Raw genomic sequence first — 144,179 nt, 5'->3', positions numbered from 1 at the left:
CACTCCATTGTCCAAACTAATAAGAGTGATGCTTTTGCCATGGCTGCACAGAAAGGAGCACACCATTTGAGAAAGGCAGCAGCACACAGCAAAGAGGCAACTGCCTGTGGCTTCTCACCAAACACATTTATGACAGCAGACAGCTCCTGTGAAACAGCGGCGATGAGCCAGAGGTCTCTGTCTCTGCACCCTGCACTGCGTGCAGTAGCCAACAGCACTGCTCTGCCTTTTGCAGGGTTTCCACCTACATGACTGTAATCAAGAAGATTTCTTTTCCCAGTCTTGGACAAATATGTACATTATCTATTTCAGTTATTGTTTTGTTCCATTTGGTAGTGACACATTTAAGTTTTAAATCCTCTGTGCTTCTCACTGTCTAAATAAGCTGCTCCTGTCTCCCCCTCTCTGTGGGCTTTCAGGACATAGTCAATACCTATAAACTCTAAAGATGTGGAGGGAGATTTCATCTCATTAAAGTGTTCCATGAGTGGAGATTTCTTTATTCCTTCTTGTGATTTGTGTCCACAATTTCTGACCTTTCCTGTCCATGTTGTCTCACTCATACATTGTGTGCCCCTAGGGAATGTACTCAGGTATGTCACAGGACTTACCAGCGGATTTTTGCTTTATGTTATGCACCTTCCTTCTCCCCTGTCAGAGTATTCTCATCTGTTTATAGATCATGCAATAGCTCAATGGGTAAAATCATTCTTCTAGAAGACCAGGTTCTGGGAAAATTACTTATATTGCTTTCAGATATTGCTTCTCTACCAGATTTTTCATTGCACTTATGTCAATAATGCAATTTTTTACTCTTTAATGCTACTGTTCCTCAGTACAAACCAATTATCTTTAGGAATATTATAGCTGTCAGGGTTTTTTTTTTTTTTTTTTCCACTATGGTTTTCATACCTGAGGTTCTGCCTGTGTCATGTTGCTAAGGTTTTTGGAAATTGGGTTATGACTCAATCTCTTTCTCCCTCTTAGAGCACCTCCAAGAGGCTTAAAGTGAGTCACAAAATAAAAAAATATAAGTGAAGGAACTCAGCTTTCCAACCCTACACAGAGTCCACATACTTCAATTGTCCAGGGATTGTGGGCGTGTGATGACAGTAATTTCCCAGGGCAGCCCATTGCTACTTTGCAAGCCAGCAGTGTTGGCTTCAGAAGTCTCCCATGGATCCCCTGCTTCTAAATATTCAAGTTGGCCCCATGGTAGAGCAGCCTCCCTCTGCTCACGAATGCAGCCTCAGCATAACAAATTACACTTGAACAGCTTGAGAGCTGCAGGTGGCTAAAGAGTCCCCAGATTTGTTGTAAATCCTTGCAGCTAGTAACTACAAACATTCATCTTTTTCTCCATCTAAAGAAATTAGGCTGCTGCCTTCTCATTATAGAAATGTGGGGAGGGCAAGTCAGAGGAGAGGACTATAGTAAAAGGAGCCTCACAAAGACAAATGGGGTCAGAAAGAAGCTGTACTCAAAGAAATGTAACTCCAAACCATTCTCCATTCTCTGTGTTGCTAAAATTTCATTTTACACAGAGAAGTATCTGATTAGGATTCTGATCCTCACCAGAAATTTGATGAAGCCACCAACAGCTTTGCTAAAATACTAATCTTTGAGTGACAGTGCACACTCTTGCATAAAAATGCTCCTGCTATCGACATCTGGTTTGAATATATGCATTGCTGGCTCCACATGACTTGGAATGATCAAGATCTTGGAGCAAAAATCAGGAAACATCATAAAGTAAAGTGCTTTATGGGAAGTGCTAAAGGGAATGACAATGTTGTATGTATTTATGGAAATTTTCCATCAGGAAAAGTAGTCAAATATGAAGCAATCTTAGTTCTGCTTTTCCATAGAATTTGCACAGCACAAGAGTATGCATGAAAATACATAACATCTAGACGAAATAGAAAAGGGATATCCAACACTTTGGTTGGTACCAAGCCATAAAGGAATTGCTCTGCCCCTTCAGGAACATGGTATGGTCTAAGCAGCACTGGCCAGCCAGTGCTTGAAACCTTGGCTGAAAAGGCTCATATTTTGGTTTTTTGGTAACCATTCCAGAGAAACAATGGATGCAGTGAGCTGAAAAAGTTATTTTCATCTATAACTGAAAAAGTTATTTTTCAGTTCATTCAATTCAATTCAGCTCACTTAGGTAATATTAAGCAAAGAAATGCCTCATTTAAATAAGTGCACTTTAAAACATTTATGTGTTGTATCAGTCAGAGAATCAAAATGAAGAAGTTGCTTGAAAACTGCTGATTAATTGTAAAAGTTAGTGCTGGTGCAGAAAAGAGAAGCAAGGGATAAACTCCCAACCTTCCATGGGGAAATGACTCCCTGGATGAGCCTCTGAATCCATCGGAGCTGACTTTGAATCGTTGAAACCGAAAATCACGGACAAAGACTCTCTAACTAGTGAGAGTTAGACTGTGGTATGTTTATTACATTGGTGGGCAGCACCGTGGGGATCGTCCCCGAAATGCGTGACCACACCACACAAGGATTTTTGCCTTCTATTTATTTCCCAAAATAATACATATGCACAACCCCAGCACCTCCCATCCCCGCTTTGTATTAAAATGAGGGTATTAGTCTTTCACGCGTGTGCAATTCTTCTCTTGAATTGGGTCGGTGGTCTCCAGTTGGGTCAGTGGTCCCAGGGATGAAGTCAGGAAGGTCTTTGTCAGGTCTCTGTGACCCTCTGGCATGATCCAAGGCCTCCTGCTTCATGATGGATTGACACAGGGTCCAGGTGCTGGGCATTGTTCTGCTGGTTTCAGTATGTTCCTGTAATGGTTCACTTGCTCCACTTTCTTCCACAAATAAGCTCATAATATAACAATTAGCTTTAGCTTAAGCATCTAATAATCATTAACCTATCATTGGTGTATCTAACTTCAATATGAACTGGTTCTAACCCTCAGAGAAAATCCTAACCCTTTAAAATCATGATTCAACTTCATAGGGTCATCATTTTGTTCAACAAGAGCATTTGGGTCCAATGCTTTCCTTTTGCTTTCCAGTGCTCAGGGAGTGATTTTTCTGTGCAAATAAGGGAGAAGAGATAAATCCAAAACCTTCCCCAAAATATTCCCTGTATATTAAATATTTAGCCATATTAACCTGTCTCTTTGCTTTTTTCTGGGAAAACCTGTGCTCAGAATTAAAGGTTTGTTGCCATTAAATTTATCCAGGAGACATTGGTTCAAAATTCTTGTTGAAATTTCTGAATACAACTAAATAAACTGTCTCTAATACCAGAATAGCCTCCTAACTAATATGAATTTAGGATGAATTCCTTTAAAAAAGCTGAGTGCCACAGAAATGGTGACTGTGTCTAATTGTGCCAACACTATGTGGAGCTCAATTGTATGTTACAGCTAGGCAAGTCATATCAGATTTTCTTTAATGGATTTTCCAGAAAGCATTTTCTCAAACTGGTGCACAACTTGACATCCAGAGCTCGTGTAATTCTTCTTTTGGATGTTTCACAATGTCATTTTTTGGTCTTCTAAATGTGAGACTCCAACTAAAGTAACAGAGCAAGTAATGTTGGCAATAGAAGCAGGTAATGAGAAATTCATACCTCACACCTGCTTTTCTATGCCACTTTGTCTGTGCCAAGATGCTATTCTCTTGTTGGAAGCTAAGCAAATATCAGATGCCTTTCATTTCCCAGACATGTGTGCCACATGCCACAATGTGTTCCAAGTCTTATTTGCATTTGAAGAAGAAAGAATCAGTCTTTTGTGTGCTTGTATTGCAATCATTGCAGTTGTAAGGATATATTTTTTCTGGCAGGTATAGATTGCTTAATTGGTCCTGTCTGTCCAAGTCTGTGCTTTTTTCTACATTATCATCCTGTTTGTAAGACTTGTGCTACCCTGATTTCTTTTCCTCCTCTCCTAAGCATCTATGACAACAATGAGAAAATATAAGGTAAAAGGACCCCACATTCTGTTTCTTTGCAATACTTCTTACTTCTTCTACTGTGTGCTGGCTGTTTTGCTTTGGGGAACACTGGCTGACAGAACTCCAGAAAGTCTTCTATGACTTAAACTACACCTAGGGCTGTGTGCTAAAAGGACTTCCCTGCTGCTTCCTAACTTCCCTGTTTCTTACAGACACAGGCAACCTGGAATCATTTTTGACTAACTGTTGCCTTTGGATTTCTTTGGTGAAAGATGAAGAACGATGGCAGGAGAAAACTCGCTGATCACAGTGACATGTCTCTCTCTCTCCTTCATTTTTATTAATGGGTTAATTTCTCTTTCTGCTGAACTGATCCAGAGTTTCAAAAGGATCCAAGTGACAAAAAAACAGAGAGATTTCTGCAGTCCTGGACAGGATTCAGCTGTCTTTCCATGTGTGTTTACTGTTATTTAAGAGAGTTGGGTGCATCCTGCCTGTTCTCCAGCGTTCCATCTTGTGGGAAGGTCCAGCTTTTCTCCTAAGCCAAATGTCATATCTGCTAGCCCATTGACTTAGATATCCCATAGTACCTCCAAAGGATGTCTTAAGAAGTGCACTTATATCCCTGGATTCTCTAAGCATAGCAAATATTTTAATTTAATTCATTGGATGTGGGAATAAGTTTGGACTGATATCACAAAAATCAGTGCTCTCTTTAGCAAGGTTTTCAAGATTCTGGTATTAGGAAAGCAAACAGAATTCAGTCCCATTAAACATCTATCTCCCAAGATCTGCAAAAGAGGAAATAAAAGAATATTTTACTTTTTTTTAAATGTACTTTTCAATTTTTCTTTAGAGTATGTGGCTTTTTTATGTGGCATTTTTTGTGAGTAGAGATCAGCATACTCAATAAAAAGGGAGATAGAATATGTTTTAATGTCATTACTGTTCTCAGAAAATAATTGATAGTTTGCTTTTAAAATCTTTTTTTATATGGGAGAAAGAAAGATCAGCAATAAGTAATTTTGAGTGAGGAATGCAACTAGATTTGGTGGATTTTCTGGCTATATGATTTACTTTCTCCTGCTCCAACCGAAGGAGCAGAACGAAAGTAAACAAATGGCATCAGCCCATGAGTCAGATTTTAGTCAAGTCAGTGGTTGACAAGTCATCCTAGCAGTATTGCTAGAATTTAGCTGCTGGGTGATGTCAGAATGGCTGAACTTGCTGTCAAATTACCTCAGTTTACCACTTGCCTGCTGTGCCTCCCCAGTTAAACACAAAATCTTTTAATTCCTTCTTGCCTGACTGGGTGAATTTCATACTCTATTATGAAAAAGTAAGATCTCTCCAGCTCAAACAGGAGCCCATCTTTAACCTGTTTGGGTTTTTTCTCCAAGAGCTGGCCCAGTTGGCCATTGCTGTGCACAAGTAACTCACTAAGGTATGAGCTGTGTGAAGCTCTGGAGCAGTGTGGGCTTCACCTGCAAGACAACTCCTAGCCAAAAGCTCTCTTGTGACATGCCCAGAGAGAGAACAGGGCTTTACTGTGCCAGGTATGGGTTTGTCCTGCTGACTAAAAGCTGTGAATATTTCAATACAAGCCAGTTTAAAAATTTTTCAGAGGTGAACTTCAACTGCTTGATGTTTCATTGTAATGTGGCATAAAAAAGTACAGTTGGGAGATAGGAAGCAATTACATAGGTGTTAGGAAAGGAGCAATCATGCTACAGATTCAACAGAAAGAATAATGGTATTTAACTACCCCATCATAAGAAACACACTTCAGACTTTTTTGGCCTTTTCAGATCTAGCAACAAAACAGATTAAATGCAATGGTAGTAGTGAATAGGCTTTAAGGGCACAGAGAGAAGAACCACATCTTTCCTCATTGGACTACTCCCAAAATGATCCCAGTGTTGTTGCTTCCCATCATGAAAAGTTATCTTGGGGCAAAGCTGCAGAAATGTCCTGAGGTGCCTGGGAAGTGCTGCCGTGCCCTGGGATAGTCCTTAACCAGAGTGAAGTAGCTCCTGTCCTAAAATATGTCCACATTCACAGCTTCTCAGTTCACAGCCTTCTTCATTCTGCTCTTATCCAGCAGGTTTTTGTTGTTGTTATAACAAAGGGCTTTTGTACTCTGGATTTAGCTAAACAATCAGATAATTTGATGAAGCACTGTAGGTGGAAACAGTATGGGTTTTTTCCACTGCACAGTGCTTAATAGTAATAATAATAATAATAATAATAATAATAATAATAATAATGTCTGATAATTTTTCTTTCTTCCTTTAATTTGCTCATATGAATGTTCCTTAGATAATTAGATTCCCAGGCTACTTAAGTGTAGATCACTCCAGTGGCTACTGCAGCCGTTTGGAAGAAGCACACAGCAGCTTCACACAGAGAGGGAAATAATATCAGCTTTGCTATCCCCCAGGAAACAAACACAGATGTTCTCCACTTGAAACTAGAGCAATTTATCATTTCCTGCACACTACAAGACTGCTAGGTAACAAAGGGTAAAGGTGGACTACTGAAACAAAAAGGTAAAAGTGGAACACTGAAACAGATCTGGAGGACCTTGGATGATACAAAACAGAAATTTGTGCTGCAAGGCACACATAGAACAGAAGTAGTGCTTATTTGTTCCATGTCAGTATTTAAAACCAGAATGACAGTGGCAGTGTACTGGTACTGTCTGAAGGGGGAAGTTTCTGTAGACGAAGGTAAAAATACATGGTTTAAATCTTTCCAGCTCCCACAAGAAAAACTTCAAGAGATTGATCCATATTTGGATGGACCACATCTAAAGAAACTCATGGGACTAGTTGAATGTAATTGGCTATTTTCTGTTCATGGATTGTTCACATTTCCTTAAATTTATGTGACAAATTCTTTAGAGCTGGACTGTTGAAATTTGAGTGATAAGATTTTGTTACAATTGATCAGATTTTTCCCAAGGTATTCTCCAGCTGGGTGACGTAGCTATGAATGCAATATTTCAATTACATAGATGCTTGTGAAACAACAGCTTTGAAACACACTCACCAAATCTCTCTGCAGGCAGGTAGAAATGTGTGGGGCTCTTTTCAAGTTTCATGGGAAGGAGTCATACAAGTGAGCTCAAAATTTATGAACTGCTTTAAAATAGGATTATGAAAAAATATGAAGAATAGGTTTATCAGGGACTGTTAAGTAGAGCAGCTTTACTTCAGCTCTGCTCCCTTGACTTCTGGAATGAGTAAGTGCACAAGAGGGATCCCTCAATATTTGTGGCTTTCTTATATTTGATAAACTCATAGAATACCATGTTGGAAAGGACCTCAAGGATCATCTTATCCAGCCTTTCTTGGCAAAAGCATGGTCTAGCCAAAATGGGCCAGCACCCTGTCCAGCTGGTTCTTAAAAGTGTCTGGTGTTGGGGAATCCACAACTTCCCCACGGAGATTATGCCAATGGCTGATTGCTCTCATTGTGAAAAAAAATATTTCCAGTCAAAAGCTCTCTAGTAGTGATTTGTACCCTTCACCTCTCATCTTTTGCATGTGACTCATTGTAAAAGAATGGAGTTTCTATCTTTTTTGTAGCTTCTATCTTTTTCTCTTAATTACTGGATGATAGTGATAAGGTGTCCCCTATGTGGTCTTTTCTCAAGGCTGAACACTATTCTGCTTTTCCTCATATGACAGACATGACAGTCCTTTGCCTGGTGTGGCTGCCTGGCCACAGCTGAATTTGGAACTTGCTGGAATCACAGCAGGGATGTATTGGGCAGAACTCACCTGGGATGTGGACAGTAACAAAGAATTAATTGGTAGATGTTAATATTAGTGAATAAATTCACTAATTTTGATTACTCCTCTGTGCAGCCACACCTGTCTGTTGTGCAATTATCTGAAGAAAATTCCCACATCTAAATAAATCACTGTGTCAGGGCACCTCAAGACCCCAAGTCTGTATCCTTCTGGTGACTCAACTGTAGATCTAGTTTAATTCCACTGAGTATGAAATACGTTCCTCATGATTTACAGTCATAAAGGCTACAGCAAATTCTGCACCTATTTTTTCCCTCTAGTTACCTATATGCATGTTGCTATGAGGTTTTTACTGAGAGGCTTACTGCTGGAGAAAAGCTGTGTCCTTCTCCAAGATGTGACAAAATTGTTCTCAGCCTGAACTGTGAAAATCAGGTCTCACATTGACACTTGAAGGCCCTGGGTTTAGAGATAGATCTTTGCCTAGTGTGCTACATCCATCTGCCTTAGTCACTTAGTCACAGGTGAATCTTTGGTATTAAGCACAACTAAGAATATGTTCTTTGAGCAGCAGAGCTAATGGTATTAACTTCCTCATGTCAGACATAACATTTCTTTGTGTGGACAGTTACACTCTTCATGGTCAAGTCATTCCTGTAGTAAGGCTAAGAGCAGCTTGTACCTCCCATCCTGCTGCTTATCTCCATTAAACCTAAATTAAATTTATATGAATTTAAATAATTATCTGTCCCATGTGCTTCTGACTGGGCACTGCATTCAATATAAAAAAGATGGGGGATTACAGGCAGACAGGCCCCACATGAAGACAACAGGAACACTAGAACCTCATTTCTTAAGTGACATTTAAAATGTCACATAAGAGCTGTGTTTTGACCGTTGTATGTAAGCATCAGAACTGCCCTAAAAATTCAGGATCTGACTCCCTATTTTGATGTTAACATGAGATAGCACAAATCTCTGTGCCTGCAGAACCTTTTCTTTCCTTATCTGCTTTAAACGGCTGTGATCTAGTGTGTGGTAATTTATCTCTGAATAAAGATGAAAAGTTGAAGTCAACTCCTTTTAACTAGATTTTTTTAAGTGTGCAGAAACTAGCACATGCTACAGCTCTAATTGGTGCTCAAGTTGCAGTCAGGGAAATACTCTTTGAATGAAATTTGGATTCTGAAGTACAGGATGTCAACCAGGACTTGAAAATATAGCTTGATGAGCCATTACAGACCTGTTAATTAGGCTCCTGGTTACTCCAGAGAACCCTCTGTAGGGTTAAAAATTAATTGACAGCATAATATGAGTAAAATAAAGCTATTGCTAGAAAAGAAAAAAAAAAAAAAAAAAAAGGAAATGTGATTTATTTATACACACAATCGAAACATATTTTTGTACGATTTTAGCTTCAACTGATCATTTGCAATCTACATATGGAGTGAGATAAGTAATTTACATAGTCATCTGTTGTATGGAGCATTGTGTGGCATAGGTCCACACATTAATAAAAAGACTACCACAGAGAGTCAGGAACTCCTCTGCTTTTCCTTATATATCCTTACAGTGTCTCAATGGCCTCTCTTACAGCCATTAAAAATATCCAATATCACAAATATTTTTAACATCAGCAGTAAGAAGAGACTTCATTTATTTGAAGGAATATATTTCACATTCACAAAGGTCAGATTCCATTTGAATCACTGGGATGTATCCTGTATCCCAGGATCCAGACCAATATTCTGCTATACCAAGGTAGGTCACTCAACCCATGTGCTCCCAAACACCCTGAGTACGTTATGCCTTGTACAACAAAAGCTCTCTCACAAGGAAAAGCCATTGAGATCACACAATAGGCCCTTGACAAGGATTCCTTCTGTAGTTTTCCAAAGTCAGGCATAACCCAGCTGTTACCATCTGCTGGGAGGAGTTTTTGGCAGGAGACACCTTACAAACACCAGTCAAGCACCAGCCACTCGACAAAACAGACCAGCCTAGTTCTCTGAGGCTGAATCCCCTCTGAGTTATGTGATTTCACTGGCCTGGGGACTGTTGCTAGTGGTGCTTGCTGCCCACCTGTCTCCAGGTGGCTATTGGATGGTAGGGGGAGACTTCTATGGACTGAATCCATAAAAGTGAAATAGTAATTTTTCATGGGTAATTAGGAAAAGCTCTTTCAAATTTTATACACAGATACTGTCATCACTGCAAAAGCAACACCTTTTTGGGACACTTAATTTCCTCTAAGCCACTTTAATAATCATTATGTTTTATTAAATTTCTAACCTTAGTACTAACGGTTTGCATTGATTTAAAGAATAAATTACAGTTAGAATTTTTTTCCATCACAATCTCATCCCAGGCTCATTTAAATACTGGAAACTGTCAAGCTACCAGCAAGAAAAACAGTTAATCTCAGTATGAAATTAAGCAGTTTAATTTATTTGCATAAATATAAATTGTCACCTTTAATCCCACAGAGAAAAGTCTGTATTCCCAATACCAGATCCTGTCATTTAAGTCTGAATTAGTGTTGAAGTATGGAGATCCTCTTAACATATGATTTATTTTAATGCTTTCACTGAAATTATAAAACTATCATTTCTCTTCTACTTCTCTTTCTACTAACATTTCTCTTCAATGGATTAAAGATTTTTTTTCCTTTCCAGCTGCACATAAATGCTACACAAAGACTCAAAATGTTAATGCATTGCCTCTGGAGTGTCTTTGAAAGAAGAAATGATTGCTCAACTAGCACTCTAGGAATTTGCCTTGGAAACACCCAGATAACCTAAATGTAAAATTCAAGAGAAGAGGAACAGATAGCTGTAAAAGTAAACCATTACATAGTCCAAAATGAAAAGTTCACCACATATTAAAATATAGATTGATAGTTTATGCCCCCATAACTTAAATTGCATTGGATTTGTTTGTTTTCAATGACAGAATTTAAGACACCAAGTTTTGAGTCTTTTTGGGGTATAATGTCAGTTGTAAACTCTGTAACTGAAGTCTTGATTTAAATTGCTTGTCATTTATATACATGTACCTCCTCTTTGCATGACAAGTGTACACGCTGCTTTGATATTTGTTCCAGTTCATTAAACCCAGCTGTTCTGTATCTTTCCTCTCTTCCCCTCATGGTTCAGTGGTAGCAAAACCATTCTTCCCAGGCCATAAGTGAAAAGCAGAGAAAGCATTAGCTACAACCAGCCAGAAAAATACTATTACCACTCTTCTTGATTTTTCATGCTTAAGTGTAAATTGATCAGGGAAATACACTCATTGCACAGAAGCGGAGCCAGTTTTACTCAGGAATGCTAAGCCATGCACAGAGCTATGCTGGCACAGTTAACAACATTCTGGTCAAAATGACAATGAAGAAGTTCTAGACAAACTGAGAAATCCTCGTCATATGCCAGCTTATATCCATTACTGACTGCACCACTGCACTACCCATGCAGTGAAAGCCCTGATTGACAAGTCTGATTCTTAAGCTCCCACATGTACTAATGCAATCTTGTTTTTTTCCCCCAAAGGACAGCTTCTTACCTAAGTTTAGGTAGGCAGAAGAGAATCAGACTTGTCTCATCCATATGAGCAGTTATGTTCCCCCTCTGCTTTAATGAAGACTCATAAATCCAAGTGGTGTTACTGTGGCATTCCAAGGCTGCCCTTGGTGTCCCAGGACAAAGCATGCCACATGGGCTATGATCAGATTGGTGCTTATGTATCCTACAAGAAGTTCTTATCAGTTCAAGTTCCTTAAAACTGTCACTGCTCCCCATGGCCCATTGAGAAATAGGTCTTTTTTTCCTGTGGTCAGTGATTTATTTATATTTGTGTGTGACTAAGTAGGCACCTTGTTCCCCCCTCCCTGTGGTAGAAACAGCCTGTTGGACAGGAGGCATTTGTGCACATACATGATGTAAGGAATTCTGCAAGTGTCTTTTGCTCCCCACGAAAAAAGTTTCTCTCAGAGCACCTGAATGCACAGGTGTGGTAGGCCTAGAAAGGTGGCAAAACAGAGAGATGCTGTGTGGGAAAATAGACCTAAAATCTTGTGAAAGTATTATGAATGAAGCTTCCCTGTCCACATTGGGTTACTTGTAGTGTTACCACAGGCTTTTGTTTGGCTTTTACCCACACTGCACTATACCATCTGTCTACAAGCATAGACTTTGTTCCAGGCTGCTATTTCAGGCTGCCTGCAAGCTAAGACATCAGGGATAATTTCCCCAACATAAGATTGTCAAAGGCTTCATCCATCATGGGCCCCACAGCCATATTTGATGGCTGTTGCAGCCTACCTGCACTTCTAACTGAGGATAAGGCTAGCAGCAGTCTTAAAGCTCAGACAGCAGAGGAAGCAGGAGTGGATCCCAGTCTTCTGGGCCATTTGGGTAAAATTTAAGAACAAAGCAGAGAAGGCAGGAATGTCATCAGCACTGGAGTCACAGCTGATACCAAGTTGATGCTGCCTGGAGAAATATTCCATGTAATCCCACGACCAGTGATTGAAATTATTTTGGTAGCTTCTGTTTGCTATGGGATGGCTTTTGTCTCAGTCAAGGGAAGAAGTAATGTCTTCCTCTGCCATCACTAGCAAGAGCAATCCCAGATGGAGAGCTATTATCCAAGCCTGCAGCTAGGGATGTTTTTTCTTCTGGTCTTTAATGAAATACTGACTTTTCAGTATTTAAAATGGCAGACAGCAGAAGTGACTGTGTATCTGTATTCTGTCTATGCACAGCATTCACTGAATTTAGGACAAACACTTCTGATAGACATACATTGAAAGAAGAAATAAAGGCTTAGTGAACTGTCACAAGTATCTAGCGGTGATCTTGCTGTAGGAAAGATTATGAAAAGGTATTTTCTTTTATCACTTTTCCAGGACAAAGAAAATACTGTGATTCCTTTGTTGTAAAACAGGATCTGCACTTTTCCTAGGCTACAAGAGCCAATGAGGACTTTGGGGAAGAGGACCTCAACCACCAGGGGAGAGGAGGAAAATGAGGAAACTACAGGAATGTAGAGGTTGAGTCTGAGCTCAGTGACCTCCATGAACAAGGAGCTAGAGGAGACAGGGACAGGTTGCTGATGGCCAGAGAGGGTAAGGTGGTATCAGAGCACCACATGTGTAACTGAAGGGAGAGGAAGCATGAGCAGAGGGGACTGTGCAGCAGATCTCTCCAGCTCTACCACCATTTCTTTACTATTGCATTCCAACCTGAGAAAGCCCCTGGAAAATGCTGTAGTGGACACTGCAACAGTGAGGGGAAAAGCAGAAATACTGGTAACATGTAACTCCATCACGGGAGAGTGATGCACAGGACTGGGATCCTCTCCACAGATAGCCTCACAGGCACTTTGCTGACATTTGAAACTTTGCTTGCTGTCTACTTAGTTCTTAACAAAGTTGTTTCATTATTTTTAAACATCCTTTCTTGCTTTAATGAAGACCACAGTTCCACACTCTGTTATGGAACAGACACAACAGTACTTTCCTTAAGTACTTAAGGAAACACAAGAAATAGGCAGGTTCACCCAAACTTTTAATAGATTTCAAAATTGCATAAAGCAGTTGCCAGTTGGCACGGATGTGACAAAGTAATGCAGCATCACATTTCCTTACCCTGTGTCACTGTGCACTGCTGCTTGCCACACAAAGCTCCAGGCACACAAAGCCCTTTCAATGCCTATCTCTTCTGGACTGCTCCCAGTGATGACAGATGAGCTGTTTAGTTGCCTGTGCCAGGCCTGCAAACTGATGGTGCTCTAAGCCTATGCCAATGAAAGCTCTTTGCATTATCCTTGTAAATATTGTGCCATTTACCTCCCACCCCACTACTTTGAAGAGCACCAGACTTCCTGGCATCTCAGCTGGGTTACAGGTAGTGTCCATTTTGCTTTCATTTTGCCTAAAACTGGTTCTGCTTCCATTAAGCAGCAGATCAGTGCACAGCTGAGCCATCTCCTGCCAGGTGCTCTCATAGCAGGGAACGGCCTCATCAGCCAGACTAGTAGAGGGTACAGTGATTCCCCCCTCCCCCCCCATATATAAACAGGTACTCATATTTTTAAAGGCAAAAGATGTTTTCATATTCAAATAGGTCTGGGCCACATAGTACCATGCACACTGCCAAGGTATCCCACAGCAGTATTCACAAAGTCTGTGCCTATAATAATAAATCAGATGTGCTTAGGAATGCTCCCAGGTGCAAAGGCCAGCTGGCACTGAGTGGCTTACATCTCTGCTAATAAATCTGGCCTCATCCTCCCAAGCAGGGCTGCTGCAAGCAAACCACCCACACTGCTCTGACATTACTCAGAAGTGCGCCCACTGCCATGGCCAGGGATGGGTCTAAGGGTTTACTAGGAAAGATACTGGGAGCTGTGGGTATGCTGGGCATGCTTGAAACTGCTCACACAGGAGCAGCTGACTTTGCCCACCTGGTCAAATAAGCCATTCTTAGTGGTGTTACTCTTTCACACTGATTTGTCCACAGAGCTTGTGTAGCACAGCCCCGTCCATATAGGAAAGGAACATTTGTAAATGCCATCACCAGCACCTGGTGAGGGGGACAGAGGGACTGTCCTCTCCTCAAGCTGACTCTCACTGCAGAGATGATAGGAAAACCAAACATTCTGCAACCACAACACTTTAGTAATCATCTCACAAGCTTCCAACACTACTCTCACTAATCAATTGCTCACTAGCTGCCTTGATGCTGACTTGTAATAAAGTTATTGCCTGCAGATCCCAATTGCAATCTGCCTGGGCTGGAGCTGCCTTTTTGCATAGTTCCATGAGCTCTTCTGTCAGTTCTTGCCATCTAAGGTCTGTGGAGTAAATGGAGGCACTGCAAAACATTAAATCAAGGAGGGGTTAGTAGTGAGAAATTCCTTAGTCTTCAGACCCACCTTCTTTAATATTTCCATTAGTGATTTCAACACAATAAATATGAACAGTGTTGGTGAGAATTGTTAAAGTCCTGAACACATGTGGTGACATGAAAAGAGAGGAGGCTTGGATATCCTATTGGAGAGATAACTTCACTACTACAGTATTAGACATGGGATGAATGTCAATAAAATGAAAGATTTTATATTTGAGAATAACATAAGCCATGTGACAGCAAGGCCCTTACTGTTGCCATCCAGACAGGAAAGCATGTGATTACAGACTGAAGAATGAACCACCACGAGAGGCAATCATGTGAAAAGCAAATGTGGTTAGAGGACATGCCTGCAGCAACAGGATGTTCCAAAGAGTCCTGCCTACTGGGCTGGTCACTGGTTGGGAGAGCAGGTTGTAGTGGCAGAAGAGGCAGGAGAAGGCTGGTGACTCTTAACTTGGCCAGCCTATTAATAGGAGCCAGTAGGAGGTGTAGCACAGTTGTTGTTGTCCATAATTGTACAATGGAGGGGAAGCAGAAACACTTTGGAAAAGGGGCAGTCAGTACAAGAAACGAGTTTGCATGCTAGACATAAATACAGGTAGGCTGGGAATTAAAAGATGTTCCTCTTCTCTAAACCAGCCTGCTCTGGAGTAGCAATTCAAGTAAAGCAAGGATGACATAAAGGAAGAGATTTTTATGTGAGTTTCTTGAGTTCAAAAGAACAGCACGACATACTCACCTGTGAAGGCAGAGAACAGGGCTGGCTATCCACATTCCCACTGCAATCCTTTTGTCCTGCAACAGAGAAGCAGCAGTGTGTGCTTAAGTGAGTCCTTGTTCCTGTGACCTGGGGAATGCAGACGGCACCCAGAGAGGCTGCAGCCAGCGTCAGCAGTCTCCACGCATTCTCCTGAATGGCCTCTGTGTCATGGCATGCTCCACCTTCTGCTGCCCTCTAAGGATCTTTGCCTAATTTCATATTCTTCATTTGCATCCATGTTTGCATAATTGAGAAGTTTTTCAGTTTACTGTGGTATATGATTAAATTCATTGGTGGAAAATGAGGAGAGCTCACAGCTGGAGTGCATTAGTTTGCCATGTCAGAAGGCTGAGAAGTAACAGAGAAAGTGCATCGTGGGAGTAGAGACACCAGAATGTGATCCCCAAAATCTGACATGCCTGCCCTGCGTTGCAGTAGCAGCAGTTTGGACCTGAGGGCTGGTTATGGTTGGGAATAGGGACTCCTGTAGGCTGTTTAGCTAATTTGGTTGCAGGGGTGAGGGAAGATCCTACATGATAGCTGAAAGGAGACTCTGCTGGCAGTCAGGCTCATGCCAGCATCATGTGGAATCACTACAAGAAAAGAAAGTGAGAAAAACACCTGCCCCAGTAGTCATCTCTCCCCATCAGAAAGGACCAAGTGTGTCTGAAGGCATAATTAAAACCCACCAAATAATCAGTAAAGCCCTGAGGCCTGTCAGTATGAAGTATCATTAATTGATACAAATTGTTTGTTAAGGAGTGACTCGTTTGTCATGGCTTGCACAATGGCTTGGAGAAAAAAATCCTTAAAGACAGAATAAAACCATTTGCCATAGTTGTGGAAGAGTCTCTGGAACAAGCTGCACATATGCTTTCTAGCTCTGGTTGATGCCTGCCAGAGCAAGGCTTTTATTATTTCTTTTCTAGTGCTAGAACGGATGTGAGGTGAGTAACCACCACAGCTGGTAACTTCTGGCAGGGAGGGATGCACAGAGTCCTAACAGCAGAATCAGGGATGCATTGACTGAAACCCTCTTTGCTGACTTATAGCAGTCTGGAGGACAGCATCTACAGTGGTCCTGCAAGGAAAGAGAGGCAATGGCTCTGCCTGGAGCAGAGATATCCCAGCTGGCCTGGCAGTGTTGCACTGCTGGGGCTCTGTTCCTTCATGCCCAGCGAGGACAGTGGCGCATGGCCAGTGATGGTGACAGGCTCAGTGCAGCCCATGGGCCACCAGATTTGTCTGTATTGAGATGGCTGGGCCAAGGAAGGAAGTCACACCAGGTAGGGGGCTGACACCAGGCTCACCTCAGCTCAGGAGTGAGACGAGCAAGTAAGTACTAGGTAAGGAGCAGTAACAGACAGAGACTATTTCAGAAAATCATTCATTGCAATCCAGCTGAAAACAGGAAGGTTTTTAAGCTGTGAATTGAGCAGGCAGCCAGCCTTAGTCATAGGTGTCTGTTTCACAAGGGACTAAGTACTACTGAAGCACCTAATTAATCCTGAGCTTCACTCCAAGAGGGAAGCCTGGTACTGAGGACAGCAATTTTTTTTTCGCGCAATCCTGCTTCAGCTTCCGGGTCTGACAATCAGACATGCATCCTGGGGGATTCTACTAACCAGCAATCTTTTATCATTTCAGTAACACACCTGACATTTTTTGCAGGTGAATCTTTCAGGTCTGTAACCCAGCTGTTTCACTAGTTTTTCTCTGAGAAGTGAAGCCTGTCTCTGGTGGTGGTGGCTCTAGTCAGTCACTGCTTTCTGAAGAAGAAAGGCAATTTGAATTTGAAGACTGCTCTAAACACACAAAAAATGTTGAACCACTGTAAAACTGGAAATTTTAAAATTTCTGTTGGTGGTACACTGGATGGAGGCAGATAGTAATGTAAGTTTTGTTACTGATTAAGGCAGGTATTTGCATGAGAGTCTGATCTGTTATCACCAGGTTGTCCCCATGACAAACTTGAACACATTTGTTATTAATCTGGAACATGCTGCTGCCCCTCTTTAACTGCAAAGATAGTTTCCAGAACAGCTCTCTTAATGCCTGTGAGGGATTTCTTTCTGTTTCCCAGCAGTATCAGTTGGGCCTGAAGAAAGAGGATGGGGAAGAGCAGAATGACTGAGGATACGGGCTCCCAGAGTAATCTCTCTATGGTGAGGCTGGGGTAAGTAGTTCCCTCTTTTCCCTCTCAGTCTTAGCCCCACCATCCCCTCAGCAGTGTCACCATAGGTCCCAGTGGACCAGACAGACAGATGGACCAGGGAAATAATCAGCATTAAAATACGACCTTTTCCTAGTGAGACCATTTCTGCCACACCTGCTCACAGTGTCCTACCTGACAGCATGGCCAAGGCTGCCTTTACAGTCAGTGCACGTTCACAGATGCCTGCCCTGCTGTGTCCCCCCAAGCTGTGTCACCCTCTTCCTGGCTCAGACCTGCACCCTCACCCCTTCTCTCCCTTCTCTGGCAGCAGGGGAGCCACAGTGGGCTCTGGGCTGAGCCAGCCCTGCTGCCACCAATGGAAAGGAGCAGGCAAGGTCCATCCCCTACTTTCCATTCTTACAAAGAGGGATAGGAAGTCCTGAAAAGACCATGAGTTAAATTAAGCTTAATGCTGATGTTCGGTTTAGACTCAAGTGAGACAAATATTGCAGTTTTATGGCAGTTTAAGGTAAAAGGTGGGAGGGAAAAGATTTTATTTTCTCCTTGCTCACTGCCACTCCTGTGCTGTGGGTACCCACAGATCTGTCATAGGGGGGAAAAAAAGGTTCTTTGGAGGTGAGAATTATGCAGAATATGTGTGACTGTGCAATAAATTATAGCTTTCTATCATAGATCAGTTCTGGATAACACGCACAGCACAGTGAAATGTTTCTCAGATTTCTACTTTGCTGATTGTAGGAAATCAGAGGTAACATACATATTCACTCAATATATTCACTTGATCTTTTGTGGGTGAGGTCAAGCTACCATTGCTGGCCAGAAGCAATTACTGCTGCAAAGGAAAACCCTTTTCCACCTACAGAGCTGTGTGTTGTTGTAAGCTAAGATCAAGATTTGAACTTAAATTGAGCATGTGAGTTAAGAAACGTGTTAATATAAATCAGTCCTCATAAGCTGAATACAAATTATAACAGCAATCATTAAAGCAACACAGAGTACAAAAATATTACAGCTATGAAACTGCATCTTGTAATTACTGGTGTTATCTCAGTGCTTTATATTCAAAGTTCTCTGTTCTGAATACTATTAATGAATATTGATTTGGAGAACAGAAAAAGAACTTCTCAATATTAAAAATGGTTTAGCTGTATTTAAACTGAGACAGTTCCTTTTTTTTTTTTTTTCCTGCCTTGGCTGTATCTTTCAACCCCCATCTAACAGCAGCTGTGATTTATTTTTAGCTTCTTTTTTTGCATATTTAAAAGGGTGTTTCCGTATGGTGTGAAGCATAAGCTAGTGTAGCAATTAGCTGGCAAAGAGACTGAGCTTTACAATTGCAAGTAAGTCAGAAAATAATTTTTGCTGTGAATCAAAGACATCTACACAAAATGAACAGTATGCCTCGACTGTACACGTATACTTTAGATCTCTTAATTCTATGGGCCCAGTGGAGTATACAAACTGAATTCAAAGGAGGACATCTAGCAGCAAGTTTAAATGCCTATAACACAAAAATATTGGCTGCGTTGTAGAGCTGTCTTTTTAATTCATAATATATAAATCAAATATTGCAGGAATCAGCAATATCCTTTCAGAACTACTACCCTGTACATCTAATGGGACTTGATCCAAAAGCTATATTTGCATCTAAACAGAATGATCCATGCAGAAAATATCTGGTTTTTATTTATAAAATTGCAATGAACATTTCTTTTTCTACTCAGAATGGTTCTCTTTAAAGAAAAGGAAGCTCTGTCTTCCAAGAGATGATGAACAACTGATTTCGTGTTGTTTGGATAAGGTACAGTGATCCCGCCAGTCAAGAGAAGTTACACATAAGGAGTTGTAAGACTGTGACTATATAAATGGCTGTGCCCTGCCATCTTCAACTAGGGAAGCAGCCTCCAGAAAATAAATGATGTGGGTACAGAGCAAAGTCTTTTTACACTGCATCTTAATTAAGAATTAATTAACAAGTCCTCATAAAGAAATAATTAATTTCTGGATCTTATTTGCTTTTCTGTTGTATTATTCTAAACAAATGTCTGGATTTCAAGCCCTAAAAGACACAAAAAGCCTTTACAACCAGAGAGCATCTTGATCTCTTATTGGTATGCATCAGAATTTTAACAATATAAATCAGTGTTTGGGAATTTTTTTTCCCTATAGATATAAAACCCCTCAGACTTCTCTGTCTGGTAATTCTCTTTCAGGCAGTTAGTTTCTGACTTCAGTGGCCTCATCAGCAGGGATGAGGAGGAAGGGCTTTGCTTCCCTATTCTGTTTTGCTTATTTATAGTGGTTTATTGGTTTAACCCGGCAGGCAGCCAAATACCGCCCAGCTGCTCCCTCACTCCCCACCAGTGAGATGGGGGAGAGAAAAGGAAATAAAGGTAAAAGTCATGAGCTGAGATAAACAGTTTAATAGAACAGAAAAGTAAGGAGAAATAGTAATAATGATAAAATAATAGAGAAAAGAAATTATGCATAATGCAGTGCTCACAACCCACTGAAACAATGCCCCGTGAGTCCCCAAGCAAGCCACTTCCAGCCAACTCCCTCCAGTTTTACCACTCAGCAAGATGCCATATGGTATGGAATGTCCTTCTGGCCAGCTGGGGTCATGTGTCCCAGCCTCTTGAGCCCCCAGTCTCCTTGCTGTCAGGGCAGAATGAGAAGCTGTAAAGACCTTGACTTAGGGTAAGTACTGCTCAGCAACAACCAAAACATAAGCAGGCTATCAACATTATTCTCATCCTAAATCCAAGACACAGCACTCTATCAGCTACTAAGAAGAAAATTAACTCTATCCCAGCCTATACCAGGATAACCAGCACTTTAAAGTAGTTGAGCTTCTTCTCAAGGCAGACAAAGATTACTCTAGATCTCCTTCAAGCCTTTCCAAACAGGGCACCCCTTTACACGGCCAATTAATAAAACAGCAGTGGAGCTTGCAGACACTCAGCCAGACACAGAAACCTGCCCTCCACTCAAGCTCCCTGAGCTCTCAGCTATCACTTCTGCTTGGCCCCTCTCCAGGCTGGATTAGATGCACCCAGCAGGGACACATACACCCTGCCAGAGCCCCTCCACTGCTGTGTAGCTCAGACAGGGACAAAAAAGCCAGCTGTCTTCAGTGTGTAAAAATGAGGAACATTTTGGGGAAACACCTCAGAAAATACTGGGTATTAAGCAATTAATTGCCTAGCATCATAGTAAATCTCTGGCATATGGGATAGACTCTAACTCCTTTGCTGTTTGCAGCCACTCCTCTTTTGCTGTTCTGAGTATGTCTGCATTGCAGTCACTGTTCACAGAAGCACTGCCAGACCGAGTTAAACTCACTCAACTCCTGCTAACTGCTGCTGCAGCAGCAAAAAACTCTGTTACAAATTCTGCTTCAGCAGATTTCTGTATGGCTTTGTGTGTTAAACTATCCACAGTGCAATTAGTCAGGACTTTTAAAAGTGAAGGTCCATAATCCATCAGCTGAGCTGAGAACCCAGGAATTCAGATGCTCAGTCCTTAGATGCAAGTATTTTATTTGGGCATCTAATTAAAAAAAACCCAACCAAATCAAACCAAACCACAAAAACTAAAACAACACCAGTACAATTTTATGAATTTCTGTCTTTGAAAAGGTAGCAATTATCTTTGGTAATTTTATTCCCATGGTACATACTGCCTTTCTGCTTATCTCTACTGAAATGCATTTTTCTAAACAAAACAAAGCTCTTTTACATCTCATACTCAACAGTTTCCAGTCTTGGTCTTCAAGGCTAAAGGTGAATTTGTACTTAGTGCTCTCCAAGTCTCTTTCTCTGTCATTACAACTCTGTTTATCCCAGGCTCTTCAGGGACCTGTTCCCTATTTTACTCCCTGTAGTGCTTCTCTGACAGTGGCAGGAATAGGAGAAACTCAAAGAAAGAATTGGGATTTTCTACCCCAAATCCAGGAGAAGTTTTACATTTAGAGAAGGAGAAGGATCCTCCAGGAGAAGGATTACATTTAGATAATCCAGGACCAAAGCTTCTGTCCTCCAGCTGCAATACTGGAGACCTCTCACTGCAGCGAGAGGACCCCTACACACTTGCCAAAGTTCTGCAGAGGATCAGGTTCCTACGTACTGCTTTACATCTCTAGCAGATTTATTGCAGGTTGAAATTCCTCCCCCAGCACAACACCATGCTGCAGGTGTAACACAGGACAGGCAGCACAACCTCCATCCCCGGCACGTTGCTGTCCTGACTTGTATGCATTAAACTTTAATGCATTTGCTGCCTTCCTGACATCAGTCCAGATACAAGGCACAAATGTGTTGATCCTGCAAGCGTGAACCTCCAAGGTTCCAGAAGGAGAGACCTGCTCTGCATTTAGATTTCAGTTTGAATATTTCATCCCATCTTTCTCACTCTGAATAGTATTGAGAGAAGTCTTTTTATGGAGCAGCCACTGCACATAACAGTCAAAAAAGGACCACTGCTTTCTTCATCTTTTTGTGAATGTATGCAGCATTCAGGGCCAGGTGAGGACATGGAGGAGGCGACTGCTGCTACATTGTGTGAGACAGGGGCTGACAGGGGGCATGGCACCTTCTCAGTGAAGCCAAGTCAAGGGCACATGCATCTTCATAACAAGCACATAACAGCGGTACATCCACCTTGGCACATCAGCTACTTCAGACATTCATGTCATCAGATAACAACGGCCTGATGGATTAAAAACTTGTCTTCATGTGTGTCTCGTAGCAACTTGTGTTGCATGATGTAACTCACCACTTTTGCTCCTTGATTCAGACGGTCGGGCAGAGGGACCTATAGCTGTTTGGAGAAAAAGGGGAGCCATATTCCTCTGCTCTGCTCCCAGCCAACATCTCCCACATGATATCTGTGGCACTGGTACTAACCTGCTGTTGTTATGTACTGATGGGCTTGCTAAGGAAATGAAATCTCTGGACTGTCGAGAAAGTTTTCCTTATTCATTCTTAGGTAATTAATTGTTTACATGGTCATCAAATTGCCCTCTGAGTGTGTGACAGGAAAATAAGTCCCTGTGATAAAGTACATTGTCAAAACTGTCCTCATGTAATTTTAATTACTTTGGGTGTTACAGGAGACAATTATTCCACATATATTTTACTGTGGGTCAAGACGTACACATAAAATTAATTGATTCAAAATGGAATACACTGCTTTTGTTAAGGACCGTGCTTTTATCATTAAAGGAGGGAATACAACTGAAGTAATTTATTAATGACAGCTGGAATATAGTATTTAATAGCAATGTGTGGAGCATGCTACATACTGAAAATTAGAAAAATATTTTGATCATCTCTTTGCATGTAGGGGGTGGCACTGTCAGGAGCTATTCTTTCATCCTTGCAGTCACAAACTTAATATGCAAAAACTGAATTAATGTCTTGTTATACAATTTCATCTGTGGGAGAGCCATGCCTATGCAAATATAATAATAAGAAAAGCATATACTTCATAATTTCTATCCATGACTTAGTCTGGTAAGGTAAAAATGGCACTAGTTCTCTGTGTAGTGTGCTGCCCACAAAAAAGAATTCCTAGCACAGAGATGCCAAAACCCCCCACCCTTTTCAGAATAGACATATCATATCATACCAGCCACTAGGGCACAGCTTCTCCTCAGTGAGATGTGGGCTGGACCCAAGCCACTCCTGTCTACATTGAGTTTTCTTCATCTTTCAGCTCAAAAAGAAACTTTGAAGGTAGTGTCTCCCAAACATCCCTCTAGGCTCAAGACATAAATTTCTGGTGTTACTACATGATTATATCATAAACTGTGCAAAAATACAGCTTCTTCGCATGTTACAGACACAGGATCTCCAGTGCCATACAAACAGTGCCAGCTGCTTTGCTGTACAAACCATTCTTACTGACAGTCTGTAGCACATAGACAAGTCAGCAGCAAAACACTGAAATCTGCTGTGCTTGCATGTCTGAGACGAGAAACAGAAATTTATAAGAAAGAACCCTTATCTTCAGAGTGAGAAACACCACAAGCACCATTATCCACCCTTACCCCCATCTGCTACCAAGCCTGCTGAAACCGCCACACAGGCTGCTTCTGCTCCCTCACTGGAGGTGTTTGCTGATGGTTTTACACTCCTGTGCCTCTGCTGTGAGAACCACACCAAAAGCATCGAAAGGAAGGAAGACACATGTGACACTGCTTAAGGAGGAATTCTAGAAACAGAGGCCAGAAAATAGTGCTACAGTTAAATTTGACTGGAGGTTTCTCAGGATGAGGTAACCTACAAGGAGTAGCCCAGAAAACACAATGCTAAATGCATTAAGCTGTCAATCACTTACATGATGAAATTATCGGTATATTCCACCTCATTGACCTGTTTTTTGATTATTGTCACTTTGAATTCTTTTGTACCTAAATTTATAAGAGCAAGTCAGAACGTTAGGCCTTTCTTATACAGTTAGGATGTGATCTGCCTATAACCAGAGACATTCAGTTCCCTTGCTATCTACCCTCAATTTCAAATGTCTGCAAAATTGCAGCCAGCTTAACTGCATTTTGAATAACACAGCTGTGTAATTCAACTACACAACATGTTAGCAAAAGGCGCCTTTAAAATAGTTGAGTAAATTTTAAAAATGTGTGCATCCTCCTTCAAGTTTTTCCTATTGCTCTCAAAAGTCCAACGTGCCAGAGCCTCAAGAGAAAGAAGGCATAATGGATTAAGTAGAACCATCTTGATTTGTACTAGCAGGGTGGCCAAACTGGCACCAGTGATGCAGAACTGCTCCCAACTACTTATCCCTAAAGGTGCTGTGGGTGTCCCATCCCTGGAAGTGTTCAAGACCTGGTTGGATGAAGCTCTGAGCAACCTGGTCTAGTGAAAGGTATCCTTGTCCAAATCAGGGGGGTGGAACTAGATGATCTTAAATCCCTTCCAAACCAAACCATTTTACTATTCTATGCAACCATCTGCTGCCAGAACACAATCATGTGGTGTTTGGTGTGGCAGTATAGCTTCCCTATCCTGAATGCAAGGCTGCAGCAGTTCCTTAGAGTAAATGCAGGGTAGATGAGGACTTACCGGTGTGTAGGGCCTTACATTTGCAGACAGTGATCTGATGAAACTATTAAAAAACAGGAAGATCTGGTGAGCAACCAGCTGTTATGGTGTAAAAGACTTTTTAAAATACACAGACAAGATAAAGATCATCTAGATCCCCTTCCTGACAACAAAGTTAAATTCTAGGTGTTGATGGTCACCCCAGCATTTGCTAATTGGGAAGAATCGTGGAGAAAATCTCATGTGTGAAATATGTCTTGTCACTGAATTGCTGATCTCTGCAAATACACAGGGTTTCCTGCTTGATAACTGGAATTAGATGGATGAAAAAACAACAATGATAATATTTACACACATTTATTCACATGTTCAGGGCTTCATAAGACTCCTATATTATAACCTAAAGCCACTGATGCTATATAACTGGTTGGATGCTTCTCCCGGGTGCTGCATCCACCAGCTGATGTTGTCCCTATTCATGGAAAATCCCTACCATAACATAAAAAACCCCATTGTCTGATGCTATTCATTCTAGTAACCATTCCCAGTCAACCAGACAGGTGTCAATCAAACTAATGCCTCTCAACATAAAGCCAATCTGTCTAGGGTTGCAGGGTTTGAGCCAATTTAATTTAATTTATTAGAGTTGAAAGGAACCTTTGCCTCTGTGACAATGGGTAAGACAGTTTGTAATCATTCTCATTTAATTGATGAATGTAAACTTGGCACTTGACAATTAACCAGACGCATTAAGACACTAGGGATGAAATCCCAAAAGGATTTCATAAGCATCTACATGCTTCTAAGGTTTACTTTCCAATAGCAAATTCATCTGCAGCCTATTTCTGTTGGGCAAAGCTGGAGCTATTCAGCTGTGTCTCACAGAAACCGATATCCTCCACTCAAAGAAAAAAGTCTTGCTGTGAAGGAGAAGGACCTCATCTCTGCTTTCAGTGTGTGACTGTGCTGAAAATATATAGCCTGATGTAACCCCACACAGGCCTACACTCCATGGACTTTTTGCAATTGATGTACCTATGCACAAGTGAGGAATTTCTAAGTATGCATTAGCCACAAAAAGCCTACAATAAATTAATTATCTTACATAGGGCTGGTTTGAAGGAGCAATATTCCTCACTGGAAACACTTTTCTTTCCCACATATTTTCTAGTGCTAAAACTTAGCTTGTTTTTATAGTTTGTCCTTTATGGTTGCCTGATTTACCAACCCACTTTGATTAGCTTTTCGGTGTTAATTAATACCCATTTGCAACCCTTCTAATCACATATTGCTCAAGGGTGGGTATTCTAAAGTCGCAGATTTTAAGTCCAGGGTGCATCATTGCAGGCTTCAGCATAACTCTCTAGAATTTTACCCTTTGCCCTGGGAGCAGAGTGCTGAACAATCCTCTGCTGATAGAATGTGAGAATTTTTTTAAGGGAGGAAATCTAATTCTGATTTAAAGATTTAATGTGAGACAGAAGCTAACCACATCCTGTCATAAGGTGTTTCACTGGTCAAGATCTACATTTTATTTTTAGCTTGAACTTACCCAGCTCCAGCTTCCACCCATAAAGCCATTGTTAGAACTTTGTTTTCTGAACAGTGTTACTTACAGCCTATGACAGATCATTTCAGCTATCTCCTCATTTACTAGATAATTAGATTTTTTATAGGTATTTCTAGCTCCCTCATCCAAAGAAAAGCCCTGGAGGACAGCTGTGGTCCTCTCACTCATGCCTCTACCTCTCAGCAGTGTCATCTGATCTGCACAGAAGCTGCTTCTCACCAGTGCAGTCCCCTCTTCATGGGGACAAAACCTTTCAGGGCCATCAGACTGTCACAGCCCTCTACACAGCCCACTCTGCTGATCGTCCCAGCAGCACCAGCAATGGCTCTGTTGCCATTTTCCCACCACCCTCCTGATGTGCAGCCTTTGAAGTCTGGATGTTATTTGAGTAGTGGGTTGGTTACTGCTGTGTTTCTCCCTCTCATCTCCTGCTTCTTGCAGCCTGCTGTTAGTCCTCTGAAGCCACACATCCCACCAGGAGCTCATGTTTACCCACGGATTTGGCCAAAGGATTTGGCCACCCAAATTCTTTGCATAATCCCTCATCTCCCCATCAGTCCCCATCTGAGGCAACCTATAGTTACTTGGTTATTTCTATTTTTATTTTAAGTTATTGACACCTAATTTGCCTTTTTTCATCACATCAGTCCAAGGGTTTATAGGTCAATGGGAACTGTTCTGGATGGGATTCCATGCAGTATATGTGAGCTTAGTGTGCTTACCCCTGCTCTGTTCTCTGGTGTCAGTTCAATCTAAAAAGGCTTTAACGTTGTTTTTAAAGTGTTTACATGTTACATTATGTAATGTTTGCATTCATTCTGATGTACTTCAGATCTGCTCTCCTTCCTTCCCTCCTTTTCCCTTCCCATTTCTATGCCTGCAGCCTACGCCTTCTGTCTGCCAGCTATAAAGAGATTTCAGAATTTTAAAAATAGCTATTTAAAAGCAACAAACCAAGGCTGAAATGAAATACAGCAGGCAGGAACTGCTCAAGGGAAACTCACTAAGTCAGAATACACCAGGGCTTTCCTGTAGGGTTTTAATAGTGACTTTGTGTAGCTCCTTAGACCTAAATCTACACATTTAGCTGAACCATCACCATGAGAGGTTTGTCCTTTATCTAAATAAAGCTAATTGCAGGTTTACTTTGGGAAGAGGAATTCCAGATATAAATTGATTTAAACCATGTTTTATTACATATCCTTCTTACCATGAAATTTTATTTTCCCCTCATGAGAGTTTATGGGCTAAATCTGGATTTAGATGCCTCTGTTTGAACAAACAAGCTCAAGAGATTTGGCCCCATGGTATTTAATGAAAAAGAAAATGTCATGAGGCCCTCCCCTTTGGAAATAACCAATTGAGTAAAGATTAATGAAGATATATTCATGTCCACACTGTCCCCTGCAGTGAGGTTAGGAGCTATATTCATCATATACATCAGGATTAACTCAGTTTCTACTGTGGCATTGCAGCTCTCCTGAAATTGTATAGCTACTGACCTACTTTTCAGGTGGTTTGGTGAAAGTCACTACAAATCCTTCTGGCATTTCAGCACCAGCAAACCGTAATGTTTTAGAGGGATAGAGCATCTTCTGAAATGGTAAAAAATACAAAACTGAGTCACAAAACAGAAATTGAATTCTCAATTATGGGAAAAACAAGGATAGTTTTTATAAAAAGTACACACAAGGAATGAGCTGACATGGAAATGCCCTACAGGAATCTCTCTCAAAGGGCACTCTCTGCAACCCCAGAAATGTTATAACCGTTGATGACCTTCTGCTGCTCTTCTTCTTTTTATAAAAAAGTTACTGGAAGATCCTCTTTCTTTCCTTTCTTTCCCTTTCCCTTTCCTTTCTTTATGCAAAATAGCCGCTCTACTAAACCCAGGCTTATGTGTATATAAAATTACACCAGCTAAATATTGGACAACACAGTCTATCTCAGTTGAATATACTCATTCTTGAGGTTAAAATAACACCAGCTTTCTCCATAGCCCTTGCTCCCTGCTAAGGCAGCTTCTCAGGAAAGCAGTGTTGGAATATTTACCAGAACAATAGGAAGGCGGTAAAAGCCCAGGACAGACACCTGTTTGGCACCTTCCACCACTGTTTGCCCCTCAAGCTGTGCCCATGGTAGATGGATGCTGTCAAACAAGGTGGTGCAGGGCACCAGGCCCAGAGACACAAGCTTCTGACTCTAAAACAAAGACAAAGCAATACCTGACTCTGATGCCAGCAGATAGAGACGTGAGTTTATACAAAGCAAATCCTTAATCACTCTCTTAAACACAAGAAAGGCTTCTCATAAATTAAACTCAACCAGATTATCATCTTAAGTTCTTTAAGGATTTGCTTCTGATTTCATAAAATCAGCCTCAAGCAAAAAGTGGAACAACACTTCCTGTAGCTGCATTGGGAATCCTGAAGTGTGTTATTTGACAGCAGAATCTTGGGCAGACATTGTAACTGCTGTAACACTACCACTTTAATGGTAAAAAGATCTGCATTGCTTTAGTCCTTTGAGGACTTGGTGATTAGAGAGCATGTTTCTGCTTCCCTTCACTGGCTGTACAAGGGCTGCCCCAGAAAAGAGGACATGAACATAACACCCAGGCAGTTCAAAGCCCACATTGATTTGTCTTGCCCAGTAATTACATTAACATCCCTGTGGTATGGTTATACAGTGCAGACAGTGGGGAAGGGGAGGAAAAGGATCTAGTGAAGAAGAAAAGACACAGGTCAGCTATTCAGCTGTTACACCGTAGTTTGATGGATACATAAAGAATTTGTTTCTTCATGAATGTTTCTTCATCAGCTCTTAAGATCTGGTCACCAGTTCAAGGAATTCAAGACAGTAAAATAAGTCCATTTTTTAAAATTATGATTTGGGCTCATTGATATAAATGCTGTGATAAGTCAAAAAGTGGTGGCAGCAGCACAGCACTGAATAAGGGAGCAGTGTTTCAGCATTGCTGTGGCTTTTTGCAACTAGAGGGAAAGCCTCTGTTGCTGTGTCCCCATTGCTGTGGATAGGACCACTGACTATGTGAAAGAGGGAAGGTTTTCTCTCCCTCTGCCCCTCTTCCATTGTTTCCAGGCCCTGTCCACACCATTGCTGCATGGGAATTAATCTGCTGGCATAGCAGCAGATTCATCTGGTGTTTGGCAGATAAGATGGAGGGGAACAACCACGGTATATGCCAACTAGATTACAGGGTTATAGGAGTTCCTCCATGTTTTTCTTCTGTTACCCTATCTTGTAGTTAGAGATGGGGAAATCAGATTTTACTATTGCTGAAACACTCACACAACAGCACCAAAAAAGTATCCCAGAGAGTACCCCATGGAGGATGTAAGGCTGCAAAGGCAGGAGCAGGCTATGCAGACTGTGAGAAAACAGTATCTGAAGATGTCAAAAAAAAGGGGTTGCACACCAGGATTGTTCCAGCCAACACAGGACAATTGATCCCCCTCTAACAGGTAACTTGGAAGTGAGGTAATATTAACCAAGAAAATAACTTGGCTTATTTTTTTTTAATTTACCTTGATACAAAAAGAAGGAAAAAAAAAAAAAACCAAAAAAAAAACACCAAAAAGAGGGTAGCAGACATTTTTGAGAGTGAATATTGCATACTGATATAGGGTGATATCTAACAGTAAAGACACTTCAGAAAATTGAGTATTAAACATCTTTCCTAACATTAATGCTGTACTAAATCAAAAGCTTTACTTCTCCTCCTGTATAGCTTTAGCTGTATTTCTGACCAGATAGCTTTTGAAACAGAAAGACTCTTTTCTTTTACCACAAAGAAAACAGTTCTGGAGTTTGCCTGAGGCATATGTCCTTCCACAAGATTTAGAAAGGTGGGAAAAGAAAGTAGAAAAATAATTCATCTAACTTATTTTAAAATAACATATATATTACATTTTTGTATTTCAAATAATGACTTGTTTAAATTTTATTTTGTCTGCAATTTCTGTCTATGTAATAGATTTTGTTTGCTTGTCATTTTAAATACATCCCTGTCTTGGGGCATCTGAAGTATGCATTTAGTTCAAAATTAATTTCTGCAGTTTCCATTAATTATGATTCCTGTATTAAAAATTAACTTCAAGGTTATTTTTTAAAATCCTTTTTTTCTTATTTGTAGGACATCAACAGAGATAGGAGATATACATACCCATAAAAATCACTCTTAAGATTCAAAAAATTTATTATTTTTTTTTCAGGTCTTCCAGGCTTTACTTCTGATTGCTTGACAATTCAAAACCATTTGAGAAGTCTGAAAGGAAAAACAAAACTATTGCAGAATTCAAAGTTAGAAAGACTGCATGGAGCTGGACTCCATGGCATCACAGTTGTGCACCAGGAGTGGCTCAGCTCACTTCCCTGGGGCTGCAGCTGCTTTGCCAGGAGCTGATGGCCCTGTGGCCATTGCCCCCACCTGCAGCCCTTCTGATGGTGCTTCCTTTCAGGCACACAGCCATGAGACCCACCCCACCCGTGGTGTTTAGCGTGCCATGGAACTCAGAACCCTTCCAGCTTCCTGGAAAGGGAGGTGGGAAAGGTCAACTGCTTCAGGCTGCAATCCTTCAAGCCTCTTCCTAAATGCAGTCAGCTGTGAAAAGAAGTCACAGTGGTGAAGCATTTGTCATTCAAAAGGAGCATTGGCCTGAACTCCTTTCACTAACCCCCTCTTCCCCCCCAGGACCTGAGCCCTTACTTGCCCAGACCTTGAACAACTTAGACAGACCCTGCCCTTTCCTATTTGGGGTGGGAAGGGGTTGCAGTACCTTGTCTACTCATTTCTGGTCTCAGAGCAGGGCAGTATTCACCTTGAGAAATGTACATCTCTTCATGCACCACCACAGCTCTTGCTCTGGACTAAGACCTCAGCACTCCTTCCTGCTCTCCATGTTTTTCTCGTGTCTTTGTAAGTAATAATTAATCATACTTAGCCTAAGGACAAGGAATTTGTTCTAGCCTTTTACCTCAGTATGTGAGAGAGTGGCACTGGCATTGATTTGTCTTTCAACATTGTCTCAAGCTTGGTTTTGGAGTTTTTTTGACAAAAGGCTACATTAAAGCATTAATGATCACAATATGTTCAGGTTTGTTACACTTAGCAGGTGGGCTATTAGTTGAAATGAATATTAGTGAATTTGAATTTTTTTTTTTTTTCTACTCAGTTTTGATTTGCTTCCAAGTACCTGCCCTGTGGTCAGACCACATATTTGTAATAGGCTGCTCTGTGGTAATGAATTTCTTGACAGGGGTTTTTTTCTATGTTTTTAGAGATCACTTCAGCCTCTATACAGCAGCATCTCTGTTCATATTTAGCAATGGGAATTCGGTCCTTAATTTCCCAAAGCCAGCAGAATGTCCTGAATTTTGCTGCAGCAAAATAAAATGTATAGGTACATATACAAAGAATGGGAGCTCAGACAAACTAAATAATTTGTAGATTCAAGCATGATGCTTGTGACTGTCATTAGAAGCCTGTTTGCCATCCTAGTAATTACATTCAGATGGGTTTGGATCAAACTCTCTTACTGTATTGTTTCTTCTGGAAAATGAGCTCTATGAGCCTACATATTTTTGTCTAGCAGTTTAAAAATATTGATGGAGGATTATATTACAGCAGCCTTAAAGACTTTATTTAAGGTATTTATGCAAAAAAAAATAATGAAAATAGTTTGTAACTGGATAGAGATTGTCATTATATTTAACACTAGCAACCAATTTTCTGACTGAGTATTTTTTATGCAGATTTCCAATACTTGTTGGAAAAAAAAGCATGATGTAATTTTCTGAACTAAAATATTTTTTCAATCTGGTACAGTCATTAGTTTTAATTTCTTATTTATATTCCCTTTCCCAACCATCATTTACAATCAATACTACAGATGAATAATTAGTACCACTTCTCCACTTTCCTAGTGGCAGTCTGCTAGATCAAAGTCCATTCAAGGGTGCAAATGTTTCTCTTTGTCTCATCCAGGCCATTCCTGAAGCTACGAAGAGGTAAAATATTAAGAACAACCATATTTTTCAGCAACAAATCAAGATACAAAGAACAACCAAGTATTCCTGAACAGCAATTCTGCAGCACTGTCAGCTAAAATGCTGCCATGGACACCTGCTCACTCCCTCTAAAAATACACTTCTGGATTGTGTCACCAGAATTAATGAGCCTAAAATATCTAATGTCTCATGACAATAGGATTCCTGGGTGGAAAGCTGTGTGTGGAAAAGTGCTGGGCAGATGTACTGCAGCCCTTGCTCTGCTGCCCTGCAGCTGTGCTGCTGCACAGTAATCACAGCCAAGTCAAGGCACTCCGAGGCTGGAAAGGTAATGGGAAGCCACAGCTGGGTCCCACACTGGGAGGAACAGCTATTTGCTAAGGCTGACCGTGGGTCCAGGTGCTGCTCAGCAGCTGTTGAGCAATCAGTAGCTGCTGATACAGCAACTACTTCGGTCTTCTCTCCTTCCTCCTTGGTGGAAAGTATGGAAGTGAGCTACCCCCAGGGGTGGCACCACCAGGAATGACTTTGTCCATGTGATACATTTCTCTCCTTTGGAGGAAGCCTCAGCCCAACACTTCAGCCAGAAGATAGTTAACTTGCCCTCAAGGCCTCAGCATTAACCAGGCAGCAGCACTAAGGACTGTCTCAGTCAAATCGGCCATGCCAGGAGTCACTGCTTTGACAGAACTATTTTACATGCCTCGACCATAATGTGATTTGTCATTGCTTTCAGAGATGTGGTGTGCAGCCATCCAGGCTTTCATGGGAGTTTTTGGCCTGTAAGAAAATTCTATTAGATTATTTACTCTCTCCCCTTGACTGTGGCAGCTTCATACTGATGTGCTCCTTGAATGGAAGCAATGCTTTCCTACAAGCCCCCATGCCTTCCTTCACTTCCTCTTCTTATCCCTAATGGCTTGATTTCCAGAGGTGATGGTATCCTCAGGCCCTTTTGCTCCTTGAAGAATTAGGACTGCCCAGACCTCTTGAAAAGCAGGCCAACACTATAGAGAGGAGTAATTGCTATCTTTGTGGTTAGCTTCAGGCCATGTCATAATACGCTCTGTTAAGTGAGGACAAAGTCCATGCTAGAGGGATGAGCAGTTAGAATTGATGCAGGCCTGGCATGAAGAAAGAAACACATCAGTCTATTTGAACTTTTTTTCTAGTGTGTGGTGAGAGGGAGCTTAGCAAGGATGAACATCTTCCCTGTCTTAAGGCAGGTAGGGCACACTTCATCCCAGGAACTGGCAGGGGTGAGGGACACTGAAAAGGCTTATTTAAACCCATGGTACTGCTCTGCATTAGGAACTCATGGGAAATTTGCACTTGTGTGGTTTAAAGTTGCATTCTCTTTATAATGAGTTTTGCTTATACTATATACAAATGATAATTAGGGGATGTACCTCAATTTTGTACCTCAATGTACCTCCTTTTGAAGATTCAAAAGGTACTTGTTTCTTCAAAGCACAGAAGCCTGCAGGCTGAGAACTGATTTTTCTCCAATTTTATTTACTAAACTTCTTTAATTAGTATTTCTACATTAATAAGAGATGTGGAACTAGGACCATTTCCTCCTTGGAAATAGGCATGAATTTAGGGATTGCAGCAAACTGCAGCATTGCTGGCTCCTGCAGAGTTTATGTTTTCCTGGTTTAACACGTTTAAATTGCCCTCTCAAGCTGCATCTGTGAGCACCTAAGCATATCCAGTGGCTTGATCTTGCCATAAGGGGGAAGTCTTGTTCCTTCTTTTCCTTCTCCTCTAACCCAAACTTCTTCCCAGACAAAGAACCTGCCTCCTCATTTGTGGTGGCTCTGGAACTTATTTGACTTGCCTGTGAGCTAATACAACTCAATGACACAGCAGAAAACCAGGCAGCTGTTTCTTTAAAGGTCACGTTTCTGCTTGGTTAGTGACCAATACTGGTGACTGAAGGGTTTCATTCATTCACAGGTAGCACGGCTGACAAAAGAGAGATGATGGGATTGCATGTCTGGGAACAGGGCCTCCTCACTCTGGTGGAGGTGAACTGCTGGCTTAGTGATTACCATCCTAGGAAAATGAAACCTAAGGTGTCCAGCTTGAGTACCAAAATCCATTTAGGCATCTGAAAACGGAAATCTGAAAGTGTTTTAGTAAAACAACCTGCTTCACACAAGCACAGCTGAGGCCAGTCCTATGCCTCTGGAGCAGAACGTCTCCAGCAGCTTCTACAAGCCCTGCTGCCCCCCTGCCTGCCCCTGACACTCTTCCCATGCTGGCTGACAGAATATTTGTATGCCTTCCCTGGGAGCTGGTCCAGCTGAAAAGTAACTTCTGTACCCAGCTCACTTGCAAAGAGTTGTGACAGTGCGATGCAGGGCAGAACAGGGGACAGAGATGGGCTGTTCTAGACTGAGTCAGAGCAAAGCTTGTACATGTCCAGCTGCTCCTTACTGCTGCTCTCACAGAATGTTACAAGTCAAAGGCTGTGACCTCTAGTAGGACGTGCTGTGCTTCAGCTGTGCCCGTGTTAGCCTTCTGCCCTAACTAACAACAACAACAGGCCCTTGGAAAAGAGGTTAAATCGGGTGCTTGGGATTTCCTCATTCTTGAATGGGAGAAAAAAAGACAGTGGAAATGCCTGAGATGGAGGGTGGGTTGCTGCTATCTGTGTACATTACATGTCCATTATTTACTTTGACTATCACTGTGACATCATACAACATAAAATGCAATGTAGCCTTCCAAGGCTGCAATTGTCCTTCCTCTCCTGGTCCCGTGCAATATTTTGTTACACTTCTTTGTTGCATTTTGGGTCATGCTAAACTGTAAGACCCTTGTGGCAGAGAGCATGTCACCAGTGTGAGGCACAATGCCTCAGATATTGGAGCTCTAGCAGCAGTGGGGGCCTTGGGGAGTGCCTGTCACAGAAATGACAGGAGGGAATAGTTTCACTCCTGTGGAGTGCAGAATTAGTCATGTCTGAGATTGCTTGATTTTTGCCCACCTTTTTGAAGGACTTAATCTTTTCCTGTTGCCTATGCAATTCCTATCCTTCCATCTCCACCAGCTACCCATCACCTTTAGACCCTGCTCCTACTCCTCTGTTTTGATTCCATGCCTGATTCTTCCCTTTTGTCAAGAGATCACAAGCTCCTGTCCCTCATTCTCTGCATCTCTCTTTTCTGACCTCCCTGACCTTCCTGGCCAGTCTGTTTGCTGACTAGGGCTGCAAATAAAGAGAAACATCCAATATTGTCTTCTTCCTAAACGCAGAGGCAGACAAATTAAATCAAAAGGTATTTGGAGCTGGAGGGCAAAGGGGACATGAGAGGTGGGAGAAAAGAAAGAAAGAGGCCAGTAAAAGACAGACCTCTCCTTTGGAACTGTCTTTGGCTAACCATTTTAGCAGGATTACAGGTTAAGGTGAGAGTCCAGATTACTATGGTAAAATACCCTTTTATACCATATGTAGTGACTCTTGTTCAAAAGCAAGTATAAGGCCTTGGCTTATGATTTTTGAAAGGTTTTTTTCAACTAATTAAATCCAAATAAACTAACTGTCTGGAAGAACCGGGAATGTCTACAGTAGGGTTAAAGAGATGGAATGTTCCTCTGGGTTTCCATGTACTGGCATGCTTTGTGCTTTCCTTGTACAAGAATCAATGAAAACTGTATTTTGCTGATGACATCGAACTGTGCCAAAAGATACAGCTGAAGGGGAGTAGCTGCTAGAACATTTGTTTCCAGTCTTTTTGGACCTACAGCCTACTGTTAGCCTCCAAAATTTCCTACAAACCACAATTTCACAACTCGTACTTTAAACTGAAAACACTACAGAGTCACCAAATGGCTACAATGGCCTACCACTCTATAGGACATCTACAAGGCTTGAGTAGAGCAGAAGAACCACTGGTCAAGAATGAAGGAATGCAGAGGTGGAACAAAAGTGCTGACTCAAGACTCCACATGTGCAAATCTTCACTGACTACAGAAACCAGCTGGAGGTGAAACAGTCTCTGGGGTAGTTGGATTCATTGCAGAGCCACCATGTGGGACGTGGATACAGATGTTAGGGGTTTCACAGTCTTCCTGATTCTAACAATGATTTGATGGGAACTTTCTGCAAGAACTGCAGTTAAAAGAAACCAGAGAAAACAAAGTCTGAGACAAACACCATTAGGTCAGCTACAGTCCACCAGTATAGTGGCATCTCAGGAACAGAGAAGAAAAGCAACACTAGACTGATAAAATGGCAACCATCAGCTGCATATTACAAGAACTGGCAGGTTACATGCTAGAATAATATGCATTTTGTTGTAGGGGCCATGTGAACAAACTGGGATGTGCTGCACTCTGCTAATCATGGACTACGTCACTCAGTGCAGACAGAAGTTGTTGGATAAAGAGCTCAAAGAAGGTTAATTTTTTTTTTTTTAAAGGTTAACAAATCAACAGAGGAACCCAACAGTTGGCAATCAGGAAAGGTGGGATGAGGAAAGGATCACCTCTGAGGAGTCATTGGATGGATACACATGGAGATAATAAACTGAGCTGTAATCTTGCCAAAGATTAGGTGAAAATAAAAATGCTGTCGGTGCTGCTGTATTTGGATTTCCAAAAAAAAAAAAAAAAACCCAAGCAACCAACCAAGCAAAAAACCAGCACTTTCCTGCAGGGCAAATCCTTGCTTGGAAAACACCAAATGCAGATCCAGGCTCAAACCCTGAGCCAGCCACGCATCTGACAGCACTGCTACTGTATAGCATATGGGTTTTGAACTTATTCTCAGGAAGAAAGAGCTCACTGGGTGTTAAGTCAATCCTTACATATGGGTGAAAACTCGTAGTAATTGTGCAATTTCCCTAAAAAAATCCCCAGAGATCTCAGTTCGGTATTTTGCTTTTGCAGCCTTTCCTGCCTTTGCTGTTACAGTGCTTTTCACTTGCAGTCCTTGAGCTTCCCTACATCATGTAAAAATACGATTATTTCTTTCACTTGAAGACCTTGGTACAACATTAAAAAGCCACCAGTAACTATGCCGAGGTTCCTTTTGCCAAAATACCTGTCTTCTTTAATCACGCTCTCTTAACGAGGAGGAAAAAAAAACCCCAAGACGAGGATGCTTAAATTCCTCCTTTTTTCCTCCTTTTCAGGTCGGCCACCGGAGCATCCTCCAGCCGCGCAGTCCCCCGTGCAGCAATCGGGGCGGCGGCTCCAGCATCCGCCGCCGCAGCGCCGGCCCGGCCGCAGCTGCTCTCCGCTGCTCGGGGACGGCCAAGACCCCCAGGGGCCGCGGCAGTGCCGCAAGGTGGGCAGCGGAGCAAGGCGCTGCAGCGGAGCAAGGCGCTGCAGCGGAGCAAGGCGCTGCGGCGGCAGCCGTGCCCCCGCAGCCTCCGCAGGGGCGCGCCGCGCCGCGCTGCGCTGCGCTCGCTGCCGGCCCGCGGCGCCGCCGCCGCATCCACGGCTCGGCTGCCGGCTGCCGGCGCGGGGACATGCGCAGTGCCCGCGCCCCGCTCCGCGGCCGCGCTCCGGCCCCTCCGCCACCTCCCCCGACCCTCCCGCCGGGCGGAGGAGGGGGAGGGAGAGAGAGGGAGGAGGAGGAGGAGGAGGCGGGTAGGGAGAGAAAAGGAGAGGAGAGAAGAGAGACGAGAGACGCGCCGCAACTTGCTGCCTCTCCTCCCTCCTCTCCCTGGCCGCGCCGCTGCCCGGCCCCTGCGGGCTGCGCTCCGGGGGAGGCGGCATCCAGGGACGCACCGCTCCGCGGGGCCGGCGCCTCCCGGTGAGTTGGGGGCGGTGCGCGAAGTTGCCGTGCCTGTGTTTTGGGGGGTGCTGGTGCAGTCGCTGCGGGGGCCGGCGGCGGGGCCGCTGCGGGGCTGCCTGTGCCTGGCCGCGGTCCGCGCTGCGGGCAGGCGCGGCGCGCAGGCGGTGCTGCGGGCGGTAAGAGCGGCAGGAGCGGTCACAGGTGCAGAGCACGGCCCCGGCCGGGTCAGCCGTGCGGCTCTCCGCGGCGCGGGGTTACCGCGCCTCCCCGCTGCTGCCAGCCAGCCCCGTAACCCTATTTCCATTGAAATCCTATTACGCAGTGACAGGCTTCAGTTTGTTTCACTGTGGCATCTGCTCTTGGGCTTGGAAAGTCTTTAGGAGGACGGGGTCTCCGGGGCGAGCGGGGTCTGCTCCTCGAACAGAGCTGCAAGCGCAGCTTGCCCTAACGCGTCGTGTGCCGGGTGTGCTGCGCGGAGCTTTTGGCTCTCAGTGCTCCGGAGAGGGAAAGGAGAAACTGACCCACGGTCACGCCAGAAAGTTGTGCAGCTTGAGATGCGACGGACGCTAATGGGCCAATTAGCTAAATAAACAAACATAGTGATTTATAGGTGTCTGAACTATAGCGCTTTGAACGATAGAGCTCTTTAACCTTTCTTTCTAATCTATCCTTCAGAGATTTGGTTTTAAGGAGGGTAACATATCGTCTGTGGTGCTGAATACACGAATTGATTACATTTGTGAAAGGAACGGCCTTTGAAATAATACTAAGCCATTAAGCAATAAATGCAGAAAAAGAGTGAGACAGAGAAAGAGCAAAGAAAAAGTCTTGGCAGAAAATATTTCCCCCCTTCCTAGCAGCCTAGAAAGCCTAGCAGCTGTGCTTGATTAACTTTTATCCAGAGTTCTTATTTTATGAAATTAAACTTCAAAAAAACAAGCGTGCTGTGTGAAACCAGAGGCAAATCCTCCTTAGTCCTCTCAAAGTCTGTCTGTGTTGCAGATAAATGATGATTGGAGCAGCATCTGTTAAGAGAATTTGTAGAAGCAAACACTGCTAAAGATACCCAGTAGGTAAATGGAAGTACATTGTTATTGCACTTGTTTCTCTTAGGCAGTACAGAACAAGACATTTCAAATTCCAGGGGGTTTTATTTTACATCTTTAAAAATTTTTCAGGTGCGCAGCTTCATTATTGCAAAAGTGCCTCCCCTAATTGGAAAAGTGATTAATTCAGGTCTTAGCTTATTTAACAAAGGCCAACTTCTGCAGCCTGTGGGGCATCTCCTGTAAGGGGTGAGTGTCTTCTGCACTCGTTGAAATAGAAAATAGTACCGCATGTGTAACACCATGCAGGCCTGAAGTACTAGAGCAATTCTATATTTAACCAGCATTTCAACACAGATTTTTATTAACATAAAATCAATATTCAGGTCAGCAAATGGGATCTCCAACTTCCAAATGAGGACTTGATCTGGAGGCAACACGTTGCTCATATGAGTAAAGGTTGTGGGATATGACAGTCATCAAACTCACCCATCTTTTGTTTGGTTCCTTTTATGAGATGTCATTTAATGAGGAAAAGAAACTGGAAATCCATTGTGTTTTAAGACACAGTGCTCCTCATAAGCTTCATTGCCAGGCATTTGAAAGTGGCTTTAGATCATGCATTGTGTACAAATGACTACTACTAGATAACTTAAATTCTGAATTTATTCTACTATTAAAGTTATATTGATCAGAAAGTGGTGACTGGATTCCAAGTCCTAAACAAGGATGGTCCGAGAGTTAATTTATATTTTAGGGAGCACTGAGGAGTCCACAAGAAAAGCCATCAAATTTTCTTGTAGGACATGCAGTGGCATTTAGTTTAAGGAACCCTCTTTCCTGGGGCACTGGAAACTTCATTGACACATAAAGGAGTTAAATGAGTTTATCAGCTCATCGATGCCCATGGTGAAGTGCTGTAGAGTTCAATGGCTGGAACAGGACAGTTATTTTACTTCCAGTAAGGATGGGGCTAGAGAACTGAGGGGCCTTTTCAAAGTGGTTCCAAACCCATATAGTTTGTAACTGTAAAATATAATGCAAGAATAAGATGAATAGACCAAGAAGACTCAAAACCATGTGACAATTAAAACAATAAATCATTCAAATAACATTACCCAGGCCCCTACAGCAATGCCTCTGCTTCCAGGGTCTTGAGAATGGGGCAGGTTTCAGGCAGAGGATGCGAGGGTAGCTCAGCCCTGGAGCAGCAGTGGGGAGGGGCAGCTGTCCTGTAGTGTGGTGGTTGTGCTGGGGCTGGGAGGGAGCCCAGGCAGGGTGAAGGGGTGCAGAGGGCTGCCACTCACCCTTATCCCCAGGTTGCTAAGCTGAGATGGGGAGTGGCCCCCTCCCATGCTCGAGGGTTTGCTGAATGTATGTCAACTGCTGGCCCAGGCCCTGCATGCAGCCAGCAGGAGAGAGGTGCTGAATGAGGCCCAGGTTGCACAGCCTGCAGCTTGCAGGCAGGCTGCCCTGGCTGCTTGCTGCCCATCTCAGCATCCCAGGGATGCCATCAGTGCTGCTACTGCCTTATACTGTGTATAATAATGCCAAAAGAGTTCTGGTGAGGGAAGAAGCTCAAGTTTCTTCCATGGGAAAATGGTCCATTTGTAATTTTTCATATGATAAGATACTGCTTGCATGGAGTGAAACATGGAAAGGTGAGCAGTGTACACTCATTTGTGCAATACTGTGAGAAGTAAACTCTAAATTTTGAAATCACTATGCAGTCATGTGGGGTCATAGAGGACCTATGAAAGCTGCAACACAGATGAGGAAGCTGAATCCTGATTTGGCTGCCAATTTAGTGCAGATAGTTGAGATGTCCTTGGTTGCTGTTCCCCCATCTCCATCCTGGTACCCATCATGCTCTGAATTGCTGCGCTGTGCCAGAGGTTCTCCATCAGTCACTCCTTCCCCTGGTCCCTCACCTCCCAAAATCCCCATGTGCCATGCCAGCAGTGGTGCCCTGCTTGTGAACTGGGGTGAATGGCAGCCTGGAGGTGTTCAGTGACTCCTTCAAGGCCCCAAACTGCAAATCCCTCTGCAGTTTCATTCTGCTTCTCTTCTGTGGTGAAGCAGGTTTTTTTTGGCAACACTGTTCCCTCAGTTACCTGGGCAGGGGTGGGCAAGCTGCAGGTGGTGGGACCTCCAAAGCTTGCTCCTGAGAAGGTGCACCAAGTGCAGCTGTGAGGTGGATGACAAGTGACAGGAGGTGTGCCTTTGCTTCATGGATGTGATATAACCCAGTTTTAATTAAAGCAGCCACAGCAGATTATTAGGGTAGATAAATACTGCCTTGTTACGGCCCTCTTGGGTCGTATGTAAGCAGTATTCGTTTTAGAAAGGATGAATGAATAGTCAGTGTGAAGGATAAAGATCAGCATTGTTAATCACTCTGGAAGTCTTCCGTGGGAAAGTGTAAACTCATGAGGAAAGATAGTGCCCATAAATGTCATTTAAATATTTAAATAACTTGAGGATAAAATTTTGATAATAAAGGCATGCAAGTACCAAGTTATGTTTGGGTTCCTGTCAAAGATAACTGGGACTTGTACAGTTGACTTCGATCATTGATTGGCTGTGCTTCTACTTCGTACTTTGCTTACAGTAATGAAGAGCTCATCTTCAATGCCACCTGTGGGGAAAAAAAAAGACCTAATTTTTTCTTGTCAAAGTGCAGAGAAAAACTTAAGCAAACGTAGCCTCCTAAGTTTATAAAGATCTTGAGCTTCAGGAGGGGTTAACACTTCCCTTGTGGTGTTTGTGGGTAAGCAGTGTGCCAGATGCCTTTACTGGGGCTTGAGTCAGGGACACTGAACATCCAGCTGCAGTTTGCTGCTGTTGATAATCTGCAGGGTGAAAAGAATGACTCCAGGTGGGAAAGAGTGGGTTTCCACCCCCATTAATAAGAAGTAATTGTGCATCTACTGTTCCTTGATTTTGTAATTCTCACTAAAGTTTCTTTTGCCCTTTCATACCTCTCAGAGTGCCTTACAACTGTTGGGAAAAAAAAAAAAAAAAAGCCTGTGTGCTTTCATGTAAATGTGATGAGGATGAGCCTTTGAAAATATATCTAGCTGATGTTGATGAATAAACAAACTTGGCCAGGATAAATCTTTTCATCTAACTTCAAGAGCCACGCTGTAATGAAGTAAATATAGATGTACTTAATGGGCTTCTTTCATCCAAATATATAGCAAACCCTTTAAAGTAATGCAAACAAATCTAAAATGGATTTCTAAGTGGCTTTTTAGTTTTTGTTTTCTTAATATTGGAGCAGTTTAGTCTACCAAGGCTAGGCCAGGAGTGGAGTTTGCTGCTGGAGCTGTGCAGATGCTGAGGTGAATGCTGGCCTAAAGGGGAGAGGGCAGCAGGAATGTGAGACACCCAGCTCTTCTCCTGGGGTGTTGTGCAGTAAAGGCAGGAAGTGCTCATTCCATGTGTAGTTTAAAATGTATTATTTGATGAGTGTCTCCCCAGACATTTCCCTTTGGAAGGCAGCTTGCAGACCTGGCTCCAAGAGGACCTGCAGGGCCTGCTGTCTGTTCTCCCTTGGCTGTGCTCAGCCCAGGCTGCACCAAGAGCTCCCCAAGCTCAGGATGACTGGCTGCTTTCCTCTGGGGCCACCTGGGCATGGTGTGCCACTGCTTGTGGCCAGGTGCAAACCTGACTGCAGGGTTGTTCTGCAGGACACATCCTGGAGTGCCCCAGGTGGGGTCCTGGCTCAGAGTACCTGAGCTGGGTGTTAAAGGTGGCCTTGAGGCCATCAGGACCCCTGCCATAGACACAGTCAGTGAAGTGTGACTGCAGTGGTGGTGGTGACTTTGCAGCATCCTGTTGGTTAGAAGCTGTGGGAAACTTGAGTTCAAAGCACAGTTCTTCAGATCTGGGCATTCACTGCGTGCCAGTGGATTGGGTTTCATTTCAAGTCTTGCAGGATGACTGTTTTCAATGATAGCAGTTGTAAACAGATTAATGACTTTTTGTGCAAAAGCATGTCTTGTACATAAAACTGTTTGGTTTCATTGCCCTTGATTGTAAAGAGTGTGTAACGTTTGCCTTTCCCATGTCATGGAAAGAGTTTTCAGATCTCTTTAAAAAGCACAGTTGTAAAACAATTTTACTTTTAAAAGCAAGTCTTTGTTTCAAAAAAGATAAACCTTGCTCTGGAGAAAAAGACCTTTGCTTGGTCGTACCTTTTCTTAATAAGAAAACTTCAATCCATTTAATCCCATTGTGGAATAAAATCCCATTCACAGCTGGGCAATATTAGAATTTGAGTATTAGACTATTTAGACAACTGCATCAGCATGATTATAGAAATTCTCCAGGATGAGATTTTTCTTTGCTGAGGTCTTGATGAATGGGAAATACTGTAAAGAATGATTTCTATGACTCTTAGAGGACTTTTGTGAAAGAGATTTAAATCTAGGAGACCATTGTACTTTGAAAAATGTAATGGTGATTTACTAATGTCCAGACAGAACTGACTGTTCGACACCTCGAATGATCAGACCAGTCCAGTTTAGCTCACATCTGGTTGTGTTGGGCTGTGTATACAGAAGTGAAATGTATTAAAAACTGCTCAGTTTCGGATGTGTTCATCTGGGGATTTGCTCATAAATAATTGATAACCCTCTGAAACAAAATCTCTTCATTACTCTGTGGATTGCTCACCTCTTCCCTCCCGCGCTCATTGTTCTCGCAGGCGGGGGAAGAAGGAGGCGCTGCTTTAATGAAGGTGCACGTCAGCCTCTGCTGCTCCTTCCAAAGGTCATCCAGCTGAACAGTGGCAGTGAAATGCTTGACAAAGATCAACATTTTATGGAGATATGTGGCATTCCAGTGTTTTAGAGGAACCACTAAGCTGCTGTATTTAAGACTCTGCATCCTAGCATAGTAGCAGTGTGTACATTGAATTACTAAGTCAATGAAATGTTTGCATCTAGTGTGCTGCAGGACAGGGCGTCAAATTAAGGGTTGTTTTCTATGCAGTACCAGTTCTAGCTTAATATTTGGGATTGATCTTTCATGATTTTACTGCTAAGGATACCATTAAGTGTCCTTGCTCAGACTGTTTGCTGCAGATGGGACAAGTCTTGGTGAGCAGTGCTTTCTCACTGGAGCCAGAGTGAGTTCCTGTTCACCAGACATTGATGCACAGTGATGAATTTCCTTTTCTGCAAAAAAAAGAACCATTCTGTGTCCACTGACCTAAAGACTGAGTTGATCTAACAAAATCTTGTTTTAATGGAAAAAGTGTCTTAATGTAAGTTCACTTCATCTTTTTGATGACTTGATTGCTTCAGAGTTATTAACCAGATTCTGTAAGTCTTTAAAGGTGCTAATCCTTGCTTGCATTTAATAGCCCTAACTATTGCTAATGTACAGGAAATTATCAAATCACATAATCGAGAGAGAACCCTAACAAATCTTAAAGCCATTTTAATGTGAGGTTTCAGATATTACTTTTTTTAATTGAAAGGTGAATGCTATAAAGGCTTTGTTAGACTACTGTTTCTAGATGACAGCACTATGTCTATGGACTAACTGGAAATCCTAGGGTGCTGATCCCAGCTTTCAGCTTCAGGATTCATAGCTCAAACTCTTTGTTTTTCACTTGGCAGAAGCATGCATCTGTGGTGGTGTCTGGATTTATGTCTTCCAAAGAAATATTGGATCAATCAAAGAAAATTAAAATGATTTTCTGAAATGGTAATCACATTCTGGCTGGTACTGGAAAGAACAGAGCCTTTGCTCCTTCTCTAAACCACAAGATTAAGCTTGCTTATAAAGGATTAAGAGAGCTCTCTTCTGTTAATTCGTAGTGGTGTAGTCGAAGTGCTCGATTCTACATCAGTGGAAAATCCATTATCAATCAATGGGAGTTTTGCAGCTGAAGCCAAAGGGATTAGAGGCTCATCGTTCAGAAGTGACTGAAGGGGAGAAAGCCCTGGATATGCTTGTTGCCACACAGCTGTGAGCCACCACTGGGGTGTGCCCACAAAAAACGGCAAAGTGTTCAGTGCCTCAGGTGGGCGATTTCCAGGGACTGTGAAGGGGCTGGTGCCACGGGGCAGGGCTGCAGAGGAAGCTTCCCTGGGGTGCTGCCGATAGTGGGCTGTTCCTCACATCCCAGCAAGGTGGTTTCCAATTGGAAAAGGCAGAGAAGGGTAACCTGAAGCCTTCTTCTAGGGCTCGTGCTGTGGTTGGGGGAGAGTTCATGAGGGTGTCAGTGACAGTAGGAGTTAAGAGCCATGGAAAAGGGGTTCAGCTTTGGGCATAAGGGATGCAGAGGAGCACTGGTGCCTACACCACGCTCTGACACCTGCCACTGCTCAGGCTGCCACGCAGGCGTGCTGGTTTAGGAGACTGGAATGTGAGGGAGACAGGAAGACATAGCTTAAGAGGTTACTAAAGAATTTGCTACTGATGGTGTTGTGGGTGATTTCCTGACAAACTGCATGTCTCCAGAAGTTTCTTCCTTCAATGAATTACTTTTCCTTCTAGCAGAGTGCATAGACCAACATTCAGACTGTTAGAGCCTGCAAACTAGAGCACCTGTGGTCGCAAACTTACTTCAGTTTGTAATACTCACCAAGCACATTCCAAAATATAGTTTAACTTTCTTTTGAAATGCTGTCAGAGAGCTTAGCTTAAAACCAGCTCTGATCCCAAGCCTAGCTGTGTGGAAAAGCACAGTCTCCATGGCCTCTACTGCAACATTTGGTAGTTACTTTTCCACAAATGGAAGCTAATGCTTTAAAAAAAAAGCTATTCAGAGTAAAAATTACAGAGAAAAAAATTAGTTTTTACACCAACTTGGTAAATGTACGTGTATTGTTTTGATCTATTATAATAGGCAAGGTTGTGTCATTTAGTTTGGCAGTTACAGAGATTAAATTAGTTTTCCTTTACTCTTGTTAAATGCAAAATAATTGAACGCACGGCATGGAAGGTTGGGGCTCTCATGTTTGTAGCTTCATCATTTATTAATCTAACACATTAAATGAGAGGCTTTATAGATTTGCTTGCCTAAGGAAAAAGAAGAAGAAAATACAGAAAGGCCAAGTGGATGTGTATGTATTCTGTCTCACACTTTGATGTGCTGTCAAATATTGCCTGATTTTTAGTACACTTTGTAAGAAAGGACAGTTTTGCCCCCAGAAGGGTAAATTGCAACCTCATGTTTAAATAACCTGAATAAGCTCATATTTGTGTAGGCAAAGTCACTTGTGCAGTTCCCTAAACATTCTACATATAGGACTGTAATGTTGTAATCAGACCAGCAAAATAAACTACAAATGAGAACCCTGTAAAAAGGTATATTTTGAACTGTCTTGGCCATCTTAATTGGCTCCCCTAGTTATAGGAGGGGCTGTCCCTTCCCCTAGCTCAGCCTTTTCAGGTGATGGTGTTGGCAGCAGTGCAATAACAGCTCTGTGGGGGCAGATGTGCTCTTCTTTCCTGCCTTCTTGTAGCTGGAGGGGATTTGAAAATTGGTTATTTCTCCCTGTCTCTGCAGCTCCAAGTAGCCCTGACACTGCCAGCCATGGATTAGTGAAATAAATCCCTCATGTTTATACTGAAGTGGAAAGCATAAAGAGCATTTCCTGCCTTTTTTCCCCCTTTTTAATGTGTCATTTGCTGGCTGGCACAGTGACCTCCATTTCGTGACTTGTGAAGTGACTTGTCACAGAGCTTTTCTCTGCGGGTTAATTAATCACTCAAGGGAGCAGCAGTATGTGACATTATGCATGTGGACCTGAGGTAAACAGCTATCTATGGACCACCTATACTGAATGTGTACTTCACATATTATCTGTTAATGCACTTTGATTTTTCTAATATGATTTTCTTTCCCTTCTGTTTTATCTGTTTTCTTGACTACGTCCCTGGTAATCAAAAGGGATGCAAATATCTAGTCATCTTTTGTTGTTTATCAGTATAACTGAATTTGGAAGAAAATATTCCTGGCAATTTAGCACATGAAATTTGCCGGTTCATTGAGAAATGGTTTTATGCTAGTAATGTAGAGGTACAACAGTTTGGTTTTCCAGGGTATCTTGGACAGTTTATCAAGTCTTTTAAATTGTTCCAGTCAATTATATTGACTGAAGTGCAAGAAAGAATTTCTTTTTTTCAATTCTTGAAGATTCAATTTCATACTCTTGATTTACATGTTGGTATCAATTGTATATTGTAATTTGTGTGAGTGAACTCTGAAGCTCTTACTCACTTGTGACTCCATCTTTAATTTTGCTTGACAAGTCCATCTCATTCCTAGAAATCTAATATACCAGGAATTGATTAGCATTAACAGTCAGATGAGTGACAGGGGAGGAGGTGATATCTGGGTCTGCTGTGGGGCCTGACCAGTTATGCTGATTTAATGGATTCTGGTTTCCAGGTGATCCTGTTATTCTCCTCAACAGGTTTGGCTAAAACCACCCCTGAAGAAGAGCTGGGGAAAGCAAACTAGAAGCAGAGGATTGGTTTCCCACCAAAACAGGAAGGCATTATTATGAGGCATAATTAGCTATATTATTTACTTGTCAAAGCAGGCAGGCAGCAAATAACCCAGCATTTCTGTGTTTCATGTTTACTCAGCACTCAGGCATAGTTGTGTACGACTCAGGCATAGTGTACGAGTAACATGGTGCTGTTGGTTCTCAACAGACACATCAACAGCTGGTCTGGGAAGAGAAGCCCAGTCTGTGAAATGGGTGATGGAACTTCCAAACTCCTGTAGGGATGGCCCCAGGAGCTGGTTGTAGCTACCCTGAGACATCAAAGCCCTGGAGGTTTGGACCTCAGGTTGGCAATCTGGGAACCTGGAAATCCTTGGTTGGTTTTTTTGTCACTTTTTGCTTCTCCCAGCTGTGGAAATTACTGAAATATTAGTTCTTGGACAGTGGTGAAATTAGCACAAGTTGTTAGTTTTAATCGCCAGTAAATGTTTTATTCAAGAAACACAGTAAACAAGAAAACTTGTTTACCTTTGGTTTTCTAAGCTAGGCAGAAATTATACATTGCAGTGGTGTGATTCCCTGAGAAGCAGAATTTCAAAGTCTTGGCAGTTTCCATGTTCGAGCCAGCATGATACGTGCCTTGCTCCACACAGCAGTTGTATTTCCTATATGAAGTATTAGCTTGTGTAATTAATTACATTGGTGCTTAAAAACAAGCAACCACTTTAAACAGCAAAGGCTTTCTTTCATTGGATTCTAGAGAAATGAGGAAAAACCCAAGCAACCAAAAAAAAAAAAAAAAAAAAAAAAAATCCAAACCTCCAAAACCAAACAAAAAAGTGCACACAGAAAACCCTTGGGAATTTCTGGGCTTTAGCTATCTGTCCATAGGCAATAGGAAATTGATTTTATGAGGTATAACTCTAATGTTTTAGTGTTCATAATTTAATAAAAATTATGCTCCCTGCAGTTCATCAGCAGCTGGCACTTGAAAAGACTGAATTCAATAAAAAATAAGTGTGAAGATTGCTGTGGGTAAATGATCAGGACAAGAGCTGTGAGATTGATACCTTTTAAACACCTGGCTACCTGGTTTTATTAACACTCCAGTACCTGTGGTGCATGTCTGCGCCAGCCTGGTTGCGTGCAGATAAAAGCAAGCTCTTGCAAAAAAATTACTGCTGCTAAGCCAGTTGTATGGTAAAGAGCGAGGTTTTGGTGTCAGGGAGAAGAGCAGTGCTGCTTTCTCTTCCTTCCTGTATCTGATGTTTCAGTTTAGCAGAAGAGGAGTGCTGGGGCTGAAACTTAAATTGGCATTGTCTCATCCTCCTGCCTGATCTTCTCCAAAGGACATCTGTCCCTCAGCCCCGTGCTGGTGTTTGCTACAGGAAAGGGTTAACTTCCAAAAGCATGGTCTGGCAATTCAGTGCCTCTGGAGCTTTAAATGAGGAGATGCTGATACAGTGCAGACTGTAGAGTGGGCCCTGCTGGGGCATACAGCCAACATGGGACCAAGCATCACAGGACATTTACGTGCTGAGCAGAGTCTGGCTTCTTGCTATGGTTGGCCCAGCTGAGCAGTGCTGCGTCCAGGGCATGCCACCTTCTGCTCTGCTGCAGGGAGAGAGGAGCTAGGGGTTATCCCACATCCAGAGCTGAGCTGCTGAGTGGTAGGTGCTGGGAGCAGGGGAAGTGCTGAGTCCTTCCCATGCGGAGGAACACCCCCAGGCACCAGTATGTGCAGGGGCATGACCATTTGGAAGGCAGAAAAGGTGCAGGGGTTCTGGTGGACATCAAGTAGAACATGAGCCAGCAAATGAGCCCTTGTGGCAAAGAAGATAAAGCGTGTCCTGGGCTGCATTAGACAAAATCTTGACAGCTAGCAGAGGGAGGTGATCCTGCCCCTTTTCTAGGCACTTGTGAGGCCACACCAATTCTGAGATCCCCAGTACTGAAGAGAAATGGACATATTGGAGCTGTGCTGGATGGGTGGTAGGGACTACCTCTATACCTCCTTTGCAGACAGAGGTTTTTAAGAGAGCCTGTTCTAAAATAACAGTTCTCTTGTTTGTCTTTTTTTTTTTTTAATTGAAAAATGTTCTCCATTCTCACTGAAAAAAAAAGGATAGCAATACACTTCTCAGTTTGCTCCTGCTTCTTCACCTTTTGTTTTTAAAATATAAAATCTTTTACATGTTCCCTGATTGTAAAGCAGAGGTGCAGTATCTGCTGTCTCCTGTTCCTGCAGATGTGTGCAAAAAAGCAGTTACTTGTCACTGTTTTGAATATGCAGGGGAAAAATAAGGGAAAATCTCATTCTTTGCAGAGACTTGAGCCTGTAAATGTTGGACAGATAATGCTTATTGTGCAAACCCCTTGTCTTGCTTTTTTTGAAGTATATCCTTTCCTTTAAAGCCTGTTGCTTACTAACTCTATTTTCAAGTGAACTGCAGTTGGCATCATGTCCTGTGGGCCTCCACAGCATAGCAGATGAGGTGCTGAGCTTAGCTGTCATACTAACACGCCTTTAGCAGTATCATACCCAAGACTCAAGGCAGGAGACTTTTGTCAACACAAGCCTACAGGCAGGGCTTTTGGAAACCACAATGGTTAGGTGTGCCACTGCTTGTTCTCTCCTCCTGGTGATTTAACACCCATGGAAATGAACCCCACCAAAATATGCTGCTTTTGATGCACGTGGGAGGAGTGGAGCTGTTACCAGTGACCTCAGCCTCCTCTCCTTGCCTTGCAAGCTGATTCAGGCATAGCTTTAATCTTTGTCAACAGGATAGCAACTGTAGTGTTACCCTTTGACTGTTGATGTTCAAATTGTCTTTATCTCCTGATTCTCTGTTTGAAAAACTAGGATTGAGGTATTTTACATATAAATGTACTTTGTATTCATGGTTTTTAAAATTTGCTGAGATCCTGATCTTAGACATACGGGTGCTGCCTTCTCAGTGTAAATATTATTGCTCTAGTGCAATCCTTGGAGACTGTGGTAGGTTTTCCAGGTCAGGGATAGTTTTTTGAGGCAAAAGAGGAGCAGTCTTATGATAAGTTGTGTGGTTCTCCCAAAGGAGAAGGAGCCTTACTGTTTTAGGATAGTGTGAAATCCAAGCCTTTACATGTCTTCCTCAATTAAAGGCATTCACCAGAGCTTATGTACTATTTAAGGTTTGAATATACTTGCTATAGCAAAGACTTCAAAAGAGACACAGCTGCATGTGTGACAGAGTGGCTGAGATCTCAGTGAGCTGCAAAATGGATGACAACTTCTTCTTTTTACATCTGACCTAGGAAGTGGATATAGACTTAGGTAGGAACAAGCTTAGTCAAGAGAAATATCCCTTCCTCCAGAAAAGAGATTTTTTTCTTTGGCTTTGGTACCTACCTATATGACAATATAGGAAGAAAAATGCTTGGGAGGTGTTCATATGGTATTTTGGTTGATTTAAAAATACTTAGGAATGTTCAGAAACAGACTTTTTGGTTAACAACAAGGTTGCAAATGTTAACAGGCATAAGTGTACATGAGCAATAGCTACTGAGTTGATTTCCATGATAGCTGAAAATGTAGATTTCATGTTACTTTTTAATTTGCATTTTATGCCCTATGATGGCTTTAGGGGGATTATACATATGAACCCGTGGTGCAGAGAGGTAACTGCATGGATGAAGTGACACTTGGTCACTAAAGAGCTGCATTTGCTCTTTATTATACAAGAAGTACATTTATTTTTAATTTTGGTCATGTAAAAATGCTGCAGTCCTAAAGCTGAGAAGAAATATTTTGGTATTTCTGGTTTTTTATTGCAACTAATTGATACAAATAAGACATGCTAATATCTGTAGCTAGTAAGAAAATAAATTGGGTTTTTTTCTGTTGTATATTTTATTTGCCTTATGTGGCTGCACATGTGACACAAGCAGTGAACTCAAGAATAACACTACTGTTGCATTTAGGCAAACCTGTAATACAAAGAAAAAGACTTTGAAGAGTTTCAGAAAAATTCTGAATTAGTGTGTAAAATGTATCTTTTAACTTCAAGGGCTTTTTATACAGTGAAGTACTTGTCACACACACTAGTAACAGCAGATCAGTTGAAACCAGGAGAAAGTCAGAAGAGAGAAAATTAGTATCCTCAGGCTCAGGATGGGGAGCTGCTTAAACACATTGTAAAAGTCACTTAAGGCATGTGTATATAAGCAAGCAGAGACAGTGGTCTGCTGAAAACACAAATGTTAGGAGTTACTCAGACCACAGAAATATCCTCAAGCAGATGGGTATCTGCCCCTAATGATTCCAACAAAAAAAACCCCAGCCAGACTGCGCTGAATTGGATGCAAGCTGAGCATGAAGAACTGAAAAAGACTTTGAAGAGTAAAGAGTTTGCAACATAAAAGAAAATTATCAACTGTGTATATATCTATGAAAAGGTTGATACCTGTAAGAGCACTGGAAGGCATGCAGGGTCACCAGGCAGGACGTCAGAAAAAATAACTCAGTTGAATTGGTCATTGCAGGTGCAATTTGGGCAGGTGTTGTGTAGGGTAACAAAGATGAGAAGGTGTCAAACTGCGGAGGTGTCACAACAGAAATGCTGAAGAAAGCTGGAGAGTTGAAAATTGAATAGAGAAGTGTGACCATGTGTTGTACAGAGCAAGGCCAATGCTCTGAAGAGGCATCACTGCTGGCAGAAAGCACACCACCAGTGTGGATGCTGCAGCTGCGATTTATGAATATGAGGAATGGATTTCATTTTAAAAACCCTGAAATATTTGATGGAAATTAGGTGGTGATTTTGAACAGGCTGGCAGTGACAGTCCTGGGAGGCTATGGGTAACCAGGTGGACAATTCCTTTCCTCAGCCCACCCTAGCTCCTTCCTTTTGACTTCTGATGCTTCCCTTCCAGGTAGGTAAGCACAGCAGCCCTGCTGCCTTCTGTTCTTGTTGTCCTGCCTGCAAGCTCCTAATTAACTCCACACTCTTAAGTCCATCCTCCCCCAAACCTAGCTCATTCTTGATAAGATATTCATCTTCAGTTTCACTGTGATTTGTGGAAGTGGAGAAAAATTATGTGAAAAATAGGTGCTTGGCCTTCTGGATATTTCATGAGAAGGCTGTATTATTTGTAAATAATTTATGACTTTGAAGCCACACACTTTCTCCCCAGGTTATATGTCCTGTATAACTGAACTGTATGATTTACCTTAAATTGCTTCTCTGCCATGCATCCTGAATCTCTGTACCGTGCTGTTTCTCCTCTCCTGTACAGCCTTCACCAGTGGATGAGAAATTTGCATAAAGTGATTTCTTCATGTAAATGTGATCAGGCTGCAGCTTCAGCATCTTCTTGTAATGGATGTACCAATCCCCTTGAATTGGGCTAGTGTCTATCTTGGTAATTTAATCTATTTGTGTGTTGCTATAGTTTTGGGAATTGCATGTACTGACACACTTTTGCTGCAGCCCTCATAGCCTTTCCTGATCATGAGGCTTCTTTGCCAAAAACAGGAAGCAAGCATTGGGATGGGGGTTGGTCATGCTGCAGCTCGGGCAGGGGCTGGGACAAGAGCTGGGGATCTCCCTGGGGACACCCTGGTTATCTGTCCTGGTCCTGAGCCAGGAAGCTGCCCTGCCCTGCCCTGTGGGGACAACCTGCCCAGGGCCCGGACAAGCAGTGTAATTGGAATGGTGCATAAGCCAGAGAGATAAGGAGCTCTGCTGCCTTGGTCAGTGTCATTCAGGCTATGACATGGGGCTTGATGCAGCCTCTGAGGTGCCAGACTCTGTGAAGCCTCTGCCTGAGAATAAAACAACCAAAGAATCTCACAGATTTTTCCTGCAGTCCTCTGCTCCCCGTGCAGACTGACCCCCATTTGTTTTATCATTTTTACCCCTAATCACTGATTTTGGCTGACTCTCTTTATTCATGGTCTCATGGTCTTGTTTCCCGTGCCTCACTTTCCTTGCTTTGATTCCCTTCTGTTCTTCCAGCTTCTTTTGCACCAACCTTGTCCCAGCTTCTGTACTCTTCCTGGCATCTCCTCCTTCCCCTTTACCTGAAGCATGAATAACTGGGATAATGAGACAGAGGGCAACTTCCCCAATTACTTTGTATATGTATGCATATGTATGGCCTCACCCACTGCCTTGTCTCTCATCCTTCTGTCCCTTTCTACAGCAGTCTCTTGAGGATGGGATTATCTTTGAGTGTGTATTTAGCATATTTTCGCTGCCACAGTGTGAATAGCATTGAGTAATGGTATACATGTTTTGAAAACCTAGAGCTGTGTTGTAGTGTTTATTTGGGCTAGCAATGCCTGACAAGTGACCAGGTAGCCTAGCTTGTCATCACCTCCAGTAAGGTGTTTTCCTGCATTCAGGTTGTCATTGCATAGTTTCATATTTTTGAAGTTGGAAGGGAAGATAAATTAATAGTCTGTATGACCTCTAATAATTATTTCCTGTTTTTTATACTTATGTTAATGTGCTCTAAATGATGGTTTATGGGAAGTATCTGTTAATTTAGGTAACAGGGATAGTATTTTGGTCAGGTGTGTGGTAAATGCAGAAGTTGGAGGGTATTTTTTGACGGCTTCTCCATCTTTCCATAATTACCAGATAGATAATAGGAACGTGCCAGATTCAACGTGCTAATGATTGCCTTCCAGCTTTGAGAGAGACAGAAATTATATGCTAGCAGTGTCTGAACGAAATTCTGCTTTGGTAGTGTAATAAAACATACAATACTGTGCTCTCTTGCCATTGCGTAAACATCCATGAATATGTCCTCAGTCTTTCAATACAGAAAGTAATGAAGATGAAGCTAAATTTACTTTGGGAGTACTCAAATGGCTATTGATGGCTTAGGAATGCTGGGTTATCAATAGTAGATGAACTGCTTTGCTGTTGTCTGTCACTTTGCAGGGCTGCCTCATGAATCATGTTTAGATAAAAGGTAAATGCTCTTACTGCCCCATTTTGCTGTTTTAAATTGCTAGCTTTTCAGCCTTGTCTGCAGATTTCCTGAAGCAAGCGAGAGCTTGCTGCATCTGAGATGCAGGGTATTTTCTTAGTGATGCCTTTTTTCAATTGGCTCTGGACTGTGCTGCCTGATTAAAGGCAATTCTCCTAAGATCCCAGCATGTGACAGTGATCTGCTGTGCTGTCTGTTCCACAGGCAGCTTAGCACTGCTCTGTGCTGGGTCTTTAGGAGGACAGTAAAAAAAACTGTGGACACTATTCTTAAATATATCACATACCCTTGGTGCCTTGCAGTTGGGTCTAGACTAATGGGGAAGAGAGCACTTTGGGTGGTTTGCCACCAGCTGCTCTATTGGTTGCCTCTTGCTGTAGCTCACTTTTAAAGGAAATAATCTGCAGCACACTAATCCCTCTGGGATGAAGAAAGTTCTGTTCAGTATTTTCGTCTAAAATTGTCAGTATGGTGGATTATTACAGAAGAACATGGAGACCTTTAGTCCTTCATATTTATTACCATTGCATTGGGAGTGTGTAAGCAAAGGAGCAGTCTGAGGTAGCAGATACTTTGGGCAAAGGAAAAAAATAACAGTAAATGGTATAAGATGCAGCAACAGAATTTCTAAATCTGCAGGAAATCATTTAATCCCCAGTTAACATAAAACACGCCTAAATCATTGGCTCTTTTGAAGTTGGTGTCTTTGTTTCAGAAGTAAAACATACAGCCCCAGGTGGTATGAATTTACTGGGATGTTGCTACAGAAAGGTTTCAGGAGATACAGGACAGGAACCTTGCCTGTTTGTTCAGGAGCTGTGAACCAGATCACATGATTTTGTGTGGAGCTGGTGTGTACTCTGTGGGAAAGGGGGAAAATTCTGGGAGAAAGCTTCTGTAAATTATTCTGTACATTTATTCTGAAAAAAATATTAGTTAGATACCGCTGTTAATGGTGTGTTCTACTGGTCAGTGTTAGGAGTAAGAGGCAAGGCTCTTTCAATGAAGAAATAAATGTCACCATCATTTTTTCCAGGGCTTTACGCATCAGTTCTATGTATTAAAATGGACAAAGACTACAGCATAAGTGGGTGGTTGTGTTCCTACCAATTACTGTGATAATAATTAAGGGCACACTTAGATCAGTGGGCCAATGAGTACCAGATCTGTGTGTACAGTGTGTATGACCCATCAGAGTGAAACTGAGGCAGGTGTCCCAGCATTTCTTGTCTCTCCATCCATTGCATCCTGGTTTCTGCAGGAATAGTGCCCGGAGGGCACTGAGGGTTTCCAAGGGAGCCCCCCACACCCACCCCTCCTTGGCTTGCCAGCCTGTGGAAATCTGGGGAGATCTGTAGTGAGAAGAGCACCTCAGTATTTCTGGCAAATTTTGGGCATTTGTTTACTTAGGTGGGTGTTTTTTCTCCTTCTATCACAAACACTAAAAAAGATCTGGCCACTATCTCATGCAGTTTGCCAGCTGTGTCCCTGTCTTGTCTAGCAGAAGCAAAGGATCATTTTTTTTTTCCAGCCCTGTGGTAGTGCTTGGAAAGCATTAGCTATGCTGGAGGCACTTCAAGGATGGGAGCTATCAGTGCCCTGCTGAGCTGTAGCTGGCTCCTCATAGCCTCCTGCTGATGCTGGGTATGAGAGATCACAGGGCAGGCCAGTCTGGTTTTCCAAGGACAGTCAGGGCCCTATGGCAGACCCTTGAGCCACTGGCATATTTAAAGAAGTCAGTTTGAAGAAAATCCATAGCTCATGTAGAGTTGTGTCACATCCTTAGCAGGGACAGAGTGTTACCATTACACATTTTGAAAGAACTGTCCTGTAATGTCTGTTCATTTTATTGCTCTAATGCTTTGTGCTACTGGTGCCAACAGAGATGAGAAACTAGGTAAAGCAAAAAATATGTTCTAGCCCGGTTGTCCCTAAAGTGAATGTGTTACTGTGGCTGCATGGCTACACTCAGTCATGGGCCTGGCTCGGGAGAGGAATATGCTCTCATGATACAGATTCTTTTGTCTAGTTCTGCCAAAAGATGGTCTCTTCTGACCTTCTGCTTTTGACTTAGACCTGTTTCCTTTCTACTTTTGTGTTGCTTGTCTTCTACTATGCCTTATTCTTGAATGTTTTCCTCACACTTACAGCTCTCCTAAGTGTATTTCTCCCTGCAGACACTGTTTTCATCTTAACAATCTGTTGTATATTTTTGCTTTTTGTCCCAAAGGACTTCTGTTACTTTCCTGCCATTCACTTGACACCCCGTTGTTGCCAGTCTCCCATCCAGCCTCCCGGGTCTGTGCTGCTGCCTCCTTAGCTCAGTGTCCTGTCTCTGCCAAGCTAGTGCCAGTCTCCCCTTGTACCAGCTGCATGTTGGATGGGTCTCAGCTCACCCTGTTCTCATCCAAGTAACTCCTGAGTTCACTCTCCTTTTTCACCCATTTTTTTTTCTAGATTTTGCCTAGATTGACTGATTTTGACCATCTTTCCTTCTTATTCTCATGCCCTCTTTCATCCTGCTTTTCTCCCAGACTCCCCAGCCAAACTTCCTTGCCTATTCTTATCCATCATCTTGCCCACACATCCCTCAATCCCAGTTTCCTCCCTTTTTCCTTACTTTTCTCCAATTTCCTTACTCTTGTTCCTGTTCTCATAGGAGTAAATCTATCTCATTTCAGAAGGCAGTAAAAAGCATCTCTTTGACATACAGCTTTTTCCTGGGTCTTATCAAGTCCTTTCTTCAAAGAGTAGTGATACTTGAGCTTCTCAAAGAAAAAGACCTTTTAACTTGTGTGGTGAAAAGTGCTTTTCTTTGGCTTTATTTACAGAAGCATATATATTGTTTTAATGGAGGTACCCAAAACTACATTTAGCATGAAGGTGCATTTTTTAACAACTGAAAATTATCAAGAAAGGGGAAAGTGGCCAACAGCTGTAACAGGCAGCACCACTGCTAGTCTCACCTCCTATAGTAATCATCACAAAATGCCAGTTTTAGTTTGAATGGGAAAGTCCTTTTTCACAACATATTGGCAAATTTATAGTCTTGGAAAGAGTTAATATGATACTGCAAATTTTCCAGGGCTCCCAGTGGAGTGAGTTGCCCAAGGAGGAGGCAGCACATGAGCAGTAACTGCTGCCTGCCTTGCTGCTTTGTAAGTTTTAGCTGAGGAGTGAGAGCTCCTCTTAGGAGTTGGGCATGGTTTGTGAGTCCCTTGATGCTAGAATTGCACGTGTGTGTGTATATCCTAATCATCCTTCCTCTAAGACTAGTTCTAGATATATAAATCAAAAAAAGAAAAAAAACAAACAAAAAAACCTCACAAATTACAGCAGCCTATATCAGCGTAGTCTTACTGTTTTATAGAAGGGCTAGACTGGCATGCTGATACCTGGAAGAGGATTAGTGATATGACAGAAAATACACAGCTGTTGTAATAGATATTTGAAATTTTAATAGATAAACTTGTAGAGCAGCTCTACCAGCCTTATATTGTTCAAGGTACTTTTTAATGTACTTTTTCACAGTAGAGTGAAGATATGATCCCCAGGGAGTTAATAATAATTCTTTCATCCCAGGAAAAAAAGTGAAAGGAAAAATGAGCTACATAAGATTTGCCTGTGACATTTAAAGTCCAAACTGGAGTTTGTCTGAGTAATTTATCTTTGGGTATTTATAGAAGGGAGTGTAGGAGAATATGAATGAGGGCATGTTAGTTATGTCTGAGCTTTCTGATAGTAGAAGAGAATTTTTGAGGGCTCCATGTGGCTGGAAGGTCTATCGTGTGATCTCTTCTCCAGCAGATGGAAGATAACATTAGGAGGAGTACTTTAATTATCGAAGCATGGGAATTACTCCAGTTCAGTATCACCCTGAGACACCATTTTCTTTCAGAGTGACAGGTGATGTGTTTCTGGGATGTTAGAGAGAGCTCATTCCCCCCTGCTGCACTGAACATGTGTACACCACATTTTCTCTGGCAGTATTAAACCTGTCCACAATCTGTATCTGTTGCTGGTGAGGAAAGAAATGAAAATGCTGCATATCCTTGTAGAGAACATAACAAGTACAAAGGCACTGAAGGAAGACGGTGTGTTTTTCACTTTGACTTCTTTCACAATCTGCTTAGATTCTTTGAGTTCCTATGAATTACTTTTTGAAACATGTAAAAGATTATTAGACTGGCATAAATTGAAAACTTCCTTCATGGAGAGATTCTTTCTTAAAGCATGTAGCAATTTGTGTTTCCCACTACTGTTAGATTTCTGCTTGCACAGGTGTTTGTGCAACTTCACGCTTCCGTCAAGGCTTCTCTTTGCAATGTTCTGTGTTGCATGTGAACCTGCCAACAGTCCTGCATCCAGACCTCCCTCTAACTTCTAGGAATAACATTGAGCGTATTCTTGTGTGTATCAGCAGTTAACTAACAGAGGCACAGCCAGCCTTCTGTGAATTGCCTCCAACTTGGGCGTGTTACTTTTGTGTGTCTCTGGGGAGGCAGCTCTGAGTGTCAGCCCTTGCTCAGAGGGAAGATGAGAAAGGCTTGTGCAGCCACGGGAGATGTGGTTCAGCAGGGTGTCCTGTGGTACCTGGGGAGATGTAGGCTGGGGAAGACAGTGCCTGCCCTCTTCTGCACTGAAGCATGTTCTGGTCCATAGGAGGAGCATCCATCTGCTGCATGGCACTTTTGGGAGATTGCTGTGTTAGCAGAAGACAGGACTGGAGCACTATGTTTATTCTTCAGCCTCTGCTTGTTTCTTAGCTGCTTTTCCCCACAGTTACATATCACAGAGTCACTTGAAATACAGCTTTTTCACCAGCTGTTTGCTGGTGAAAAGGCTGGAAGGAATGTCCAGTGAGGAGCAGCGAAGGACTCTGGGTTTGTCTAGTTTGGGAGAAAAGGAGGCTGCGGGGCAACCTCACTGCTCCCTACAACTTCCTGAGCAGGGGAAGTGGAAAAGGAGCTGTGATTTCTTCTACCTGGCATTGTTACAGGATGCATGGGAAATGGTTCAAAGCTGTGTCAAGGGAGGATCAGACTAGGCAATAGGAAGCGTTTCTTTACCAAGAGGGTGGTCAAAGACTGGAACAGCCTTCCTTAAAGAGGTGGTTGAGATTCTGAATGTCAAACCTCAAGATCCTGTTACACAGAAGTTGAGACAGCAGATGGGTTATTCTGCAATATATGATTAAGATGAACATGTTTATTACTTCCAAAGTATTTTCACTGTTTTATTTTAATATTTATGAAGCTTTTCCAGAATTAAGTAACTTCTGTAAACGTACCTTTTTATTAATACCTGAACGTGGCTGTGTGTAACTGGCATGTGATTAATACATCTAATGGAGTTTCAGTCTTGAATGTGACTCCTTTCGACATGCTTTCTGACTTTTTTCTGTTTGCTGTTCATGTTGGCCACCTGAGACACTTGTTGAGTTTGGGTTTTTTTTTAGCATAACATTAATTTTTGTTTCATAGTTGATAGCATTATTATTTTATCAAATAACCTGATAAATTGGTACAGCAAGACTGCAGCAGCAGTCAAAGCACTGATGCTTTCTAATGGTGCACTTTACCTCTGCTCTATTATTGCTGCCCATTTCATTATTTGCAAGTTGATTACAGCTGCATTTCTCAGGGGCTATGAAATATTCAGCAGCCTGGACTAGTCAAGGGAGAATTGCAGTCTTTGCAGCTGAACACCTGCCCCCAAAGGCAAAGAAAAACCAAAAAGTTCTTGTGTTTACAAGTGATGGGGAAAAGCCTTCTTTTCTTTAGCTTTCCCACAGCACCGACTCTGGGTACATGCTAATTCAAAATTGCCACTTCACTTATGCTTGTTATTGGATAGGGGGAAGAATAAGAATAAATATACAACTACTGCATGTCTGCCATATTTGCCTGGACACAGCAGAGAAAGAAAACAAATGTTGGTATAATTGGTTGCCTGTGTGTCGATGTGAGGTAGTTGACGTTTGGGGTGGGGTAGGGGAAGAAAAAAAAAAACTCTCTATTAAGAGCAAAAATGAACACCACCAGTTATGTTCTCATACTGTGTCTCTCTGGGGGATTTGCCAGCAATGATTGACTGAAATGTGCAATATTTTACCAAGTAGGAAACAGATAAGGTTTTTATAAACAGGATACTTCATCATTAAAGTAAAGAAACAATTGCTTTGACCTTGTCACTGAATGGGTAAGGCCAGCATTGTGATAATTGAGAATGTAGCTAAGCAACAGTTCTCCAGGAGCATGCACTGCTTTATTTTTAGTTGAGTACACCAGTACAGTGAGGGGATGTGGGACACACACACATGGGTATGAATGAGCAAAATGACTGGTTAATTATTACTAAAACAACAACAAAAAAATCTTTCTGCACAAAGTTTGAGTTGTAATGTATTCTTATACCAATTTTAATTTGGATTGACATCAAAAGAAAGTTGAATCAAAAAATTGAATCAATATGTCCTTCTGTGGTCTGAACAAGCAGATAGCCTGACAGTATCTCTGATTTCTTAAGCTGCTTTAGTAACTTCAGTCTCCTCTGAAAATTAATGGTGTAGAAGGAATCGAATATTCCTTCAGAAATAGTCTATTTTATATCTGTTTCCCCTTACTTTGCTGTTAATTATATTTCCTAATCTTACAGGTTAGTATTTCAGAGCCTAATTTATTTATTGCTCTAATTTTGGTTTAAACCAGTCTTAAATACCCTAGTGAGCTATTCCCCTACAAAGTTAACAATGTAAGACCCTTTAAATCTGAAATAAATGTTCAGAGATGACATTTAACATTCTTCTAGCAAAGTCAATTTACACCAAGTTAGTTAAATTTTCATGTAAGCAATGGTGAAAAAACAAAGTCCAAAGTAATTAATTTTTGTTATGTAGGCATTTCAGGACAAATTGCCACCATATGGCCCCTCTGTTGTCCCATAAACAAAAGTATATGTTCCAAGGCTGGTGCCAAGGGAAAATTTGCAGCCTCTTTACCTCTCTCTGCTTCTGATAAATCTCTCATCACTACCTGGATGCTCTTTCTTTAGATATTAAACCAGTACAATTGCTAAGTAACAATGAGCTTCCACATATCAAACCCAAGCAGTTACAGAAATCTCTCTGAAGATACTGTCACTCTATGAGTATAAACTCCCCTAACTTTGCATATGGGAGCATATTTTTTGATCTATGAAATTTGTATTATTGGCAACATTATAGGTGAGAGAATAAAAATGTCTTAATTCTCAGCCTACTTTTATCAGATCTTCAAAAGCCAAAAGATATTTTACAGACAAAAATAATAAAAAGAAATTTAAAGACTGTATTAGTTATTCTTGGGTATTTTTAATAGAGTAAGAAAACCTTTTTCCTAATGTGCTTTTCTCTGGATGTGATTTTAAATTTGTTGAACCACAGAATGTAATGTGTATTTTCATGTTCTTAGTGTGTCATAATTGAATTTGGACTTGTGAATTTTTTTTATTTTTTTTTTTTCTTCTGCCTAGGGGGAATCATTTGTCAATACTGTATCTCACTTGAACATCAAGCCCTACAGAGACTACAAAGTAATTGTTTATACAACTGCTTTCTGTTTCCTGTGGTGGTCAGCTTGGCTTTGGCTAATTTTCTGAAGACTCCTGTAATTTATGAAGGTGCCAGTGCTAAGCAACCAAAATAGTAAGCAGCAATGTTACAAGTAGCTTTTACAGAAACTGTTGCTTACAGCTTCACCATCCATGGTGAGCTGCATGAGATTGCCAGTGTGTGTGTAAAAAAAGATGTGGTACATTTAGAAAATGCACTTCTTGTATTTGTGTCTTAAGAAGGAGCAGTGCCAGTCCCAGCTGAAAGGTAAAATCTGCTGAATATGGGTTTGTGTGTGATCATTCAGAAAGTTGTTCCCCACCCCTCAGCATCCGTCTTTCAGCTGGTTTTCTTCCTGGAGCTGTGTGAGAGGCATCACGTGTCCTGCAGTGCTGACACAGGCTTTCCTGCCCCAGGAAGGTGGCTTTGGTCAGTGTAAATGGTTTGGTCAAGCAAAGCCGTGACCACCTCATTGGAAATCAGTCTTAGCTCACTTTGCCAAGCTGATAAAAGCTGTTTCTGCCGTTGCAGTTGTGGTAGATGCTGCAGATCTATACATCAATTTGCTCATCTCAGAGCCCGTTTGGAAGCATAGCTAATGAGGTCACCATGGGTGTAGACAGCAACTGAACAAAATAGACTGCTGGGGGCTCATATTTCATGTTCAAGTTACAAAGCTCTCTCCCTGTGCTGGGTGCAGAAAAGGCTGTTGTGGTTAGGAAGTTGGTGTGGGTGTGCAGTCTGCAGAGCAGAGCTGGTACCTCTGCATGGAGACCAACAACATCCAGCCTTCAGTAGCCAGGCTGCTGCTGCTTACATTCATTTACTGGAGGAATTATGAGATTTGAGCAATACCAGATTTATATTGGCTTGCCTCTTAAATAATGTCTCCAACACCTGACAAAAGGTAAATTTCAAGGACTGAAGTTAATTTTAATTCCAGGTGTCCCAGCCTTTGCTGGGTGGCTGTTACTAGTAAGTGATATTGTACCAGACTGGACTTGACTTGATTGTGTGTAATGCATGCAATTTTTTGCTGAGTTGAGAAATACTGGGAAGATTTCAAGTCCCTTTCTTAACACAGTAAGAGCCTTGAAACTTTATGAAGAATCACTGCTTTACTACTGCACACCAAGCAGGTGGTCTTCACTTAATGCATATTGATAGTATTGCAAACAAAATCTTTCAGGGTAGCCCCACAGTGCTAACTGACCTGCTGTATGTTCCTAGCTTTTCCTAAAGGAAAGTCGGATTGTTCAGACAAACTTAACTTTTTTAATCTTAGACAGGTTTAACTTTTCCTTTGCAAAATGGAGCGCACATCTCTGGTAACATACTTGCCCGACCAGGGGCATCCTCAGCTACAGTGACTGGTTGTATCAGTTTGTGTGCATACTCTTGGGTCCCTCTCTGCCTCCTTTTGCTACCTCTGCATAGGACAGAGATACTTCAGTTCCAGATTTTGAGCTCATGAGAAAGGCATAAATGAATGCAACATAAATATGGTTCATAGAATCATTGCTTCTTGGGAATAGTTGTCTTTAAAATGAACATAGAAATCCATGAGCTTGTACAGACACTTCAGAAAACAGTACACTTTTACACACTTTTAGACACTTTTACACCAGTAAAATCAATTTATTACCACTCATGCTTCTAGTGTCTTACCTTGTGGAAGCTAGAGATCTGTGACAGTTGCCTTTAATTCTGTCAAAGATGAAGCATTTTACTTCTGAACTCTCATTTTCTGATGGAAGAAAGAAATTGTCTGTGAAAGATACTCAGATCAGGAAATGAAACACATCTGAAAGCTGAAGGTTTTCTCTCTGTTTGTTATTGCAAATTCTGTTTGCAATAAAAATGTGTTGATGACTGAAGCATGCCTGATGGACCTGCAAAATCTGAACTCTTGCAGAGGAAATCAGAACTTGTGAACAGATATCATTCCACGTAATCCTGCATCAGCATTAGACAGCCACACAGTGCCATCTGAGAGCAACTGTAGGTCCAGAGCATTATCATTTCAGTTAAAAGCTGGGAACCTTAGAGCTGGAAAAAAAAAAAAAGTTTTATTTGGGTTCTAGGGTCTTTCAGAAATCTGGGTGTACTTCTCTGATGTATAGTTCAACCTGGAAACAGCTGTCTGACTGTGAGCGAGGCTGGAAGGTGAGGACAGGATCCTTTCTCAACCACCTGTGTGAAACAGTATCAATCTTTAGCCTGGCAGATTTTGGGCTGCGTAAAAAAAAAAAAAAAAAACCAAAAACAAAAAAAAAAAAAAAAACCAAAAACAAAAAAAAAACCCAAAAAACAAATGACCCCTCCATGGGTCACTTGATGGGTATGGTTTAGAGTACCTTCAGATGGAGGTGGAGAAGGCAAGTGTGACAGGTGATAAAGGAGCTCGCTGAACCAAGGGCTTTGTTCAGCCAAGTCAGGAACCACATCTCCAGGTGCTGCACGCACAGACAGGTCTGGTGTTTCACTGAGCGGTTCCTCCCTGAGGTTCCTGTGGCTTTCAAAAGCAACATTGAGAGGTTACAGCTAGTGTCAGTTTAATTATTCATTTAAATACCATCGAAAGGATAAGAATGTGTGAGTTGAGTGGTCATGAGTCAAGTGTCCAAGGTCAAGTGGTCCTCTCTCCTGGGGGCTGGCAGAAATACATGTTGTACAGTCATTTTTTTAGAAGCACAGGAGGGGCTTCTAACACAGATACACTGTGGTGGTGGGGTGAGGGACATGTGAGGGGTGAAGAGCAGGGTGGGGTCTCTTGGGTAGGTCTCTACAGCAGGACAGCAGAGTTGTTGGCAGTCGTCCCCTGTAACTTAGGTCTTGCAAAGGACATGCAGGACTGGTTTGTTCCATGTTTATGGTGGCTGTGGCTGGGCATCACACTGGTCTGCCCCTGTTCAATGTCTCTGCTCTGGGCTGTCTGGCCTGGTGTTGGCATGGCAGAGTTGCAAGGCCAGTGGCTGAAGAAAAATGTGTGAGCCAGGTGCCAGCTGGAGAGGGCTTGCTGGCATGGGAATGCTGCCAGGGACCTGGCCGTGGCCCTCACCAGAAAGGCAGCAAGAAGGGATGAAGGAGTGCTTCCATCAGAGTGACTGCACAGGTTACATGGTTTGGTGCTTACAGCTGACAGCTTGCCTGTGGTGGAAATTACTATTCTGTTTTCAGTTTCCTTTTTTTTTTTTTTCCTTCCTTGTTTTGCACCAAGCACCCGGGTTTGGGGGTTTAGAGGTATTCGAAATCAACAGAAATCCATACAAGTGTCAGCCTCAGGCTTCTCCTTTTTGCCTCTGTGGGTTTTGAGGAGTGAGTGTGAGTCTTTTTTGTTTGTTAATGGGCTTTTTTTTAGGTTGAGTTTGTTGGGGGGCTTTTGTTTGCTCCTTTTTGGTCTGTTTGTTCTTAGAAATCCCTTCTTGTCTTTATCATTTTACTTTCTTTGAGTTGACTCAAAGAAAGCATTTTCTATCAGTGTTGATGTTGATTGGCTCCACCATGTTGGCTGGTGTGAGCCTCAGGATACCTTGTACCCCTGCCACTATCAGTGGTAGCTTCTGCGCTTCTACAGGTTTCTTTGCCTGAGATGTCAGGTTTTCCCTCTGCTTTCTTTAGGTTGCTCTTCCAGATGGCTGGCTCTCCTGCAGGAGTAAGCACCCCCAGGCAAGGGCACTCAGCTGCAACTCCTCAGTCTGAAAAGGGTCATAAATACATGAGGTTTGTGCTTTTCATTATACTGAACGTAACAGGAGGAGCCGCCTTGTCAGCAAGCTCCCATGGGGAGGATCTGCACTAAAAGGTTTGCATAACAGCAGGGGGGTGAAAAAACCCCCTTGGAGAGCAATGTCCATGAGCTGAATGTTGGTGACTTGGAGTCAGGGATCTCAGAGGTCATCCATGGGTCTGACTGCAGCTTGCTAGTTTGTCTTTACCTCTCTGTTTTTGTTGTTTGTCTGGCCATGCTGCTGAACCTGGGGTGCCTGTGGCTTTCATGAAGGCTCCTAGGAGCACTGGCAGCTTGCCCCTTGTCCCAAAATAACTTATCTCCTCCTCGTTTTCCAGCATGAGATCTATGTTTTCAAGGAACATGGTGGGAAGGCAACATTTTTGAGGAGATGAGGCTGGGTGAGACTTCAGCCCCGCTGGCCATCAGTGAACTGGGAGGAGAGAGATGTACTGTCAGCAGGGGCTGTGCGCTGCTGCCTGGCACAGCCCAAGCTTTCCTGGTTATGAAGGGCACATGGAAGGAAGGAAGGAGTGTAGGAGTCAAGCTTGGCCACCTTCAGTAAGGTTCTTTCTCTGTGGGAGAGCGATGGGCAGGAGTTCCTACCGTGCTGCTTCCTGTATGGTACAGTTAACATAACCAGCCCTTCTCGGGCATAATGCAGAGGAATTCAAGAACTGCCCCATGGCAGGAGTTAAGCCTGTTTGTTTAGACGGGTCCTGTAGAAGTGGAGGGATTCAAATATTCCTGTGACAGGTTGGCATCTGGGCATGGTGGGGGACTGAACCAGGAACTGCGCTGACTGCAAAAATAGGCTTATGTTGCAGGAATGACTAAGACGATTACAGAGCTGCATGAATGATTAATTTACCCTGCTTTTGTTTCACTTTTGATCACAGGTCCTCTGGAAAGAAAAAAAAAGGTGATTTTGGAAGATGTTTTTAAAATAACAAACAAGTCAGTTGTAATAACAGCTTTACTACACAGATGTGCACCAGCACTGCTCCAAGAGGAACAGAATAAAAAACTCGCTTGCTAACATTTTCCTATAGCGTGAATATTTGAAATTTGTAGACAAATAATCACCAAATGCTTTGCAGTCAGAACATTTATTCACATTTTAGGAGAACAGTATTATTATTCTTCAAATAGGATGCAGAGTGATACAGTGGTAGTGCTTTCTTAATAGCCTTCTTTTAAACTCAGTGTAGAAAGAATTTGTTTTGTTATTAAAATTACTCCACATATTTGAGACAGATTTCAGCTGAACAACTGCCTAATATGTGCTAGACACATATTGATTTTTTTATCTTAGCCCAACGTTTCCCCTGGGCATCATATTATTTATTCATAAAGCAGAAATGATGTCTGACAGGCAGTTAGAGGGGTGTAGAGCTGTAGGCCAGAAACAATGTGAAAAGCTTTGCAAGGACCCCAAGAAATCAATGTGCGGATGCTAAAGAGCAGCCTTTTAATTCTGAGCACACATTCTTGCAATCATTTTGTGTGGAACAGGAAATTTAAATAACAAATAGTTACTATTAAAACTGCAGGCCTAAATTTTCATTCATCTTTATTCCAATTATCTGAGCCAAGGTGGAAGTAGGCACTGAAGGCAGCTAGGCAAGCCCAGCCACCTCTTAGCCATAACACAGGCCTGCTGCTCTAGCCCTGATTTGCACATGTGTATGTAAATTTCTGTTGGAAGTAAGATATTTCTATCAATAAAGATTTAGAACCCAAACATTGTTCAGAGAGCCAAGACATTCCTAAAATGTGCATGATTCATCACCACTTACTCTGATTGAATGTTAGACTGGTGTCTGTACAGCAGATTAAAATAATAAATAGCTGGTATTTTTAGAATGCAATTTGAAATAGTTTGATGAGTTAGTCATTGTGATAGACTTGTTTGAAAAAAAAAAATCAGGCCAAATTAGATTTGTTCTGGTTTTGTTCATTCAAAACTAGATCACAGCACACTCCCAAGCAGTATTTGCTGGTGGAAGACATATTATATTTCCAATAATGTTTTTTCTACTGAAAAAAAAAATCAAACTATCAGGTAATCTTGGGAAAATTTTAATCTGACCTTATACCTCTGTCAATAAGATAAATAACTACTGAAGTATTATATTTGAAATGCAATGAATCTAAACATCTGGTCCAATCAGCCACTATGGAATTTGTTTCTTGTTCTTTAAAGCACAGATAATGCAGTCAAAAATAGTATGTCATCATGTAATTAAATATTTCATCTTGATGTATAAGCACAAGGGAGCTGAACTGAATTTGTTCTGGCATTTCTTCACTTTCTAGGATTTGACTTTGAACCTTTTTCTTCTTTGATATATATTGAATTGGGAATTTCAAAATTTGCTTTGCACATTTTGAGGAAGGAGGGGAAATGTAAGAAAATAATTCATTTCTACTCTATAGACATGAAAATTGTCTTTCTCATGGTTAATAAGAAGATTGTGTTACTTACAGTGAAACCAAGACTCACATTAACCTTGTGAAGCTAAGAAGTTCACATGTACTCCTTAAACTGGTCTGCAGAACATCTTATAGTTGTTTTCCCTGGGAAAGGCTTTGACCTCTTCAATCATGAAGAATCACAATAAATTCAATTTTAAATCACTCAACTGGGACAGCATAATCTGAGTCTATCCATAACAAGACTGTCTGAAACATGCACACATTTGTATTTTTTCCCCAGGAAATAGTATGGTTTTGACAAGAAGGGAAAAGCGGTATCTTCTAGGAAATCAAATGTATGAACTTTCACGTGTGGTGTTCTGACATATGATGGCATTGGGAAAGCATTACAGCGTTTGACTATGCCTGTCTTTCATGGATTTGAAAACCTCATTTCAGCTGACTCAATCTGAAGAAAGTGTAGCCAACCCAGCATTTTTGTTGGCTATTGTACACATTGCAATGGGCATATTTTTAATGCTTGCTATCTGATGAGAACATGAAGTCCATAGGAATACCTAATTTCCCCCAAACTGATGCATTTTTATTTGCTCTTGCCAGTACTTTTGAATGCTGCCAATAACTTGCAAGACTTGCTGTGTATTTACAAGTAGGTTTTAAATAACAAATTTACAGCATAGCATTACAGGTGACAGTGTTGTGTAGTGACTTTTAAATGTCACTTTCCAAACTGTTACACTACAGCTGTAATGATAATTCTTTTAATCTATTTGGATAACTGATAGCCAGTCAGTTAATGAGGTTTGTTTATCAAAAGCTCATCTGAATTTCTCTGCCACTCTGAATTCTTTTCTTGATTTAGTCCTGTCCTTACTGTTGTCGGGAACATAACTCTTGGCTTTTGACAGCAGAGGAATACCCAGCCCAGATAAAGCACTAAAACACAAATACACACATTTTCTGCTTCACCAGCCTGGAGAGCTCTTCAGGACACACAGGCAGAGGATGCGTGCACCAGAGCTGTTTGCCCAAGGTCCAGCTCCAGTTAGTGCAGGGAACTGGCTGCTTTTAGGACAGCAGGCTGTCCTAAAACATATTTTAACATATTTTGCAGACTTATTTTATTGCATGGTGAGCTGTGTCTTATAAAAACCTTACAGAATGCCGTAGTCTGAGTGTAAGAACCCAGTTGTGGGGTGGAGTTCAGTTTCAGGCTGACACACACATGCTGAGTTTCTCTCTGAGCAACTGTGTGTCCATGTGAGCATAGCATCTCTCTTGGAGGCAGTGGGAATGTCCTCCCTGTGTCCAACAGAGCCTGGAAAGCACTGCTGGTCTCCCCGAGCCAGGCTTTGCTTGGTGGAATCACTCACAAAGAGTGAAAGACTAGTATTGGTGTTAATCACAGTTTTGGTGTTTTCAGGATGCTGGGATCCCAGCCGGTGTGCTTTTCCAGTCCATAATGATTTGTGACAGTGATACATAGCTAGCTACTATGTTACCTCCTGGCTTTTTTTCCAGAGCTGATTACTAGTCTGTAAAGGACACAATGAAGAGCACTAAGCAAAATAATCGAAGATAGTCCACATTTTTAACAGGCCTTTTGTTGTTAAGGTTTGCATGAATACAGTGCAGCACAGCAGAAAGGATTGTCTTAACTTTGTGATATTGTTGTGTTCCTAAAATTGCTTTCTTCTGATGCTTTGCTGGAACCTTTGATGAAAGGTGGTTCATCCGTAAACCACTGTTAAAAAGGCCTATGGGAAGATGATGTCTGCTGCCGTTTTCAATTTTTCACCTTCTTGTTTCAGTAGTTTACCTAATGTGACAATTATTTGCCTAATGTCAACATATCTTTGGTACAACACCTAGCCTTACCAAACAAACAGGTGTTTTCAGAGGTGTGCTAAAAGGATGGCAAACACCAGTCCATCTCATGGGTCAGTTGGATAAAAGGCTGCACTGCTGTTGAGACTAAGAGGAAAATGTGTTTAAGGTTTGCTAGTGAGCTCAAATGGGCCCCTTAGCCACTGCTTTTTTAACTTGGTAAGTGGCTGAGCTAAGGTAACAGAAAAAATACTACCTTAAATATTTTCTAACAGAATTAAATTGCAAGTACATTTGTAAATCAGTTTATGAAAGACCAAATTAGTTATAAAATGCAGAAGTTTCCAGCTGTTACGTACAAATATTTTTAGGAGTAATTACAAGAGAGTAACCCCTTATAACAACCAACATAGTTAATGATGTCCTGATCTTAAGAAAGGAACCATGAAAGTTGTTGAACAAGGTGTTCTTTTTCCTCCAGAGATGTCTGTGACTGAGACATGTTTAGGAGCCAACCCTAGGGATGCCTGTGGCCATGAAGCAATGCCACATATAGCTTATGTAACTTTAACCTTGTTCAAACTGCTGTTAAAAGAAATTTGTTTTCTTGTGAATGTTTCTGTAATGTTCATGTATTTCTCTCATAATAATGGTAGAAAGAAGCAGTCTGATTTCATATCCAAAGCCCTTCTGGCCAATCTGTCCACATAGCCCTCCAGTTCATTTCCAATACCAGCTTTGTCACTGACCTGCTGTGTATTCAAAACAGCATCTGCAGGTTTTATTCATTGCTACACTGAAGTTAAGGATGAGCTGTGGACAGACATCAACACACTTAACCTCATTTTCTCCTTTTAAATCCCTTCTTAGAGTCTCCTCTGCCATAATCCCTGAAAAAAAAAAGAAAAGTAGGTTAGTGATGTGTTACAGCCACTGCCTCTTGTGTTGACTGATGTGGTCTCTTTGTTTCCTCCTACTTCCTTGTCGACAATCCATATCCACTTACTTGGACCTTTTTTTAATGTTTAAATGTGGCTTTCCAGGTGAGAATTATCTTTTTTTTCTCACTGAGCACAGCCCTCAGTGTGCTTCTACCCTGACTGGGACTGCTAGATGAGGTCCCCAGCACAAGGGCCACCAAGTTGATTAGGGAGATGAAGCACCTTTCCTAGGAGGAGAAACTGAGAGAATTGGGATTGTTCAGCCTGCAAAAGAGAAGGCTTCAGCGTGACTTAATTGTGGCCTTCCAGTATCTTAAGGGAGCCTGCAAAAAAGATGCAGAGGGATTTTTTTACAAGAGCATGTAGTGGCAGGACAAGGGGGAATGGCTTCAACCTGGAAAAGAGTAGGTTTAGATTAGATAGCAGGAATTTTTTTTTTTTTTTTTTTTTTTTTTTTTTTTTTTTTTTTTTGTGGGGGTGAGACACTGAAACAGGTTGCCCAGAGAAGCTGTGGATGCCCCATCCCTGGAAGTGTCCAAGGCCATGTTGGATGGCGCTCTGAGCAGCCTGGTGGAGTGAAAGGTGTCCCTGCCCATGGCAGGGGGTTGGAACTAGATAATATTTAAGGTCCCTTCCAACCCAGGCCATTCTATCATTCTGTGATTCCATGTTACCATAACACAGTGAAGAGAATGTAACTGTGATGGCTCAGTGCTTCACGACTGTCACAAACTTTTTTTATAGCACCGTTTGAGGAAAACAAATATTATCATGTGGTAAAGGTGAAAAATGATGGCATATGTCCTTAATAAGGAATGTTCTTAAAGATTTCTAATAATTATGAAATATCTGAGCTGAAATACAAATCTCTTTTTTAGGAAAAGAAGGGCTTGTGGCATTCCTTAGTATTTCAGATCTCTTGGAGCTTCCATTTGCAGATGTATGTTCAGCACTGCTGCACATCAGGAGTTGGGAAAATGGAGGTTTGAGTATGAATGGGACATTTAGTCAATGTTTTCCCAGGCATCTGCAGGGGCTCTTTGCCAGAACCTATGTTACAAGTTTAATCCTCACACTTTCCCAGGTCTCCAGTGGTGATGACTTTTTGCCTTGCAGATTATGGAAGAAAGGGAGCACAATCCTATGGGCTGGCAATACTCAGAAAATTAGCAATATAGGAGCCTTCCCCAGCACCACTGTGTAGACTACCAGCTTTCACATGGGGACATGGTGTGTGCCTGGGCTGTGAGAACAGGCTGAGGCAGGACTGCAAGCATCAGGAGCTATGTTTTCAGAGCAGCGTGGGTTTTGCCACATTCAGGCACGTGTTTGGCAGAGTCATGGGCTCTGTGTCTTGCCCCACCTCTTGGGAGAGCATCAGCCTGTACAGATTTTGATGGTTTTGCTCTGGAAACACAAATGGTTCCTTCTCACCTTCAACATTTACGGAGGATTTTACACCAGTGGTATTGAAATATAAGTAGAAATATATAAATACATGTTTTTTTTTTTTTGCATAAAAAACCTGACAGCTGTTACTACTCAGTAGTTTTCTTAAAATTTAGTTAAATTTTGGTAGCTTTTTTGATTTCAATAAGGGTTATGCTAATTGAAATAGTATATTTAGTCAGTAAATACTTATTACAGTTTAATAGCCTTCCTGTGTACTCTGTAGTGTGCTGTTAAAAGCATTTGCTTCCTTTTATTGAAATGTAAGGCCTACACATAATACATGCCAGTGTAGGGTGGGATAAAGTTTTAGCTACCATTTGGGATAGGAATATTGTAATTGCCATTGAATCAATTTTTTTAACGTCTCTGTTGTGCTCCTATTATACAGGGCTCCCTTCCTGAAATCATGCTAAATTTCAATATATGTTTTTTTATGGATATGAGCATCATGATACAAGTATACCCAGGATAAACTAAAGTTCCTTTCGAGTGGTGTAAATCCTCTTTGTGATATCTCTGGATGAGCTGTTACTCTCTCTTAGTAAAGTAGGTGCTGTTGGAAGCTTGTGTCTTTGGCATGGAGAGTATCTCCATTTTGCATGACAGACAAGAGGAATGAATCCATGGCAAGTGTCTTGGTTTGAAAAGACAGGTGTCTGCTAAGGAAGACAGGAGCCTTCCTTGAAATAGAAAATATAATCCCACTCCCTCTGAATTATAATTTTTAAATTAAGGGGCTCTCAGGCAAAGATATGTGAATAGGAACAACAGTTCTTTACTAGGAAAATTAAAAATACAAATGCAATAGTACAAAAAAAGAAAACAAACCACTGACAGAGTCTGAATATGACCTGACACCCTGTTGGTCAGGGTGTTGGCAGCAGTCTGATTAAATGGTGGCTGCAGTCCTCCTGCAGTGACACGTGTGGTACTGTTGGAACAGTGGTCCTGTAGAAGGGTGCAGTTTTCCTCTGAAGGTCCAGTGGGGGTGTAGATGGGCCTGCTCTTCCTCTGGGAATCCAGCGGAGAAGACAGCTGCTTCTCTGGGAATCAGTGGGGAAAGGTTGTCTGTGGCATTCTAAATGTCAGATTATATCCAGGTAGGAATGCTTGGCTCCTCCCCCTGGGTGGAACATCTCACAGTAGGATGATGTACTTTTATCTCTCATGCAGTGACACTCAATAGCCCATTAACAGAAGATATCTCCCAGAGGGAGGATTGGTTTGTGGAAGAGATAAAGAAAACTGCCCCACCTGGTTTTCACAGGTGAAATTGCCTGAATTAACAGAAGAAATTGCCCCACCTCTAACAGATGAGAAATAGAATACATACCCCCAGCTAAATCTTTCAACCTAAGGCAGTGTGTTGACTCATTTGATGATGGTGGATTGAGGTTGCTGCCTGATGCTGCCAGGAAAGCTAGTGAATGGGAGGAGTGCATAAACATTATTTTCATGTCTTCTGTATTTATGGGGCGTTTGTCAATATGTGCAACCATACTGTGTTTCTAATTGGTGCTCGAACAAGTATGGAAAGGGCTACACTATGATACTTTGTACTGATGTGAAAGGGGATGTAGAATAAAAAGTTAAAATACACAAAGCTCAGTCTTTAAAAATAGATTAAATAATACATTTCTCGCTTGTTGAGGAAGTCATATAATTGGTCTATAAATGGAAATAATTTCAACCCACAAAATGAGAAGTAAGAGGTCAAGCTTTCCCAAACTGAATTAAAATGTATTTGAAAGGAAGATCTCTAAGATACAACAAATTTAATTTATTTTTGTTTCTCTGGAGAGTTGGAATTGGGCATCCATGTTCAGGGTTGAAGAGGAGTCCAGTACCTGTGGGACTCATTTCCCTGCAGACACTGTCAGCAGAGCTGCCCACCACGATAGCACTTTCTGTAGTGCTCACACTGGGTACTTTGCCCTGCTCAGAGCCTCCATTCAGTTTAAGCAAACATCAAGTCACAGCAGCTTGGGTCAGCAGTGATTTGACCCCTCAGTTATGTTCAGTACTGTGACTAAAGCCTACTGTATTCTCTTTGAGCTATTTTACACATGGTATAACTGCCACTTGGGAATTTAGATTGACTGTTGTTTATCAGTTTAATCAGTGAAATATCCACATGATATTTACTTAGTGCATCTAAATAAAATATTGAGCACTCTATCTCTGCCTTGACACCACCAATGGGTGTGGGCTTCATCTTTCAGCCTTACCTCTGCATGTTCTTATATTGGCAGATTAAGAGACCATTTTGTCTGAAGCGATCAAAACCTTTTAACTTTTTAACTGCATGACCATTCATTGAACAGAAAAAGCTGCAAAAATCAATTGAATGTAAACTTTCTTCAGAGCTAACAATGAACTTTTTTCAGAGCTGCTGAAGCTGTAGTCTGCAACTTGCTTTGAGGTAACAGAAAAGGAGAATAGTAAGAAGCAGACCTATCTGCACAATCAATGTGCCATCACTGTATTTCTATTGAGAGGCCTTGTGAATATGGCTTTGCAAATAATTGCCTTAAAGCTTTTAATGTTCTTGCACTGCAAGAAGCTAAGCAACATTTTCAGTGCTTATTCACAGTATATACTGCTGGCATGTATTCCTGCAGTCCACAACAGGCAGAAATCCCCCTCAAATTAAATGGGCTTTTTGCCCAATACAGTCTCTCATTCTAACTGAATTAGCAGTAACAGACTTAACTATAAATTATTTTTTTTTACTCTAGGCACATTCCCTAATAATTACCCTCCACTAGTGAATACTTCACTGTATCAGGGAGATACAAAAGCTTTTAATTTTTTTAACTCAGCAACTGTCTTCAATTTCAGGACTGGTTCTGTTGGAAGAGAAGTTAGGTTTGTTTTTATGGTGAGAAAGATCACTTTAAAAACAAACCTGAGGGAATAATTAGGACATTGCTTTGTGAAATTACTACCTTATTATGTGAAATTTGAAGTTCTTCCCCACTGAACACCTTCTGCTTTAGCAATTGGGTGGCTAGGTCTAGGAAGGCCAGGTTTGTGGTGGTTTTTTAATGCTTTTTTTTCCAGGTATGCATTAATATTGAGAAGAGGCTGATTCATGCTAGACTTCATTTTCAGTATGGATTTAATTCCACCTGGAATCAGAGTTGTGAAACGTGCTGCATGGCAGCTGGCACAACAACATTTTTAATCAAATAATAGATTCCAGCTGGTGGGGAGTCAACTGAGTTCTGAAGCAGACATGACTTAATGCAGATCTTCCTTATTTCTGTAATAAAATGCATTACCTTTGCATATGAAATAAGTGAAGAAGGAGAAGTGAAGGAAAGCAGGTTTGTAGGTTTTCTAGAAACAAAACTAGCCATTGTAACCTCTTAAGTTGACTTAAACAAGGGATAGTATGGGGTTCTGATGTCAGAGTGGCAAATTAACTTGGACTCTTCTCACATACCATGAAATGATTTCTGGTTTGCAGGTGAGCTCATGACTGCAAGGGTCATTTTCTAGGCTCTGTCCTTGAATATTGCATTTTGTGCTCTTTAGCTACCTGCTGTTGTCACTGTCATGAGGAATCATCTTCACATTAGTTGTCAGCCTCTTCCCCCTATTTACCTGGCTAGGTTACAGTGCAGTGGTGTGAACAATCAACCCCAGCAGCTGAGTTGGGGTCTTTTTGGTGTCACTGAACTGAATATTGTTTCAGACAGACATTTTTCTCTGCTCTCTTGAGAAGGGTAAAAGTTTTGATAGAATTCAAATAATGAGGATCTTACCACTACATAGAGCTGAAACGAATGTAATGGTACTGGAAAGGTCAGTGCATGCTGGAAAATGTCAACAGATGCTGCATTTTCAGTGACTTTTCTTGTTAGTTTCTACCCCACTATCTAAGCTCAGTGCTTAGCCAGGACAAGCAACTCATTCTTCACTTGATGCCTACTGGGTCTTAGTTCATGCAATTGAAAGAAAAGTCAAATGCCACAAAATCCCCATACATTGGCCAAGGCTTTTTCTGCTGGTTTTCTCCCTGACTTAAAGCTGTGAGTGATTGATGCTGGCTAGTTGGCTTTCTTTTATTTCACTGTTGGAGGTTCCTCAGAGAACTGAGGTGAAGGTGAGCAGCACCCCACCAGACTCAGCAGGTCTCAGGGGAGCAGGTGTCCTGCTGTCCTGTTCACAGCTGAGAAGTGTGAACCTTTGAGGAGCTGGTAACTCCCATCCCATTAGCTGAATGCAGAGATTTGATACTTCTTGCAGTCCAGCCTGGAAGTAAATAGAGTATGAAAAACATGTCTGATGTGAGGAGACTGTTTCTAAGATGAGTGATCCTCATTCCCTCAGAGTCTCCCCGAGGTCACTTGTTTCAGTCAGGAGCTGAGGCATGATAGCAAGATCAAAGCCTTTGGAAGCAGTCAGACCTTTTTGTGACGTTTGCTGAAAATGTGCTACAAGGAAAGTTTTCCCTTAAGAAAAAATAAAGTAAAAGCTTTCTTTTTACTTGATTTGTGTGGTCAGAATTTCATCCTCAGTAAACGTCCTGTGGAAGAAGAATACTAAGAGGTATTTTTATGTAGATGTCTGCAATTAACATAAATCTACTAATCCAGGCTAGCAAGAGAGAATACCAACTGCAGTGTTTTTACACTTCCTTCTGACAAGTCTGAAAAGTGATGAGAGAAAAACAAGGCCAAATTGATCTCATAATTTCAGGAGTTGTCTTGAAAATAAAAATAAATATTCACATAGCTTCAATTTATTGCCTTTATTATTTCCATGATGTTTCTTTAGTTACTGTCTGTTGATGACAACATTACAGCATATTTTAGAGACCTTTTGTGTTACATTTTGGTTTTGTCTGTCTCATTCCTCATGTACCTCATTGATGCCATAAAAAACCTAAAATCATAAAAATGTTTCCCAGTGTGGAAAATGCACAGAAAAAAATGAAAATAATCTAAGTATGAAAGATACCAATCAGAGTTTTGGAGGAGATACTTAGGTACCTTTTTTTAATTAAATGTTATGAAAAATTCATATTAAGTTTCTGTTGTGCATTGATAGTTCAGGGGATGCACTGCAAGTCTGATTCTCTGTACTGTGACCAGTCAAACCCCACAGTTTGTTTTGGTGCAAAGTGAGAGAGCTGAAATTTGCAGGGTTGGGGTTTTTCCATACAAAAGCAAAACTGGACCTTTTGGAAACATTAAGAAAACAATATGGAGAGAAACTCTTGCCAAAGCAGCAAAGTGTATTTTGGCCGGGCACTTTCTTGTAGCAACAGGAACCCAGCCTCAGGTCTCTTGTCTGACACATCCTGGGCAAATGCTGTTTAATGCAGACTGTCAGTGGCTTTTGGTTGGGAGCCTGCATCTCCCACTTTCGCCTGCTCTATTCATCTGGAAATCTTAACCCACATCTGGGAAATATTTCTAGCATCAGCTTTCTTAGGAAGTGACATAGTAATGCAAAACATTTCAGTCACCTTCAGTTTTGAACTGTATTTGGTAAATTTAGAACCAACTTTTAAACGAAGCGGTGTGAGCAGTGGATGTGTTCACATTTTCAGAAGGACCCTACGAGTTAACAGGCTGATGCACATCACACAGTTGAGGTTGTGATGACCAAGATAGAGGTACTAGTTTGCTCTCAGCCTTTTTGTCAGCAGTAGACTGGTTTTCATTTGGATGCATTGAGCTCCATGTGCAAAGATTTGTGCAACATTTGTTGGTTTTAACAAAGTTGTGTCAGATTTGTAGGATTCATTTAAATGAAAACTGGTAAATGGAGCTTAACAGACTACATATCAGCCATGTAGTTTAAGAAAGCAGCTATTTCAAAAGTAATCAGTCTATGAAATAAACTAATAATATTGAATGGCTTGTTTGATTCTTACAAATAGGTATTTGTGATTGCAGATGCTAATTGCATGAGTAGACCTCTGTACTTTGCACGGGCAGAGTTATGGGGTTTTTTTAAGTGTTTGTTGTATTCATGCCAAAAAAACAACCAAGAAACCTCATTAAGTTCTGATCTTTCAAACATGTCTGCGCTTTACGTGACTGCTCAAATAATGTTGCTTTGGTAGTGTTGATTTCAATACTTTGATCATGAAATACCTCATGTAAGGTGGCGGTGGTGGGGAATTTATACAGCAGTAGTGTTGATCTGAATAAACAGTCATTAATGAGTACACGTTGCACCCTTCCCTGGAGGCAGAAAACCATGTTTCTGCTGAGTTGATGAGTAAAATTAATTTGCTTACTAAAGATACTTACTGTCTTGAGATCCAGTTTGCTGCTGCTGTCTCAGCCCAAACTCATACATCAGAGTGACTGTTTCTGTACTTTGCTGGGCAGAGATTTCTCTGGGTTTTCAGGCATTTATTCCTGCCTGCTGCATGTCAGCTGCACCACCTTCGGCTCAGTTCCCTGGGCTAGACTAGGGATAGCACAAAGACATTTGTAAAGGTAAACAAGGGTATTGTTTGAGTGTCTTTACAAACAACAGAAAATAATTTGTTTGCCCACTGGAAGAAGAATGTTTACTATTTAGCAAGGAAGGAAAAGTACTATCCCTTCAGGCTTTACAGAGTAGAAAAAATTATTGCAGCTTAAAGCTGACTGGAGCCCCTGAACCTCTAATGTTAGATACCAGCAAGTCCTCAGCTGAGATTTTGGGTCACCAAAGAAAAACCTGGGGATCTAGCAGGGAATGGGCTAAGGTAAGACTAAGAGGGAAATATGGGAATAAAACTAGAAAGCCACATAAAATGCATAAATGAAGCGTGGGGAAAGGAGATCAACAAGGAGGTGACTTAGGTAGATTTCTGTGGTTGTTGCTTGGAAGAGTGGCTGGCAAACATTCCACCTGACAGCATTTCATACGGATTTTGCATGGCCAAAATTTCATTTATAATTATAACTAGACATTTGAATTTCTTTACTACTCCTGTGTGAAGTTGTTCCTGCATTGTTTTTCATATATTTTCTCAAAGGAGAAAAAAAAATTGCAGGTTCCCCAAATATTCTGAGAAGAAAAGCCAGCTGTTTATTTAAGCTGGCTCTCAATACACAGAAAGTTGCCTCCAGAAGAAAATGCTAATATTTGGCTTTGGACTTGCCTGGGAACACAAATAAGCTGTTGTTTATTTTTTTGTCTTTGGAGGTTTTGTAGGTGTTTTTATTTCTTCCTTGTTCTTTTAAGTCTTTCTACTTATCTAGCATCTTGCATAACGTTGATATTTATGTTTGCAATACAGTAATTTACATGAAGATATGCAGGATTTTGAGAATTTTTTTTACCGGTAGACAGAATAGGAGGTTTAAAATCATCTGTTTTCCATTCAGTATCTATTTTGCAGTACATGTTGAAGGAGACATATGCTGCTGCATGTCTGATGAGGCTAATTCTGTCTTTGCCTTGGTGGAGTTGTTCACAGTGCACTTGCATTCTGATGCATTGAATGAGAAATTTGGTGTTTAGGTTCACAGTGGGCTCTCAGGAGGTTGCTTTGTTAGAGCACTGACTTTGCTCAAAGCTCTGCAAAACTCACCCAGTCTCGGGTCCCTTCCAATCTTCTGCTGCCACTGTGTTCTCTTTCTTGAGGGTCATGCAAGGGAAACTAGGGGTGGTTGAAGGCTTCAGGAGGCTCCAGCATGGCTTTGGGTAAGGCCTTGCTGTGAAATTAAAATTGAGTCATGGTAAAGTGACAAGTTCTCTTGTAGGCAAAACATTCGTAGCATCTCTGTGCATCAGAGATTCATGAAACTAGAACACCTGTAAACGTGAGAGGTTTTGAGTGGGAAGTTCTTCCTTGACTCCAGAGCATTTGCAGCTTATCAGAGTCAGGGATCTTGCTGAGGGTTGGCTGTGGCCATGACCACATGGTGTTTTGACTCCCTGCATCTGAGCCTCAGTGAATGGCATTGAAGGATTTCCTTTTAATGGGCATGTTAAACATGGGACAAATTCAATTTTAGCCTTGTCATTTAAAGTAATTTCTGATACAGATGATTTGCTGGCAAATGAGACGTTAGGTCTGCCATAATTTGGGGCTCGTCCAAGTTTCTGTTCCTCTAAATGCAAGATCTAAGGGATGGTTCAGCTGTGCACAGTGCTCTTCAGAACTTCAATGCAGATGAGCTGTTCTGACCGTGATGATGAGTGCAGTAGCTAAAACTCCTATACAGTAATAACAGAATATGCCTGCCATCACCTCCTTAAAAAAACCCTGAAATCCCAGCGTGCTTGGCTGTTACTTTCATCCACTGCGTGTGGAAACTGCTTAAAACAGACACATCTCTCAAAGTTTCCCATGGGCATTTTTAATGCAGAATATAATATTGAATATCTGAAAATATCACCAAAAATTTATTTGAAAGAATAATGAAAAATTCACAAAAAATCTAAGTTGTTATCAAACAAAAGACACTAAGTCTTGAATAAATCCTGCTATAATGAGGTGTATAATATTTTATACAGTAATCACAGTGTATAAAATATTCTGACAAAATTTTCCAGTTCATTGTGGACTGGTATGTTAACAATGATACTCGTCCCAGCTTTACTAAAGTAGAGTTAGTTAAATTCTTGTAGAACCTAAATGTGTTGTGCATGTAGAGTAGAAATGTCTGTCATGAGATTACATTGCACTTAGGTTCCTGATGACCTGTCTTTTATCTTTACTTTGATTTTCCCCGACTTGTAGTTACTGAAGTCCCCAAGGATTACAGGGGCAGAATGCCTAAAAGTGCTCTTTAATGCTTGACAGCATGGCTCTGACAGTGTTAGACACACATTTTAAGCACGCTAACAATTGAAGGATAATGCTGTACATAGTGTAGCGGGTTTACAAAAGAGGCAAATAGGGATTTTGCAGCTTATAATGGAGAGACTCTTTGATATAACAGTTTCAAATATTAGATTAGGGTGTATATAATTTAAAACTCCTTTTCAGTTGTGCTTTAAATTTAATGGCAGGATTTGGTTGAAATGAGCTCTTGTGGTCTGCAAGGAAGAAAATCAATCAGGATGCACCTTATCATTTTGCTATATCGTTGGTAGGGATGCAATTAAATTCAGTCTGAAAGGTCGCAGTGTGGGGTATGCATTAACCTTACCCTAACCTGGTGTATGATGCTGCCGCTGAGAACGAGTTAATAACGATAACAGCTGGAGCTGCACATTTGTTCTCTTTTTTTTCAAACATATCTGTGTTCACACACACTTCTAATTAAGTCTTTGTGCATAATATTAGCAGATATCTGGAATATTTGCAGGGCTGTTAATTAGGTTGTAGACTAGTGTACGGTGGAATGTACAGCAGAGTTCCACAGCTGGTGGCCAAACCCACTTAAACTCACTTGTTGGAGTTCATGTTAATGCAGGAATATGTCAGTGAGACCGGGCTTTGTTTCGTTTCCAGACTCTGATATTTAAAGCAGCAGCTGCAAAAAGTGGGTTTACTTTTCAAAGTGCAATAGAGTTTCTGAATGCCATTTGCATTCTACACATTTGCTCTAGATGACAGAAATTAAATTTTCTATTGAGAATTGGACAAGTACTTTGGTGGTGAAGAGACTCTTGACCTTTTTAACCTATTAAATTAAGTTATGGGGAGGTATTTGATTTTAGGTTTGATTTGGAAGGCCTCTTTAAAAGGAATCAGGTTTCCCATATTAGCTATTGAAGAAAACCAGTGTAATGCAACATTAAAACAGCAGTGGAGTTTCAGGGATAAGCCAGAGAAACAATATCCATCACTTCCTTTCCAGAGGCTTGCACTGAGAGGTCATCAGATTTTACTTCTAAAAAGCATTTTTGCTCCTCCCTGGAAAGCCATTTTTGTTACATGAGATTGCAGACTTTTTTAAATGAATATATTGAATACTGGGGCATGAGAGTGAGAAATATAAAATGTAAACTTCAGATTTTGAGATGGTTCCAGGGGAAATAGATTTGGGAAAATAACAGCCTGTTAAACCAACCTCTAAAATATATAATATTTTAGAACGAATGTTGAACAACATAATAAAGTCAGGGAAGCTAATGGAAAATGGGGTAAAATAAAAAGTTATTAATAAATATTTTTGTGCCAAGGTTAGCTGTTTCATCTTCTTCAGTTCTGTTGCTAAATAAAAGCAATAGATGCGATTCATCTCAATCTTGACTAAGAATTTGAATGTGGCACCCACATGGAGATCTATCAATATGGCAAGAGAAAAAGAAGATTCATAGAAGAAATGTTAAATATGTAGAGAATTGAATAAAGAGGAGAGGTCAATATTTGTCTTAAAATGGTGGGAGTGTTGGGCCAAAGGGAATCTGCTAATTAAATTCCTCAAAGGAGGTAAAACATGTTTAATACGTTCCTATCCATGTCATAAATAAGCAGTAGTATGATTATGAATTTGACAGGTGACAGAATTCTTATGAATTTATAGGTGACTCAAAGGCAAGAGTCACTGACATTTCAGAAGAGGATCATAGCCTCATACAAGGATTATGTTTTCTTCTGAGTTGGTGTGATAGAGATGGCATGAAATGTAATGGTGCAAAGTGCAAGGCCATGCTTTTTACTCTGGGTAAAGTGAGGCCAGACAATAAAAACCAGTCCCTGATTATCTCTGAGGTTCGTTGACAGACTTTTCCAGGTGTAGCAGAGGTAAAAATAAAGAGCTGCTTTAGGATGGAGCACCATGGAGTTGATAGAAGGGACTCGTGAGTTTCCTTGCAGTCCCGTGCTCCTGTATTTATTTGAGGTGTTTCTCCTGAGGAATGGGATGTGCGTGTGCCTCTCTGTGTGTGGATGTTTTAATTAAATTGCTAGCTGCTTCCATGTGTTTGAAGCATTCCCCAGTGGTGTCTGTGTCTGTGCACTGCGAGCAGCGGGAAGGATGATGTGTTCTCATGCACACAGCTGCAGCACAGCAGGAAAAGGAGAGACTTAAGAGAGAGCAAACTCTGCAGCTCCTGGAGGGATGGTTGTCAGTCACATCCGCTTATCCCAGGCCTTTGCTGCTGTGGGAATGTGCTGAGTTTCTGCTCCTCTTTGGATGATCAGCCACCACTGCTCATAAGCACAGCCTAAATATTGGCCTGCCTGCAGAGAAATGGAAAAAATCCCTTTTTACAGCACATAAGTTTTGCTCTCGGAAGACAAGAGAGAGCCATGTCCTGATGGTAAGTGCCACATCCCACATTTTTGCAGTTCCCAAAGGCAGGCTGGAGCTGTTAAATTGATTGTTTGGCCGAATTGACTTTCTGTGCCAGGCACACTGTGGGCAAGTATGAGCTCTGCTGTGCCACCTTCCCACAGCACATGATGCCAAAGGCAGGGGTATACAGGTACCCTTAGGTATCATCACTGTGCTCTGGCTAAAGCATGTTTCTCTGCTGTTTGGATACTGCCATGGGGAGGGGACCTTGGTGCACTGAGGAAGGAGCTTGAGTGTCAGAGGAGGATGTGGTGGGTGGTTTGCTGGGCCCCAGGATCAGCCTGCAGCTGAGCTTGTGATGCTTGTGTTGGGTCAGAGCAGGTGCTGCTTCTTCCCCACTCTTGTGGCTGCTCATCGTCCCTCCTTGCACGTGTTCCTTTGAGGTTTGTTGGGCTCTGTGGATTTCAGGAGAAAGCATGTGTCACTACTTCTGTTATCACTAATCTTGAAAAAGCAGAATTCAGGATTTCATAGAAAATCCAGCCTTTAGCTTCATTTATTCATATGCTAATGCTCATTTTGCCTTAATTATCACAGAGAGGAGATAATAATTTACTCCATTTGGGGCACACTGGTTTTTGGATTAGCCGTGACAATGGTTATTGGTAGTGGGATTGTATCCTGTAACATCTGCTTTTTTTTTTTCTTTTTCTTTTCATATTATTCTCACCCATTTTCCATTCTTGCATTGTTTACCTTTGACATGAATGATTATTTCTTCCAAATATATTAAAGACATTAATCAAGTTTCCATGGCTGAAGCAGATTTAATATGCATTTTTAGGAAAGTATTGGACAGATTTCAGTGTTGTTATTCCAAGAATTTTACTTGCTGATTTACTGTGCTTTGAGAGTAAGATTGTCTTTTGTGTCAGACGTGCAGCGTGGCAAGCCAACAAACATGAGAATCAAGAGTGACTTGATGCTACAGACTGTGAGAATGTGTGATTTTCTTTCCATCATCTAGTTCTGTTTAATACCAACAGAAATGGCACATCTCCCACTTCCCTGTGAGCACAGCTTCTGCATTTCTGCAGTGAATCCAGAAAAGTTTGATCAGGGCTTTCCCCAAGGGGACAGAGCAAGCTGCAGCACTGCCCACTGTCCGCCACTTTTCTGAGAAAAAGCTGGTTCACAGTCCAGATGAGTGAAAGGATTTTATTTTTCATGGCATAATGTGCTCAGGGACCATACGTTTCACTCTGTAATTTTCTACTTGATTATGCCTTAAAATTGCACAGCAGTTGTATTATTTTTATATAGCAGTATCATGAGGGTTCAAGAATACTTGTTAACTGGCCTTGAACTTTAACCTGAACACTGAGATTCATGGGTTTATTCACTTAATATCTCTTGATAATCACTGATAATCACTCCCTGCCTTATCACTGTCTATTCTTGAGGGAGGCAGTAAAAAATACAAACCAGTTTGTTCAAACTCATGAGATGAAGTGATGAAGGTCCTTATAATCTTATTACATAAAAGGAAGAAAACTGGACCAGAAGTTCACATCCTAATTATTGCTGCAGTTATAATATAGTGTGGGAACTATTCTGTTCTAGGCAATAAGGGAACACATGCTCTTTCAGTTAGAGGCCTTATTATTTTTGCATTATTTCTATCAGCATCACAATTCTGCCAAATGCAAATACATATCCAGACATTACATGGTCTTCTTGCTTTTCACAATTCTTTTTTTTCTGTCTATTGATGTATGCAAGTTCTTTCACCATGATTTGAAACTTCTTAATGGTGTCAACAAACAATTGTACATTCCTACACTGTTAAAAAATAAATTTGTGATTCTTCTTACCCTTGGGGTGGGCAAGGACCTAAGAAGATTACATTACAGAAGATTGATTTTTGCTCTTCATATAAAAAGAAAATCTATTTCTAATCTGGTTTGGGATGAGAATTCATAGTGACCATCTGTGTGAATATTTTACCCATAGTAATTTAATATAAAAAAAAAAAATCTGGCTCAAAATATCAGTGCTTTTTTTTTTCTTTTTTTTTTTTTTCCTGTCCCTGAGTAAGCTTTCCTAGTCTGGCATCTCAGAGAAGAGCATGTACTTCAAAGATGTCTTCAGAGGTTCTGAGTTCAAAGATATCTTTGGAGATTCTCCTTACCTTTTTAACAAATATTTCCATCACGCTGCCTCATACAGACAGTAAGAAGTCTCCAGCTGTTATGGGCAAGGTCTATAGTATAAACATTCATCTCACTTCATCAGAGATACAACCATGCTTCACTCCTTAATATGAATGTCTTGTTCATCTTTTTCCTTAAAAAATAAATTTGACATTGTGATTTACATTAATAATTCACAATTTTGGCAGAATCTTTTTACTAAAAATGATCATGCCTCACGTTTCAGCCTATTAAAAACAAAATTGCAGTGGATTTAGACAGAAGGCTAATAATACTTCGGAAGTCCAGTCTGCACATGCATTTTTCATTATGATTGACAACCTGTTTAGAAATTCTATGTTTGTAAGTTCCAGCCCAGATTTTCACTAGGTCTCAGTGAATATTTATTGGAATTCGCAAATACTTCATAGTTAGGCTGCATTCTGTCCCCACAGGAACATTTTTCCACTGGACATTCAGATAGTTATCCTTTATTCACATAAATACTTCAATAAATATTCAACATTTGCATTACATTAAATAGTGTACTTACATTCATGTAATATATTGACATTAATCTCAATACAAATGTAAAATGTTGATTGCTCGTGCTTGGATATTCTCACTGCAGCACTCTATTGGGTTAAGGATGCTACTGGGTATCAGAGGTGAGCGCTGCTCCCAAAATTCTTTGACCTGGTTCAGTGCAAGAAAGCAGTTAAAAGCCAACATGGAGATGAAAATATCTTTCACAGCCGTGACAGCACAACATGTGTTACTACTTTGTGTGAAAATGAGCAGAGACAATTTAAACTCTGCATTTGGCTGATTAGTCTTATTGGGTCTTTTCTTTGACAATAAAGATGCTGTTGGCAAAACCTATCCAGAAAGGACAGAGGGGTATTCCTGCAGAGACTGCCTAGTAGATTGGGATGCTTCTGGCATACAGATAGTTGTAGCAGATGTTTCCAATTAACTGTAATAATTCTGAAAAATAAATGAATTTTCTTCAGGATCTCCTTGATGAATATTGATGTGGTGGCAGTCTTCTGAGCCTGGATGTGCTCACGGTATCAGGGCTTGGGATGGAAAGTATAAAAAATCAAAAGGTGATGATTTGCCACAAAAGCTGAAGATTCAGATCCTGAATTAGGAAAGGACTTTTGTCTTAGTTTCTCTCTATGTTCTGGCATTTCCCTTCCAGCAAACCCTCCCAGGCAGCCAGCCCCCCGAGGCCGGCCTGTCCATGAGACACCATGCCATGGGGACACACCCAAGGGGACATCCATTGCTACAGGACAGAGTGGATGGTTTTGTTAAGACCCTAGGTGGGCTTAGTGCCAAAAGGATTTGTTCCTTGAGTGCTGGGATTTGTGAGGAGCACGATGCTGGTGGAGACATGTGAGCTCTTCAGGGACCCTGTGGCGCTCCATGCGGAGCTGCTTGGTTTGCTTGGAAACACTTTCAGCGATGTACGGAGAGCTGAACTTGGTGTGGCTGTGCTATGGGATACCAGAGTGAGCATGGAGGTTTCTGGTGCAGATTTTTTCAGTGCTTCAGGACTCTTGTTGTGTGCTGTCCACAAACAGATGGCGAGCTCTACTATTTAATAAAAAAAAAGAAAAAAGGCAAAGAATTTTTCACAACTTGCGCAGAATTTAATATGGCTTTATTTTAGCTCATTTCTTGTTAAGTCCATTTTGCTTTATTTTCTTCCTCGTAGGTGTATTTCTTTTCATACCTATAGCTAAGTCTAAGTAGTTTTAATTTGGACTTCATGATTTATATTGTTTTATTTTTTTGAATGTACCACTATTCTTGCCAGTTCTATTTGTTACTCTCTTCATAGATTTGTTACAAGACACATTTTTGCTCTGATTTTACGTAATTCTTTCTATACTCATAAACTCTTGTATTTATAATTTCTCAGATTATATAGTAGATTCTACTTCTTGAGAGTGATGGCAAGCACTGCTAGTATAATTTCTTTGCTTTTATTTTTGTTCCTTTCAAAAGCTAAAGCCACAGATTAGGTTATTTGAACGAGGCATGCTGTGTTATGTGTTTTCCACGTTAGCTCTCCAAAGCCTCCTCATCTGTAGTGCTCACAGGGTGTCCTGCTTGTAATGTCACTGAGTCAGGGTCCAATTTGGAGTGGTGACCAAGCTAGCCATCAGGATCAAAACTTTCTGGCTGCCCAAATAAATGCCTTTTAGCTGTAAAACCCACTGGGAATTAATCTTTCCTTTAATTCCTATTTATTGCTCCTGCCCTTTTATGCAGTGAGGGTATTAGTGTGGTTGCAATGCAGACCCATTGTGTGGGGTCCTGCCTGCTGCTGTCCTTTGACATGAGCCTTCAGTTACTCCACGCTTCTTCTTTTGGCTTCTTGAAGCTCAGCTTCACAGGCTGTAAAGGGTCTGTGTAGTGTTTCTTTAGAAAAAGCCTAACTGACTGTGTATAATCCCAAGCCACTTCATTTTCCAGTACTTTACTTAACATTATCTGCTTTCGGTAGAGAATTGCATGTTTAAGAGACAAAAAGTTTAACACTATCAAATAGTTCCTTGCAAAGATTTTTTTAAAGGGAATTGTTTGCAAAGCAAATTTCCTTGCCCATTGTCACCATTTAGGAGTGTCTGTAGTTTACTGCCAAGTCAGGAAAACACAGAAGATGGGCCCTTAGCAGTGATAGGAATCCTTCCCCTCTCACATGTGCAGCTCTGTTTTGTTTTCACACATTTATCCACTCTTCAGACACTATTAGTGAGAAAATACAATTATATATACAATTATAGGGCTGTTTCTTTTGTCTTTTTTATGTTAAGGCAAATTGAGGATAGGAGGATGATGCTGAGTCAAAATGATCATCTCTGTAACTCTTTTAGGGCTAGCGCTAAAATAAGAATGAGATGTGACAAGAGGTCTTGAGCAAATGGAAATTGTAAAGCTGAAAACACAAATGTGAAAGACAAATGATTCCTGTGAACTCCCATCTGTATTGAAAAAGACTATGTCAAGAGCAGGGTTTAAACTTTTTAAACTCTTGTGCGTTCTTGCGTGGGACAGAATGTATTTAAAACAATTCCTGTCAAGTTTCTTCCTAAGCAGGTATGTCTGGAGAAATAAAGGACTGATGCAGCACCGCAGGCTCACGGTGGGTGAAGAGGTCTTGCTTCTGCACACAGGATCAGGTTCTGGCCTTTTCCACCTGTAGAAAGCCAGAACCTTCCTAATGATTTCAACAGAGCAACTGCACAAAAACTTGTGTAGGAAAAAATAGGATTGGAAGTGGCAAACGTGATGGGAATACAGTCTTTCAGATTATTTGCTGTGATTTTTCACCTTTGTTTTAACCACTTCCTGGCTAGAGTGCTGCAAGAAAAAAACCATGGTCTTCTAAATCAATTTTGTAGGCATTTTAAAAGATGCTCTTGCAGCATAGATGAAGCATTAATGTAGCAGTGCTTTGGTATGCCTGGGGGATTTATGTTGTGTTGATTCAGTGATGAATCAAGTAAGCAATATGCAGTGCTGTGAGATGTACTGCTAGTGCTGTTAGAGGAGAGGGGCTGGAGCAGTAGGCAGGGGAAGGACAGGGATGCAGCTGCAGCAAAGGGGTGGCTGAAGAGCAGGAGCATGGAGCAGAATTCAGGTAGGTCACAGGTAACAGCAGGCCTTGGCTGGTCTTGTTTTTGTATCCGTGAACAGTGATTTTGCACGTAGTTTATAGTGGGTGGTAAATACGTACTTTGCCTGGAGGCATGACTTCAGGCCCTTATCCTTTTATGTTCTGCCCTCTGTTAAATATTATTAGAAAACCCCCAAATAGCATAGTAAGTGGTTTTGTTGTTGTTGTGTTTTTCTTTTTCTTTTTCTTTTTTTTTTTTTTTTTGTAAAGGATCTATTGACAATTGTTAATATATCAGTAAGGAGCAACATAAAAGCCAAAGCATTTGATGCCTCCCATGCTTGCTTGACAACATTAAATTACTGCAAAGAATGCCCCCTGTTTAAATGAGCAAATATGTAAATGACTGCTTAACTTATTCACATTTTTGCATTAAGTTCTTCTTGTGTTTTATGACCTTATGATCCAGCAAAATAAGTTTTATTTTATCAGGATTTGGAATTAATTGAAAGACTGAACTTAAAAAAAAAACCAAACAATTAACCAAGCAGTAAAAGCTGCTTGATGGAGAGAGGCAAGGAGATTACTCTGTGTGTACAAGACCTGTAATTTTTGAAAGTGTATCTGCCAGCCCAGTTATATCTCTGTTCTAATAGAATTGCTTAGAGAATATCTGTATATATCTGGTATTTGACATTCTTAATGTCTGAGTTTTAGTTTTGAAGTGGCTGCATATGTGAAATACCAGACATGCACATGTGAAATACCCTTATTTGAGTGTACTTTCTTTGTGTAAAGTAAAACAGTGGAGAGATCCACATTAGTTGGGATTATTGGCTGAGATGCTTCCCATGTCAGGAAGTACTGATTTGTTTCCCAGGGCATGCTTTCCAAGCTGATGTTCCTAGGAGATTTGTCTGAGCAAAGATACTCAGGCTTTGACTCATGGTGAATTCTAGTATCTCATGCAGAGAAGATGCTAACAGCCACCCAAAAATTGGATTTTAAAAATGATGGAGAAAGAGAATGAATGTTTTGTTTTTCTCTTCCTCAGTTATTAAAAGCCAAGGTGGGGAGGGTACAATTACTATTTGTTGAACATTATTCCTGAAACACTTCAGAGGGCGTGAGGCTTTCCTAAACATTCTACATGATGAATTTGTTTCTTCTGCCCCACTGAATTCAAATGAAGTGCTTCTCCTTCTTGCAGTGTGTAAGGCACACTCATCTTGTCCCTGCCTGGAATGCGAGCAGCACTTTGCTGCCCAGATTCCCACGGCAGCAGCAAGCAATCTTGTCTGCAGTTAAGATGCTCTCCATCATCATGGGACTGTCACTGCTCTCTCAGAGGCAGCAGTCAGGGTCCCAGTGGGGAAGCTCACAGCTGGCTGCAGCTGCTCCCATGCCTTCTTCATGGAGCAAGGAATGTACATGAGAAAGGAGAAAAACTGTAATGAAATCCATTAACAACTGTTAGGAAGGAAGCAAGCTCATGCAGATGAATTTTAGTGGAACAAAAGCTATTTATACAAAGCCACTTTATGTGTTGCAATAACTGATGGCTATGCCACAGGGTGACCCCTCTTCCCAGGGCCTTGCTGGATGGCAGGGTGGAGGTGGGGACCCCCAGACTACTTCCTGCTCTGACACAGCACAGAGCACCCCAGGTGCACTTCCTGGCTGTGGTTGAGGTGTGGCAGGAGTACTGCCCACTGGCAGGAGTACTGCCAGGCCACTGCTTTCTCCATGGTCAGAGGAAGGGATCTCTGTGAAAAGAAGGCTCACAGTATGGGGGGGTAGGATGTATGCACTGGACTTGGGGAGAAGCACATGGGGGATTCTTTTCATGTTCATCTCCCCTCAGGCTTAGCAGAAAATATTTTTCTCACATCCCTGGCTGTCCATCTGGCTGCTTTGGTGTGGGAGAAAACACATGCTGAAGCCCATACAATTTGCATGGATTTAATGCAAATATCAAAACAGAATTTCAGGAGTTGGTTAAGTGTGTTTTTTTTTCTAAAAGGCTAATGTAATCTTCTGTGGTGTGTGATTACATCTTCTGGCAAAGCTTGCTTGATTAAGTAAATCCCATTTCTGGGATTTAGAGTTTTATGCTAGCATCTCTCCCAGTTCAATGAGTTGGCATAGGAAATTCTGTTTACTGTCTTCTCCAGTGCATTTGGTCCAGCGTGGAGTCTGGAGGTGGTGAATATGCACACTAACACTCTGGCTGTCTCAGCCACTCATGTAAATGAAGAAGTCGCATTCAAAGAGTTTTTAAAAAAAATCTTATCATCCACAAGTTACTGCAGGTTTCCTTTAAACATCATATTCAGTTCTCGCTGGCAGAGTAATTTTAAAGGTCATTTTCAAAAGAGAGACATTCAAATGTTCTGGGGAGTCCTCCTTGTTGGGACACTGGTCAGAGCAGCGATGCTCTGCACTCTGTCCACCAGTCCACTGCACATGTCACCTCCTGTGCACAGGGTGGTAGGTGTGGCACCCAAAAGACAGCTATCTGCAAAACTCACCTGCTGAAATGGAGGGGAAGGCTGGCCAGTGGTGCTCTGCCTCAGCTCCTTCCATTTGGCAGCTCCTGCTTTATTGAGCCCTGCTCCTATAGAGCCTTGATGTTACATGGTCAAGTCTCCCTTGCAGGTGGCTTTCGTGTGCCAAGGGCCGGTGGAGTAGGGGCATGCCAAAGGCTGGGCCTCTGCTTGCTAGCTGGAAAGTATTCTCCATGCTCAGGATAGCTTTCATTATGTTGATATTAGTTATTTTAAAAAACCTAAGCCAATCAGCTTCTGTCACAGGCTTGCTGTGTGACCAGGGCAAAGCCTTTATCAGCAGATACTTTGAGAGCTTTTTATGGAACTCCCCTGCTGGACAGACACCTCTGACTTATTGGGCCACTTCACTCCCAGAAGTGATTGTTTAAAGTATACTTTAAAGTCAGGGCAGGGCCCAGTTTCTCAGCACCCTTGTGTAAGACTTACTTTACCAGACACTTGAAAGATTTGCTCTTTAAAATTCCTTTTTGATTAGTCTCTAAATTGTTTCAGTTCAATCTTGTGAACCAAGCTTGGGTGAGGCTTTCAGGTATGTGTCAATCCATCCATGACAGGTATCTCCAAGGGAGAACAAAGTATTGAAGGACAATTTTAGATACAAAACCAGGTCTGATCTCTCACAGGCAGTGTAGAGTCCAGGCAAAAAGCATAAAATCCCACAACAACAATAGCAGAAAGAAGGTGGAAACACCATCTCTTACTGATCTATTGTTCATCTACTTTAAAAGCTGTTTGAATCTGAGGAGTCAGCAGGTCCATTAGGATTTTTTTCCTTTTATACCAGAAACATAGTTCAAACTTTGGGCAACACTGATAGATTTCAGTCTAGTGTCACATGAAGCAGGTGCAGAGGCAGCCAGCTCACTGTTCTGTCCGGTGGGAACTTAGGAGGACAGCACAAAGAGCTTTAGTTGCATTAAGAAATGTTTGATGTAATTAACCAGCTTTTTGTTTGGATTGGGTCTAAGGTTGTCCATCTTGTTTTTCCTGATTTTTAAACCAGTTTTCACTCTGAAAGATGTAGTGATAATCAAAGAAAACAAGAACAGTTTGCTGACAGTCTACATCCCATCCTGTTTTTCCTGAAATTAAACTTTGAATATTAACACTATCTCAATTCACTGTAGTTAAACAAAGGTTTCTAAGAGTGGGGGGATTTTTTTGTTTAATTGTTTTTGTGGGTTTGGGGTTTTTTTTTTTGGTTTTTTTTGGGTTTTTTTTTTTTTTATGTTCCTTGTTTTATGAATAAATAATTGCTGTGGATACTTTTGTTGTTGATGCAATACTTAAATGTGATTCCACAGTTTATATGTGGCAGTGGCTGTGGTAAGAGGACTTGTATAGTTTGTGCAAATGCTTGCACAGAGAAAATCACATCTGAATGATTACTTTTCATATAATGCAATTTCCTGAGCACAAACACTTTTATCAGGTATGCTTTTGCTGAGTGGGATGCCAGGACTCATGGCTGAAAAACAGGGATAATTCAAACAGGTCTGATGGCATCAGGACTCAGAAATGCAAGGCAGCCATTGGAGGTGAGATGCAGAGCAGTCATGGATGGTGATGAGGTAGTGACAAAGCTTCTCTCTATCACAGCCTGTCAACAAATGACAGGAGGATGTAATTTTTTTTCTCTTGCACTTGTAATCTCAAAGTTAAACCCTCATAAATAGATAAATATATTCTCGTGGCTGTTTTTCTGATTAGTGTGGTGTCACTTCCATTTCCAGAATCTCTGCCCACTAGTATCTTATAGTCTGATCAATTATTTTGAGCATACTCTAATAATATTTTACTTTTTTTTTTTTAATTGTATTCCCTTGTGCATTTTGGTTAGCAATTTAATGTAGATAATCAGATCTTGTCCATATATTCAAATAATTCATGAGAGTTTCTCCTTGTTAGATATGATGATATAGGATTTGCACAATTTTTTTAGCCTAATCTGAAAACATTTGGATATATTGAGTCAGAAAGAGCTTTGACCTGAAATTTAATTAAGGAGTGGGAAATAGGAAAAGTAGGTGGATGCAGGAGAGGATTAAACAAACAAACAAAAAAAATCTCTGCTCCTCCAAGATTTTGGTCCTGTTAAATGGTGTAAAAACTCTTGTCATAGAATAGCTGGGCCTTATAAATGGCATAAATTTGGAAATTAGGAAGAGTGGAAAACGAAAACTTAGTAATTAGATTCCTTTCTTAATTTTTAACAAAAATGAGCAAGCTGCAGAGAGGAATAAAAGCTGAAGTTGAAGGAAGCACATTAGTAGCCATCTATGTCCTAATGAGTAACATTAGGAAGCCATATGTAAGTATTTAGTCTTGACTGTAACTGATTGAATACATTTGGTCTTGTCTGAAGGAAACAAGCCCATATCTATCAAGTACATGGGTGAAAAAACAGTTGGAAATTCTGGTTACTACAAATGAAAACCAAAGAGCCATGCTCAAATTTCTTTCACCTCAGATAAGATGAAAGTTTCAGTTCCACTATCAGTGCTTATCAGACAGGTGGGAAATAAATTTTGTAAATTACATCAGTTATTCTTAAATACTTTAATGGATGTGTAGTAGTTCATAAGTACTGTAATGTTGTAAACCAGCTTCCATATGAAAAATTATTTAAGAAAAGTATTTGCATTCTTTTAGTACAGAATATTAGACATATTATTATATTGTTGGACATCAGATCTTTGTAAGGCTTTGACTGGACTGCTCTGAGAAGGGGCTTTGGCCACACGCAAGTTATGCCAAGCTAAAAATCCACATGACCTGAGTTAGTCAAGAGTTAAAGAGCTTTTAACAGAGAACAAAGTGTAGACCCAAATGATCTGTGCCCAAGTAAAATACTTCAGTTTGATCAATAGTTCAAAATGAAATGCAGACCTTTTAGCAGTGGGGGCAGTCTGGTGTGTATTGGTCTTCAGCATGTGTAGGAGATTTGCAGCTTCCAGCTCTGCCAGGCTCCCAGCCAGAGGCAGAGGTGATGCTTGATGAAGTGTAATTTTGTGTTTGGTCTCCCATAGATGGAGAGGACCTGGTATGATCCAGCATTTGTTCCAGGCAAGTGGAAGGACCTGATGAGGTGCATGTACCAATGCCATGTAACACTACAAATAAAACTGTCACAAAAGTAATGCTCTTGGAAAGAAGGAATAGCACTGAGAAGTTTGACTGGAAAAACTGTAACTGAGGCAAGTCTAGAATAAGCAGTGTTATCAAGTTGGTTTTCATCAACAGCTAATCCAAATTTAACTAAGATCTCTCGGGTTCAGGCTTCATTATCACCTAATGCAGACTGAACACATCTATCTGGACTCACTGGAGATTTGATATAACACCTATTTAGAGAAGTAATTTACAAGTGTAAGTCTTATCTGTATGGCCAGAGATGTTCATAATTTGTTTAAAGATGTTTGCTTTGTATTTGTAAAGATTGAATTTGCTATCAGGGTATTAGAGTGGCAGTGACTAAGTCTTGGCATATGTCTTTGGAGAAAGAATCTCTTGGCCTTGTGTTTTAAGAAAACTGAATGTTGAGTCCCTCTTTCTCTTAGTTGTAGATGTAAAGTGGCAGTCTGAACATGTGTGTGTTTTGAAATCCTGTAAGCAAACCAGATTTTTCAGAATAGCATCATACCAAGAAATCTAATAGTTTTTCTACATCTCCAAAGACACATATGGCACCTTCCTGTTCCTGCCAGAGAATGTGTGCTCCTTCCTCTTGCATGATTTTATGGAGAAGTTCTTCTCTGAAACTTTTATTATGTGGTTCCTTAATCCATCCCTCCATTGAATGACAGGAATCTTCTGCCACCTAAGCTGCCCTGAGAAATATCCTTGTGGTTTTATACACCTTGAGAGCTAAGCATATGTGAGATAGAGGTGAGGGCTATCTCAGATTGATGGTGTACATCCAAAGATACTGCAAGTTAATGGAATTGCTGGGAAATTACTCCAGTGAAAGTGAGGTTTTCTTCTGTACTTCTAAAGTATTTGTGAGAACAGTCTGAAAGTATTCATTTTTTCATGGGGCCCTGACAAATAATATCTGGATCTTTACTTGCCATAGATGTGGGAAAAAAAAAAAAAGGTCTTTAAAAAATTAAAATCAAGTAGGATCAAAAAGATTCAGAAGGAGAAGTATCTCCAAAGAAAAACTCAGTAACCCATGTCATATAAACTTACATGTACGTGATAAATCTCTCTATGTCTGTTGACCAGTGTAGAGACTGAGTTTTGGCTTTCACATTTGAGTTTATATACACTGAGTACATGATCCCTCGAGTAAAATCTAAAGGTACAACTTGTTAGAGATGAAGTGAGACAGCACAGGCAGCCTCCTCCACTCCAGACTCAAGATTTCCAAGAGAAATAGCCATCTTTGGTGTTCTTAACTACCTCCAAACCAAAACACACCATTTTTAGGCACCTATTTATTATGTTGTGGTTTCTAAATGTTGTACAGTAAAAGACAAAAAGGACATGAGAAGAGTAACACTGAGGACCACTAATTTATGTGGACTGGAAACTTAGGAGAAGCAGAAAAAGGAGAAGGAATAAAGCTCACCTGTTGGACATGGCTCTTGGTTATACTTAACCTGTTTTAGTTGAAGTAGTTCTGCTTGCCTCAGGCCACTAGCATTTCCTTATATATTTTGCCATTAGATGTTGCATCCTTTACTAGATCTTGAGTGGTGTTTGTAGGCTGACCCCTGCACAGTTCTCTTTTCAGACATCCTTTTGACTCTGAATAACCACCTCAGCACCGGTTTTTAAAATTTTCTGCAAAAAGAAATTTGTACTGTGAAAATGCCCCTGGAAGCTACTCTGAAATATGTTCTAGATGTTTACAATGTTCAGTCAAAGAACATCTGATTTTATTTATTGCCATGGAGTTGTGGAGTTCTGCTGAAATAAAGCACTCTTGAACCTGCTTAACTCCATTTGACAACATGCTTAAGACAAATTTTATCTTATTAATAGATAAAAGGAAATCCTTAGGAATTGTTATTTAATAATAAAATTAGAAGAGATGATTGCTTATTTACAGCTGTCCTGTATCAGCTTAATTTTGAGTACAAGATGCAGAGTTTTACTGGTCTGTTTCTATCCAGACACTGAACTGAGCACTGCTACTCAGTTCTGAAAATTATTTTGGAGTTTAGCTTCAGTGAAATGCTTCAAAACAACATATTTTTTAAAGTGCTTATAAATTCCCTCCAGAAGTCACCCTCTTACTTTGCTGTCTCATGTTACAAACTCAAATATATTAATTTGGAAGAGGTCTATCTTTGATTGTTCATTACTCAAGATAACCCTTGCCAGAGTCCCCAAAATTACAAGAGCAAGAAAGAGCCCTGAGAGGTGGGGTGGCAGGATGGCTGCCTAGCCCTGATGATCATCTCAAGGCTAATCTTGTAGGACTGGCTAAAAGGGTGAGATAGGGCCCCTGGGAGATTGCCAGCAAGTCACCAATTAATACTAATTGCATGGGAAAATACTGTAAGGCTGCCATGGCTCATCAGGGACTGGAATGAGTTCATAGCTGTGTTGCACCCAAGGGCTGTGTGTCCCTTGGTATTTACTTCAAGAAGAAAACAGTGTTGCTTGCTGCTCTATTCTCTTGCAATGTTTTTAGATCTGGACTAATGTAGAGGAACGTGAAACATCTCACATCTATCATACAGCTTGGCCTTGTGAATATTTGAATTAAACTGTATATTCTAATTGGTTTCAGCAGGAATCATCACTGTCTCATCTTGAGGCAGACATTGCTTCTCATTTTCTCATAGGAAGGAAAACAAAGCTGAAGTTGTATGAACTGTATGCACATGATAGTCCTTTCAAAACAAGAAAACTATGGACATCTGATTTTAAAAGGGCTTTTGGCTTTGCCTCTCTGATTTCCAAGGAAAGCTTTGCAGAAAACAGAGATTTAAGCTGCTGCTGTCTCCTCCCCTGCCTAGTGACAGCTGTAAACATCTGCTGAAGATGTCATTTATTGTCTCATCCTCTAGTTGCTCATGAAGATCATGAAGCATCGTGCCTCCTTGAAAATTAAACTGGTAATGCTGTGGGACAGGAGCTGTGAGCCAGCGTGCTCAGAGGCTCTTGAGTGTGGTTACCGGGGGTCGAGAGCAGCTGCTGTGTCTGTGCTCTGTCCCGGGATCACGGCCAGGCAGGGAGAGGCGCTTTCCCGGCGAGTTTGGAGAGGCAGGTGGCAGGAGCCGGGGTGGGTTGCTCTGTCAGGGCGCCGCGATTTCGCCTCTTCGTTCTCCTCTCAAAAAGGCAGACAAGGCATCCAAGTCCTAAATTGCATTTTGTCTAACTCCTCCCCTATTCCGGCTGCTTGCTCATGCAACCACCCACGGATCCGAAACAAAAATGTGTGAAGCGAGGCAGGGAGTGCTCTTGCCAGCGCAGATTCCATCTCCTCTCTAGGCGCCCGGGTGCCCGTCGTGCACTGACACTGTGTCACTCCTGGTCACGGCGGAGCTTTGGCTAGTCATACACACATAAGCATTTCTCTCCCATTCCTTCTCATCACCCTGTGCTCCGAGAAGAAGAAGAAGAAGAAAAGAGAGGTCCGGGGCTGCGGATGAGCGTGTCTTTGTGGCACTGCTCATCGGGCGGGCTGACAGAGGCGGCATTGTTCGCAGGCTGTGCCCGCTTGGCAGCCGGAGAAGGTGGGATCTGCGCCCTGCATACGGAATCGGTGAGCGGCCAGGGACAGGGGTGAGAAGCTCCGGGAGCTGCATTAATGCCCGGAGGGAGTTTTAGAGCACTGCTCAAACAGCTTCTCCTGGTATCTTCTGCATAATGCATAGAGGGTCTAGGATGAGGAGTCCTTGTTGATCAAAGGTAATGTTTTTATCTTTAGAGTAGCATAAATTAGTGGCCGTTGCTGCTGTTTGGTTGTTTATTGAAATAAGAGTGATATAACAGGGAGGAAAGTTATGAAGTCCTCTGTACTGAGCAGAAGAATAAAGCTTCATGGTGGCATCGTGCTGAGGGTTATTGAAGTTTGGCTGTTCCCTTTTATGTGGGCTTAGTTAGCGTTACCAGTAATAAGAATATCTGTATGCGTTCCCATCAGAGGAAGAAAAGACTATTTAGTTTCCTTCTCTATCTTACTTTTTAAGCCAAAAGTTACTATTTATATGCAATATTCAATTAATTCTGCTAATAGAAATACATTGATATATAGCCATTAGGCAAGGTAAATACTTCTTATTACCAGAGACAGTTCCTCACCCCTCAAGGTACTCCCTGGAGTACAATGCATCCTGTACAGTGGTAAAAAAATTAACATTTGCTGCACATATCTCAGCAGAAAGAAAAATCATTGTTGCATTCATTTTTCCGGCCACCTTGCAATAACTATGATTACACAGACTGTGCCAAACAGATTTTTCATTGTTGTGCCAGTATTTCTCATGGGCTCTTAGTACTTCAATCCTATTTTAGTGGTTTTTAAATGACTATTTTTTTTAGTTTCTAAGTAAAGATATATTTTGTCCGAGTGTTTGCTGTTCATATTGCTGTCGGTTCTTTGTGGTTGTTAAATATGTTTTTGAGACTGTGTGCTGCTATTTGGAGATGATAACAAACATGGTCCTAAAAGCACAAACCTTGTGGCTGTTGCGAATTTTTTGTGCCTAGGTTGACATGCTTTTGGGGTGAATGGGCTCAGCTGCATTGAAGAGCCTGCCCCCAACTCTAAATCTGGAGCTCTTAATAACACAAATGGTGTTTGAAAGGTTTTTTCCTAAGAAGAGGTTAAAATGAGGAGAGTGCAGTTTGTGTACTGAAGAACTTGACTCGGTTCTGCCAGTGCAGCACCGTTTGTTCTGTGTAATTTGGGAGAACAGAGCTTTTACCTCCTGTTTGCCTGATGGCACATAGTAGCCCCCAGAGGACACACACTGCTTTTGTGCTTCTGCTCAGTTTTAATCTTTAGGGAGCAACTGTTTCAAAGAATAAACACATTGCCTTGCAGGAGAAACTCCAGAAAACATCCTGCTAGTGACAGCGGCAGCTGCTGCCCATCATCCTGAACGTTCCTCTGGCAAAAACGGCAGGGCTTTGTGAGCTGGCCAGCCAAAGGCTGGGAGCTGCAAACTCTGTATTCCTGAGGATGGCCAAAGGAAATCAGGTTTCAAAGAGCAGAATTAAAACTGTGAGGCTGCTAGCTGCTGGCTAAAAATGCAGAATCTGCGTTTATCCTGGCCCCCTCAGCCCAGGGATTTCTGGCATCCCCTTTCTTCAGGAGTGTCCTGCCCACTAATCCCTACACACCCCTCAGGCTGCTTGGTGGTGGGGCTGGTTGGGCACCAGGCAGGAAGGTAATGAGCCTGCTCACTCCCTCCATGCAGGCTTTTAGGTTAACTCAAAATTGGCTGTTTATTATTTTGATTACACTGCCTTATACTGGTGTAGAGCCTGTTACTTTTCTTTTACTGATTGGTTTTAACTGGCAAACAAAGTTTAATTTACTGTTAGTTTTAAAAAGTGGAGTAAATACAGGTCCTATACAAAATAATCCACATAATATTTGTTGCTAGATGTTGAGTGCCTCACTTATACAGAGACTTTTATAACCCATTTCCTTTAGAGTATATGACACTAAGAGGGCAGGGTCAATTTAAAATAAATAGCTTTTGCTTGCGAAGTTGACTTCAGTCTATTGTATATGTTTCTGTAAACAAAAAGATGCAGCAGAGTTTGGGATGGTTATAAGCACAGGCAGGGGTTTTGAGATAATGTCTTAACTGGTGTTTAATCGGTTTTTCAGCCCAGAAGCTTTTGCTTCTTCACTGGGAGAGCCTGTATGAAGACCTGTGTGGATGATATTAAAAGGTAAGGAATACACCTCTAGGTCTGTTCTTAAGTTCTTAATTTTGCATTGCTACAGTTTCTGTGTGAGAAGTTGCTACACTCTATTTAATTTCTTCTCAGAGAGACTCCTTTGTTTGGTTGTAACAAATAAATGAGCAAGACTAAGGATTTACAGTGTAGATGATGACATGTCTTAAATGATGTTGAATTTCAGTTTCTCTGCTATGAGCCTCAAACTGTCCCTTTGGGGAGATGCTCATGCTGTGCGTCTGTCTGGAGGACTTCTTGGTGCAGCATCACTCGCAGTGTTTATTCAACTTGGTAATGTTACATTAAAACAGGACTGTGCATTGTGTTTTCTGATTCCCAGAAATATTATGACTTTGTGGCATTCCCCTGCCAGCTGTAGTGTCACCTTTCATTCTGCACTCATCTCTCTCTGGGTAGCAGTCCCCATCACCTCTATTTCCTTGCAGACACAGTGCACTTGAGGCTTTTATCTGCAGGCAGACTGATGATCAATGAACAGCAGCATTCTCACCTCCTCTCCCAGGGCCTCATGCACTGAGTCACCAAATAATTTGTCAATAAATGAAGAATCTATTTGAAATAAATTGATGAGGAAATGTGGAACTCTTCTGATCGGGGGTCCTAAAAGTCCTAATTGCCTTTCATGTTAGGCAATTCACAAGCCTGCATGCATATTACAAAGTCTAGCAGTGTTAGTATAGTACAGCTGTGCTGCATATTTCCTTAATCTGCTTGTTTAGAGACACCCAGAATATTCATCTTAATCATTTCCGCTGCATAGTAGGTACTGGAGGAAATACCAGGGAGAGCCCTGTCACTGGGAAAATGCATCATTTCAATGTGTAATGTAAATATTTTAACTAAGCAAATGTAAACACTGTTTTGCCTTTAGGATGGGAAAAGACTGTCACAGTCAGAAACGAGCTGACATAACAGTGACCCTGTATAGATGAGATACAAAATTGTGTTCACACATTTTGGTAATCAAAACAGAACCCTTAATGAATTGCCTAGTGTGAAAGGAATTACAAACACAAATGTGCCTGACACAAGGCATTAGGAAGTTGCTGCTCTATTAATGCTAGAATGAAGGACTTCTCAGGATTCACAGGGATCCAAGGTCTGTGGGGAGGATGATGGGAGATGAGAGAGATAAAATGATGAGAGATGTGCGATGGTGAAGGCTAAACAAAGGCTGGAGACTCTCTGGAGAGAAACCTGAACTTGTAAGTACGCTCTGAATGTCCATGCTCCTCCATGCCACTGACTGAGTTGTGTTCACTGTGCCAGGACAGTAAATTCAGAAGTTTTCAAGGGTTAGAAGATGGTAGAAGCAACAAATATGCTAGATGCAGTAAGAAGCACCTTATTGCACTCACAGCCATGCTGTGGTTTTTCAGCCAGTGGATTCAAAGGAAAGCAGAGTTCTTAGGGAGCTCAGAGTGGTTGCTCATCAATTCTGCCTGAACTGGCTTCATAAGTATGTGAAGACTTATGTTCAAGTGGTGCTTGATAGAAACCAAACATGTGATTTAACTTTTGGTACTGAAATTGGTCCTGAAAAGCAGCATGGGATCCAGAATCCTCCCAGATTCCACTTGACTTCATTGTGCAGTAAATGGTCTTTGGGCATTCATCAGATTGCTAAGAAGAAACATCTGGAGATTATTTCGTTGGCTGTATGTTCTAGCCCTTGAATTGTTAATATCCAAAGAGGAAGAAACGACACAGAGGATTTGTCTAGACTCCATGGATTGCAAGAAACTAGTTAGATCTTATTTCTGAAGGCACAGGTTCATGTAAATGCCCAAGTGAGTAAGCTTTCATTACTGGAATAACTGGGGGATTTTTCAAGGTTGATTTTTGCTTGTATTACCAACAATGGCTAATATATTAATGTCTGCCTCACATTTGCTATTTCTTTGTTATAACAGCTGGAAATTTACATTTACACATAGGCCTCAGACCTAAAAATGTCGTTCCCTAGGTTAAAAACCCATAGTGATTTTTGTTGTTCTCCTTGATAGGAAAGGAGAACTGAAAATACAAGGAAAAGGCAAACAGGAAGGGTAGCCCCCAGATGATAAATTATCTCAGTTGGAGCAAAGATTAATCATGTATGGTGTAGCCTTAAAAGTGTCATTGTCTGCACCTACTACAGCAATTTAGCTATAGCCAAATGAGCAAATCTATCAAATTATTTAAAGAAAGTAGAAGAAATCAAATATTAAACGTCATCGGTGAAAATACAATACCTTTTTTTCAGTACAGAGGAAATTAGGAGCCCCTCTTGTGTGGATGAGAAGTGTTCTGCATAGATGAAAATAACTTTAACATTATCACAGAATCAAACTTGTGTTGCTAGAAAATCTAATCATTTTGGCAATAACTTCTTTTAATTATTCTCTTGAATACAGATAATCCAAATCTTCTTTATCTCCCAGACAGATGTATCAATTTTCATGGGAAAGCATTAATACAGTCAAAAGTAAGAACTTCATTTTTTTCCTTTATGGGCAGGAAGTTCATTTACTTTTGCTAAAGGGCTGCATTGTGCCTTAAAAAAAAAAAAAAAAAAAAAAAGGATTCTGTGTTTTAGCACAGGGAAAAAGGTAGGAACAGATTGCTCTGTAGTGCTGAATTCACAGCATCATTTTTCTAAAATAAAATCATATTATTTGAAAGCTGATGAGAGAGAGGGAATTTAGGAGAAGGGAAGTGCAGTTGAAAAAATTTTGGAGAGAGATTGTAAACTTTGGGGCAGAAGGGAGTTAGATAAAAGAATCTGTGAGAGTGGGAATAATAATGTGAAGAGGAACAGACTGTGCTGGTGATATCTTTTGGCCAAGGTTTTGAAAAGAATTCAGAATATGATCTGCAATCTCTGTCTGAGGGGGGAAATAGGAATTTTTCCATTTACAGTAAAGTCAAGTAAGAGTGTCATTGCTCCAGCTGTTAAAATATTTTGAAATCTACTTCAAACTGATTATTTATTGCAGTGTTAAAGTATGGACTATTGTGGACAGAAGAAAAAGAGAAATTGGAATCAATCCCAAAAAGTGCGTTGAAAGTGTAATTTATGCTTCACTGAGAGGGAATGGGACTGGTTGTCCAGTTCAGCTCATTCCAACCCAGTTCTCTGAGAGACTGTTTTTTTGGAAGTCTCCTTGGATAGATACAGCTGGAGGTGAACAAATCTCAAGGTTCAATCTGCAAGGGAAACTTGGAAGCCTCTGTCAAAGCCGGGGTAAATTAGATGCATATTTTGAGGCTGGAAGTGCCATCTGAGTGTGACTTCACAAAGCACATGAGGACCACGGCATCCCAGGCATCTCTGGCATACACTTGAGAACAGACTTGTGTAAGGCAGAACTTCTGCAGAAGGTGGATGGGCTACACAGGCTGCTCCTGTGCCTGCAGCTTTTTCAGAAGCCCCTCTTTCATCATGGGACAGAACAATCCACCACCTTTGCCTGTTCAGTCATTTCTATGTAACACATTCTTCACATTTATATCTACATTTAACCAGTTGCAGCATTAGGTAAATATGTCTGTGAAATGAATTTATCCTTCTGCTGTTTGGACTGTCAGTAGCCTTGGACAATCTGCTGTCATCAGACTGACTTGGGTTCTTAGTTTTACTCTCGTGGCACAGCCAATTCCATTTCAGTGTATGTGAATTAAAGAGAGTATGCTCTAATAATACTTTATATTTACACAGCACATCTCATCCCAGAGGACTTTATAAATCATGTATGTTCAACACCTCTGACCTTTCACAGTCCCTTCAGAACTGGAGAACAAGCATTTTATGAAAGCAATAAAACCATAGGAATTTTTTCTCTGTAATACTGGGGGGACTCATTAATTACAGAGTGAATTTTATGTTCCCTCAGCTACAGCTTCAGTTTGTAAAGACCTTTATTGAAAATTTCTTCATGAAAAGATGCATGATCCTATGTTTTGTGTACACCACGAACAAAGAGCTAATCCATCTTCTTAAAACTGGACCCCTGGAAATATTTCACTCTTGCATCTAAACAAATATAAAAGTGTCACTACCTCTATACCTTGGCTGTCATTTTACTCGTAAATCATCACCTCTTCCTGAAGGATCTGCTCAAAATGCTGTAGTCTGCCTTCCCCCTCAGCTGCTACGCATCACAGTGTGGGGAATACAGCAAAACAGATGCATCAGAAAACCTATTTACTTGCTTTTGAGGAGGTCAAATGTGACTGATCCTCTGAGCTATCAAGCTGAAGAAATTCAGCATGTCTGTGCATTTGGTCAGCATATGCAGAGGAGGAGGGGTGAGCAAGGCCAAAGGAACAAGGCAGAGGAGGAGGATGGCGATGAATTCATTTTCCAGGCATTCGGTGCCTCTTCCTGTGAACATTAGGAGGGTGACCCAAAGCCTAAGGGTATCAGTTAGTGTCTGTCCCTGCAGCACTGGGTCAGTGAGGGAGAGTGTGGGGCCCTTTGTCTTCCCAGGGCATCCTTCTTGTGGTGCACAGAGGCTCATCTTATGTGCAGGACTACCTCTACCTCAGTGGGCTCATATTCCCTCTACTTTAAGAAAAATCTCTGAAGGGGCTGCTTTCCTGAATTTTAAAGAAGAAAATTGACATGCAGCCTGTTCTAGCACGGCCTTTGCCAGGCCATTTTGTGGGTTGATTTGGGCCTTTATTTAGTCTGTTGCTTTAAACAGAAGGACAACAACATTTCTATTCTAGTTGTACAATTCAGCAAATGGATTACAAAACCACAGTTAACTGTGACTGTCATGGATGGTAACTCAGTTAATATATAATTATATATATATATATATAAAAAATAGATTAAAGAATCTTTACATTTTCAGTGTATTGTTTTGCCATTTGTCTCTCTTTGTAGCTTGTCTGGATTTAATATAGTTTATTCCATTTAGGAGCATTACTGAGACAAACCCCATTAAAGCAGGCATTATAGTCCTTGTTTTGATTAGCACTCAAGGCCACTAGATAATGATGCTTTAAAAAAAAAATCTCTTATTTCTCTCATGGTCATTAGCACTGTGATCATTGCCAACCTTCATACAACAGTGTAAGTTGGTTTTTTTCCCTAAATCTCAGAGCCAATTGTAAATGTCTGTAATATAGTCTGTGACATTTGAACTGTAACATTTATCACAAAAAATAACAGTTCTTGCTCTTTCAGTGCTCATACTTGCAAGAAATTGGATCTTTATATGTAAGACAATCAAAAAATATCATTAATTAGCTAATATTTTTCCAAACTATTTTATTGGGGTGATTTTTTGTATTTTTAGTTTCATATTGTGTTGAAGCTTTCTAGACATTCAGGTATGTACATGTTCTTCTCAAACAACATCCTGACCAGAGAAAGACATTTGCACCACTCTTAACAATACCAGACCATTTCAGCCCTGGACTAATATGGGCAATTAAAATAATTTCCGCACATCATGTTTAAGCCAGTGACATGTAATTTTAGGACAAAGCCTCTCAGCACCTCTTTCCAATATTCGTCTGCACTCAAAGGATAAGCAGCTGCTATTACATGCTAATGTCTTTTGAGGGTGAATGGCCATTTTAGGCATGTTATTAACTCTGTGCAAATCAGTGCATTTTCCATCTTAGTGTACAGAGTTGACTTCACACACTGATCCCTTTGCAGGTTTTAGCTCTGTTAACCAAAAAGAAAAATGAGAAGAATTATGCATTTGATGAGTTTGGGTTGGCATCTGGAAGGATGGGGCATGTCCATCTGCAATTACATGCTCAGGCTGTGGGGACCAGACCTCTCACCTTACAAGGCTTGTGAAATTTCAGGTCTTAGGGAAAAAAAGGCCTGCTAGACATTAATTAACATTTCTAATAACACAGCTGATTTATTTAACTTTGCTGCTGTGTTTTACCTACTGCAGATGCACACTGGGTACCTGGAAAGAGGCACTCACTTTAGTGTTAGTCTTTTATTCTTAAAGACCCAAGTCACCCTGAGTTCCCACTAACTTGCCAGATCCGGGTGTGGGAGCCCAGCAGACTCCTGAGGTCCTTTGAGCTGCTCATTGAATCCTCAGAGCAAGCTGAATGCTTCTTTGCGTGAACATACTTCTTCATTGAGATAAAAATTCTTGCTTTCCCCCTTTCTCTTCCTCCTGAAAACGAAAAAAAAAAAAAAAAAAAAAAAAAAAAAGAGTGCACACACCACACACACACACACACACACACAAAAGGGGTATAGCACTTGCTGTGGCCATGATCCCCCAGCCCCTGCTCCAGCATTTAGGGGACTCATGTGGGATGAGGAGCTAAGAGTGTCAAATGTATAAAATGTTATTTTTTGTTGAACTGTTCCACAATTCTCCAAACCTGAGCACAGAAACTTTTTTTATCATATTGCAGCCCAAACCACCTAATCTGTACTCTTCTGTTTTGGGCATTTTCAAATTAATTTTGCTCACTAAGGCATCCAGTTCTGTTCTGTTCCTACTATTTGTTTTGTCTAGCCTTGCTCAGAGTAGATAATTAATGCAGTAGTTAAAATACCATCATCCTAATGCTCTTTACCATGGATGAAAACCTGCTTGTCTCAGAAGCAGTTATACATGAACCATGTAGAAGAATTAGCTTCAGAGTGGAATAACCCTGGATTTATTATTCAACCAGTCACCACACTGACCTGGTTTTCCTGTTATTATTCTTACCTAAATAGTTGCTGCAGTTGAAAGACGTCTCCCAATTTCTAAAACAGAGGAGAGAACCAGATCTGTGGAAGATCTTTTAAAAAAAATCCATTTAAAAAAATGTAAATCCTCACTTGTGAATTCCTGATAAATGCTGATTAAATTCCCACAGTTCGTAATTTCTCATTATTTATTTAATTTATACACCATTATAACTGTGAATGAGGCTTTACAAAACCACAGGGACACAATCTTTGCCCTAAAGAGACTGTAGCTGAAATTAGACACAACATATGACCAATTATTTCAATAGACAAAGCAGGATTACACCAAACAAAAATGGTTTTTGTTGCATATCTTGTGTACATTGTAAGCTTGTAATCATATAGTTATTTGGAAAAGACCTGTTTGTGCCCCTGAATGTGGTGGTTCATAACAAAGCTCTAGAATGAAGCCATCATTATTGTTTGCTGGTTTAAACCAGAAAACCTGGGACACTAATGACTTATCATTGCTTTCCTACAGGCAATTTAATTAAAGAGCTAGATTTAATAGAGGATGTATTCAGTATTTACTTCTAGCTGCTGTGGCCTCTGAGGATCTTCAGTCCATTTTTAGACCCATCTTGAAGATATTGTTTGCCTGGTGCATTTTTTTGCATGGTGAAGGCAGAACCTCTTGGAGACTCTAGCAGGACACCGCATTTTCTTCAGCCTAATCTTGGGCACACAGTGAATAATAAGATTTGTCTGAATTTTAAGTAAAGAAGTGTCTTCATACATATAGAGCTCTTTTCCTACTATTTAGTTCCAAGTACCAGTGTCATATTTTATTTCCAGGAATAAGCCATAATTTTGCAGTACATCATTGTTTAAGTGTTCCTCAGCAGAAGAGGCTACCATCCTCATATAAATACTGCATGTACTCGTATCAAATCCTCAGGCTTTATTTTGACATTTGAGTATCTAGACCTTTTGCTTGACAGGGCTTTAGCTAATGAACTGAGGTTTGTCCACTATTTCCAGAGCTCTGCTAGTGTAGAGCTCATCTCATGCCCTCTCTAGATGAGGAAAAGTGTCCATGGTATGAGCAGGGTGAGCTGGGGAAAGAGAATGGGGCTGGAAACCTCCCCACCTTCTCATCCCCTGCAACAGGTGAGGGCTGGGGTTTTATTCCCCAACAATTCACTCAGATAAAAAGAGGATTAGGGTACCTGCTTGCCTACCCCACAGGATTCTGGCGTGGCTAATTAGTCAATATTTGCACAGCTCTGAGAAAATGCTTTTAAGTGCCAATTATGAATAATAATTATCTTCTGAAGATGATTGGGAGTCCACGTTTGCATGTTGATTCAGGCCACAGGAGTCAGTCTTTCAAATAACAGCCCTTATTTAAATGCCTTGCTGATTCCTTATCTCATATTGTGTGTTGTTTTTTTAAGGATGATGAGAAACATTAGTTTACCCTCAGGAAAGACCAGGTCTGACTGTTTTTAATAATGAGTTATGTACTTAGTCACAGTAGGTAAATTTACAAACCAAGCAGGACACACTCGGAGATCGATTCTGTCTGTTGGGCAGATGGTTTTACACAAAACATTCAGCAGGACAAGCCTGCTGAGACTTTAAAACAAATACTGCTAAGTAACATTGCCATAAGCCTCTTAATATGGTGGCAATGCCTGATTTACACTCTGCAGAGCTCCTACTTTATTTATATCTCATCTATTTACTGACGTGTAATAGATTTACTCTGCGAAGAGACTCGATCTCGGCAGATTTACTTTGAAGGCTGACAATTTCAGTTGCATCTTACTTCCAGAAAATAGTAACTAGTCCTCAACACTAACTGCAGGACACTTAACTATTTTATTAGTAACAGTGCGCCAGTATTAAAGACAAAGCAAGAACAGCCTAGAAAAGAAGTCCATGACTGGACTTCAAATTTTTAAGATTCCTGGAAACTTTCTGTTGCAGCAGAAATATTTTTTTATTTTTCTTAACATTTCTGCATTTTCTTGTAGCTTTAGAAATGTTGCTGGTCTCCTTAACTGGATAGTAAGAGGCTTAATTATTTATTCTACTTTTATATGAGCTAATTGGAGAAGTGTTGCCTGTAATTTAGTTTTAATATTTGAGTCTGTATGGCTGTATGTTAATGTTGCATTAAATAAAAGGAAATCTACAGTTGTACTTAATTCTACAGAGAGAACAAAATTCTGCCTCCAGTTACTACACAAGAACAATTGGGAACAAAATTGGGCCAGAAGTTCCCTGCCTTCTATCTCTTTGCAGTAACATAAAATTTTAATGGGGAAAAATTACACCAAAAAAAAAGAACACTTTGTTTAAAAATGTTCATAAAGGGAAAATAAGGCGGGGGTTTTTTTGCCTGAATAGAGGTCTTTTGATAGTTGTTTGCTAATTTTCTGCTTATACATGTGTTCAGTAGCTGCATAGAGACATTAAACACAATGTTGATATAAGCCCACACATTGATGCTCCAGCAGAGGGGTCTTAAATATTCATATGATGACTAGATTTGTGTTGTTTTATTTGCTTTTCTACCCAAAGTCCTAAGCACCATCAGATAATTAAACATTACAGAGTCTGTGATAGTGAATGTTTCTGAAAGTCTGGACATTAATTTTGTGACCTGCCAGCTGGAAGGAGTGTGATGCTCTGGCATTGTTTTACTTGGAGAAAAGTGTTTTTCTGATATTAGACTAAAACGTTTCATCCCTGAATAAATCCTTATGGCTTTCTGAGAAGGATTTAAGTGCTAAGAGCATTCAGCTTTGTGTAGGAAATTATTTTAGAGGAAGATGTTTGTGCCTGTGCAATAGTAAAGCATAGCATTACTGGTGTGAGATTCAAGTGCAACTGAAAACTCCTAAATTCAGGCAAGTATCTGCAGTGCACCTTCAGGCCCCATTATAGTCAGTGGCAATCAGAGCCCCCTTCAGCTGCTCATGCAAAAGCAGCTGATGCCTTTTGAGGTGCCCTGGTGCATTTTTCATAGTTTCTTAATAGCTATTTGAGAAGCATGAGAGTTGGCCCTGTGCCATGTCTGCTGACCTCATCCAGGTGCAGGTTTCATCTGCCTAAAGAGATGGCAGTGAATGGTGTTTGAAATGCCATAAACTGTGCCTTTTGGCCTCCATCTGCCACTCCAGAAGGACACAAATCTCCTGCAGTTCATGCATCAAGTTGTTCTGATGCCTTGTGAAGACTGACCTAGAACAGAGGCTAGATGGAGCTAAAGAATAAAGTAGGTAATTATTAGGAGCCCTCAATGGATCCACCTTGGGCAGTACAAGAGCCCAGCCAGGGCTGCACCCAAGATGAACCCAAAATGGTCACAAAAATGGACAACCGGTCAGGGGGTCTCACACTTTTATAAGTTCTGGTCCATTAGCATATTGGAGTTAATTGTCTAGTTAAAGCTTTAGCTTAGGAAGTCCCATCCTTCTTGTTTTTCTCTCTTCAGTCCAGCATTGTTTATGCTCTTGGGCCTGAAACTTGGATCATTTGTCCTTGGCCCCCAGCTAGAGAAGGAATTGTTTTGTCTACCTCCTCTGAAGAGAGCTTACTATCCCCTAATACAGGGGATAGTAAGAACTAGTACAGAACTACACACTAAAGCAGTACCGAATCTGAAAAATATAAAAGCTGAAACCTGAGGCATCAGTTCACCTCTGTGGACACATCTGCACAAACATCCAGACATCCTGGATGCCTTTAGGCAGCTCAGGTGGTTCTAGCTGCCAGTGTTTAGGTAACTAAATGGCCCCTGGGCTGGTTATCTGCATCTCTTGTGAGGCTCCATTGCCTGGTACCCCTGGAAACACAGGAGGCTCAGACACGTCACTCACACACAGACACACTTGGGTATCTCACGCACCTCACGACGAGCGGCTGACTCCCACACATCCTGTCACAAGCATGACACCTCACTGAGCCTGCACAGCTGCCTGGGACTTTGTTGGGAGAAAGTAAAAAATCTATGGAAGGGCTGAGGAAGGAAGGAGAGAAAACTGTAGTTCTGCACATGTTACTGCTGTGCTGTGCTCTGTAACTCAGCTGGTGAGACGCACTGTGGATTTGATCTGTGGTCTCCCAGTCATCCTGCCTTATCTGCATAGCCACAAAACAGCCACTGGGCAATCAAGCCAAGTCAGAAAGCTGCACAAGAGGGACGTCAGTGGCCCTGAGGCTTGATCACTGGGCAGCACCAGCCCAGTGGAATAAATTGTGCATCCTGAAATGGCTGAAATGACTGTCCTTCTGAGACAGCAGTAGGTACCCTATGGTAGCTGGCTTGTTTTCTCCATCTCTTTTGGCTGACATCATTTCCCAACATCATTTTGCCTTTTCCTTTCCTTCACTTCACCTGCATTTGCCAGCAGTGCTGTCTTTGCCTATTAGCAGTTGTGTACCAGCTGCTGTGCTTTTTCTTTTTTTGGCAGTTTCTGTGCAGATTGTGCTTGCTTTTTTTTGCCCCAAACCTTTTTGGTGCATGTCAGCATTTTATTTGTTCACATGCACTAGGGAATGATAGGAGCCATGATCTATTTGGGTCAGTGCATGCCTGTAACAATCCCAAAAGGAGGGATTTTCTAAGAATAAATTCTCCAATGCCAATCTAGTTCTCATTCTTACCCACATAATATCTGTTAGCACCTTCTGCTATTTTTATACATGTGAAACTGGGCTAGCGTGATGAGTCTGTTGTTTTTGCTTTCTTCCAGATGAACTAAGTCTTGCAATTCTTCTGTTGGTTGAATAACTCATGGAAATACATAGCAAAGCATGTAGTTTAGCAGCTGCCCCAAACTAACATCTGCAATCATACATTTCAAGTCAGCTGAAAATTCAAAAAGGAGTCTCTAAAAGGATGACATGGTTGTTTTTTCTGAAAGTAGCACATAAATTTGATACCGAATCTAAGTAAATGCAGAGGTAGATGACCTTTGTTCATCAGGCAGTTTGCCAGGTGTTCATTGCAGTCAAGAAAAATTTTCAATAAAAGGAAAAATTAATTTACTGTCACTGCCATCAAATCAACCTGTAAATGTTTCAGCTTTCAATAACTAATGGTCAGTCTCTTGACTTACAAATGGTTTCTCTGAAAACTGTTTCCTTCTGCAGAATTGGATTGCTTTGCAATAAAACTATGTCCTGAAGTGATGAAAAGGGATGAAAAAGCTTTTTTCACCATATAGCATTAGGTTATCATTTAAAATGAACCATGTTCAGGAGGTATTACAAGAGGCCTGAGCATGGCACATTTCTCAAAGAATAAAGCAGATGAAATCCGGATTCCTTGGTTCAGGAAAATGGAACCTGAACAGGGTGTTATAACAGTGGTGTAATGATAAATTACAAAATAAGTAGTTGTTGAAATTACTGGGTGGGATGTGGTGTATTGTAGCTGTATATGTTCTTCAGCTGAATACTCATTATTGTGTATGTTTGTGTCTGGTGTAGTGCATAATGCTATTTAGCACATTTAAGGTGAGCTCTTCTATTGCCTAATTCCTATTATCTCTCTGAGAGAATGTTTTCATATATTTCTCAGCATCTACTCTTTGTATTTCTGACATGCCCTTTCTTCACCACTTGAGCATCCTGATACTAATAGGCCATAACCAAAGTAATCAATATATGTTGTTATCAGTACTGCTAGTTTTAAAAAGAGTTTGTGTGGGTGTTTGATTGGTACATTATTAGAGAAAAATAATCCAAAGGAGAAGTGATAAACCAAAAAGGCTGCCCAGGATGGCAAATACTCAGTGAACAGTCAGGGTGACTATGCTCTCTGCTAGAAGCACCGAGCCTCAAGGTGGGTGCAGAGCTGATGGCAGCTCATGGAGCTGTGGCACTGTGGCAACACTGGTGTGGCCTTTGGAAAGGAGGAAGAGGAGGAAGTTGTGGAAGGAAGAACAAGGTTTGGTGGGTTGCAGAGAGTGGGTGAAGGTGCCAAGAGGAGGCAGGATAACAGAGGTGGAGGATTCCTGGCCATGCAGGAGCAGAGATGGGACCTGCTTTTGTGGTGAGCGTGCATGTGGATGTGGGCCCAGGCCTCCAGTGCCTGCTGTGGTCACATGTACACAGCTGGAACACTCTTCTCAGCTGCTGTGGGAATGGCACGTGCTTACTGCTGATCACTCCTACAAAGGTTTTGAGCTTGTTCTGCTCTTCCCTTATACATCACTGGTGAAAGACTGTTCTTACCTGGTGTGTCTTGACTGCCTCTCCTGTCTCTGGAGAGCGGTTATCCTGTATCCTGACAGGCTTTCATCAAATCTCAGTCTTCTCTTTCAAAACCTTAATAAGACTACGTTCTGTGGGGAAAAGGTAATGATTTGGGTCAGCACAGCAGAGAAACCTGGAAGAAGCAAAGCCCAGCTAGTTATTGATTGCATGAAGTGATGCAACGCTCTGCTTATCCTGCCTACCAGCCATTGCTTCTCTGTCATCATGCTTTGGCAGCTCGTAACTCAAGGTAGTAGCAAAACTTTTTGCAGGAGGCATGATGTATTTATCTTTATCTCTGCAGTGCTGCCCATATTGTAGAGCCTCCTGTGAAAATAATACTAATGATGACACAGGAAAGCACAGAGGCAGGGGGAGTCTCGAAGCAATAGTGATGCTTAAACTGCAGAAAAACCCATGCCAACAGGCAACAAGAAGAACACACTGGAGGAAGGGAGGAAAAGGGATTTTCTTTAAGTCATTTGTTATTCAAAAAATCTGAGTTTACAAGCTGTAGGCCAAATTCTGTCTTCTGATTCTTGCTTTAATGCAAGAAGAGGGTATTTTTACTAGGGATCATGATTTATTCATGTTAACGAAATGCTTTTTTATGCCAAGTTCAGGCTACAAAGTGGTAGTTAGTAGATGACATTCAGACTGGAGATTTCCCTTGAAACAACGTGAGAAAGTATTTATTTTCTGAAGTCCATTTCCCTGCACAGATAGTTTCCTACCATGTAATATCCAACAGTCAGGAAAAAGAGCCCAATACTGTGACAGGCTGGATATGTAAATGCAATATTCATATAAAGCTTTATGGAGGGTTCCTTTTCCACGGTGTGTGAACCAAACATCTCAATTAAATCAAGAAGGGAAAGACCTGGTTTTCGTTAGCTGTGAAGACTTTCAGAATTACATTAGTTGCAGTTGATTAGATCTCATAATTGCATTTGCTGTGTGTCAGGATGAAGCAGTAAGGGGTTTGGGTGTGTTGAGGGGGGTGGTACCCAGCTCGTAGATCACTCCTGCAGGACTCATGATTAGTTTCTGCTGCCTAGGTCTGTTGGGGTCAAGCACAGGGTTTTTTATTTCACTCTCCAGAGCAGGAGAGAAGGTGGATAAAATGCCCCATTGTGTCACAACGTTGATGTGGGGGGGCAGGACAGGATTTTGCCTCCCTGCTCCATGCTGCTGCAGGTGCCAAGCAGCACATTGCCTGTGGCTCAGTGGGGACGTGAATCCACAGGATATTCTGGACGGTCAAAAGCAAGTGATGTTTTCATTTACCCCAGCTCTGCTTCCACTTGAAAGGGCAGAACGGTGTCATTATGCTGGTCTTAGGGAGAAATTGCAATGAAATTGTGCCACAGTGTGAGGCTGTGAAAAGGTGTGGTCTGTCAGGACTGCTCCTGCTGCCCAAAGGCTTAGTTATCCACATGGTCTGGTCTGATGGGTCAGCCAAGGAGGTCAACTCAGAGGAGTGCATCTGAGGCCCTTCCCAGTGGGTCAGCACACGTTAACCTCCCCTGGTTTTGTCCATGATTTACAGATATCTCCTCTCCTAATTCTAGGCGTCTGAAAGGTCACTGGTCTGTCAGAGATGAGGAATGACCTTCACAGCTAACTTTAAAGGTGCTCCTCTCTCCACAGGAAGAAGTGAGTCTTTACTGATCATGCAGAGCATAGAGGCAGCCAGTTTAGATTATCTTTACAAGACTGAATTAAGGTGGCACCTTCTCTCAGGGAACACATAGCTGTGTTTCCAACTCAGAGAAAACAAAGATCAGCGGCACTGAGTGGGGACACCAAGTATCTGGATAAGTTGCAAGAACTCTTCAAAACCCACCAAATCCTTCCTTTATCTTGGACATTTTTTCATGAAAATTAAGTTATTTAGACAGGGATTCTCTCATGTGCTGTCTTGGTCTTATCTTGACAAAAAGTAAACTCTTCAAGACAGGGACCATCTCCAGCAATGAAGAAGGCTCTGCATATATGCACCAAATACTTAAGAAAAGCTGACATTCCTAATGACATACAAATGCTAAAAAGTTAAAAAATATTTTATTGAATCAATTAAAGTGAAATGAAATTTGAGCTTGAAATAACTCCACACCTATGCAAAGCACATTGTAAGGTGAACTCTGTTTTCTTCAAATTGATTTGTCACCAAGTTCAATCACGGCTCCCTCTCTTGCTGTGGGATACCACACAATTTTCACTAATTCCTTTTGTTTCAAGATTACTTAATCTTAAATATAACAGGCCCTTCTGATTTAATTTGTATTCTACCTCTAAGGACCATCACTTAGCTTCCCTGGAACACTCCTGTTTTCCAGATATTTATATACATAGATTTTATGATAGCATTGTCACTCATTTATCTGGACTGTTTAGATTAAAATTATTTTGATTAATTTTTAAAAGAATTGGGATGATCTTAATGTGCTTCATTTTGGCGGTGCATCTCACTCAAGGCACATTAAAAGGCTGTAGCGCCCCGACAGTTGGATACAAGACATTTTTTTAATTTCTCATTTTAGGTAGAGTTATTTTCAATATAAGTAATAAAATTTGAGCAAACTGAAAGTTTAGCATTAGTAGGAGCCATTTAGTCTTCTCCTGTGATGGGAACAGAGATGAGATCCCACAGGTGGGAGTCTGCAGATAGCATCTGAGTAAACAAAAGCCTGGTTTTAGAAATGTAAACGTACAGAAGTGAAATCTCATTCTAAGTAGAAGTCTCTTTTTATATTTTTTTAGGAAAAAAAAAAGAGCAATATTTCACTGGGGACAATCAAAGCATTGTGTTTTGCTGCTGCATATTTTGCAGTCTTCTGTAATTTTATACAGTTGGGGTCCTTTGGAAATTGGAAGTAGCGTCTGGAAAAGTACCACCTATTTGTTGTGTTTTGTGGCCTGATTCAAACACCAGTTTGAGAACAAGTACAATTGCCATGGATTTTAGAAGTCTTTTAGGTCCGATGACTGAGACAAACTCTGTGTGTGCCTACTTCCCAAGCGAGGGGGAATTTCTCAGTTTCTATTATTATTACCTGAGATGGCAAAAGAGTTGCTTGAAATGCAGTTGCACTGCAAAAACTGAAAGGGGATTTAGCATGGTAGAATTACATAAACAGCAAAGTGAAATTATAAACAGGCCTTGTTTAATAGGAAAGAGCATCTTGTTCCAGGAAAAGCAAAGCTATCAGGAGTAGTTGTGTCAGAGCTGGAAAACACAAAGACAGCTTTTATTTCTATATGCTCTAAAGTATGCAGTAATCGTGGTCTAATTACCTCAAGGCAGCCAGAAAGCAATATGGGATATTGTGGGGGTGTGGGAAAGAACATAATAATGCTACAATTAAGCTGTAATCTTTGGCATGGTCACTCAGCAGATAAAGCTTTTCTGCTGTCACATTCAAGACAGTCATTATTTGGCTGCTAAAGCCTGGGGAAAATATGTGGTGCTGTTCCTAGGAGCTGTTGCACAGAGGCTTCATTATGGGTTTCTTCCTCAGCAGCTGGCCAAGGCCAGCCAGTGCTCTGCACTTGAGAGCTGTGGCCTCAGCACTCCCCTTCTCCCTGTTTGTGCTTGGGGAGGTTTGTACTGCTGGTAGTGGAATGGAGGGAACCTTATTAGCCACTGTGGAATGAATTTGTGAGCTTTAAGTTTTTGGTTACAAACCTCTTTGCTCAGGGCCTGATTTATAATGGAAGCTGCGTTTGGCAGAGATTTGTGAGTGTATGGTTTATACACAGAAAGACCTTGTGAACGTGGGAAATAAATGTGATAGCTCTGTGACAGGTTAGGTGCATTATTATGCATGTGTATTAACCCCAGGATGCAGACTGTGTTTCACAGAGACATAATCACATTCACATGCAATTATGCTCACCTTCTTTTGAAAATCTAGTTTTACAGCTTGCTATGAAACCTTGCTAGTGACATCTCCTATTTTCAGAAATCCTCCAGCATTTTAAGAAAACTATTCCATTGTCTTGAAGCGAGCCCATGAATTCACACGCGTAATTGTTCATACAACTTTCCTGACTTTCCACTTTCCCAGATTTCTTTCTTTCTGAGGAGAAGCTGCCTGCACTGCAGGCTTGTGTGCACTTACTAAAATTCTAGTAGGAATAGAAAGGAAAGAGTAGCAGAAGAAGTCAGGTCAACTTTGAATATATTAACCTTGAGGTGACGTGGTCTGACAAGGCATGAATGAGTTGCTTGGAGTATGAATGCAGATTTTAGCATAGATCAGCCTTTACTGCTGCAAGAGACTTTTTAATTTTTCTGTAGTGCCACAGATAGATGGGTTCAGGGAGACTTGGTTTCTCTCTAGAAGATGTTAAGGCTTAGAAGGGATTAAAAGTGACCAGTGGTTTGGGACTGTTCGGTTTTGTCTTAGATCCGGTTTTGCATTATAGAGCACGCACATCCTTTGATAAACCAGCCATGATTTCTGAAGAAGTAGGTACAGGTACATTAGATCAGAACCTCATTATTCTGCTTCTTTGCAAAGCAGAATCATGAACTATTTTGATGGCTTATGGCATGCACAGTCACTGCAAGGCTCACCTGACAGCCTGCAAGGGCAGCTTAGTCCATGTCAGTAATTCCTTCCAGCATCAGGCTTTCAGGACCAGGCCTTAATTATGTGCACATCTGGTCTTCACAGCTTGGAATAAGATGTGTCTGTCTTGAACTGTTCTCAGAAATGGGTGGTCCCAAGCCAAGCAGCTCAAAACACAACTGCACCACCAAAAGAGCTTTAATCTGTTGTAGGAAAGTATTTGTCCTGATTTAGTGCATAGGAACCCTAAAAGCAAAATGCTCAAGGTACTGCAGGAGAAAGGTGACCTTGGTCTTAAGGTTTGTGTAGTTCAGTACTGGATCTACATTTAGACAGTTAGAAGCCAAAAAAAGCAATTGCAGATGCAGAAACAGCAATTTGATCAATTACAAATATGTTTCACAATGTTTTTTAAGTGCCTTTGAAGAAACTTCACAATCTTGACTCCAGTAACACTGTGGTGTTAGGAAATGTTCTGCAGACAGAACCTCAGTCCAAACAGCAGTCCTGTCACCTACTGTCTCCAGAAGCATCTAATTGCAATTGCTCTTATTCACATAATACCAATGTAAAGCAAGGATCACATTTGTGTATTCAGGCTGTTCCATAGTATCATCTGTTTTAATGTGGCAATGCCTGAGAATTATCTGAAATGTCTCTTTTTGATAAAATTTTGACATCTTTGTATTTATTTTATTAGGTTCTCATGTACACTTATTCCTATTTTGATATCTTAATGTAGTGTTTGTCACCTGTAGCAGAGGTGGTTGCCTCAGGCAGCAAACAGGACTGGGAACTGAGAGAGAAAGAGGAGCTGGAGTGGATAGAAAGCTGGACATGTCCTGTGTGGAGAAGTACTGAGAGAAGAGAAGGATCTCTAGTACAGGGGGATTAAGGTCCAAAGGACCCACTGTTATCAGATGCCCAGTATGAAACATAAAAGATGTGATTTTACCAAGTTATAACGGCCTGAAGCATAATTTTGGCTGAAATCAAAAGGCTCTTTCCCAAACCCATCCCATGCACACTCAGGAGTTAGGTCTGGTCAGGGACCACTCCTGGGAGATAATACAACCACCATTCTGTGGAGAATAAGACAGTATGAGATTGTGGGTTTGGGCTGTACAAGACAATTATCTCCAACATGCTTCATTTACTGCAATGGACCCAACCTTAATGTTCATTAAAGCACAAGTCCCACCAGCTTCTGCAGACAGGCTCCAAAGCAGGACTTGCAGTAGGAGATACCTATGAAGAGTTTGACCCAAGTATTTTGCCTACACAAGAACAAATGCAGCCCTGATGATGTCATAAAATATGTGTGTAATGCCATAGCGGGTTATGCTGTCAGGAATCCACCAACGGTGACAAGTTACAGAAAGGACACACTCAGGAGCTGCTTCTGCAGTTAAAGCCTGGTTAGGCCACATAGTGGAAAAGGTCAGAGAACATTCAATTTAAAATAAAAAGGTTTAAAGGAAGGTTGTTTGGGCGAAGGAAGGGTGCTTTGCTTTCATTTTAACACAGATCAGCATAGTGCTACACTTAAGGGCTGTTTCAGGAGCACAAATGGCATTTTCCTGCCAGCGTCGTGGTATTTGCATGCAGAGAACAGTCCTGACATGGAAATGGTTATGGATTGAACAAAGTGCATCTGCCATGTCCTTCCCCTTCTCTAAATGAGGTGTATAGTTTGGTGTGAGCTGCTGTAGGTACAGGAGTTGTGGATTGCCGGTCTTCAGATGTTTTCTTTAGGGTGGCCTTGAGAGTGTCACATATAAGGGGTGTGCTCTGTCTTTGGGCCCTTGGAGATATACTCTGCCTGCTGGTGCCCGAGCTGGGTTTGAAGTTGCAGAGGGAATTTTCTGGAGTGGGAGTAAGATAAGTCCTTTAGTCTGTAGGATGATATATGAAGATAGCATCTGTAGGATGCTATCTTCATAAGAGAAAGTGTATTTTCAGGATTTGGAGGAACAGAAGATGAAAGGCTGTTATATTGAGAGGTGTTAGTCACACGTGCAGGACAATTTCTGCTGTTGCCTGTTTGTTGCAGCCCAGGTTTCTGGTCCGGTTTTGTGGTTGAATGACAACATTTGCAGCCGGATGTCCACAAGAAGACATTACTTCATACTTCTCAGCTCCTGTTTCAGTTTGTGGGTCCACATATCTTTTACTTCCTCATTTTCTGGTTTAATACAGCTCTCTGGGAGATTGCTACCAGAAAATATAAAAATTCCACATTCATATTCCATATTCATATAAAAATTCCAACCTCCTTTCCCACTCTCCCTGCTCCTTGCCAGGCCTGCTGTGGGCTGGAGGGGATCTTCCAAACCATCTCATCGCCCTGATCTGTTACGCAGTTTAACAGTGGATAACTGAGAGCCCTGGAAGCCAGAGGAGTGGTAGGGGGAAGAGAGCATAGGAGACTGAGCAGTTCACAAGGCAGTCCTGTAACAGAGCTCAGGGGTGAGCACATGAAGCACCTGAGCAGTGCCCCGTTAGCTGAGCACAGCCCGACAGCCCCGGCCAGGGAGCCGCAATCCCCACAGCCTCCATGAATCTCTCCTGTCCTGTCGCATTTGGCTTCTCACATTCAAAGCCACTCAGTTGTCAGAACAATTTAGTCTCTTGCCTACACTCCATCTATAATTCATTAAGAAACCCAGAGAAGTGAAGCTGTTGACATTTCCCACTCTTTTCCCTTTGGAAGGCGTGGGCCGACTGTTCTTTGCAGCAGGACATGAATGAAACTGCTCTAAACCCAGAAGCCAAGGGGAAGGTGGTGGGAGAGGGACACACTGCCATCTCCTGCCGGGACACCGAAGCATGGCATCTGCCTATCACAAGCACATCCTTTACATGTACCACCATAAACTCAGGCGGGACTTTGCTCAGAAAATCCTGGCCAGATCCTGGACCTGAAATCCACTGGGTCTTTTGGATGCTAGTCTTCAAAGGTGTTTGGGTGTCACCCCAAACTTTTGCAGCAGCTTCCCCACCAGTTAAAATGTATGCTTCATGTGCTCCCCAGTGTTGCAGCCTGGCTATCTGCTTCACTCCAAATTCAGGTTTTTTGGAACCAAAATTGCATTCTCCTCATCATCATGTCAGCCTGAACGACCTCAGCTCTGCTTTATCCTTGCAACAGCCGCAAGCAAAAGTAACACATTATTCACCATAGAAGCATGGTTATGCAACAAAATATCTGTCATGAAACCACAAATATAATTGGGCTTTTAAGTGCAATTTTGAGGAATGGCTACAGGCATCATTTATCATAGGGATTTCAATAATGGCAAATATTGATGTCTAAAAAGCAAAAGGTTCCCACAAGAAGAAGAAATTTTATCCAGTATAGTGTAAAGATTAGTTTTCTGGACTGGTAGTGACTTTGAAATGTGAATGCAGACTATTGTTTAAATTTTGCCATAGATGAAATAAGCAGGTTTCTTACCCTCATGTTCCAGGCCTTTCTCTGTTATTCTCTTTAAGAGTTCAGCATCCCCAACAACTTGTGTGCAGAGTTCTGTGGAAAGGGTACAGTGGAAGAAATCTTCATCTTTAAAGGGATGTCACACAGGAAGATAATTTTAAAAACCCCGAACACTTCCATTGACACTATTCTGTCTCAGCAGTCTGTGTTTGCAAGGTTGAACTATTTGAGTCTGACAGACTTCCAAGGGTGGAGGTAGGACTGTTTTGAGCCTGACCGATGAAGGGCCCCATGTGAACTCCATCTGTAGCAGCAGAGTTTGCACCGAACTCTGAAGCACCCTTGTATGAGCCACAAATCCCAGACCCCGAACAGAGAGATTCACCAGAGGGCAGCACAATATCACTTTCTATTGTAAAAGCAGGAGTTAATCGTTTCAGCTGTCAGAGAGCTCTTAGAAATTAGCTGCTTGTTATTCCATCGTTACGATTTCAAATAAATTTCTCTTTAAAGCTAGCCTCTGGAGCATCTCCTAAATCCAAGGTATTAGGTACTGATGTTTTGTCCAGGCATTCACGTAGTGGAAGCAGAGGGTGTTCAGGCAGTTGTGTTTTCAGTGTATGTCTTTGCCAGGTTTCTGTCACGGGCTGGCTGGGGCAGCTGATGGGTGCTGGTCCAGCTTCAAGCATTCCAGGAGCTCTCCTGTGTTAAAGGCACCAGCCTGGGTGAATATTATTTCAGCCTCATTTTTGGGAGGCATTAACCAGAAGAAGTAAGCCGTCTGATGTCACTACATGATAAGGGATCACAGAGGATGAATCTAGAGCCATAGAATCATAGAATGGCCTAGGTTGGAAGGGACATTAAAGGTTCCAGTTCCAACTCACTTGCCAGGGCAGGGACACTTTTCACTAGACACAGTTGGCTCAGAGCTCCATCCAAGCTGATGTTTAACACTTCCAGGGATAGGGCATCCTCAACATCTCTGGGCAACCTGTTCCAGTGCCTCACCACTCTCACTGTAAAAAAAAATCCTTCTGAGAACTAATCTAAACCTACTCTCAGTTTAAAGCCACTTCCCCTTGTTCTATCACTACATGCCCTTTAAAAAAGTCCCTCACCAGTTTTCTTGTAGGTCCCCTTTAGGTAGTGGAAGGCCGAGATGTTCTTGTGTTATAATTGTATTTACTTCTAGTTGTCATGTGTGCTGAGCAGATTCTAGGTCCTTTAGCACTTATGCTAAACTCCTGCTGTTCAAGGAGCTAAGAGGAATCACTGGTCACATTTTGCCTGCTCACCTTCCTTCATTCAGGGATTCACCTGTCATCAGTCTGTTCCTAGTTATTTCTCTGTTCTGTTTGCACAGGTGTCTGCAGCAGTCGCCGCCCCTGGTTCAAGTGCCACTGTGCTTTTCTGTCCTTTTCTGACCTCTTTCTCTCAGCATGTAGTCAAAGCATTTCGGGCTGGTTTCCTGTAACTTAACTACATCTTCTGGCCTTTGTCATTCCCTTTGCTGCTTTGACTTCTGCCTGGTGGGATGCTTCATGTGTAGCAGGAGTCTTGTGCTTCACTCCTGACATGACACGTAGAGGTCTTCCTTGACTGACTCTTTCTGATCTCACTCCTTTTGAAGTTCAGTCTGAGCTCCATCTGCTCTGGCTCATCCCAACACTTCCTAACTCTGTCCTGAAGCCTTCAAAGACGCAGCTTTTCCATGGGGCTGCTCCCCATGTATCCTTAACTTTCCCTAGCTTAAATATTATCTTTATTTAAAGTCTTGGAATCTTAAGAATATATATTTAGAATTAAAAAAAAAAATACTTTCCTTACAGTATTAGCTTAAGTTACATTACTTAGTCATGTGAGAGTATAGTACCCTTCTTCAGAGTAGATATAAAATTATGAACTCAATAGTAGAAATAATTTAAATATCTTTCAGGACAGGTCCGTATCTGCTCTAAAAGAAAATAAAAATGTGTTTCTGTTTTAAGAAAAACACTTTAAATCCCTATTCTCTTTCTTCTTTCTTTCTTTCTTTCTTTCTTTCTTTCTTTCTTTCTTTCTTTCTTTCTTTCTTTCTTTCTTTCTTTCTTTCTTTCTTTCTTTCTTTCTTTCTTTCTTTCTTTCTTTCTTTCTTCATTTCATCTTTCTTCTTTATTTCAATATTTGAAAAAAAAAAAGAGTTTCTTTTTTTTTCATTTGCATTCTTTTTATTTCTTGGGAAAACCAACGAAGAAAAGACAACAAAAATGCTGGAAAAAGATTTTGTTCAGTTTCCTTTGTTTTTACAATCCATTTTAATTTCATCTTTTTTTTTTTTTTTTCCCAAGGAAAAAGGAAAATTAGGGGGTTTTGAAGGCAAAAGGATTGGACAAAAGAAACGAAAATATTTTTTAATTATTTTTTTTTAAGTTCTAGCAGGGTAGAAAATGTCTTTGAAAATTCACAAAAAAGAAAAGTTTGAAAGGGAAGTACTTTCTATTCAACCATCTTAACAAGGCTTTGGAGCTGGTTAAGGCAGCCAGCACAGTGTGCTTTGTAATGTTTTCTAGATGAGGACAGTCCATCACCTTTACAGGAATCCATTCCAATGCACAGTGCCCTTGCATGACATCACGGAGGTCTTTGTGAGCATTACACCAAGTTTTCTCCTGACTAAACCTGATGCAGTTTCCCTTAAGGTCTCTTCATTTCACAGTCAGTGCTATGACTATGACTCACAGTAGAAATAGCCCAGCCTGGGCTTTAAAATAGGGATGAGGCAGAGCTCTGTCATCTGCTGTATACATAATTTTTAGAGTGATCTGCCACTGCTTTTGAATGTTTAATTTTCCAGGCTCTGCCAAGATAACCAGAGAGACACATTGCTTGGCAGTGGTCATTGCTGAAGAGTGCTGGCTCTTGGGTGTCAGTGCTCAAGACTACCAGTAAGATGTATGTGCTTTGCCAAGGTGTGTGGCACCTGTTCTTCCTGTCTGTTTAGGGGTTTGGAGAAGTTACACAATGTCTGGCTTTCTTGTTTCTTGCCCAAACTAAAAATATTTAACTACACCTTGAAATTGGTCTTTTTGGGATCAGCAACTTTTTCCATATTTTGTTTGTTTCTTCCCATTCCAACTTATATCCAATGCCATTGTTATCTAAAGGAAAAAGCTTTTTAAAAAAGCTTTTATCCACTGTGGATAAATTAGTAAGGTTCTTCTTGGAAGATGTTCAGAAGTCTGATCCTGCATGGTTGAAATGGATGAATGAATTCTGTTATGCAGGAACAGAAATGTTACTTGTAAGAGCTACCCAAGTTACCCAGTCACATAACTTAGTTGTTATGTGTAACTAAGTATCTTTTCTGATTCACCAGATTTACTTTGATCTGACTGGCCTTTTTCTGGAAATAAATCTTATTTTCTTGTAAGATTTTAATAACAAAATGGTGATATGTTTCTGTATACAAGTATGATATTAGTACCTAATTGAATTTGTTTTTATAAAGGATGCTTCTTGCTGCAAAGAAATAAATATATGTTCATACATATTTCCTATACAAAAAAAATCTATAAAAATATTTGCATTAAAGTAAGTCATTAGTGGCTTTAGACATTGTCAATCTTATATTAGTGCTACTTTTTCATTCCTAAAATATATCTGCTCATTTCTTAGCTATTGTATTCTATTTCAGTTTTTATCAATCAAGTCAGGCTGAAAGCCTGTAAATAGGCTTTGCATAACCTGTTCAAATTATGGAGGAATTGATACCTTCAGCAGTGAAGAATTAATAACTTCTTTTTAATTTTGCCATGTCAACAATGTATTGCATTAAATGTATGTACAGAATTTTAGAATATATTGTATACCAAAACTTATATGTCACAAATAAGGTTTACCCAGGAGTCTTCCCCATGGGCTGCTGTGCTGTAGCAAAAGTTGTGTTTATTCAAGTACTTAAAAACCACCCTGTTTACTTTGCTCTGTTGTTCTCTCAGACTCAGGTGGGGAGGAACTAAAAAAGAAAGTTCAGTATGTTACTCTCCAGATATACTATTAAGAAAATAAGCATGTCACACAGAAAAAAGACTGGATCTTATCTGCTGTGAAAAAAGTTTTTGTGGTATTCCTTTCAAAGACTTACGTAGTTTCTCTGTCACTGCACTTTAAGCTTTGAATCACATGCAGGCAGGAGAGACTGAGAGAGAAGGAGGTGAATGCTTGCTGCAGCTCTCTTTTGGCTTGTTAACTTTGCAGAAGTTGTAGCTGGTTTCAAAAGCTCACTTTTCAATGAAATTTGCAAATATAACCGCAAAATCAATCACTCTGGCCCTCAAAGCAGCTTTATAAATCTTTTCCTGAAAATCCAAGTACAGAGATGCTGTACTACCTTTTATTCATGTTGAGATTGTAGATAGGTAACAGCTTGCGTTAATATTTGACAAATCTGTTCTGTGTTACTGTCAGAAATGTAGCTGAAAATCTCTTTGGCTGGCTGGCTCGTACTTGAAACTGGTTTTCGTAAGATCTGGATTTGAAAATCTCTCCTGCCAGACTTGTAGCTGTCAGATTCATTATCTTCAAAATTTCTCTTAACCTCTGATGGTGTTTTTCTTTCCTTCTGCAGAAACAGAAGGTGCATGCAGCACAGATGTCAGTCTTCAAGGAGTAACTTCTTCAACCCCAAGTGATACCAGCTCCTGCTAGTACCATGGGGCTAGAGGGTGTTTTTTTAGGCACTGGACAGATCCACGTAATCCTGTGGGGAAGTTTGGCAGCCATGACAACACTCTTGTTCCTCACCTTCCTCATCTTCCTTTGCTCCAGCTGCAATGGGTAAGGCTCCAGGGCTTCATGGTTCTTGATTCACTTTGGACATAGCTTCATGTATAAATAGTGACCAGAAAATACTGAGGACTGAGGTACAGAAATAAAAAAGGTACAGTTTTCAGAGCAAACTTCAGTTTGAACAATTCTATTCATTCTAAAATCTAATTATATTTTGCTGTGAAGGAAGTACACAATTGTGTTTATTCGGTGGTTTTATTAGGGTTTATTAGGAGTTTATTCCCCTAAGCAGAAGCCTAGAACACAGGTAGACACTGAGTGTTAGCAGATCACATGCCTAAGCTGAAACTGAGAACATTAGGTGGGCTAAACAGGACAAAAAAAAAAGTCTAGGTAAAAAAGGAAAAGGAAGTGATTATGTACTTCAGCTCTGCTGTGGTCATTCCTGAAGTATAGGGAATATAGTATTGATCCTGCCTTTCATGCAAAAGTGAGTAAGGATCAAACAGTGGTACTAATTAATGCCTTATACCTTATCCTTATTTTCTTCTCCATAGGAGGATTCAATTTCACTGATACAGGCACTTCTACTGACTTTGTTTATGCATATTTCAAGGCTCCTTCATGACTTGTAAGCTGACTGCACAGGGGATCTGGGCAGCCTGCAGTCTGTCCATGGTGCCCTTCCACAGGCCAGACCAGTCAGCCCCTTCACTGTGAGGAGTGGGACTGCTGTGTCCATATTGCTATATTTTGTAAGCACAGCTGAATCAGCCAAGTATATGGGGGGGAAATTCCAGCAGAGCAGCAAAATCTGCAGTTTGGATGCATATGCCTATAAGGAGCATGTGCTTTCACCCCTTCAGCTTTGAGAACATTGAGGAAATTGTGCAGCCATAAAATGCACTGTATTGGCACAAGATGTATCTACAGTGGAAGGGTTTATTTTTCAGTAGGATTTATTTAATGCCCACCATGCAAAAAAGAGTTGTGGCAAAACCAGGTCCCAAAGTTGGTTGAAACCCTAAAAAGCCTGAGTTAGAACATGTAATTTCATGTGATTCAGGAGAAATACTTTTGTAAACTGTAAGCTGACACTTCAGTATCTTCTTATTGTCAGAGTTTCCTGTGATATCTGTGTAAAAAATAGTAGAATTTTTAAAAAATTATTTAAAAGTAGAAAGCCTATTTTAAATATTCTTTAGCACACAAACATTGCATTTAGGTACTATGTATCATCTTTAAGGCCTTTTCCAACCCAAATGATTCTATAATTCTATGTTTTGTTTTGTAACACACCAATCCTTGAAACATCTCTGGAAAGATGGGTCAAACCACTGAGTAATCTTTGCAGTTATAGAGATACATTGCCTGAAATATTCTGGTGATGTTTTTTAATAAATTTTTGTGTTGCTAGTTTGGACATAATATCTTTGTTTCAGGTCATTCTGTAGGGCAGATTGTTTATGCATAGATATAATTGTGCAGAATTTCTTCCTGGCTTACTCATCAAAAATGAATGAGGATGTAGAAAACTGAATAAAATTTGCTCTTTCTAAAATATGAGAGTCAGAAAAACTTCCAGAGAGGAAATTCAGCTTTTAACTTTCTCTGCTCTGCATTGGTGCATGCTCACTTGCTGTTTTGTTATTTCCCAATAGAATTTTAACAGTTGCTAATGTGGAAGTACAGTTCACTGCAGACTTTAGAAGAAGTAAAAATTTGATATTGTCAATATTTTCTCAGCTTTTTATTTGAATTTTCATCTAGAGGAAGGACTAACATTATTTTAAGCTCATACTTTATTGTAGTATTTCTGAATAAGAGCTATATTTCTCAAATGGTAAAAACTGGAAATGTGATCCATACTTAGACTCCTATGAAGGACCCAGGGAAGCAAGATTCCTTTAAAAATGTAGGCCTCTGCTGCTGTGAAATGTGTATGCCTTTTTGAACTGCTCATGCTTATTATCAATTTGACTAGCATTTTGAGTTATCTGGATTTTGTTGGCCTTTTCTAATTCCTCATAGGATACACACTTTTTACTGACACAATTTAAAGGACTTCCTATGTAATCTGTAAACAGAATGTATATCTGAGAATTTCAGATATGATTAAATTGAAGAATAATATTTTTATTATCATAGAATCGTAGAATGGCCTGGGTTGGAAGGGACTTTAAAGATCATATAGTTCCCTGTCATGGGCAGGGACACATTTCACTAGAGCAGGTTGCACAGAGCCCCATCCAGCCTGGCCTTGAACACTGCCAGGGATGGGGTATCCACCAGTAGTTGCTTCTTGGAGCAATTTGTTCCAGTGTCTCACCACCCTCACAGTAAAGAGTTTTTTCCTAATGTTTAATCTAAACCTGCTCCTTTTCAGTTTGAAGCCATTCCCCCATGTCCTGTCTCTACATAATTATTTACATTATATTGTAATTATCATCAGTTACTTCTCACTGTGATCTTACACTGAGTGAGAAGAAGGGTTTTGTGTGTTTGTTGTATCTCTTCAGTTATATTTATCACCATTCTGCCTCAATGGTGTTTTTACACAGAGGTCATACAAATTCCTGTAATAATTCTCAGTTATTCCATTTTCAATATTATTGTGAATCATAGTTCTGTTCCCTGCAGGAGTGTAAGGTCTATGAATGATTGGTATTTGTATATTAGCATAATTTTTAGTAAAAATTCATATGTCTTTTTCATTAAGGGAAAAGAAGGCCAAAAATCAGAATGGAGATCATGAAAATCTGATGAATGTGGTAAGTATTTATTTCTGGCAGCTTTTGTCTGTCTTATGGTTGGTTTGTATTTTGCTCCTTGCAAAATACAACAGATTAGAAATCGCTCAGGAATTTCGAGATGGTTCAGCATGGGAAACTAAAAGTTGCAGAACAGCAAGAGGAGAAAAAGTTGTGTAGATCCTGATAATCTGCACTTTTTCTGCCACCACTGTACTCCAGGCTTTCTTTCACTCCATTTGCAGCCCAAGGGCAGTGTACCCTTTGTCAGCTGCTGTCTTCTCACAGGTTAAAGCCATAATAATGTCTATTATCATAAAGCTTGAAAAGGACATCACTCTGGACATCTTTGCATTTATTTCTTTTTAACATGTGTAAACACAGGCACTTAAATCCTTTAATCTAGCTGGCATGGTTTGCTTGTCCTGCCAATAATGCCTGTGGGTCAGAGCTCCAGAGATGAGAATGAAATTCGTTGTGTGTGTGTTCATGTGAACGTTTATTCTGATCCAGCAGTCACTGATCTGTGTTGCAGCCTTCCGAGAAGGAGGTTTTCAGCCATTCCATCACAAGTTCGGTTACGGAGCCTCCCCCAAACAGTGAACAGAACGGAGCCCTCAGCAACGGTGAGGGTGAGTAGTGGTAGCCCCTGCGGGTGGGATGAGGCAGCGGCACCGTCCTGGTGCTCACAGCTCCCACCTCAGCTGCTCGCTGGTGATCCCTCAGGTTTCAGGTGTCTAGCCAGCAGCTTTCCAAGCACACAGGCAAGCCATTTGTCAGAATAGCCTGGGCACCTCTGCAGGTCTGACACCAGATCACACAGAGCTTACAACCAAGTTTAAAAATGCCCTGGATTCGCTTGCCTTGCTGGGAAGTCAGCAGAGGTGATCCTCTCATGGAGATTTGGGTGGTTTAGGCTGCATCTCCACTTCACTCCTGGGCATGCTCTGGCACAGCCCTACACCCCTGCTCCCAGTCCTCCGTGCCAGCCAACCTTGGGAGGTGCTGAGGTCCTCTCCTGGGCTGCCAGGTCTGGGTCACCAAGCCATACCTGCAGATTGACCAGGTCATCAGGCAGATAATGGGACCTTCCCTAATCTTGGTAAGCTGTGGAATTGGGATAAAACCAGAAGCTGCATCTTAGAGTTTCAAAAGTGCTTCAGGAGGCTGTGGAAATATTTTGGGTCCTCCTCCAGGATTACAGCTTTGGATCACAGTCCTGAGCTGTGCTGTCACTTATATTTTTATATTTTAGAAAACAGGCAACATAAATAGGCTTCCTTTTTTTTCCTTAGTCTTTGCTTTGCTGAACACTCAAAATTATTCACCCTGAAGTATCACTGGAAAATATTTTACTCAGCTGCACCTAAAAATAAACTCACTCTCAGCTCAGAGCCACTGAGAGCCAACTATTGTCTTCACACTAACAGCAACACCAGGGGCTGCACTCCCAACTTACAGCTCTCTCCTCATCTCCTGCAACCAGAAGCTAAGCTATTCAGACTTCACCCCTTAGAGACAAGTATCCAAAGTAATTTTTAAACTTTGTTTTTGCAGCTAATTGCTGTTCCCATCCATTGGCTTGTTGTGTATGTAGGTGTGTGGTTCCCTGAGGGACTTGATGTGCAGAGCAAAGCCCTGCAGAATGGAAGTATTTCTCTCTGCCATGAGTCACCACATGTGCAGCTGTCAGAGCTGCTGCTAAAAGGTGTGCTGTCAAGCAGCAGACAGTTTTCAGACTGTCTGATACAATACACAGCTTACACTCTGCATAACAGCCCTTCTGAATAACAGGAGCCCCTGTGCTTTAATTTCTTACTTATACTTTATGCACTTTTTATTAATAGTTCTTTTTATTACTGTTTCTGCTAGCTTTTTGAGCAGGGGCAGGGCTATGGAAGAAGAACCATCAAATGCTGTGTTTTTTTCCTTTACCCAACCTGCCAGCATTGTCTTACCTATGCCAACCCTTCAGCTACACCAACCCCTTCTGTGCTGCCACCATTTACCACAAAAATACAGAAACTTAAGCTCTCATTGCTTTTGATTGTCCCCTGCAGCCTGAATGGGGTGTGCTTTCTGGGTTCTGTAAGGGTGCTCAGCACAGCACAGAAATCCCTAGAATCAAGAACCAGAAAGGCAAAACTCCCATCTCCCATTCAGACAATGATTATCATCTTACACCTCCAGTCCTGAGTTTTGCAGTCAGGGTGTGGCTCCCTGCAGGTGCTGACTGTGTCTGCATGCCCTGAACACAAGAGAAAGCAATGTCCATAGCAACCACCAGATCAAGGGCATTGATTGCTTTGGCACTGCTTCTGTCACCATGTCAAACTCACAGAAGAACACAGAAGAATGGGTTGTTTTTGTTGAGACAGTGCCTTAGGAACTGTACTAGGAAAAGTAAAGCTGTTCAGAAGTGATTTTTTAAAGAAATAGTGTGAGGTAAAGTTACCTACCGTGCTTGAAACATGCTTGTATGTGCCCATGAATGCATGCAAATGTCACATGGGTGGTGTAAGATGAGAAGTCCCACACATTTCAGTCCCTAATACCCTCTAGTGACAATGACATGTGGCCCTCTTTTGGGACCTGAAACAACATGTTCTGCCTGACACTACCTTCTGAAGTCTAGTCTTCTCTCTTGTGCATATGGCCAGCTTGTTAGTAGGTTGTCAACCAACATTATGTGCTGCGAGACTAAGAGAAGTATGGCTCAGCCCTCAGTGAGGAGCTTCTGCTGCAGCGTGCAGGGAGGGCTGAGCAAAGTGCAATTCCAACAAGAGTTGGGACAGCATGTTAAACAAGCTGAAGGATGGTAGGGAGGAAGAAGAAACGCTTTCCTTTTGATTCCAGAGAATGGGGAAATGCAAAGAGGAAAATCTAACAAGGATTTTTTTAAGGCACTTGGTTTGAGGCCTCCCACCTGTTTCCCATCTGAGACTACTGAGCACTCTGTAATCATTCAGTGAAACTGAGTACAAGGCAGCTGGATATCCATGCACAGCTAACCTCCCACCTCCTGTTCTGACAGTGAATGCTGTTGCCATATAATGTGACTTGGGGGTGTACAGACTATTTTAGATGCTGTGAGAAAGATATTTTACCAGTAGATTGGAGAAATGTCTGTAATTTAAACCTTTTAATAAGCAAAAAGCATGCTAATCACTAGGCATTTCCAGGCATTAGTATCATTTATCCTTTCCAGCATGTCACAAAAACAAAGTGATGTAGAGAGCACCAAATCACACCTTTTAGTTATGCCTTTGTTTGTAATACTTCTCTGTAATTTTCTTTAGTTCTTTCTGAGGACAGTACAGCTGCCTGTATCCAGCCTTATGAAGAAGTACAGACATCTGATCTACTAGATCAACAGGATAGTCTTGGAAAGTCTATAAAATGTCACCAGAGCCGGGAACTACCCAGTATTCCCCCTAACAACCCCATGGAAACTATAATCTCATCTAGAAATACAGAAAATGATCAAGGTCTTGGAATGGAAGGGCCTTATGAAGTCTTGAAAGACAGCTCCTCTCAGGAGAACATAGTTGAAGACTGCTTGTATGAAACGGTGAAGGAAATTAAAGATGTTGGAGCAGTAGTCAGCATGGAAGGGAACTCTAACAGCAAATCAAAAGCTTCACTGACATTTTCTGAAGGTCAGAATCAGATTCCTGAGTGCAGAATTGAGTCAGCAGAATATGCATCTGTTGACCGAAATAAGAAGAGTCACCACAGTGCAAATTCAGAAAGTCCTCTTGACAACATACCAGATGTAGAGGATGAGCTTCCCCCTCCAGTACCCATGAAACTTCTTGATGAGAATGAAAACGTGCAAGAAAAAGAAGTGGAAGAAGAAGTGACAGAAGGAGCGAGTAAACCAGAAAAGGTAAATACTGCAAGTATTTGTCCTCATCAAACAGCCAAATAATGATGGAGAACATATAGGTGGGAGAGGATTTTATTTTTCAGTAATAAAAAATAACAAGAAAGAAACCCCACTCAAGATGAAACAAGACAGTAAATGGAAATATGATAATGTATAGTAGAATCTTTGCATTAGAGGTGTATGCTCATTCTATTGCTGCCTGTATTTTTGACTGTTGCAGCTATGTACTACATAAGGCTTTTCCCAAATATTATCCAGGAATTCCATAGGAGGCTTCTGCTTCTTTATTTGATGTATTATACCTGTGGAAGCTATTACAAAGGGTATCCAGTATCTCTGTCACCATCTATATATTGTTCTGAAGCCCTCTCTTCTTTTTTTTTCTAATGAAACTGCAACTTACAAAAAGGAGAGGGGGGCATCCTTCGTGGATGTCCTTACTTTAGATGTGCCTCTTTCGATGGGCCATCTTGACTTAGCTGTGCAAGTGTTAGGCACTCACTTTGTCTTTTGCTGTAGGAGGGAGGGATAGAAAGAGAGAGAGTTTGCACCTGTACACTTTTATATTTGTCAAATTCTGTATATCACATATAAACAGAGTGTAAGGAATTTCTAAGTGCTGAAATCACAGCCAAAAGTTAAGTTTTCTCAGCAGCTTATGCTTCCTCACTAGGAACGAGTTGTGGTGAATTCCTTGAAATATAGAATTATGACATTTTCAACAGTTTACTTTTGCATTTATTTTTTATCGGAAGTCATTTTAAGGATGCTTTCAGATCATAGCAGAGACTTTTCATAAACTGTTGAGTTTGCATTATTCAGAATGTTTCGATATCTTCTTATTAACTGTGAATGAAAGAACTGTAGGTTTAGCAGATTTTTGGTGTCCAAGTCATCAAATAATATTAGGTAGGTATTGATGAAAATTTCAAAAAATTCTTAAGATGCAATGTGACTTTTTAATGTAAACATTTATGTGAAAAATCACAGCAGAGCTGAGGTATTGTTACTTGTTTCTGGTTGTTCTTTTATTTGAGGATTTCAGTAATCCAGGAAGAAGGCAGAAGAGTATCCTGTTAAATAAATAACAAACCATGTAACTTGTAAAACACAATGTAGTCCAAATAAATAAACTGAAGACTTCTTGCAGTATAAAAATTATTCAGCTAGACTCTTCAGTGCACATTTTTACAATAATGATCACATTAAGTAAAAAATTAAGATGTGACTGTCAACAATAATCCAGCACCGTTCCCCTCTTCCATATTCCAGCCATAAGAAATTTCTAATTAGACCTCTAGATAAACAGCTTAGTGTAACAGTGACATTTTTCCTACTAGGTGTGAAAAGACTAGGTGAAAATAATTGTATTTCCCAGGCCCCAATACAAAGGAAAAGCCTTTGCTGCTCTGTAGCTCCCCAGCACACCATGTCAGTAACTGCCAGGAGTGGGAATTGATTAAAATGGTTCAGGTTTTGAAGGATTAATCAAGAGATGACACATGCAGTCCCCTAAGTGCCAGAAAAAAGGTGTTTGTCTAATTAAAATTTATTCAGAGCTGAAGCCACCCCGAGTTAAATCTTGGGCAGCATCAGATCATTGCCGTGCTCGCTGCTGGGTACATGCATTATGCATCGAGGTGTGTGCCTGTCCTGTCCTTGAGAGCTACAGCTGCAGCAGAGCTGGAATGGTAATTGATGGAATATATAAATGTCATTATTGTTGGCATTGTGTGGGGAGGGGGCTGTGGGATTGTTTTTCTGTTGTGATGATGATAGTTTTTCCCTGTATTTTGCTGCTTCAAGCAATGCAGAGCAATGCCTGTTTTTTTCAATGTGGCAACCAAAACCAAGATGTTCATGGAAATGTATGTTACACTGATAACTCTTTTAGTTAGACCCCATAGGTATTTCTGGTTTTGCTTCCTCTTCTATGAGTCTGCTTAGCTGCTTTGTTTAGCATGACATCTGTATCCCAAACTCTTCAACCTTCTGTCCTGGCCCTGATGAAGACAGAGGTTGTGTGTACGTCGTGCAAGTCTCCCTCACTATAATGAGGGCACAAAGAAGGGACAGGCAGGGAGGCACCTGTGTAACCAAGGCTTGTACCTGCCAACAGAGAGAACAGACTCTGTCCAAGCTATTACAGTCTCACCATCTAAAAGAGAGTGAGATCCCAGCTTATTCCAGTCCCTGAAGCACTCCAATCTGGGAGACAACTGGGTGGACCAAGCCAGAGACCATTCCTGTAGAAAACAGCATGAAAACTACAAAGCATCCTTTTAAGAGCCAGGTGTGCAGTAATGGATGAAAATTTACCTAAACTGGTTTTTGGCTGTGACCCAGCCAAATCCTTTGGAAAGACTTGATGAAGAAAGACACCTTTAATAGCATGAGGCCTCTTACAGGCCTCTATCACCTCCAAAACCTTGAACATCATTCTTCTATTAATACTGAAAAAGCAGAACAGATTTCTTTAGTTCTTTTCTTTATTTAAAAAGGAAGTATGGATGTCCTTTTTCACCCAGGTCTTTCCAGAGTGCACACTGGTAGAAATGCAATCTGTGTGTCCATTTGGCTGCTGCCATCTGATTTCAGCCTCACATAGCCTAAGGATGGGCAAAGCATCTCTTACAAATGCACCAGAGGAGAATGTTCTTGTTCTTTTGCCCGAGTCAGGAGCAGCAGCTGAGCCAAAGAGCAAAATATCAAGTGCTGTCGAGGAAGGAAAGGAAAGCAGAAGGCAAATAAGAACACGTGTTGTTTGTGTTGCTACTGTTGAGGTTTCAGCATAGTTTAAAATGTTTCTAGGTACAAAATGTTTAGGGGCAAGTGGGATTTAAGTTTCCAAGATAACAATATCCTCCAAAATGGATGTGTCACAAGCTTCACATTTAAAAGAAAGAATGCTGTATCAGGGAAACAGCACAGGATGGCAAACACCCTGAGGTATTTATCAGTACTTGAGTGGGAAACCGTAGAAGGGGTCCTGACACATGGTGCTTATAGACACACTGATGACAGAAAAATCACTGAAGAATTTTATGAGCACATGCTTGTTTTAATGTGTGAGGATGATGAAATTAGTAGCTAACTCCCCAGCACAAAAAGATACAGATAGGAAAGACTAAACTAAGTTGCTGTAGTGAAGCAGATCTAATGCAAGGCCAAAATATATTTGAATTTTTCCTTTTTCTTTTGCTTTTTTTTTGGTTGGTCAGTTTTTTTAAGAGTAAACAAGCCAGCATTAAAGAGCACTGTTCTCCAATCAATGAGAAAGAAGTGAGGGAGTTTGTTGGTGTGAAGGAAGCTCTTTGGGTGCAGCAGGCAGAACTTCAGTGTGTTTTGGGACAGGGTCTATCAGAAGTGCCCAGAAACCTGAAGTTTGGTATTTACCAGAAGTAAAAACAACAAGAAAATGGAAGGAGGAAAGAATCTATCACAATAAGCCTCTGATAAAAAAAAAAAAGAAAAACAAAACAAACCACAAAAAAAAAAAAACAAAAAAACAAAAAAAAAAAACAAAAAAAAAACCACCACAAAAAAAAACCTCAAAAAACAAGTTGTGTGCCTGGAAGTGGTATTTTATTGACTGTGCTAAAAATACCTCTAGTCCTCCATGTTGGCTTTCACTGGAGGTGGTATGAAGTATTTTAGTTGGAGAAGTTGTGTGAAAGTCCAAAATAGAGCCTTTTACAGTGTTGGAAGGCTCCCTCTGAATCACTGTGGAGCAGGAGTCCAGCAAAGCCTTCTTGGCCCAGGGAGGAGGCATTCCACAGCTGCTGTGTAGCAGCGGTGTCTTTGTTGCTGTAAAGGTCCAAAGGCGTTTTTCATAAGAGCAAAATGCTTTTCTCCTGATTTTTCGTGACCTGTTTTACACAGAACATTTTAGATGCTTGAAATTAGACTTGATACCAAACCAAGCCCTCCATCCTTCAGTGACTCTGCTGTGTGACCTAGCTGCAGCTCAGGGTGGGCTGCAGCAAGTCTGAGTGGTTGTGAGGCCAGGCTGCTGAGCACCTCTGCACAGGGACAGTATTCCAGGGGTGGAGGACACAGCTCTCCCATGCAGCACACCCAGGATCTACAGAATGAAGGGTAACAATCATCCAGAAGGTGTCAGCTGACTATTATTCTTTTGTCATCTAAAAGCATATCTGAAAATCCTGTGAAAGGGCAACTGGTGTATTCCAACAGCTGACTTCTAATTGTTCAGAAGCCTCAGCAGATACTTCATAAGAGGTGTAAAGGAGGGATACAGTGGCGCAGCATTTGTTTTAACCATAACATTCTTTTTACCCTTTTCAGGTTAGGACAAGAGCAGATACATTAAAAAGCTTGACTAATCTCAGGGCTGTTATCTCCAGAGAAGCACTCTGAATAGTGGGGGTATTAGCTATGTATAATGGAACTTGAGAGCAAATGACCATAAAATATAATGCATTGATTATAAGGGGAGGATTTTGTTATAGATTTCACACTGTTGATGGGTAATGAGCCTTTTATTTTCTTTCTTTCTTCCTTTTTTACAGAGGCTTAGTTCAGTGTCTTACAAGTCTCGAGAGGAAGATCCATCTCTTACAGAAGATGAGGTGGGTTTCGTGCATGAAATTCAGTAACTAACTAGAGACCAATTTTTAGGCAGAAATTAGCATAAGCTCTGCATGATTAAGCAGAATCTAAGAAAGGTGAAACTTGTGTGAAAGGAAAATGAAAGCCCAAGGCTCTCTGCACAGAGTTTCTATTGCCACGTTCCTAAAATCAGAAGTATTCTAACATATGGCTGTATCAGGCCCATAGATTAAAAATGGTGTCAGAAAATAATAGGAGGCCACAATTCGTTGATTGTTAGGGTAATTTCTTGATTTGGATGACAAAACCTTCTCAAGAAGAATAACACAGCAGCCTTTTGAAACATATGCTCCACCTTCCCCATGCAAAGTATGGGGATCTGGGAAGTAAGCTGAAGCACAATAAAAGCACTGAAACATAAACTGTTCTTTAAAATGTTTCTTGGTCAGATAAATGGAGGAGAGTTAAACAAAGAGAAAAGTTAAACATAAATAAGGCTGTTTGTGATCATCTCTAGTACACCCGTGCCATTTATAAATATGTTCTCTGGACATAAAACTAAACACAAACTTGGCAGTGAGCTAAGTGAGCTAATGCCTTCTGCTGGGAGAAGCATTCCCAGCCATTAATGAACAACCTGATCTTGAAGTGGGTTAATGTAATCTCATACTGAGAAGAGCTAAGTATAGATGAGCAGAAAAGCCATTTTTTGTTAGATGAAATCAGTAAAAAGTAAGAAGTACTGCCATCTCCAAGTTGATGTCCCTCTAAAACAAACAAATAAACAAAAACCAACCAGCCCCAAAAACCCCAAACCAAACCGAACCAAAACAAAAAAAAAAAAAAGCCAACCAACCAACCAATTAACCCCAGCCCCACACAAACACGCACAAAAAAAATCCCATTATTATCAGAAGTGGTCTGGTTTGTCTGCTTCAGTCTGTGTTGCCTAATGGTAATGGATATTTTCATGCTAATCTACTCTTTTAACTGAATTGATACAAACTTTGCATGCTTGGGAAAGACTTTAAATGTAATAGAAGAGCTATGTTGCATTGTGATATTGGGTACCAGAGAAGCTGTGCAGGAAATTTCAGCCATCTGTCTTGTGCAAGGGCTAGTATCCATTTGGCCTGGGAGAGAGAACTAAGACTGATTCCTGTGCTTGGCAACAGCCTAGGTAATCCCTGAGCAGAGGGACATGTGTGGATGTGGGCTTCTCCCCACCTTTTCATGAAGGGCCACTTTCATGCACTTGTTGAACTGTACCACCTCACCAGATGAAATTTTTAGTTAGGAATGAAATGCTGGCTCCCTTTCTGCTGTTTACAGCTGAGAGGTTTCAGTCTCCAGTCTAAAGTTCACAAACTCAGTTCCTGAGAAGAAGCTCTTCTTTGTAGGCAAAGTGTAGTCAACAGAGCAGACCTTGCATATCAGTATTGGCACTACTTGCTATTATCTGGTGTAAGTAATTTATCTACAGATTTTTAATGTTGTCTTCACATGTGTTGGTGCCTATTTAGTCCTGCCTATAAAAACAATTAACTATTCTTCTATTGCAGTGTCTCTAAAAGCAGAAAAGTTGCCACTACCATTAAAAATAGTAGCAATAATAATTTTTAAAATCCTAAGGATCAGACAGCATCCTTCATTACAGCAGTTCAATCTGATCCTCCCTTTGATGCCTCTCTCCCTCTTGAGTCCGAATTGACTCCAGGACCATATTAAAACTTGCAAGAGCTCCTGCTCACAAAACCATTCCCTTTTGCCCAGTTCTAATTTTCTCACCAGTATTTTATATTCAAGAAAGTTTTACATTTTTAAACTTATTTTATAAAGCATTCTTTTTTTTGAAAGAAAACCAATCTATAAATACCAGAATAATGCCAGAAAAGGAAGGATTTTTTAAGAAATAGTTGGGGTTTTTTCCCCCAAGGAAAAAATCATATCCTTTTAGAATAGATACCTTTTTTATCAGAAGATTCTGTCTTTTCTTAAATAACCAGTGTCCTTATAGTACAAGGGTACAGACTGCTGCACAAGCTTTATGCATGCTCCATACTCAGCAGGTGTCTCCTTTTCCTAGATCTCAGCCATGTACTCATCGGTGAGTAAGCCGGGACAGGCCATCAAGGCACTGGATTCTCCTTACACCTGCATTCAAGAAATTGCATCTCAGAGGTCCCCATCTATTTGCAGTGGCCTCTATGCAAGTGTGAAGGACTTTGAAAACACCCTAAATTCTACCACTGTGCCTCAGTCAGTGGACAGACCAAACGGGGAGCTGGAGCCGGACTATGAAGCTATCCAGTCAGTGAGCCAAGAGGAAGACAGGACCTTGTCCGTGCCTAACATAAACCACACTGCTCCTTCAGGAGAGAACGACTACGAGAGCATAGGGGACTTGCAGCACCACAGGGAATTCACCAGGCTTTAACCACTCTGGCAGCAGATTTCCCCGCTGTTATTTTCAGAGGACAAGTGAAACGTGGAGAGGGAAGTGCTTTTCCTGTGGAACACAAGTTGTGAAGAAGCAATGTACGTTTCAGCCAGGGTGTGATACCTGCTGGTTTTTCTGGGTGGTGGATCAAGGCTCATGGGAAAGGGTACATCAGGTCAGAAAGATGACCAGGACAACGTAAAGGTTTCTTTATTATTATTAGCTCCAAGGCAAACTTAATTTGGGAAGGAGCACCATGCTTGTTGTCCTGATAGGATTACGTACCAAAAAGACCACCTTTACACAAAACTAGCTTCTCATTTTAAGAGATTATTTTATGTAATTTTCTTCAAAGTGTTTTTCAAGCATAATTTTTCATTCAAGTTTTGGCATCTGCAATGTTGAGCAAACCACAGATAATTGTACCTCAACTCAGACTTACTTTGCAGGGCTGGGGAAGATGCACTCACTTCTGTGTCTTTTGGGGAGCTCTGTCCACATTCACTGCAACTAAAGTGCAAACAACAGTAGTTCACAAGGGACCGACTCCAAATGTATTTGAATAAATTCTGCTGGCTTTTTCTTTTTTCTTTTCTTTTCTTTTTTTAATGTCAAGGGCTGTAGAATGTGACTTGCTGTATTTGAGATGTATACTGGTATTTGTAGGGGTTTTGTTTGATTATTTGTGAAATCCCCCTTTAAAATGGCAATGGTCACCCTTCACATTCTTGCACTGTTTCCCTCAAATGGACATAAACACTTACACATACACACCCAAGACTATTGTCACGTTGCAAAAATTGTGCAAATTAATGCATTGGCATAATGTGTAGTCTAACCTTAGTAGTGTTGAGTACTTTTTTTTGCAGAATTTTGCCCTTTTTAAAGACTTAAATATTTTAATATTTGTCTAGTTTCTTATATAGGAAAAATTATGTACTGTATTGAGTGAGTAATACGTTTATTTTTTACAATATATTTTTCATCTTCAAAGTTTTTGTAGATTAACTTACTGGGGTTTGTAAGAGGAGGAATCCCATTCTTTATTTGGGCTTTATTTGTTTGGGGTTTTTTTTCTCCTATTTCAAAAGTAGATAAATGAAAATTGCTTTGGGGTTGTTTTGTTGGCTTTTTCTGTCTCCTTGGGCAGGGAAATGGATCATGCCTTGCTGTTTTTAAGCTAAAATCATGGAGTCTATGTAAAAGAACACTGCCAAAGGGCAAAAAAGAGGCAAGAGACAGTGAGATTTAGTCAGGCATAGCCACTGGTCCTCTCTGTTCTTCTGCTAAAAGGAGCAGGAGGGCAACCAAGACCTACTTGGGCCTCTGACAAACAGTTTGAAAGCCACTAGCTTTTCAAAACTGCTGTGTTATTCTGTTACTGTGAAAAACGAAGTGCAGTGCTTGGATGAAATAAGCAGGTACTGGATTGGTACCTTTTTCCTTCAAGAATAATACAATAAATAGTACAATGGTACAAGAATAGTCCAACAGTAACGAACTAGCATTGTGTGACATGCATGTGCACATATCCCCATGTATATAAGCATACACTTGTAATTTGGACACAAGTATAAGTTATAGTCCAAGCTTGGCAACATTCACATACGTAATATCTGGCATGTGCTTGAAGAGCAGTTTATTTTTAATTCAAAATAAACAGTACATAAACTGAGGTTGGCTTATTCTGTAGTAAACAGAACAGGTTTACTTTCAGCTCAGTTGGTACTGGGTTTTGAAGGTTGAGCCCTTCTCGGATCCTTGGTCAGTTCTCAACATGACTTGGTACTAAAAAGAGCAAACACAGATCTGGTTACACACATTTATTAGAAATAGCTTCATAACTGAGAGAAGTGTGCTGATTTACAGGCTTTGCCTGCAAGTAGTACAGCTCTGAGGAGCAGTGCAATTGTGCAGTCATCCTCTGCCCACGGGGTGGTTCAAACTTCATGGATCCTGACCCTGTGCGACAGTGCAGCACACTCGATCTACAACTCTCTTCTTTGGAGGAGAAGCAGTTCAGACCACTCTACACCCATCCTGTTCTTGACCATGCTGCCATGTTTTGACAGCTGCAGCAAACCCTTTGTTTCCACTTTGGTGCTGTTTAAGGATGATTGTGCTTCTGCTTTCTGGAGTTTTTCCCTTTATAAAAGTTCTTGTTTCTGCTTCCTTGATTGTGAATGTTCACCTTTGAATGTTCTCTCCTATTTCACACCGTTTAAGGCCAAAGATAAGATGCACCATGTTTCAGAAGATTTATTGTGCTAAGTCTGGAGAATTCCTTTAGTCTTTAACTATGTGTTTGCTGTCTGTTCCTTGCTCAGGGGTACCAGTTTATATATGTAGTCCTCAGTCTGACTCCTGCAGCTTAGTGGCAGACATACCTCAACTCCTGAAATTCCCAAATACATCTCAAGATGTAGTTATCCCTTTACATGGATGACTGCTTTTGGAGAAATAGTAGGAACACGAGGTTTGTCAGGCTCACTAGATTCAATTTCAAGACCAATTCAAAGATTCCTTGAGACAATGCCAGTTGATAGCAAAGAGTAGCACTGAGTTCTTGATTGTAAATTTTAAGGTGCAAAAGAAGAAAATCAAACATCACTCTAGAAATACCCCCATTGAGACCAGCAGATCAAAGGATGGTGGAGGACTGTCCAGTCATTCTGTTGTCTTTCATAGCCAGATCCAGATCAGAAATGTTGCTTTGTAGGAAGGGACACAAGTCCTTTCCTTTCTTCCTTTCTTTCTTCTATTCTGACAACTGCTCCTGAGACCCCTAAGACTTCCCTTTTACACAATGAAAGAAAAAATTTCCTGCCCTCTCTTCTTTCTTTGGTTTCTGTTTTTAACCTGTCTCATACAGCCTTGCACTGGGAGCTGGTACCATGTCTGCAGACCTGTGGCAGTGGCACATTCCTTCCTGTTTAAATGACTTTCAGGCTGGTCACAGCCTTTTAATGGTCCGTCAGACCTCAGTCTCATGGAGAAGCAGTTCACATTGTGGATTGCTGCTTTTGGGATGTGCACCTGCCCTCAGCCTTGAGACCCACACACACTGGACTTAAAAACTGCAAAAAATAATTACCCTCCTGAACACAGATGTATAGGGGAATCCATAACTCCCCTGCAATCTCCATTATGTAGTCTAATAATAAAGGAAAATGTTTTAGAATTCAGTCCAAAGTTGGTAAGTGAGCATTTCCATTTCTTGACAAAGAATCAAGGTTCTGGTTTAGTTCCCTCTTCCCAGAAGTAATACCTGGTCCTTTATGGCTGTTGTCAATGCTTCCTTTTCATTAATATATTTGATAGAAAGATTTTTCCAGCAGTAATCCCCAAAGAGATTAATCTGACTGTAAAGAAAAGGGAGTCTCTTCTACTTGTCTCTTTACTGCTCTTTTTAACTCTCTCACATACCCCTAAATAAGATGTCAACATCCAAAATGAAGTATTTGTTACCTGGTGATGTTTTCTGGGGAAGCTTCACAGTCTATTTCTTTTTCTCCTTCTTATGGCACAACTGTACAATAAGATCTCACATCAAATTGCCACAGTAAGGCCAAAAGAAGCTGTAATGTGTATATAACTGCACTAGTGAAAAGGTCTTTTTGATTTCCCTCTGGGAACTGGTACAAAATAGGAAATGCAGTTCAGACATCTCTTCATGAATCTGTGTCTTCCATGAGAGCTGTTCTTACCATACACCTAAACCAGTGCTAATCCAATATGTAAACCAGTCATCCTGTTCTACCATGAGTGTAGAATAACTTTCTCAGTCACAGAGAGAAATCAATTCTTTGCAGATACCTGTAGCATGGGCATGTACCTAATTACCACAGTTAGATCAGTTATAGTGCCTTTTCTAGTAAGTAGCTAGTACTTCCATGCTCTTTTCCATACTGTATGTGTTTAATTCAAAAGTACAAAGGGACCAC

General features: G+C 41.1%; 1 protein-coding gene across 5 annotated transcripts; it reads left to right on the top strand.

The window, feature by feature from the left end:
- The first annotated feature begins 37,831 nt into the window (after window positions 1-37,831).
- On the top strand, window positions 37,832-141,910 carry PAG1 (phosphoprotein membrane anchor with glycosphingolipid microdomains 1). Of its 5 annotated transcripts, XM_053988257.1 has the most exons (9): window positions 37,832-37,969; window positions 65,668-65,769; window positions 100,782-100,846; window positions 126,424-126,632; window positions 129,304-129,355; window positions 129,870-129,966; window positions 132,634-133,223; window positions 137,756-137,815; window positions 139,882-141,910. In XM_053988257.1, exons 4-9 carry the CDS (start codon window positions 126,508-126,510, stop codon window positions 140,230-140,232), a joined length of 1,275 nt encoding a protein of 424 aa, XP_053844232.1. In that variant the 5' UTR covers window positions 37,832-37,969; window positions 65,668-65,769; window positions 100,782-100,846; window positions 126,424-126,507; the 3' UTR covers window positions 140,233-141,910. The 5 variants fall into 5 exon arrangements, with proteins under 5 accessions (XP_053844232.1, XP_053844249.1, XP_053844258.1 ...); XM_053988274.1 differs by lacking the exon at window positions 65,668-65,769; XM_053988283.1 differs by lacking the exons at window positions 37,832-37,969; window positions 65,668-65,769 and adding an exon at window positions 98,652-98,702.
- Window positions 141,911-144,179: the final 2,269 nt, after the last annotated feature.

The sequence above is a fragment of the Vidua macroura genome, chromosome 1 (genome assembly GCF_024509145.1).
Source record: "Vidua macroura isolate BioBank_ID:100142 chromosome 1, ASM2450914v1, whole genome shotgun sequence".
NCBI classification, from domain to species: Eukaryota; Metazoa; Chordata; class Aves; order Passeriformes; family Viduidae; genus Vidua; species Vidua macroura.
The sequence above is the reverse complement of the archived record's forward strand: the minus strand, read 5'-3'. Positions and strand labels throughout refer to the sequence as shown.

Bases quoted from the DNA above. Each gene is read 5' to 3' on its own strand.
- PAG1 (XM_053988274.1), top strand. From the start codon at position 126,508: ATGGGGCTAGAGGGTGTTTTTTTAGGCACTGGACAGATCCACGTAATC. The intron at 129,967-132,633 runs GTGAGTAGTGGT...AATTTTCTTTAG, and splicing joins AGCCCTCAGCAACGGTGAGG to TTCTTTCTGAGGACAGTACA. The intron at 137,816-139,881 runs GTGGGTTTCGTG...TCCTTTTCCTAG, and splicing joins CATCTCTTACAGAAGATGAG to ATCTCAGCCATGTACTCATC.